The sequence below is a fragment of the Populus nigra genome, chromosome 15 (genome assembly GCF_951802175.1).
Source record: "Populus nigra chromosome 15, ddPopNigr1.1, whole genome shotgun sequence".
In the NCBI taxonomy this organism is placed as follows: Eukaryota; Viridiplantae; Streptophyta; class Magnoliopsida; order Malpighiales; family Salicaceae; genus Populus; species Populus nigra.
This window is the reverse complement of record NC_084866.1, coordinates 3,101,278-3,228,227: the sequence shown is the minus strand read 5'-3', so window position 1 is coordinate 3,228,227 and position 126,950 is coordinate 3,101,278. Positions and strand designations below refer to the sequence as shown.

Here is a 126,950-nt window from a genome sequence, read left to right as displayed (position 1 = left end):
AAAAGCAAAATAATCAATAGTAGAATACACACTTCTATTATAATCAAATTCAATAAATGACAGATAATATATTGAATGATAGTTCTTAACAATATAATTAAAGTTTTATAAACTACTTATGTTTGATTATTTGTTTATGGATGATAAGTAGTAGAAAATAATAATTTTATTTCTAATATCCTCATAAAACCTTTCAAAAATAGCAAAAAAAAAAATCAATATCACAGTCAAACACAATACTCCTATGTACCCTATGTAGTCGAACTATCTCCTTAAAGAATAAATCTATTATATTAGTTGCATCATCAATTTTATTACAAGATATAAAATGTGATCTTAAAAAAAAACATATCTTTAACTACAAAAATAAAATCCCTACCCCTTTTTGATCTAGAAAAACCTAGCATAAAATTCATATCAACCCAAGGTTCCTAAGGCATTGGTAAAAGAGTATATAAACCATGAGGTAAAACTTTAGACTTAGCTTATCTTATGCTATGCATTTATCACAAATTCTTTGCATATCTTTTTTTATATTAGGCTAACAAAAATGCTCGTACAAACTATTTAAAGTTTTAGCAACCCTAAAATATCTAATTAATCCACCCCTATGAGCTTTATGAACTAGCAATTCCCGTATAAAATAATTAGGCACATACAATATTTTTTATTTAAATAAATATTCATCAACCCTATAAAATTTATCAAAGGCTGAATGTTAATATGCAATACATACTTGTTCGAAATCAACAACCTCAATATATAAATTTTTCACATACTTAAATTCTAATAATTTAGTGTTTAGAATTGAAAGAAGTACATCCTCTCATGATAATGTATCAAACACTATGTTTTCCTCACCTAACTTGTACTTAATCATGTATGAGAATGTTTCAATGAACTCTACCCACTTGACATGCAAATGGTTTAGCTTTCCTTGACCTTTAAGATTTTTTAATTACTTATGATCGGTATGGATCATGAACTCATTAGACCATAAGTAATGTTACAAAGTTTCTAAAGTTCCTACCAAAACATAAAGCTTATTATCATAAGTACAGTAATTCAATGTTGCACCATTGAGCTTACCACTTAAATAAGTTCTGGGTCTTTTTATCTTGTATTAAAACTGCTCTAATATCTATCTCTGAGTCTTCACATTTAATCTCAAAAGATTTTGTAAAATTAGCAATGATAACAATAGAGCCAAAATTAATTTATCCTTTAATAAATTAAAAGCATGCTTATTCTTTGCCACATTTAATACCCACAATTTTGTTAACTATCTTAGTTAAATGTGTGGCTACAGTACTAAAATCCTTAACAAATCTCATATAAAAAAACTATTCAAACTATTCAAACTTATTATCTTAATGATTGACTTAGATGTAAAGCATTTTTGGATAGCTTTAATCTTTTTCCTCATCTATCTTAATACATTTTTTCACTAATAATGTATCTAAGAAATATAATCTTTTCCTTTCAAAAGTCAAACTTTTTTCAGGTTAACATATAAATATTGTTTTCACAAAACAACCAATACATTCCTTAAATGTTCAACATACTTCTTTATATTCTTGTTATAAATCAAAATAAACCATAACAAACTTACTTGTAAAATTGCACAAAACATGGTTAATTAATTTCATGAAAGTATTAGGTTTATTAGTAAGTCTAAAAGACATAACTAACCAATCATACAAAACATATTTAGTTTTAAAAGCAGTTTGTCATTCGTCTCCCTCTTCTATTATTATTTGATGATATTCACTTTTCAAATCAATCTTAAAAAGCATATAAGATTAATGCAATTCATTTAGCATATCATCAAGTCTAGGAATTGAATGTCTATAATTAATTGTAATATTATCGATGGCACAACAATCAACACACATCCTTCAAGTTTCATTTTTTTTTGTACTAATAATATTGTAACTACACATGAACTCATATTTTCTCCTGTGAACTCCTTTGTCATCGATTCTTTTATTTTTCTTTGAAGTTTCTTTATCTCATTGGGATTACTTTTATAGGTTGGCTGACTAAGTATAGATACTCCAGGTACAAGATCAATTTGGTGTTCAATTACCCTAATAGGTGACAATCTATGAGGAATTTCATTAAGAAAGATGTCCTTCAAATTATATAATAAAAAAGCACAAAAACTAGAAATATAATGATTAAGATCATTAATGTTAAAATATATCTTTTTATATATAAGTAAAATTATAAGCATATGAGAAAAACAATTATTTTTAATCTCATTTTTTTTTATATGAAAATTAAGTAATTATCATGAAAAAACATTCTACGTAAGAAATTGTTAGAAGAAATAAAGATTGAATGAACAAAAAAAATAATATACACACACTCATTTTATAGGTGACAATATAGTTTTCAAGAATATATAATCGTAAAAATATAACTGTTAAAATATAGTTATAGGTAGTATTTAAAATTTAAAAATAAATATTATTAAAAAATAATAATAAAAAATTTAAGTTCCTCTATTTTAGAAATTAGACGTGATAATATTTTTGACAGAACTCGCTAAAAACTCTTTTTAACTATTTTAGTTTTTTTTTAAAAAAGAATTATATAAGTGGATTATCTTATAATGCCCATCTAGTCAGTTAGTGTACTATGGATTACTGTCAGTGACAACTTTTCTCTCCCTCTCTCTTGTCTTCCACTTTCTTTCCCTGGATTATTATAGTAAACGAGATTGGACTAAGATCCGAAAGAGATGATCACAGAGCCACTCTTGAACCGAAACCCAGATGGGTGGCTTCAGAACCTTACTAATTAGTTTTCATGGGAACTTGCATTCTTTAAAGCGAGTGGACTCATTGTTGAGTCCCCACAGATTTATATTATACTTGTCACACACAATCTTTTTGTTAATGTATGAAAGGATTCCTCCCAACCACTGGAATAAGAATAATTAGTAACAAGACAAAGTCTTACATCTAGTGTTCCTTGTTAATTTAACCACAAAAAGCAACAATTAAGATTGTTTATTATTTCAAAGGTCCACTGATCTTTTTCCGTAGTATGAGGATGATGCAGTGAGTTTCATTTTCTACACCAGTCTCTCCCTCTCTCTCAAGAAAAGAAGATAAATGGATTGCTCATCGGAACAGAGACAGATGATCACAGAACCACTCTTGAGTAACGGAAAGGGTGGCATCAGAACCATACCTTTCATCCTAGGTACTACCTAGTACACATGCTTATTTGTCTAACCTTACGATTGTTTTTTCTCGAATTATGTGGTAAATCTTCGATTTTCTGACAGCAAATGAGGCATTTGAGAGGCTAGCAAGTTTTGGGCTATCGACAAATATGATTATGTATTTGACTAGAGAATATGACATGGATGCTGCTCAAGGTGCTCAACTATTGTTCCTTTTCTCATCTGCCACGAATTTCACACCAATTCTTGGGGCTGTCCTCGCTGATTCTTATGTGGGTCGGTATCGGATGATAGGTTTTGGGTGTATGGCTAGCCTTTTGGTAACTATTTTCCTTTCCCTTGCTCCCTTAACTATACTCTCAAGTACATAGTTTTTTTGAGGGGGTTTCAAAAACGGGGCCAAAAGGGCCACATATATGCCCTTGCAACAGACAAATCGGTGGTCTGCTCTGCTGTCTTTGTGAACATGGACCTTTTTTGCCTGCCCCAGAAAACAAAAATAGAGTTTTTGACATTTCCTCCTATATTTCTTAGATACATTTTCTCCAAGACAATCGGAGTTTCTAAATCCTTCCGTCGAGTTAGTTTCAGGGGAAAAAAAATAGAAATAGGAAAATATGGTTGCAATTTTTTTTCTATGTTCAGAAGGCAGGAACTAAATGATTTAAAAGCGTAATCTAATATTGGAAGCGTCTCTTCTAATGGTAATATTAAATGGAAGTCTCTTGATATATACGTCAGCTGTTTCAATTTAAGACTCTAAAATATAAAATTTTAGTCTGAAACTTTCAAGTTTCTTCTTATGAATCAATTAATTCCAAAGGTGCAAGTAAATTATGTTTTCAATTACAGCTTTAACTTTCGTGGAACAGGGGATGGTTCTATTATGGCTAACAACTTTTCCTGAAGCAAGACAGCCTCTTTGTGTCCACTTCAGTACTCACAGTTGCAATTCCAGAAGCACGTTACAGCTTGTGCATTTATATACAGCTTTTGGCTTCATGGCCATAGGAGCTGGTGGCATTAGATCGTCTTCCTTGGCTTTTGGTGCTGATCAATTGAGTATCACACACAATCTTCAATGTGCTAGAATAAGGGAGAGCTTCTTCAGATGGTATTATGTTACAGTCGTGGCATCGGTATTTGTTGCTATGACTTGTGTTGTATACATCCAAGAGAACATGGGGTGGATGGTGGGTTTTGGAGTTCCTGTGGTGCTCATGATTCTGTCAGCTCTTTCATTCTCCTTGGCTTCTCCCTTTTATGTCAAGTCGAAGCCTAAGGCAAGCTGGATTACTGGGTTGGCCCAAGTTGTTGTTGCTTCCTTCAGAAATAGAAGTGTCGAATTATCTACCCAAGCCACAGTTGAGGTGCGCTATCATACAACGGGATCAATGCTTCCAGTGCCAAGTAAAAGATTGAGGTATCATCAATATACAAATCTGAAAATTTGAGTCCTGAATTGCTACAAGTATTACGTGAATAGAATAATATACCTCAAAACATTTGCTATATTATGCATGTGAAATACACAAGGTGAAGCGCCTTTTGAACCTTAAATGTGGAAGCTTTTGTTTTGTGTATTGTTTTTTACTCCAATTAAGTTCATTGGCTTGGGGATACTTGAGTAGTTTTTCTCTGTATTCATTTAACTATATCTTACAATAATTTCTAAAGCCATTTTATTTTTCCTTTTCCCTGTCGTAGGTTTTTCAACAAAGCTTGCATTGTTGGAAATCCTCAAGTAGACGTGACTCCAGATGGAAATGCTTTGGATCCATGGAGTCTTTGTACAGTGGATCAAGTAGAAGATCTGAAAACACTGATAAAGGTAATCCCAATATGGTCATCAGGAATGTTAATGTTTGTGAATGTAAGCCAAGGATCTTTTATAGTGCTCCAGGCATCCACCATGGACCGACACATCACTTCGAAATTTGAAATTCCTGCTGCCACCTTCCTTTCATTTGCAGTTCTTGTTATAGTATTGTGGGTTGCTCTCTATGATCGCATAATTATTCCCTTGGTTTCGAAAATCAAGGGACAACCAGTTCGTCTCGGCTTGAAAAAAAGAATGGGAATTGGAATCCTATTATCCACTACTTCCATGGCTGCATTAGCAATTGCTGAGAGTGTTAGGAGGGAAACTGCAATCAAGGAAGGATTCTCAGACAGACCTGATGCTGGATTGCACATTTCTACATTTTTGTTATTGCCATTTCTTGCCCTGTCTGGAGTAGCTGAGGCTTTCACTCCTATCGGACAGAACGAATTCTTTTACACCGAATTGCCTAAAAGCATGTCCAGTGTAGCCTCCACTCTTAATGGGATAGGAATGTCTGTTGCAAGCTTGGTATCCAGTTTTATAGTTCGTGCTGTTCGTGATTTAACGACAGTAGAAGGTCAGGAGAGTTGGGTTTCAAGCAATATCAACAAGGGGCATTATGATTATTACTATTGGCTTCTTGCAAGTTTGAGCTTGGTTAACTTCTTATATTATCTTGTTTGTAGCAAATCTTATGGTCCTTCCATGGAAGAACAAAGGAACATTCTTGCAGATGAAAGTTACTAGCCGCAACTCATGAGATTCTTAATTGTATTTATATATGAGATTCTTATGTACTTGGTAGGATTCTTAAGTTATTAGCCGCAGCTCAGTTTGAGCTTGGTTAGCTTCTTATATTAGACTTGAGTAACTCTACAGCTTTTTTGTTCTTGTTGTTTTGAGGGTTTTTTAAAATTAACAAGCTCTAGAGCTCACCATGCGCTACGTCACTAATTTATAGCATAAAAATGAAAGGATGTGTTCCAGCTTGAATTTAACTAGCCTTGAGATCCCTGTGGTATCGGTTTTTGTATTAAAAAAAAAGCCACTTTTATAATTCAAACTAAATAGGTAACTTGTGACATGTTGTAGGTTGGGGTAAAGTTTATATAATGTTAAAAAAAATTATTTAGGCGATAATAATATTTTTAAAAAGTACAAAAAATTCAAAATCTAGATAATTGATTTGAATGATTTTAATAAACTCAATTAATTAATTAAAATGAATAAAAAAAAGTCAAAGACATTAAAAAAATAAATGACTAATTGGGAAAATGATGTTTGTCATTATTATAAAAAAATACTCTCTAAATATTCTTAAGATATCTTAATGATTTTGTTTGATAATAAAAAAAAAATTGAGTGAGAATGAAATAACCCCTTTAAAAAAAATAAAGCTTGATTACTAGCAAATCAAACATTAAAAGATATGCTAAAAAAAAATATTATTAAAAAAGAATATAAAACCCTAACTTAAGTCAGCATGCCAAATTCATTGCTCGATCATGATACATGTATAAACTCGTTCATAAGAAATTAAATAAAACAATGGAGGTCAACTCCCAAAGAAACTAAATTATGAAAGAAAAAATTGAAAAAAAATCAATTAAATTTTTTTGAATTAATCCGGGTTAAAAAACAACCTAAGTCAAATCGGGCTAATCTTCAAAACCTGAGACTTGATTTATGAGATCAAGATTACCTCATAGAAGGTAAACACAAAAAAATCATGATGCAAAATTTCTAATCATCTAAATTTCAAAAATAAAACAAATACCAATCACAATAATAAGGATCAGATATAGTATAAAAATTAAATGTTAAGGAATGATATTGAAAACAAATCAAGAAAATGATAAAAAATAAAACAAATTGCAATAAAAAAAATAAAGATAAAATTGGATACAAAAATTAAATGAAATAAAATTTTAAGAGACACAACTATAAAAAAATCAACATAAAAAAACGTTAAAAGCAAAATAAATACAAATCATAATAATAAGAACCAAAATTAATACAAATAAAAATTGATAAGATATATTTAAGTTTTGAAAAAATAATTGTCACAAAACTTAAGATGAAGAGAGAGAAAAGAAGAAGGAGAATAAAAAATATCCACTAAAATCCAACCAATATGTTGTGCACATGTGCCTGCCTGAACACTGAAAATAAGACATTAGGATGCTTTCAATGTCATTATGAAAAGTAGTGTTTGGTTGCAAGGATACGTCGTACATGCCTTTTAAAGAGCATGACCACCTTTTCACTCATTATTGTATACTATTTTTTTTTAAATTATATTTAAAGTTATTAAAAGGTAAAATTTCTCAATATTGAAATTGATTATAACTAAAAAACTAAGATGAAATTTTTTTTACAAAATCCTTGGATGTTGATTATATAATTTTTTTTAAAGACAATTTAATTATTTCATTGTGCTTCCAAAACATTAAAAGATAAAAAACCCCTTAATGCTAGTTTTAAGAATTTTACTTTTAATAGCATTTAAGTTATTTTATTGTATTTTTAAAATATAAAAAAATTAATTTATCTCCCATCAATATAATAATGACATATAAACCCTATTAAAAAAACTATAATACACAATTTATTATTATTATTTTTAAATCAGGCTATTGAGGGAGGGACATGTGTTAGTTTGTATTTTTTCCAATTCTAAAAAGAAGAAAAGAAAAGAAAATCATTAAGAATTAAAAATATAAAATTCATTAAAAAGTTGCTAATTTCTAATTATTATTGCTAGAATTGCTTTAACATTAGAAGAAAAAATAGAAAATTGATTATATTTTAAGTTAATTTATTACTTATTTTCTCTAGAAAAAATAATTAGCTAATACCATGTGACCAAATCGGGTCTTTTAATTTTTATTTTTTTAAAAGTAAGAGTTATTTGCTGTCATAAGTAAAATGATTTCCAACTGTATGTAAACAAGAAAGTAACAAGAAAAAAGATATTTTTTCTATTTTTATTATTTTTTGAATTTTTGATAAAATTTTCTTTGTTTGCTTTTTTTAAATGGAATTAATAAAAATATGACATCCTTGTCCCTCCTTAAAAAAAAACAAATTAATAAAAAAAATTGATTTTACAATAGATAAAGTGACTAAAGTTGTGCACGATTGTCTTTGTCAAAGCTTGGTGCCATAACTGGAAATGACGTGACAACATTACTTGTATATTTTCTTCGTTTATTTGATTAATACATTTTATGAAATTCAAAATCTTTTATTAAAAAAAAACAAAAGGATTAATTCACTAGTGATCACATGTGATGCGAAATAATAAACAAACTTAATTATTGCTTTCTATGGTTAAATTATTGACATTGTCTTGTTATTGATAATTATTTTGTATCTTGTGGTTGGAAAGGCTATATAATTTTTTATTTGATTCTTGGATTAAATTAAAAAATATTTTAATTTTAATATTTGTTTATTGAAGGTTGTTTCCTCATTAATTTCTTGTAAAAGTTTTACTAATTGCACAGAAATAAATAACTAAATAAATCAAGAATCATTCTTGCCAATATATATATATATATATATATATAAACATTAATGATAAGTAAAAACAAAACTGGAAAAGTCAAGAGAAAAATATAGATCAAGATATTTGATCTCATAACAAGGATCATGTACCTAGTTGTGTTTAATAACTTTGTTTGTTTGAATAAATTTTTTATTTAATCAAATAATTATCTCTGCCATTAAAACTTTTTTAAAAAATCATCAACGATAAATAAAGATTAAACTAAAAAAAATAGAGAGCTAGATGTAGTTCAAGATATTTGATCTTACCACATGGGTCATGTATCCAGTTTTGTCTAATATCTTTGTTTCTTAGAATAAAATTAAAAAAAAACATGTTATGCAAGGCTGCACATATTAAAAAATAATATAATTTTATGTTAAAATCAAGTAAAAAATTAGTGATATTTAACAAAAAAATAAATTGAAAAGTTGAGAGATAGATGTGGCTCTGAACATCTAATCTCGAAACTGGGCAATAAACTTGATTGTATTGACTTTTTTGTATCTAATAATGTTTTGTTATTGGAATAAATGTTTTATTTAATTAAATAATAATAATAATAATAATAATAATAATAATAATAATAAAATATGCATAGGAGAGCAATTGAATAAAATTAAAGGGAAATAAATTTAAGTGAGGTAAAAAAATAAAGAATCTCTCCTAACATAAAAAATAGTAATAAAATGTGATGCGAACCTCGTGATCATGTAGTCACGTAACCCATACGCAAAGACACCAATTCCCGGAAAGCCAAGTAAATCAGGTTTGATAGGAGTGTGACACAAATATAACTTGTACCTAGGCACCAACACTATTGGAAACGAAAAACCGCCACCCAACGAATATTGATTCGCGAACGAGAAGTATATGGATGACGCCACGAAGATAGTTGTTCTTCGATAAGTTGTTTCTCAGTTCTTTAGAGAACCATGAAAGGAAGATTATATCACCAACACAAACACAAAGTGCGGCAAACAAGAAGTTTTATTAATCTGAATTGTCTAACTTTACATGTCTGATTATGCCCTTATTTATAATGACTCCAAACTAAAATAAACCCTAATGGACCCCTTATGTGGACTTATATGATGCCCACTTACAATTAAACCCAAATAATATAAATAAACCCTAAACTAAAAAGAAAATAATAATAACAATAATAAATACGAATTTAATATCTTAAATATGATAGGATCAGATTTGTTGCTCTTTAGAAGTCCCAAATAGACTAGAAAATCTGATCTGAATGTAGAATTTATTCTGAAGTCTTCTTTTCTTTTTGTAGCTAGGATGAATAAAGAATCCTTGTAAGAAAAGGATTTTGAAATAATTATAAATTCTTGCTACACTTGGAAACTATATTGCATCCCATTAAAGATCTTTGTAGAATTAGTAGATTTCCAAAATAAGCTGTCACATTTTTTTAGGATAAAAATTCTAGCAAAAAAGGAAGTCCACAAGTCAAAAGGAACTAAATAACAAAATTCGTACAACCTCTGTTGACCCGTATTGAGATGCATTCCCGAACTCCAATTGACCTGATATTTTAACCTAAGGTAGGAAAACATGTCAGGATATTTCATATAAAATTTTAGCTTGATCCAACGGTTGAATTGAGAATTATGACTGTTGCCGTAAAACTGGATAGTTGCACATTTTACATCAGAATCCGAATTTGACCTTTCCTGGATCGTATCAAAATATTACCTATAAAATAAGTAGAAACTAAATCATATTCTATCAAAAATCATTATAAAACTTTGTTAAAAATTTATTAAAATTAAAAAAAGGCCCAGGGGCATGCATTTTTAAGCCTAGGCTTATGCGCTTGGGCTAATTTTTTTTTTAATTTTTTAATTGAGGGATGGGCAATCCTAATGTTTTTTGAAAAAAAATTAAGCAGGCAAGAAGTCACCTACTAAAGAAAATAATGCTTCATCTACTTTATTCTAGATTCCTGCCACTATGGTGGTTGGAAAATCTGGGTCGATAATCTTTTGACATAAAATCCTATTTTAAATTCATTTTGACCTAAAACACCTATATAATGCCCTTAACACCTTCATAAACCTACAAATGGCCTAAAAACCCAAAATTACACCAAAAAACTTAAAATTATTTAGAAATAAAGAAACTTCTAAAGCTCAGATCTAACATCTTCATCAAAGTTAAGATAAAAAAAAATACTTAGGATATACTCCCTTCATTGAGTGTAAGCAATTGGTATTAAAATCGATTTTTTTTGTGTGGTTAAAATAGTGTAAACTAAAACTTTCTCTTTCTCCTACAAGAATTTGACTACTTTCTTTCTCCTCTCTCATACAAAGACTGAAAAAATAGTAAAAATAAATTTTTGGGACAAAATGGAATTGTAAAAAAAATATGTTGATTGAAAGTTTATAATTTGAAAATTATGAGGACCAAAGTGTACTTTTTGACTAAATTTTGAAAGGACCACCAATTTTCACTTGTTTTTTCTCTCTCATCCTCATTCTTTCAATCGTCTTTGTTCAACATATTTGAATCCATTATCATTTAATTTGGCTTCAAAAAGAGGCAATCGCTTGAAAAAAAGTTTGAGGACCAAAATAAAAAAATAAAAAATTGTTGAACTGTGAGTCCATAATGAAATATGAGATGGAGAAAATTGTTTTGGCTACAGTAAAATAACCATACGATGTAGTGTTTTCTACTAGCCATTTGACTTGCTCTTCCAACATGTGTTTTATAGTAAATTATAAAACAAAAGGTTGAGCTAACCGAGGTCGACTTTTCAAACCCGTGATTAGGGTCATGCAACCCATTTAATAATACGCCAACTAGTTGCATGAAAAGTTTCTTTACATCAAACGATAAATTTTAAAAAATAAAGATAACAATAAAGGTTGTGTCTGAGATTGAAATAAAAAGCAACCCTGATTTCATTAAATATTGATAATAAAAAGAAGATTTTTTATTTTTTATAGTAAAGTAAAAAACACTTTAAAAAAACAAACAAGAGATGAAAATGATGTGTGTGTGTGTTTTTTTTTAAGGGGTTAAAAACACATTAAATAAAAAAAATCAGGGGATGATCCTACCCATGTGCTTGGCCCATAAAAAGTCACAGATCACATATAAGGCCTATAAAAATAATGGATGTTTTGTCAAAAAAATTTATTTTTCAACCCTGTTAATAAAAAAACCCTAAAAAAAACCTTTAAAATTCAAAAAATAATATTCCAAAAACACCAAAAAGATCAAAAGAAACAAAAAACAAATTTGGGAAATTGTTTTTCTCTTTATTGCAAATTACTTTAACAAGCAAGATTAAAGTTCAAAATCATCACCATCAAACCCATCTTGTTGAATGAAAATTCATTGACACCAAAAAATCAAGTTTTATTGTCGGGAGGTGATCAAACCAATAATTTTCTTTCTCATCGTTTCAAAGTATCATTCTCTTTACTCTTTCAAACCCAAAAACTGAAAAAAATAGAACACAATTATATGTGTGAAAAACAACATTTAAGACATGACATTAATTGTATGCGTGGATGGCAATACCTTTTATACTATTAAATATACCTAGTATCTTTACATGGTTCATGCATTGAGTGTTAGGACCATTCATTGGAAGATTTATGGTTGTGTACTTTTATGTTTGATAAGTGCAAAATATACATATGTTTTTACTCCTTTTACACTATGCTTTTTAATGTATTTAGACCTTATTTGAGTTTATTGGAAGTTATTTTTATGAGTTTAGCATGCCTAAGATACTTTGTGAATTAATTGCTAAAAATAAGAAATTTCACATTTTATATTTTGGACCTAGCTTCTTGTGACAGGTTTTTCGCTAAGTTAGAGTTTCAAAATGAGAATGTGGGCTTGCTCTAAATCGAAGTACAAATGTCAATATTTCTAGGAAGGTATTATGGGTAAAACTCCGATCTCATTTGGGTATCTAATCAAACTTGTAAACTCGGGCCAGAATCCTACTCGCAGCAGGATTCTTTGCTTTCACACTAGATATTTAAACGAGAATATCTTGAGCTTTCAATATCAAAATCCAGCAATTCAAAAGCCCAAATTCACTTTTATGAAGGACTCTAAGTTTGATAAATCTTTTTTGAAGACCAAAATATAGATGTAATCTGAAGGACGAGATGAGTCTTCTGATCTGATGAGGAAACTAACGATGTCGAGCATCCCACTTCGGCTAAGAGTCTGACATAAAAGTGGTGGACCTTAGGACCTAAGAAAGACTTAGATCAAGCCTCTGACATACCATGAATTAAAGAATATAGTTGGAATGGTTAGATATTGCAAGAAACCAAGTCAGAAACAAAGTCTAAGTTGCAATAGAGTTAGAATTATAGCAGAGTTATGAAAACAGTAGAGTCAGTTTTCTACGCAAATTCTAAGAGATTTATCCAACCTTAAGGACCGGATAAAGAAGGAACAAACTAAGTATCATGAAGACTTCTAATTAGAGAATAATCCTGAAGAAATTTGGCAAATAAGAGGGAGGATAAATAGAGCAGAACACAGCTGAAACATGGTTGAAAAAACAATCCTTTCTTCTCTGCTTTTGTAAAGTTTCCACCAACTATAAACTAAACTCTTGAATTTGGTTCAAAAGGATACACACCATCTCCATTAACAAGTTGTGAGAAGTAACATTATTATCGTAATACTTTATCTTTTGAGTTTGACGGAGAAATAGTAACATTTAACATTTTTTATGTTATGAAATATCCAGAAGACTCAGAATCTGTTTTTCATGCTGATGTAATTAACCCCATTGTTCAAGATGATTATGAACATAATTTCTTGAAAGATGAGTTGAACTTCATATTACAGCATAACAAGACAGGTAGGGTTGCAAGGCTGGAGAAGAATGAGGACATGAAAGAATTAATTGTGTCTTTGCATTCACTACTTAAAATGCCAAACATGTTGGTTAAATCTCCTTTACAACAATCAAATTCTTATGAAAGGGTTTTACGTTCTGTTGAACAGACCCGAAGCTGGAATTGAAGTCTTTACCCAAGCATTTAAAGTGGTACTTAGGAGAGGATGAAACCCTGCCAATGATTATTATAAATGATCAAACTAAAGTCCGTGAAGAAAAACTATTGAGAGTTGTCTAGCCAAAAATAATAAAGAAAGGTGCTTTTGAGAGGTAACCCATATGTGGTGTTACACCACAAACAATAAAGATTTTTTTGTTTTATTCATTTGATTGTTTTCTATTTCAATTTAGTATTATTTATTTGATATTTTCTCAGCCAGACTCTATTCCCTTAAGTAAAAATATGGAGCACATCGAAGAACATACCCAATGTTAAAGATAGACAACATTGTGTAAAAAGAAGGGCAATTTTCCCTTCTCTATTTAAAATATTTAACTACAAACATTAAGGATGATGTTCATATTAAGTGTGGGGAAATTAATGTGCTTTAAAATTTTAGCCTTTTTGGACCTTTTTTTTTTGAGGTGCTTTTCAATGATTGGAATGTTAATGTCTTTAACAATTTTTTAGTCGAGTTTGAAAAAAATCATAAAATGATTGAATGATGATTTAGTTTCTTAAGATTGTTTAGTCAAGCTATGCTTTTTAGGAATTAAGTAATTGGATTTAGTAGACACAAGCCTATGAGACTTTAAGCTTTATGACCGGCACATTCATATCGGTCTCTATTTTCCTTTCATGTGATTTTCTTCCATTGGTTTTGTTCCTCTAAAACTTGCTTTGATTCTAATCAAGACCATACTTTTACATGCATACATGAACATGATTAAGACATTTTTTATTATGTACCTAATATAGCCTAGCAACCCACATTTGGATAAATTTTTCCCTTAAACCCCGTTTGAGTTGATGGACTTTTTCTTTGATTATAAACCACATTACAAGCTATAAACCACATAGTGTCTCACCCAAACTGTAGAACTAATGGAGCATCATACATCGTTATATAAGTATTGGAATATATGAAATAAATGTGGGGGTGTTTTAAATTCAAGAGGGGCTATGCCATATGCAGAAGAATGAAAAAAAAAAGGTCTTGTGAAGGTTTGAAGTTGTTTTAAAAAGGTGAAAAATCATCATTTGGTTTGAACCAAAATCTTATTCTGTTGGACAATCAATTCTACAACAAAGAAGGATAATGTAGCTTCAATTTTTTCCAACTTCAAAATGGCTAGAGGGAGTGTTTAATATTTTATGACTTGTTTTGGGGTATTTTGTTTCAATGGTTTTGATGGCTTTTAAACTACCTTACCAAAGATTTCCTACCTTGAACCAAGCCACATTACAATCCTTGGAAATACCTTATGATTTGTTAAATGTATGTAATCTAAATGGTGGAGAGTGAGATGATTTGCAAGCTTATGGTAGATTATTTTCATTGGAATGAATTAGAGTGAAACACTAATTTTTCAAACATATGAGAATTGAACAATTATTCTTGTGAGGTCTACTATTTGATTGTTTTATTATGAAGTAAAAATGATTGATAAACAATTTTAAAGTGATTGAAATTTCATTCATGATATGTTATGATGTTTTGAGAGTTTAATTGTTGTTCGTTGATGGCATTATATTTTTACATTGGAAAAGTAAAATTGAAATTTTGCCCGAGGACATACAAAAGCTAAGTGTGGGGGAATTTGATATGATCAAAATATACATAAGTTTTTACTCCTTTTATACTATGCTTTTTAATGTATTTTGACCTTATTTGAGTTTATTGGAAGTTATTTTTATGAGTTTGGTATGCCTAAGAGACTTTGTGAATTAATTGTTAAAGATAAGAAATTCTACATTTTATGTTTTGGACCTAGCTTATTGTGACTGGTTTTTCACCAAGTTAGATTTACAAAATGAGAATGTGGGCTTAATTTAAGTTAAAGTACATATGTCAAGCTTTCCAGTAAGGTATTATGGGCAAAAATCCGATCTCTTTTTGACCTCTAATTAGACTTGCAAACTTGGGCTAGAATCTTACTCGTAGTAGGATTCTCTACTTCACACTAGATATTCAAACGACAATATTTTGAGCTTCAGTTATTGAAATCCAGTGATTCAAAAGCCTAAATTCACTTTTATGAAGGACTCTAAGTCTGATAAAAAAATTTTGAAGGCCAAAATCTGGACTCAATCTAAAGGATGAGATGAGTCTCTTGATCTGATGAGGAAACTAACAATGTCAGGTATCCCACTTCGGTTGAGAATCTGACATAAAAATGGCGGGTCTTAGGACCCAAGAAGGGTTCAAATCAAGCCTCTAACATGCCATGAATGAAAGAATATAGCTAAAATGGTTAGATGTTGTAAGAAACCAAGTCAGAAACAAAGTCTAAGTTGCAGCAAAGTTGTAATTACAACAGAGTTATGACAGTAGCAGAGTCAATTTTCCACACAAATTCTAAGAGATTTATCCAACCTTAAGGACAAAAAAAAGAAGAAAAGAATTAAGTATCATGAAGACTTCTAATTAGAGAATAATTCTGAAGAAATTCGGCAGCCAGAGAGGAGGATAAATAGAGCAGAACAAAGCTGAAACAGGGTTGAAAAAACATTCCTTTCTTCTTTACTTTTGTCAATTTCCACCAACTATATACTAAACTCTTGAATTTGATTCAAGAGGGATAGACACCATCTCCATTAGCAAGTTGTGAGAAGTAATGTTACCATTGTAATTCTTTCAAATTCAAGTATTTATTTTTCCTTGTTTAGAATTATGTTATTGATTGTTATTCAAGCTTATTGAATTGTTTTGAGATGACATGTGTGCTTTCTAGTTTCTTTCAATCCATAATTATTGTTAGGGACTAGAGCAAGAAGCAAAAGAATTAATTTGATTGCTAAAACTCTCATCTTAATTTATTATGGAAGAATAAACTAAGTTAACTTGTTAAGCTTTTGATCGTTGCTTATAATAAATGCACATTTTTTATTCTTAGACTACTGCCAAATGGATGAAAATTGCTTTCAATATTACATTCGCTTGCCGGTAAGAACTTGATTAGAGAGCTTTTTCTAATTAATATACTCATAATCTCATTGATTTTCCTTAGCTTTACGGGATATCAAATTTATTTGTTTGACATGAAAGAATATTTATTTTACATTGATGACCAATAGAATTATAGGAATGGGTATGTGGACCCTTGAATTGATTAACGACATATCAATTTATTATTTTTGAAATTATTGTTTTGTGATTTTTTCATTTAAACCCTTTGTTCTTTCTCATTTCAGTATATTGAAGGAGGATTAAATGAAATTTTCCTTGGGTTTGAATGAATGAACTATATGCTTTTTAATTAGATGTCAACAAATTTATAAAGCCATTTATAAAAGAGGAGTGATGAGAGAAGTTAGGGACTTGGTTGAATTTTAGTAATGCTTTACATCCTTGGATAACTGAAGTTATGAATCGTAGTTTATAGAATCTTTTAAGTAGTTTGGCAAGTAGTAAATAAAAGTAGTCAAATCTTGCATTATTATAAGCCAAGTTTTCCTATAGCAAGTCCATGAACCGTGGTACTTGGCTTAGTTCTTTTAAGGTTATTGGACCTAGCACTTATTCCTTGTATTGAGTATTTTAGTGTCAAGTCAAGGGAAATCACAAGATATCTTTATAGGGTTTATAATCATATCATTTATTGCTATTAATGTATCTATATAGGAAATATTGTAGGCACACTATATATAAAATATTATAGTTATACTCTTGTGTTGTAACTTCACCATTACTATTGTATATTACCCTACATATATATATAGACAAGGTTGGCTAACCAATAGGTCAAGCCTCCCAATTATTCTCAACTCAGTATCAGAGCCTTCTGCTGTCAGAACTCCTCTATCCCTCTCCCCCTGCAGCCAGCCTCCTCTCTCCCTCTTTTAAATGGATTCTGCTGCTGTTGCCGCCTTATCCCTCATTAAACCGGTGGTACAACCCAGCCAGCCAGCCACTTAGAAGTTGCTGCCGCTGATTCCTTCTCCCACCAACAGTAGCCCCAACCAGCAGAGCAGAACCATGGTTCCTACTCCCATGTTTTTGTCATCCCTTTTCACATCACGGGGACAACAACTCCTTCTATCGTTGCGTTGTCTAACATTCATCAAGTGGTCTCATTAAAGCTTTTGACCATTAATTATCTCTCTTGGCGAATGTAGATGAAGCCATATCTTATTGGTCAAGGTATTTTCCACTTTGTTAATGGCTTAGTGTCATATCCTTCCTCTCATGTTTCTGACTGTTCTGATGGTTCTTCTTCGGCAATAAACCCTTTTTTTTATCTATTGGAAGCAATAGGATCAACTTATTTTAGGCGCGTAACTCTTCTCTCTCTCTCTCTCTCCATGGACGTCCTGTATCTTGTGGTAGATTGTTAGACTTCTTTTTGTGTTTGACGCACTCTTGAGAAAACACGCTTCTCCATCGAATTCTTGCATTGTGCAACTCTATGTGTCTTTTCAAGATCTTCGGCAAGGAGATGCTTCGATTACTACATACATACAGCACACCAAGTCATTATTTGATGAATTAGCTGTTGCTGGCCAACCCTTTTCTCTTAAAGACTTCAACCTCTATATATTTCGTGGTCTTCGTGGTGAGTTTAAAGACTTGGTAACTAGTTTCGTGACCAAGACAAAACCGTTGTCATACGTGGACCGTTACAATCATCTTTTTACTCATGAGTTAAGTCTTCTCTTCCCTCCTTATCTACAAATCCACCTCTATTGCCCACACCATCTCTGCTGCCCTCTGCTTATCTTGCCCAACAGCAGCACAACTCCAATTTTGGTTGTAAGAGAGGTTGTTCCCACGGCAGCTGACGCTCTAATAGTAACAGGTACAACAACTATGACAGGTCTGATTTTCATAGCTCTCATTCCTCCACTCCTACGGACTGGAAGCAAAGTCATTGGCAGTAGCCTAGACGACTTGTTGCTGGAGGGCAGTGGCCTCCTCACCGGTCTTTTGAGCAGAATGTTAAGTGTCAGCTATGCTTCTTCTTCGACCACACAGCCCGATTAGTTTCACAACAGTGGTCACCAGCCCTCTGCCCATCTTACTCTTGGTCCGGTTTTTACCTCTACTTGGTTTTTGGACACTAGTGCGAACCAACACATTACGCTTGATCTTGTGAGTCTGACCGATTCTACACCCTATCTTGATAATGATCACTTGCATGTTGGTGATGGTAAGGGTCTATCCATATCCCATTTTGGACATACCATGTTATGTTCCCCTAAAACACACCTTTACATTATCTAACGTTCTTCATGTTCCTCACATTACCAAACCATTGCTATCTGTTCATAAATTTTATCATGATAATAATGTTTATTTTGAATTTCACGCCTCTGTGTTTTATGTAAAGGATTTCACCAGTAAAGCAGTGCTCCTTTTCGGTCAGAGCAATGATGGTCTCTATGTTCTTCTAAGTCTTCTACCATCACCATTCCTCAAGTTTATTGGTCCCCTTGCATCTCTGCTAGTGCTAATCTGTGGCATCGTCGATTGGGTCATCCTACTTCCTGTATTTTTAATATTTAGTTTTCAAAAATAAAATAATATGTACTTCTAGATGCTCACTTATTCAATGTCAAGCTTATCCTTTTGGCAAGACTTTGCGTCTGTTATTGCGACCTACGAGTCACAAAACTACTGCTCCTTTTAATTTAATATTTAGTGATGTTTGGGGCCTTGCTCCTATGTTTTCTGATGGTTGTCGTTACTTTGTTATTTTTATTGATACGCATACGAAATACATATGGTATTTTTCACTTGTTGTAAAATCCGATATGTTTTCTATATTCCAACATTTTCAAGTGCTTGTTGAGCATCAATTTTCTCATAAAATTAAATCTGTTCAAATCATAAGTTAAACAAATTCTTTCAAACTATTGGTATTCATTACAGGTTAATCTGTCCTCATATGCATGAGCAAAATAACAGTGTTGAGCGTTGCTATCGTCATCGTCATATTGTCGAAACTGGTACATTCTTAGGGCAATGTAGTGCTCCATTACAATTTTGGAATTATGCATTTGAATCTTCCATATATCTCATCAATTGTATGCCTACTTTTGTCCTCCAAAATCAGTCTCCCTTTGAATGTCTGTTTAATCGTACTTCTAATTATGATTTTCTACGTACTTTTAGGTGTCCTTGTTTTCCGTTTTTGTGTCTGCATCATGTTTATAAGTTGGATTTTTCATTCATCTCCTGTGTGTTCTTAGGTTATAGTTCCTCGCATCTTGGTTATCGTTGTCTTGATTTCGCCTCTCAACGTATATGTCTCCTATCATGTTTGTTTTCATGAAAATATGTTTCTTTTTGCAGATTTTGAATAGCTAGCTCAATCCCCAACCACTCCCTCACAACCTACACACTTGCCCACCTTGATCACCTCCCATAACTTTCTCCTGGCTCACCTACCAAATGCCTCACCCAGCAACTCTGCAACACCTCTAGCTCAACCTAAATAGCCCCATTATTCCACACCCATATCTGCTACCATACCACTGCCACCTAGCCCTACCCTTATGTCACTAACTGCATGTTTCTCTAATGATCATTATGCAGGAACAAGTTGACCTCCTTCAGGGTTGCATATTTCCAAGTTTGTCATTGCAGTCACCTCTGATTTTGCAGCAAGTTCTCTTGCATCTGTTGTTGTGAGCTTCGATCCTTCATTTGATTCTTCTGTAGGTCTGCAACTTTTTGTTGATCTCTTATCTTATCTTCTTCAACAACTTTCCAATTTAGATCCTTCTGCCCCTCGGTCTGCTACTCGTCAGCATCCAATGGTTCTTCATCCTCGGCTGCCGAAGACAGCTCTTCTAACAACGTCTATTGCACCCAACTGTTAGGTATTGTTTTCTCCTACTTGTGAGCCCCTTACATTCTCTGATGCTGACAGGTATGAGCCGTGGCATGGTGATATGCATGATGAAATTCAGGCCTTACACTCTAATAACACGTCAGTGGGTGTGTAGGATAAAACGCCGTGTTGATGGCAATGTTAAGCGGTATAAGGCATGTTTGGTGGCTAGAGGCTTTGCTTAATAGGAAGGCATTGATTATTTCAATTATTAAGCATGCGATAATGAGATTAGTGTTCTTCATTGTGGTCTCGTGTAATTGGAAGATTCATCAACTTGATATTCATAATGCCTTCCTCAATGGTGTTCTTGCCGAAGAGGTCTACATGAGACAACCTCTAGGTTTTGTTAACTCTGCTCTTCCCTCTCATGTGTGTCGGTTGCATAAGTCTTTATTTGGTTTAAAACAGGCTCCATGGGCATGGTACACTAGTCTGAGTGATTTTCTGATTTTTATTGGCTTTCATGCTTCCAAGGTTGACACCTTCTTATTTATCTTGTTTATTGGTGTGATATCTTTTATCTTTTGGTTTATGTTGATGACATTCTTCTTACGGGTAGCAACTCTGCTATGCTTCACCGCCTAATATAGTTACTGCATTCAAAGTTTAAGCTTCGTGGCTTAGGCTCCGTTCACTATTTTTTGAGCATTGAGGTTCAGCGCACTGCTATGGGTCTGATGATATGCCAGCATAAGTATATTCTTGACATCCTCACTCGAGTGGGTATGACCTCTTGCAAACTGGTTGATACTCCTATCTTTACTTCTAAAGTCACCATACAGCCAGATCCTTTGTTTTTTTAACCCTACACGATTTCGTCAAATTATAGGTGCTCTTCAATACCTTCACCTTTACGAGACCAGATATCTGCTTTGCTGTTAACGAAGTGTGTTAGTTTGTGCATGCTCTTACCGATTCTCAATGGAATGCTGTTAAACGCATTCTGTGTTATCTACGAGGTACGCCTACCTATGGCTTATATATCACTCGCAGTTCCTCCTTTGCTCTTTATGGCTTTACAGATGTGGATTTGGCAAGTAGTACTAATGATCACAAGTCTATGGGTGGTTATCTTGTCTTCTTTGATCATACACTAGTTACATGGAAATCTAGCAAGGAACGCACAGTTGCTCGCTCCTCCACCAAGGCTGAGTATAAAGCCTTGGCTGATGGCATTGCTGAGGTTATCTAGCTTCAGTATCTATTGAAAGATCTGTAAATTCTTTCTAATTCTACTCCTACTATTTGGTGTGATAATTTAGGCGCTACTTATTTATCTGCAAATCCTATCTTTCATGCTCGCACTAAATATGTTGAGGTTGATTATCATTTTGTATGAGATAGGGTTGCGAAGAAAGAGATTCAGATTCGTTTTATCTCCTCTCACGATCAACTTGCAGATGTTTTTACTAAGCCGCTTCCTACTACTCTGTTTACTGCTTTCCAGTTCAAGCTTCAAGTTAATCTTCCACCCTCAGCTTGAGAGGGCATATTAATGTATCTATATAGGAAATATTGTAGTCATACTTTTGTGTTGTAACCTCACAGCTACTATTGTATATTGCCTTACATATATATATAGACAAGGTTGGCTAACCAATAAGTCAAACCTCCCAATTATTCTCAACTGCTGTTATTTAATTGTTTACCCTATTTTTTAATTAAAAAAACCAAAAATAGCAAAAAACAACAAAAAAACATAAAAAAACATATGTTCTCGATGTAGTTATGTCATTTTTAGGGTCTTTTCCAAAGCATTTAAAATAAAAAAAATTATACTTTCAATGCATTCAGTTGTTAACGTATTTTTTGAGTTTTCTTTGATGCTCTTTTTCAAACAAATAAAAAATACAAAAAATATGAAAAATTAAAATTTACAAAGGAACTAATTTTTTTGGGTTACTTGGTCACCAAATTTGCTTCCAAACTAAACAATTGAAAATAACAAACTTTTTTTTACCTATAAATAGGTGTTTGCACCACACACTAAAAGGAGGCAGAAATTTAGAAGAGGATTTGAAGGGGTTGCCATTACAAAAAAAAACTAATAGACAAAAAAAGAAAAAAGCAAAACATGTTCCCACATCCTCTCCTACTCACAGCTCACTCACCCAATTACTAAAACCAACACCAAACACATGACCCTTTTCCTCAAGCCAAAGAACCAGCAACGAGATTAGTTGTGTAGCCTTGAATTTCCAGCCATCCTCAATCTTTCGAGATCATTTGTGGCCTTGAATTTCCAGCCATCCTTAATCTTTCTCCACAACATCTCCCTCTTACTGCCACACGACACCACGAGCAGGTCGTGACCACCACCATAGCCACAACTTCACCCTCCAAATCACCACCGAAAACCCACTCCAGCAACTCCATCATGAACACCTTCTCCACCAGCCACACAACCCAAAATCAACCGCCCCCTCTTATTTTTTTTTGTTTGAAAACAAATAGACCTATCAAGACCTACCATTAATATTGCCAAGCTAGCCACCACATCCACTAGTCACAAAAACCTAAAACTACTCAACCCCCCTCTCCTCGCCCGACCAAAAACCACCCACTAATTATCGACCAGAATAATAATGGTATCCCCACTAATTTGTCCTCCAACCAAACCGACAACCACACTTCACCACAACACACTCAGAGCACCTCAATTTCCTCTTGCTTGTAGATTTAAACCCAAAATCATAAGACTTTGTTCCCATTTTTGTTTTGGCCAAAATCAATTCATTAAACCCAAATAAAACCCACATCAAAATACCTATAAAAACTTCTCTTCCTCACTGTCAACTACTAAGCACGACCACTACCACACCAGACTAATTGGTTACTACCTCTAACACCTCCTCACATATCGTTGAGTGTTGCAACAACCATTAGAGAGCCCAAAAGAAAATTATAGAGAGAAATGGATCTATAAAAAAGAAAATAAACCAATTGTGCATGTTTGAGATTTCTTTTGTTTGTAGGTAAAAAAAAAAAACTCATTGCTAACACATGAACAAAAGGGAGAAGAAGTAGTCCCGATCCACCCATTTCTTGTCTTCAACAGTAATGGAAAGTTGTTCCACACACCGCCAATGGCGATGGTGCATGAGACCTATGCGCTGCCACTGTTCCTGCAACTTGGAAGCTTCCCAGCACTGTTATTGAATTTCTAGCGATTTCTCCAAATTAATTTATGAATTTTGGGAGACCTATTTTATAAATTATAAATTTTTATTTTGTGTGTGTTTGAATCGTTTTGAATTTTGGTGATATGTAAAAAGTGTAATTGTAGTGTTGTGAGTAAAATATAGTAAAAAGAATGTATGTGTGTGTGTTTGTATTTTCTTCCATGTTTTTAAATGCTTAAAACCAAAAAGACAAAAAAAAAGTTAACGTCGTAATTACATACGGCTAAGTCTCTCGAAAATATAAAAATCATATCTTGTTTAAACAAAAAATACATGGTATGTTTTGTTTTTTTAGAATGCATTTTGGATTTAATAATCAATTTATTTAATCCATGAGAATTTGACCAATATTCCAATAATTATAAAAAAATTTAATTCATGAGAATTAATGGTCAATATTTTGGTATAAATGTTAGACTAGCAAGTAGGCTGGTATTTAAATATCAGGAATAGACTCGAAAATTTGCAGAATTATTCTGAATATTCACTAATTTTAATTGGAAGTATTTTTACTACAACACACGAGTTGTGAAAAATCTTTATGCTTTCCAAGATAGGTGAACACTGTCAATGCACCTACATAAATTTTTTTTATAAGAATTTATATGGACACAAGAGCCCATAATAAATTCAAAACGCCAGATTTATTCACACGAATAAATCTTCATCCTAAGCTATAAACAGACTATCGGTAAGGAACCCTTCAAAACCCTTCAACTATATTTAGACAAAAATAAATAAATAAATAAAACAAAACAATGGAAAAGTAATGGAAAATGGATGACAACTCACTTACAGAAAGGTAACTGACCGAGTAGGCTAATGGTTTCGGAAATATAGGGTTTAAGAAAAAATTAATGCTCAAATTAATGGTCCCCTACAAAGAAACAGCGAGATCATCGCTGAGCACCACCATCACAATTTTCACAAAGGAAAAACGAGTTTCATTATATCAAACCTATAAACTGTCATTCTTTTTACTCTTTCAAACCTAAAAACTGAAAAAAAAAATATAATACAATGAATGTTGCCAGTATTGAAGCTTATTTTGGCTTTGCAATGGGAGACAATTTTTTATTCCTAGCTTGATATTGATTGATTTTCCAGAACAAAGTTGATGCATAGCATTGAGCTCATTGCTATCAACTTCTATACAATTTTATTTTATCAAATCGTTCGCACACAACAAAAACAAAAGCAAAGCAAATAATAATAATAATAATAAGCAAAGAGTACAATGAATGCGTATGAATAGCAATTTATGAACAATACAATGAATGTTTTCCCTTTCAATTTAGCGTAATTTGAACTCGTTTCTCCATGAAACCTGTTTGCTGGCAGAATTTAGTTGTCATCTTTGAAAAATCATATCTCCCTCATATGAAATCTTTTTTTGCTTTGGAGCGTTTATATCCCTTTGAGTCAGGAATCCAAAAAAATTGAGTTTGCATTAATTGGACTTCTGTAGCTCCAGATATTCAAGTCGGAATGGACGAAGGTCAACATTAGCAGAATGCGAGATTTGACTTTGAAGGCTGTGATTTCCATGCTCTTCCTTATTTTATTTTCTTGCCTTAGATTTCTAGAAAGGTATCGATGTTAGCTTTCTAATTCTACTAGAATCACTTCATTTCGACCTCTAGAGCTCACGCTCTGCACAAAACATCGACTGAAGGTCAAATCTGCCAATTACCTCCAATTTACTCATTTTTGTATCTTTCATCCAAAAGTGCCTTCAAAACATAAAACAAAAAATATCAAGGTATTTTATATATAAAACATAGGCAAATCATTAGTCAAATGTGGGTGAAACTATCGAATAATATGATTGCATCACCACCACTAGCCACACAACCCAAAATCAACAACCCCTCTCATTTTTTTGTTTGAAAACAAATTGACCTATTGAGACCTACCATTAATATTGCCAAGCCAACCACCACATTTACTAGTCACAAAAACCCAAAACCACTCAACCCTCGTCTGCTCACAGCTACAACTAAAATTTCGAAGTGAGCAAATAAGTCTCTCAATCGATTCCTTCTTCTTCAACCTTTTCTCCTTATTCTAGCCACATAACAGCACCACCAACATCATCCTCGCTTGACCAAAAACCACCCACTAATTATCGACCACGACAATAACAGCGTCCCTACCAGTTTGTCCTCCAACCTAACCGACAACCACACTTCACCATAACACACTCAAAACCCCTCAATTTCCTCTTGCCTGCAAATTTAAACCTAGAACCACAAGACCTTGTTCCCATTGTTTTTTGGCCAAAATCAGCTCATTAAACCCAAATAAAACCCACATCAAAATACCCATAAAACTTCTCTTCCTCACTGTTAACTACTAAGCACGACCACCACCACGTCAGACTAAATGGTTATTTCCTCCAACACCTCCTCACGTTATCGTTGAGTGTTCCAACAACCATTAAAGACCCTAAAAGAAAACTATAAAGAGAAATGGATCTATAAAAAAAGGAAATAAACTGATTGTTCATGTTTGAGATTTCTTTTGTTTGCAGATAACAAAAAAAAAACTCATTGCCAACACAGGAAGAAAAGAGAGAAGAAGCAGTCTCCAATCCACCCATTTCTTGTCTTTGCCGGTGTTGGCAAGTTGTTCCACACGCCGCTAATGACGGTGGTGCGTGAGACCCAGGCGTCTCCATCGTTCCTGGAACTTGGAAGCTTCTCAGCACTATTCTTGAATTTTTAGTAATTTCTCTAGATTAATTTATGAATTTTGAAAGGTCTATTTTGTAAATTATAAATGTGTATTCTGTGTGTTTGAATTGTTTTGAGTTTTGGTGATATGTAAAAAATGTAATTGTAGTGCGTGAATAAAATATAGTAAAAAGAATGTGTGTGTGTTTGTATTTTCATACATGTTTTTGAATGCTTAAAACCAAAAAGACAAAAAATTAAATTAAAGTCTTGATTGTATATGGTCAAGTCTCTCAAAACTACGAAAATCATATATTGTTTTAAAAATTAAATATATGTTATGTTTGATTTTTGTAGCATATATTTTGAATTTAATAATTAGTTTATTTAATCCATGAGAATTTGACCAATATTCTAGTAATTAATAAAATTTTAATTCATGAAAATTAATGGTCAATATTTAATTATAAATGTTGAACCTACAAGTAGACTAGTATTTAAATATCATAAATTAACTAGAAAATTTTCAGAATCATTCTGAATATTCACTAATTTTAATTAGGAATATTTCCATCACAACATACCAGTTATGAAAAATCCTTTCGCCTTCCAAGATAGGTGAACCATGTTAGTGCATATCTTTCCCATAAAAATTTATTTGGGCACACAAGCTCATAATAAATTTAAAACGCTAGATTTATTCATACAAATAAATCTTCATTCTAAATCATAAACAAACTATCGGTTAGGAACCATTAAAACCCTTAAATCTTAATTTTTATTTTTTTTAGTAACATTTAGTCCTTTATCATTGAAATATATCTGAATTTCTTAACGATTCTGAATCAAACAACTGACAATGGATCTCATTGACCACCCAACATACCTGTGCCATATCACTAACAATTATCCAAAATACAAGGCACATATCGGTCCCACATCAAACATGTTACACTAGGGGTTGAATCTGGTCCTAGTTTTATATATAAAAAAGAAATTAAACAGTACTCCCATTTAAAAAAATAAATAAAACGAATGAATCAAAACAGATTAAAGGTTTTGGAATTATAGGGTTTAAGAAAAAATAATGTTCAAATTCATGGTCCCCTACGAAGAAACAGCTAATGATCACATTTGTTCACAGAGGAGAAACGAGTTTCATTGTATCAAACCAATAATTTTCTTTCTCGTTATTTTAAAGTATCATTATTTTTAATCCTTCAAACATATTTTGGGCTGTAAACAAATATAATACATGATATTGCATTTAAAAATGTACGGTTGGCTTTCGTAAATGTTGCCAGTATTGAAGCTTATTTTGGCTTTGCAATGGGAGACAATTTTTTATTCCTAGCTTGATATTGATTGATTTTGCAGAACAAAGTTGATGCATAGCATTGAGCTCATTGCTATCAACTTCTACAATTTTATTTTATCAAATCAAATAATAATAATAATAAGCAAAGAGTGCAATGAATGCGTATGAATAGCAATTTATGAACAATACAATGAATGTTTTCCCTTTCAATTTATTATATATGCAAGTTGAAGTACAATAAGCGGGGTGGTTTTCCCTTTCAGTTTTTTTGTGAAACTGTTTCAGAGACGGTGTAGTGGCAGTGTACCAAAAAACCACCTGACATGTGCAATATCCTTGTTGGAAGATCATACATGAAGTTGATTGGATTAACAAGGATACATAATTTAATCCAAAGACTTGGTCCTAAATCCAATTGGGCAAGAGCTAAGTAAAACCTGCAAGGAAGAATTCTGTTTCTACAAAATTCAGCTTGTCTGTGCTTGGATACTTAGCTTAAAAGATGAATAGAATATTTCTGAGCTCGAATTTACGCTGTTCTTCCGGGAAACAGGTTACAGTGAAATAAAAAATTGCAGGTTGACAAAATCTTACGTTTACTAAAGAATTATTATCCAGTGACATCAACGTTCAATCTATATTTCTTTTTCGATGGATAGAATCAATCGAAGGACAGCTAATGAATCCTAGAGGAACAGCTAATGAAGCCAAAACCAGCAGCGGGAAAACAAAGGCCAGACAAAACCTAGCTTACTAAGGCAACAAATCTCTGGGTGTATATATGTATTCATCGTGCACCAAATGATCTCTCACAACAAATTAGTGGACTGAAGAAGCTGTGAGACTCTTTCCCTCCATCGACAGAGTGCACAATCAGATCCGAAGGAGATGATCACAGAGCCACTCTTGAGCAGCCCGAAGGGTGGCATAAGAGCCTTGTTTTTCATCATAGGTATTTAATACACTTTCAGCAACATGCACGCAGACGCATATATTATGAGCAGCAGGTTACGTGGCAGCTTATATATATTACTGTTCAAGTAATGTGGTTTAAATTAATGTTTTGACAGCAAATGAGGCACTGGAGAGGCTAGCAAGTTTTGGGCTATCAACAAATATGATACTGTATTTGACTAGAGAGTATGGCATGGATGCAGCTAGCGGTGCCCAAATACTCTTCCTCTACTCAGCTGCTGGGAATTTCATGCCAATTATTGGGGCTTTTCTTGCTGATACATATGTGGGTCGATACCCGATGATCGGCTTTGGATGTATTGCGAGCCTTCTGGTAACATTATTTCTTTCCAACTTTGCATCATCTCTCTTGTCTTTCTATTTTTCTCCCTTCTGTTTGTCACAAAGACAATGTGGTGGCGATTCTCTCACAAACAAAAGTGGTGATTCCACTTAATTAAGTCCATTGCTAATCTCAAAGGAGAAAAAAAGGACAATTAATCGTGTTTTATATACACATATATTTCTTATGGTTAGATTTAATATAAAATTATTCTTAACTGAGTTTTTAAATTGAAATAATTTTTAATATATTAAACGTGTTAATTATTATATATATTTCTGAATATTTTATAAGTAATGAGATATCTGCATATCGATGGACCCATTGCTTGTTTCGGAAGCCAATCTCACAAGAATTAATAAACAAGTAACAAGCTATCGTGGATAAAACTTGGGAGAATATATAGTTATCTATCCTTACACACGCACGCACATATATATATATATATATATATATATATATATATATATATATATATCAACATGTTTAATTATATCTATTTTATTCTTAAATCCTTTTATAAAAATCTTCAACAGGACCTGTTATCATGTGTTGTCCAAATTGACAAATCTTCATCACACACACACAGTAAAGTTGTTTGCACTTCTCTAATTAATACGAGGTTGAAGTTTAGAAGAAGGAAAAAAACCTTTCTCAAAACTTTGGATCATGTCAAAATATTAACTGGAATCAAATAAATGTGCAGGGAATGGTTCTATTGTGGTTGACAACAATAATTCCTGGGGCAACGGTGCCTTCTTGCGCCCAATTTAGTAGCATATGCAATAACGACGCGACGACACCACAGCTTTTGTTTCTATATTTTTGCTTAGGCCTTATGTCTATCGGAGCTGGTGGCATAAGATCATGCTCCCTGGCCTTTGGTGCTGATCAACTGAGCAAGAGGGACAGCCTTAAACATGCTGGAATATTAGAGAGCTTCTTCAGTTGGTACTATGTTACATCCTCAGCTTCTGTATTTATTTCCATGACTTGTGTGGTTTACATTCAAGAGGCCATGGGCTGGAAGGTGGGTTTCGGAGTTCCTGTGGTTCTCATGATCCTGTCAACTCTTTCGTTCTTCTTGGCTTCTCCCATTTATGTCAAGCCAAAGCCTAAGGCAAGCTGGCTCATCGGATTTGCTCGAGTTCTCGTGGCCTCCTTTAGAAAGAGAAGGATTGAATTATCTAGGCTAGACACGGATGAGCTGTATCATCATAGGAAGGGATCCGCGCTTGTCGTGCCAAGTGAAAGAATAAGGTAATTAACCTACCTGTGAAGCACTTGTATAATAAGGTAATTTTATATATGATAGTTCCTATAAGGATTTCCTTAATTTTGTCTTATCTTGTCTTAGGTTTCTAAACAAAGCCTGTGTTATTAAGAATCCTGAAGAAGACTTGATGCCAGATGGAAGAGCTTCAGATCCATGGAGTCTTTGTACAGTAGATCAAGTAGAAGAGCTGAAAGCACTAATAAAGGTAATCCCAATATGGTCGACAGGGGTGTTGGTGTCTGTAAATGTCTGTCAGAACTCTTTCCTATTACTCCAGGCATCCACTATGAACCGACATATCACTTCGAAATTTGAAATTCCTGCTGGATCATTCTATGCATTTCTGTTGCTCTCTGCAACAATGTGGATTGCTCTCTACGATCGCGTAATCATCCCTCTAGCATCAAAAATCACGGGAAAACCAACACGTCTCGGCTTGAAACAGAAAATAGGAATTGGGATTCTGGTCTCGGCTGCTTCCATGGCAGTACTGGCAATTACAGAGAGGGTGCGACGAGAAATTGCAATCAGGGAAGGAATTTCAGATATTCCTGACGCGGTTACGCACATGTCTGCAATGTGGTTATTGCCATTCTATTTCTTACTTGGATTTTCTGAGGCTATGAATGGTGTTGGACTGAATGAGTTCTTCTACACTGAATTGCCTAAAAGCATGTCTAGCGTGGCCTCGAATCTTTTTAGTATCGGACTGTCTGCTGCAAGCTTGGTGGCCAGTTTTATAGTAAGTAATGTTCGTGGGTTTATTAGTGAAGCAAATCAAGAGAGTTGGGTTTCAAGCAACATCAACAAAGGACATTATGATTACTATTACTGGCTGCTTTCTAGTTTGGGTTTTGCTAACTTCATTTATTATCTTGCTTGTAGCAAGGCTTATGGTCCTTGTAAGGGGGGACAAAGCGGCATTATTGGAGATGTTAGGGAAGGATTGATTGATGATGATGATGATGATGATGATGTAGTTTAAGCAACATCTTGGTATGTTCGTGCTTACCATATACAGTAAGATAGATGTGTTAGTGAGGGAACTATGAGGTTATTGCTTCATATAGACCTTGGAAGATGGTTTTGGAAATTTTCAAGATAGTGTGTTCATTCTTCATTTTTCACAATATCCTGGTATTTTATCTGTAAGCAAGAAAGAATATATTATATGGGTACCATCAATATATATATTAGCTGATTCATTTGTACATTTTCAGTTACCAAGTAATTTTGGGGTAAAAATATTGTATGATGAGTTATTTCCTTGATTAGTGTGTGTAGATGCTCTATTTACATTGATACCTATATTTACAAGAAAACTAAATAAACATATATATTACTAAGGGAAACAGAGGTAGACCGGGGGACTGAGAGCAAACAGAGAGAACCAGGGGACGAACAGAAAAACACAGGGGGGACAAAAAAAAACAGAAGACAAAGGAGGAAACAACAAAGACGAATAGAAAAACATAGAAGACGGAGACGATCATAGACAGGAACTAACTTGAGAGAAAAAAATGAAAGAAAAGAAGCAGAAACAGAGGAACTAAAGCCAGAAAAGAACAGAGAGACGAGAAATGAAAAAGAAAACAAAAACAGAGAGAGTGTTAAAGATGTTAAGATCCTCTAGATTACTATTGTTTGGGTTTCATTGTTTTTATGATGTGAGTGTTTTGAAGTCATGCATGATAATCTCTCGTCTTAAGGGACAAATGATTCTCTGTTTTGTTTCAGCAATATACCACGATTGTAGGACTGTAAAATCACGGGTTGTTATTTCCCTTCTGTCTTGATGAAATGCTATTTAATAGCCATGTCAGTTCTTTAATAAATAAGATTTTTCTTCTGCATCTGTGGGTTATATTGCCAGAAAATATGTTTTTTCTTCGCCAAATTTTGAATTTTTAAATGTCATCGTGATGTCGGATGTGATAGAATGATGACTATGTAAAAGAACTCTAAGACTAAGCTTTACCTTTTATATGTTAATTGCTAAAAATGTTTGCCTAGTTGTGTTTATTTGGTTATTAATTTTTATTTTATTTCTACAGCTTTAGCATGTATATTTATTTATGACATCATGCACATATTGGATATGGATTTTTATCTTCAGACATCACTCATTTCATTTTAAATATTTGTTGTATCAATTTTAAGTTAAATGGGGAAGTAACGGTATTTCAATGGCTTTATCCTATCTAAGATTCGTGAAACCATCTAGTTTTTGCTTGATTATTTACTCGATAGTAGTTAGTATGCCAATCTGATATTATCTAGGGCCTTTATCTTCACACTACTTGTAAACCTCATCTCGACCTTTCAAGGATGATCACTGGACAACGAGAGACCCCTTATTAGAGACCAAACAGTAAACCTATCCCTTATTAGAGATCAAGTAGTAAACCTACCCCTGTCTCATGTAAAACAATTAGAACCTGCCTTTAGGTTGTATACTCCCTACACATTATTTGGTATCAAAGAAAACCCTTTTTAAAGCATCTTGAATTCAAGACTTACGAGTGAAACAATAGCCATCTCTCAGGGAATTTTTCTTGCAGAGTTTGAGCAAGAATCAAAATTCTTGTTACATCATATAAGAGTTATGACCATGTATCACCCCTTGAATGACAAGTTCATCATATAAGAACATGCTCATGCATTTATCATGCATGCCCCAAGGTTGAAACATAGGTTCCCCCACCTGAGGTCTACTGCACTAGACTGAGAAAAGATGGAAAATGAAGGGAGGGGTCAAATAGAGGCTCATTATCAAAAGAAAATTGAAAGCATCAAAGGTGAAGTAGCTAGAGTCATAAATCTACTTGAACAAGTGTTGAGCTTCAAGAATGGAAATGGATTGTTTGCACAGCCTCTTATGGAAACACTGTCAGTCCGTGTTCCATATAAGGAAAAATAATTAACTCTTCTCCTCAACACTCCACTAGCAGCGGTCACGACATCGAAACTGCACCTTCTTTCCTTCATTTCAGTCGTGAACAACAACAACAACGCCTTCAGTTATCAATGAAAGACAACCTCCTTTCTTGTTCAGCTATCCAATAGTTGTTCACAACGTCTACATCTCTTTCCAGTAGCTTCCAACAGCTATGAACCTTTCACACCATAAGTCGAGGCCTTCTTTCCAGCCATTCCCATCGTGACTCCATTCCAGTCCAGCAACGCAACATATGGGTCTGAAAAAACTAGAGTAGACATTGAACTTCAACAGATCTCTTTATAGAGATCTGTTGGTGGCTCTACTACTAGGGAATCCAAGAAGGGATGTAGTAGTTTCATATCATCTATAATTTTCTCCCACTAGTGTCAATATTAAAACGCAGATGTAAGGAGAAGAGACAGACTTGAACTGAAAAACCAGAAGAAGATTGAAACTGGAACATAACAGAACTTCCTCTATAGGTGTCTGTTTGTTGCACCATTAGTAAGGAATCGAAGAGGAGATAAAAGAGTTTCAGATTCATCAGGTTCTCCTCTAGGAGAGACAATGAGTGATTCCACACGTTGGTAGTGGCAGTGCTGCATTACCTAACAACCTTGGAAAGTTTACAACGATCCTTAAACAACCACAACCACCTTAAAAGATTGACAGGAGGTTGTGATTATTGCCGAAAGAATTGAACAAACTAGCAAGATGAGAAATATTAAAGGTCCTACCGGGGATTCTAGAACAATGATAAAAGGATGGCTCTTAAGTGGGAAACTTTAGTTATATAATTCATCCAGGTCTTGTTATAGCATCAATTGCTCAAGTGCCTTTGTTAAGATTGACATCTCTTTGCCACTCAAGTTCATCTACCAACATCTATTAGATTTCGGGCTTATTGCCTTGACTTCATGAAATCTCATGCAACCACTGTTTTCTAGGTAGTATAATCCAGACAAAAGGTGTGAATATCATGGTGGGGTCTTAGGCCATTCAATTGAATAGTTACAAAAATTTCAAGATACCACTCCTGAAGTTGGGGAGCAAGAAGCGAGTTGAGTTTGTGAAATATGATGCCTTTTTTCATATTTTCACTAGAACGTCTCAGTATGATAAGTGATCGAAAATATTTGGCAAAACATAGATATTGGCAAAAAAGCTTATCTAAGAATGGCACTGAATTGTCAATCATTTTGTTATAGAGTTTTGCCATTTTGCATTTTGCTTTGGGATCACACCTTATCATTTAATGAAACATGTCTTTTTTTTGTTTCTTTATTGTTTTGAAATTAGGAGATGTTTAGCATTTTATTTGGACAAAATCAAGCTCAATCAATCCTTAAAGATTAAAAGTGTTTTGATTGCAAAAATGACTTGTTAGCATGATAAAAAATACAGGGTGACCAAGCAAATTTTGAACTCATACATCATTTAGCTAAGTTTTAGCAGTATGTATAATGACATATAGTTGATTAAGTTGTTATGGACTTGCGAACAAGTCCAAATCATTACACTAGACAATGCCAAAATTTATCAGTTATAACCAACCTTGCTTGAAATGAGAAAATACCATTTTTGTTCACTCCTTTCCACATTTCTTGAAATATATATCCCTTGCAATCCCATTTTAAGCCTTGTAGATTTTTTTTTCCAAAAGAAACTCAGACATGGATCACAGCCCACACTAAGGGAAAATGAGAGATATTTTGTTAGAAAAGATGGAGACAATGATAGAATCAATGGTAAAGGAAATGTTAAAAACAAAAGTTCAACAATTAAGAAAGGGCTAAAAGAAAAAAGAGAGACATAGACTGAGGGGCATAAAATATTGATGATCAATCATATATGCTTGGTAACTTGCTCAAAGCATGACAGATTTTAAAGTTACTCTTGCAAAGTTCAAATTTGCTCTTAGTTTTCAAGAGAAAGGTAAGTTTCCATCTCAACCATAGCAAAATCCCAAGGGGCAATACAATGCAAATGCAAGTAGTTCCGGAAGCCAACACATTGATCAAGTCAAATCAGTCATCACTCTTCGTAGTGGTAAGGTTATTGAAAAACCCACTCTTGAACCTTATGAGAAAGATGATGAGTCAATCTCTGAGGGTAAGGAAGGGGTTGAATCTGAACATTACAAAGAAAAGATTGATTCCCCGCCAGCACTTCCATTTCCTCATGTCATGACCAAACAAAGGAAAGTCAATCACAACTCTAAAATCTTTGAAAATTTCAAATAGGTAAGGATCAATATACCTTTGCTGGATGATATTAAACAGGTACCTTCTTATGCTAAATTTTTGAAAGACTTGTGCACCGTGAAGAGAAAACTGAATGTGAAAATGAAAGCCTTTTTAGTCGAACAAGTAGGTGTCATTCTTCAAAACAATAATGCTTTGAAATATAAAGACCCTGGTTGTCCTACAATTTCATGCTTTATTGGAGAATATAAAATTGAAAAAGCTTTACTTGATCTTGGAGCTAGTGTGAATTTACTTCCATATTTATGTTTTCAAAGTCTCAATCTAGGTGCGTTAAAACTAACTTCTGTAACTCATTGAAGATCTTGGAGCTAGTGTGAAAATACCATCTTTGTCTTTTGAAGATTTCAATCTTTATATGTTTCGTGGCCTTCGTGGTGAGTTCAAAGACTTGGTAACGAGTCTCATAACCAAGGTAGAACTGCTATCCTATGCTGATCTTCATAGCCACATTCTTACCCATGAATTTTTGCACAAGAACTCTTTCTATTCCATGGTTGTCGCTCCCTCTCTGCTGTCTTCTTCTTCTCTGCCGCAGCAGCCACCTCTACTGCCAACACCACAGTTTTCTGCACACCATGCTATGTCTTATCACAGCGTCAACTTCAACCGCAACAGGGGTCCCTCTAGAGGTAATTGGCATCCCCACAGCAACCGTTCCACTCCCCGGAACAAGGGCCAATCTGCTGCAGATTGGCAGCCAAACCACTGGCAGCAGCCCAGGCGCAATTCCAGTGCTGGGCAGTGGTCTGGACAACAGCATGTACGCTGCCAGTTATGCTCTGATTTTGGGCACAGCTCCCCATTGTTCCTAGTTTCGTGGCAGCTCTCCGTGGCTCTCTACTCATCTTGCTGTTGGGAATATCTCTGTTGCGACTTGGTTCCCCGACACTAGCGCAAATCAACACGTCACACCTGATCTTGGAACTCTAACCCATTTTGCACCCTATCTTGGTAATGATTATTTGCATGTTGGTAACGGTAAGGTCCTTGACATATCCCATATTGGACATACTAAATTACATTCCCCAAAACGTATGTTTACATTATCTAATGTTCTCCATGTGCCTCACATTACCAAACCATTGTTATCTGTTCAAAAAATCTGTCGTGATAATCATGTTTATTTTAAATTTCACGCTTCTATGTTTTATGTGAAGGATCTCGTCACCAAGGAAGTTCTTTTTTCCGATCAGAGTCATGATGGCCTTTATATCCTCTCCGAGTCTTCTGCCACGTTAGTTCCTCAAGCTTTTTGGTTTCCTTGCATCTCCGTGACTGCCGACTTGTGGCATCGTCGTTTGGGTCATCCAACCCCTCGTATTTTCAATTTGTTAGTTTTTGGCAATAAAATCGTATGTACTTCTAGACGTTTTCTTACTCAGTGTCAAGCTTGTCCTTTAGGAAAGTCGTCTCGTTTGTCATTACGACCTACGGGTCACAAAACTTCTGCCCCACTTGAATTAATTTTTAGTGATGTTTGGGGTCCTGCCCCTATGTTTTCTTCTGATGGCTTCTGCTATTTTGTTATTTTTGTCGATGCGCATACCAAACATATATGGTATTATCCGCTTGTTGCGAAATTTAATATTTTTTCGACTTTTCAACGTTTTCAAACACTTGTTGAGCGTCAGTTTTATCTTAAAATTAAATATGTTCAAACTGATTGGGGCGGTGAATATCGTAAATGAAATAAATTTTTTCAGACCATTGGTCCCTAAACTTGATTGGGGCGGTGGATTCAGTCCTGGGAAAAAAAAGAAGTTTTTAGAATCAGCATATCATCTTGATCAGGTTTTAGCTGAGAGAAAGATTAATTTAGTGTATGGGGGAGGCAGCCTTGGGTTAATAGGGGGTGTGTCAATAGCTATATTTTAAGGAGGTAGTCAAGTTTTGGGGGTCGCACCCAAAGCTTTAGCAAAAGGGAACATCATTGGAAAAACAATTGGAGAGGAACTAAAGGTCTTCACAATGTCTGATCGAATGAATACAATGTTTAACCATGCTGACGCCTTCATTGCCTTACCAGGTAGTCTGGGTACATTGAAAGAGATCTTTTATATTTCCTCTTAAGCCCAACTGCACATTCACCATAAACCTATAAGTTTATTAAATGTTAATGGTTCTTATGATAATTTGTTATCTTTTCTTGATCAAGTTGTGGAACAACAATTTCTAACATCTTCGACACGACAAATCATAATCTCTGCTGATACTACTGAACAATTGATTGACCAACTACAATCTTTCATCCTTGTAATTGATCCCTTCATGAGTTGCATAAATTGGTTAACTAAGGAAAGTCGTAAAAAGCTTAGATTGGATTTGAGCCTTCATTTGTGAAACCTTGTGTCTTTTGATTTTATTAATTGTGTATTATTCTGTTTTGTTATTTCTTATATTTGTTTAAGTATGTTTCAGGTTTGTCAGTATTTCGTTGTTTCAAGTGATGTCTTCTATACTCTATCTTTCTACCTTATGACATTGAGGACAATGTCTCGTTTTTATTGGGGGAAAGGGTAGTGGTTGACAAAAAAAAAACTAACTAACCTACTAACTGCTTTTATTTTTAATAAAACCATTTAACAAAACTATTATTACTAGGATGACAGTGTAAGGGAGAATTTTATTGACTCTTAACACACATCTTAGTAAACATTTTCCAATGGTTATTTGCAATATTCATAACAAGGTCTATCACATACTTCTCTTGAAATATTCGGGTTTACAAACTCTCGCATTGTTATCACTTGATTCTGCTCATATACTCATTTAACAAGTATTCTTATACCTTTATTTTCACACACACACGTTAACATATGATTGTGGGTTGCACATTGGATTGTTACATTATTTATGTTCTTTTGTTAAAGGAAGCAACTAAGGGAAATGGATAGTATATAATTTGCACAAAAAGAAAATGACAATATTGATGATAATAAAAATGTAGATAAGTTTGGTTTCGTATCCTCCCTAACCCGAGCAATTAAGCCCGAAGCGGTGTTTTAACACTTAATACCCTAAAGTCAACTGACTTGGGAGCTATTGGCCCAAAGCTTTTTACATGGGTTAAGGAGAAAAACTTAAGGGAATCAAACATTGCACTATTTACGTATAAGTATTTGCAACTCGAGTTACCAAGCTCGCAGGGGTGTCTCAACACGTAATGTCCTAAGACCAACTGGTCTGGGAGTCATTAGCCTAAAGCTCGTTACATGGGTTAAAGATGCATTGTGTTTTAAGTTATATGTATATTTATTAAAAAAAAAAGATAATAATCCTAACCCAAGGAAGTTAACCTTAAACATTAGAACAAAATTTTGTTTTCTTCCAAGAAAAGCTCCATAACTATGTGTTGATATATTGCGCACAAAAGGAAGGTTTATTAATATCTTGTTTAAGAATTATGAAGTAGATATATAAATTTAATGAGAGTTTGTTTATTTGGATAGATTAATGGAAATTGAATGATGAATGCTTTGCTTTGTGGAACTTGCAAATGATTTTTCTATTTTAACACTTTGATTATTAGGGACTAATAATAAGCTAGTTGAGGGGGGTGATTAGTACTTAGAAGTGTATTTTTATCAAGATTTTATATCATCATTTTGCACTTGAAGTATCAATAACTCCTTAACTAGAACATGTTTTATAATAACATGTTCGATAATATAAGATACCTTTAAGTTATAATAAATATTCATTTTAAATGTAGGCCTATCACATAAATGAAAAGATTGATAAATGAGTTTAACTATTGAAATTGAGAAGACAAAGAGATGGCTAAGCTTAGAAAAGAGATGCTGGTTCAATCCAAACTGGAACACCATTCGGTTATTGGATCATAACTGGAGCTGTAAAACTTGGATTTAGGTCTAGTTTATATGTATGGAAAGCTAAGACATAGGCCTAAAACTTTCATGAAGAGTCCAAGATTCAAATGATGTTAGGTTCAAATTGTAGCAACAACGAAGAAATCAGAATATGTCCTGCAGCCTCGACACTATTCAGTGTTCAGCCCATATCTCGAGTTCTAGAAGTCTAAATGCACCGATTCTTTTCTTTTTTGGAAAGCTAAGACAATTTTCTAGAACTTTCATGAAGACTATCTGTTCAAATTCTGATGTTAGCAATGACGTTTTGTTCAAATAAGAAGATAAAGATTGTCACCAAGCTCTCTGCAACCCTCTGCTCATCTTGCTGTTGGGAATATCTTTGCTGCGACTTGGTTCCTCGACACCGACGCAAATCAACACGTCACACCTGATCTTGGAACTCTAACCCATTCTGCACCCTATCTTGGTAATGATTATTTGCATGTTGGTGACGGTAAGGTCCTTGACATATCCCATATTGGACATACTAAATTACATTCCTTAAAATGCATGTTTACATTATCTAATGTTCTCCATGTGCCTCACATTACCAAACCATTGTTATCTGTTCAAAAATTCTGTCGTGATAATCATGTTTATTTTGAATTTCACGCTTCTATGTTTTATGTGAAGGATCTCATCACCAAAGAAGTTCTTCTTTTTGGTCAGTCATGATGGCTTTTATGTCCTCTTCGAGTTTTCTGCCACGCCAGTTCCTCAAGCTTTTTGGTCTCCTTGCATCTCCGTGACTGCCAACCTGTGGCATCGTCGTTTGGGTCATCCAACCCCTCGCATTTTCAATTTGTTAGTTTTTAGCAATTAAATTGTATGTACTTCTAGACGTTCTTTTACTCAGTGTTAAGCTTGTCCTTTAGGAAAGTCATCTCGTTTGTCATTACGACCTACGAGTTACAAAACTTCTGCCCCACTTAAATTAATTTTTAGTGATGTTTGGGGTCCTGCCCCTATGTTTTCTTCTGATGGCTTATGCTATTTTGTTATTTTTGTCGATGCACATACCAAATATATATGGTATTATCCGCTTGTTGCGAAATCTGATGTTTTTTTTCCACTTTTCAACGTTTTCAAACACTTGTTGAGCGTTAGTTTTCTCTTAAAATTAAATTTGTTCAAATTGATAGGGGCAGTGAATATCGTTAATTATGTGGCACGTAAAAAAAATTTGCGCGGCATTAGCTTGGCGATTTTTCGTTATGTTGTTGATTTGATTGGTTCGTTAGAGTCGCCACCTAGTAATTTATTGAGGGCTACTAGGAAACCTGATGTACTGATCTTGTCAGAGATTCACGGGAAAGGGACTGGTTGTGGTTAGGGAAGGTATTAGCACCCCTAACACACCCTACCTGAGGTAAGCTGCTTCGTGGACTTAATGTGTTTTTAAAAATAAAATTTTAGCCCAATTCTAAGGCTTTGATAAATCAGTTATTTGTTCCCAAAATATATGTAGATACATGTTCTACATTTTTATGGAAAATACAACATGATTTTTATCTGTCCTTTAGATATTTGTGCATATAAATTAAAATATTAAATTCATTTTTTTTTCTTTTGATTCAATAACATACAAAAAAATAATACACAAACACACACACATCTCTTTTTCTATTATTATTTTCTCTTTCTTTTCTTTTCTTTTTTTGTTCTTTTTGTACATCACATTACAAAATTATAAAAAAATTTAAACACTCCGTAAAAATTACATTACATAATTTAAAAATTACAAAATAGTCCCTAAACTTCAGAAATTGCAGAGAGACACTTCTGGAACTGCCTGAACAGTGGCGGCGCGTGGCTTCACGCGCCGCCGCTGACAGTGCCCGGAAATGGGCGGATCTGCCCTGCTTTCTCCTTCTCTCTTCTCTGCCGATGGTGACCTGCAAAATCAACCAAAAACGCAACATAGGCAGTTGATTTTAGTTGTTTTTCGTTGTTGTTTTTTTTAGATCTGTTCTCGGGTTCTTCTCCCGGATCTGTCCCGTTCGGGTCTGCTGCTATGGATTTCATCTCCTTCTCCTCTGCTTCGGGCGGCGCTGCTGGCTGATGGTGGATCTGTGGCCGGGCATGGAGATCGGAGGAGAAGCTATCGTGGCCGGCTGTTTTGGGGAGGAGCTGCTGCTGTTGTGGTGCTCGCTGGAGGCCGGCGTTGATGGTCTTCCTTCGCTGCTGTTGTTCGTGGGTCTCGCTGCTGGAGCTGGGTCGGCCGAGAGAGGGAAAAACGGTGGTCGGCCGAGAGAGCCGGAAGAAGAAGGAAGGTGCTGGGAGCAGGGGAGTGAGCGGCCGAGAGGGGGCAAGGTTCCAACGGCGGTTCTGGCTTGTTTTGGGATGAGGGGAAGTGACTGTGAGAGGGGGATCTGTTTGGTTTGTCTTTGGCAAAAATATGGTGCTGGCCGAGAGGTTGTGTGCAGAGGAAAGGGGCTGTGTGGAGTCTGCGGGTGGCTGGTTTGTGGGCAGCGGCTGGTGGAGATGGGTGAAGAGAAAAAAACAACGGGTCCAAGCTGGGGGGTCTGGCGGCTGCTTGGAGAAGAAAATGAGGGGGAGGCGACTCGTTTGGCCAAGTGAAGAGGATAGGGACGACTAGGGAAGGAGATGGTCTGGTCTGGTTTCTGTTTGGATCAGGGGGGGTGAGCGGCGGCTGCTCCCGGGTGAGGGAGAAGAAAAGTTCAGCCTTTTTTAGGGTTTTTTCATTTTTTGTGTTGCCTCCCCTTCATTGCAAAATTAGCCCCCCTTTTATGTGTGTTGAAGGCTGCTATATATAGGCAAAATATTGTTTGGGCCTCAAAATTGGTCCCTCAACTTTCTTTTTTTTTTTTGTAAATTTTGATTTTTCTTCTTTTTTTTATATTTTTTGAAAACGAGCAATATCAACGTCGACTTAAATGAGGAAAATCAATGATTTTAAAAATAACGCGTGAAAAGTCGAACGCGTTCAAAAACCTTTGAAAACTTAAATTCTTTTTTAGACGACGTTGAAAATGCTAAAAACGATGCAAATATATTAAAAACGTATTTTTTTTGGATTTTCATTGTTTTTCGCTATTTTTGGATTTTCCAAAAATTTTATAAAAAAGGTGGGTCAAAAATTGGGTAACAACAGATGCCCCCTCTTTACAATGCTTACGAAGCAAAACTCCTCGATGTTTCGCATAGTAAGCTTTGTAAGGAAAACAAAACAAAAATAATATCATTATCTTGGATGATTTCAAGGGCGACCTGCCCACACACGCTCACAGTGGTCTATTTTCAAGGGCGGCTAGCCCATACATACTCAAAGTGGTCTATTTTCGGGGGCGACCTGCCCACAAACTCACACTGATCTATTTTCACGGGCGGCCTGCCCACACATACTCAAAGTGGTCTATTTTCAGGGGCGACCTGCCCACAAACTCACACTGATCTATTTTCACAGGCGGCCTGCCCACACATACTCAAAGTGGTCTATTTTCAGGGGCGACCTGCCCACAAACTCACACTGATCTATTTTCACGGGCGACCTACCCACACATACTCACTTTGGTCTATTTTCAGGGGCAACCTGCCCACACACTCACACGGGTCTATTTTCACGGGCGACCTGCCCTTTTGATTGGGTTTACCTGAGATCCCATCTGGCGATCCAACAAGAACAAAAATTGGTGTCTAGCTCGGTCAACCTGAAATCCCATCTAGCGATTCCCTTTAACCAAAGCTAAATTCTGCGTGGTTAGGCTAAAATGAGATCCCTTTGTCGATCCCCTTTAACCAGAACCAAAACTCTTGTGTGCGGTTAGAATAGATTGAGATTCCTTTCGCCAATCCCCTCTAACCAGAACCAAAATCTATGTGGCTGGGCTGAACTAAGACCCCTTCGCCGATCCCCTTCGACCAGAACCAAAACTTTTGTGTGCGGTTAGGATAGACTGAGATTCCTTTCACCAATCCCCTCTAACCAGAACCGAAACTCCTTTATGGTTAGGATAGACTGAGATTCCTTTCGCCAATCCCCTCTAACCAGAACCGAAATCTGTGTGGTTGGGCTGAACTAAGACCCCTTTGCCGATCCCCTTCAACCAGAACCAAAACTCCTGTGTGCGGTTAGGATAGACTGAGATTCCTATCGCCAACCCCTCTAACCAGAACCGAAATTCTTGTATGGTTAGGATAGACTGAGATTCCTTTCGCCAATCCCCTCTAACCAGAACCGAAACTCCTTTATGGTTAGGATAGACTGAGATTCCTTTCGCCAATCCCCTCTAACCAGAACCGAAATCTGTGTGGTTGGGCTGAACTGAGACCCCTTCGCCGATCCCCTTCAACCAGAACCAAAACTCCTGTGTGCGGTTAGGATAGACTGAGATTCCTTTCGCCAATCCCCTCTAACCAGAACCAAAACTCCTATGTGCGGTTAGGATAGACTGAGATTCCTTTCGCCAATCCCTTCTAACCAGAACTGAAACTCCTATATGATTAGGATAGACTGAGATTCCTTTCGCCAATCCCCTCTAACCAAAACCAAAATCTCTTCGTAGCTAGGCTAGACTGAGAACCCTTCGCCGATCCCCTCTAACCAGAGCCAAAATCCTCTGTGGTTAGGATAGACTGAGATTCCTTTTGCCAATCCCCTCTAACCAGAACCAAAATCCTCTGTGGTTAGGCTGAACTGAGATCCCTTCGCCGATCCCCTCCAACCAGAACCAAAATCCTTTGCAGTTAGGTTAAACTGAGATCCCTTCGGCGATCCCCTTTAACCATAACCAAAGTCTCTTCGTGGCTAGGCTAGACTGAGATCCCTTCGCCGATCCCCTCTAACCAGAGCCAAAGAATGTGTGTAGCTCGGTCAACCTGAAGTCCCATCTGGCGATTCCTTTTAACCAAAGCTACATGAGATCCCATCTTGCGACCTCATTAAATCAAAACCAAAAAAGAGTGTGTAACTCGGTCAACCTGAAATCCCATCTAGCGATTTCCTTTAACCAAAGCTATATGAGATCCCATCTGGCGACCTCATCAAACCAAAACCAAAAAATGTTGCGTAACTCAGTCAACTTGAAATCCCCTCTGGTGATTTTCTTTAACCAAAGCTACATGAGATCCCATCTGGCGACCTCATTCAACTGGAACTAAAAATTGTGTGGAGCTCGGCCAACCTGAAATCCCATCTGACGATTCCCTTTAACCAAAGCTCCATGAGATCCCATCTGGCGACCTCATTAAACCAAAACAAAGAATAATGTGTAACAAAATGGTCTTATTGTAATGGGTGAACTACCCAGGTGGAAAGAATGTGAAAAACGGTCTCATTATGATGGGTGACCTACCAAAATGGAAAGAATGTGAAGTGCGGTCTCATTATAATGGGTGACCTACCCAGATGGAAGATAGAAAAAATACGAAGTGGTCTCATTGTTATGGGTGACCTACCCAAATGGAAGATAGAAAAAATATGAAGTGGTCTCATTGTTATGGGTGACCTACCCAGGTGGAGGATAGAAAAAATATGAAGTGGTCTCATTGTTATGGGTGACCTACCCAAATGGAAGATGATGGTCTCATTATGATGGGTGACCTACCCAAAGATAGAATGTGACTTACCTGGCAAAAAGCCTTGGTTGGAGCAGTCCTTGCAGGATAAGGCTGACAAACTTGGCACTTTCTAGTTGCAGGTTGACTTGAAGACTCCTCTTGATGATGGGGTTAATCTCCTCGTTTCTTTGAGATTTTCCTACTAGCAGGGTTCATCTCATTCTCTTCTCGTTCCAAGATCTAAACTGATTCTTTGTTATCATCAACTCAATGATTCTTTCTTTGTCCACAATCTTGCTGGACTTCATTGAGGATCTTCATGTAACAATCACAAGTATGTGCAGTGCTTTGATGTTAGATGGCATGCATGCATCCTTACCTGATTTGAAATATAGGTCCCCCCTCTTTGATGCTTCCATCGTCATAAGGTGCCTTTGTTTGCATTCCAAAGCTTTACTGGTTCTTTCGATGCATTGGCTCATTCATGTGCTAGCCATCCACTCAGTTGTAAGTGTAGTGCCCATCCTGGGCTGTCTTCGACAGTTACTGCTCTTGTTGTTTATCAAGCTTGACTCTGCCCCCAAGTGCGGTGTTGCTTGATTCATCATGAAGGATTTTCTCTCCTGGATTCTTCTGAGAATTATCCTCTGATTGATTGTGTGCATCATGCCAACACCCAATCAAAATTGTTAATCAGTCATGAACTTACCTCCAATTAAAACAAATACTTTTCAAGCATATGTTAATCAACCTTCTTGGCAACTGCCAAGTCATCCAGACATGGATCTAATAAGTTGTCGCTCTTTGTGGCCTTCCCGATGCTCCCCTCAATGAGTTCTTCTCAGCTTGTCATATCAGCTTATGCCAAAGAATGATTTGGCATTATCAATGATGTTTATCACCCATATTCATGCGGTGAAGTGCACATTCGGGCTTCAAAACGAATAGTCTCACAGTCATTCTTGGTGGGTGCATCCTTCCAACATTCATTCAAATGCAACTATGCGATAACATCAATTGCTGCTTGGATTGTCTTTGAACAACACTGCCCCTCATCAATGATATGAATGCTCGTTCATCTGTTTATACTCAAGAAGGTTTTTTCTTTGTCATTGTCATAACTTTGATGGACTTTGATGACTCATCATCTGATTCTTTCTTTGCCTCCAACTGATCTGAATACTGTTTGTTTTCCTTCTTAGGGTCCACTGTATTTCCCTTGGTGGTCAACTTTTCAAGGAGTGTCAAGAAGTATTGAAGTCATTCTTGTCAAGGATTTTGCAAACTCGATCGATATTCTTCTTGTTTGACAATCTTTCTTGTTCTGGAATCAAATCTCATCTTTCAAAGATCATGTCTATTCAAGTCTTATTGAAATGAAATCAAAGAGATGTCAATTTTTGAAAAGACCTTTTGAAAATCAAGCTTTTTTATCAAAGACCCAACACACGTTATTCGAAATATACAGTCCTTTGATTGTCAATTATTTTGAAAACAGAACTTGACCCGTTGTAAGACTAAAATGGCTTTTTTCATGGTTCTTTGTGTCAGTTTTAATCTTTGATCATGGGTATATCTTTTGGCGGTCTGCGATGAGGTGACCTTCAGTGAATTTCAAGGAAAACAAGAGTCTCAAGTCAAAACTCGAGGATTTCTCAAGAAATGGTTGCTTTTCTTTTTAGCACCAATTTTATCAGCATGCATAATAACCTGTAGCTTAATTCATGAAGCCACGACTCTTATGGAAAAGCTCTTCAAGTTTTGAGATCGCCATTTATCGGTTCAGATTGCTTACTTGATTAAAAAGGGCTTTTTAAAGCACGTAATGCAGGCTATGGTTCATGGCTTATGAAAGAAAGGAAAATTCAGGCTCAAAAGGTGTTTGAGGGTTTCAAAGACCTAGGATCAACATCAACTATTCATCAACTCTTTTTCTCTTGTTGTCATTGTAGAGAAAGTGACATATAACCTTGTTAATCTCAAAGATCAAAATTCTTTTAACATAAGTCATAATGTAAATCCACCTTTCCTTGATGAATAACCAACCTCAATCATCTGATAACATCATAGGCTTTATAATGGGTACCAAAAGTCACGTTTATAGCTTAGTCTTTTTTCTGCTATTGACTTTTGTTGTGTCCTTGATTGAAATTTCTTTTGCTCTTCATAGACTTGATAGGCATTCTCCTTCCTTTATCTTTGACTTGTCTTTAAGTTAAGGCAATTTCAACTTCTTCTTTTTTTAATCTCTTTTTTTTCTTATAGCCTTCCTCAAAATTTTCTTATATGCCCCCAGTCTATGTGTTTTTTTGTAGCCTTCTCTCAATCATTGGACTTTTGTTCTATGCCTTCCCTTTATCCATTAATGTCTTCAAAATATCTCTCATTTGCCCCCAGTGTAGGGTGTGATCTTAGTCAGGGTTTTTTTTTGAAAGAAAATATTTTATCAGGCTCAAAATGGGACTGCAAGGGATAATATTTCAAGAAATGTGAAACGATAACAAAGATGGCCTTTTCTCGTTTCAAGCAAGGTCGGTTAGAACCGATAAATTTTGACCTCATCCAGTGTAATGATTTGGACTTGTAAGAGTCATGATTCACGAGTCCATAACTACCGAATCCACTACATGTCATTATGCATACTACTAAAACTTAGTTATATGATGTGTGGTTCAGTTTCAGGAGGTATGAGTTCAACATTGTTTGGTCACCTCATGTCATTTTCAAGTATCGAGTTATTTCTGTAATCAAAATACTTTTAATCTTCAGGATTGATTAACCTTTATCGCATGTTGGAGTTTGATCAAAATATTTTGTCTGAATAAAATGCTAAACATCTGTTGATTTCAAAACAACCAAAACAAGACATGTTTTGTTGAAGGATGAGATGTGATCCCAAAACAAAATGCAAGATGGCAAAATCCATAACAAAAATGATTGCCAGTTTAACCCCTTCTTAGATCAGCCTCTTTGGCAATATCTCTGTTTTGCCAAGCAATTCCGATCACTCGTCATTCTGAGGATGTTCTGGCGACAAAATGATCGATGATAAGCTCCTTCACATATTCCTCTCGTCTTTTGCTCACCAACTTCCGGACTCGATTCTTGCAATTGTTCAATTGAAATGGATGAGGACCCCACCATGACATCACATCTCTTGTCTGGATTATACCACCTAGAAAACGGTGGTTGCATGGGATTTGTCGGAGTCAGGCAAAAAGTCTGGAGCCTGACAGGTGTTGGTAGGCCAACTTGAGCGGTAGAAGGATGTCAATCTTGGTAAAGACAATTGAGCAGTTGATGTTACAGCGAGACCTGGCTAAACCACATGAATAAGGTTTTCCACCTTCAGAGTTATCTTCTTATTCATCTCTCTTTATTGTTCTGGAATTCATGGCAGAACCTTCAATCTTTCACTTCTTCATGGCTCGTTCAATTCCTTCGACAATCTTCACAACATCATGTCAATCTTCCCATGTTGTTGTGGTCTTTTGTGGATTGTTGGAAACCTTCCAACAGCTAAGTAATCTTGGCAGCGTATAGAATCATGCAGCGCTATCACTGTCAATGTGTGAAATGATGCTTGTTTTTATTGGAGGAGAAACTGATGAATCTGAAACTCCTTTGTCTCCTCTTCGATCCCTCACTGATAGTGCAGCAAACAAACACCTGTAGAGGGAGCTCTACTATGTTGAAGTTTCAATCTTCTTCCTATTTTTCAGCCGAGGTCTGTCTCTTTTCCCTACTTCCGCGTTTTAATGCTGATACTGGTAGGAGAAACTTGTGGGTGATATGAAACTACTTCATTCCTTCTTGGATTCTCCACTTGCAGAGCCACAAACAGATTTATGTGGAGAGAGCTCTGCCACGGTGAAGTTCTATATTTGCTCATGTTTTCTAGCTCAAGTCTGGCTTTACTGCCTATTACAGTGTTTCGATGCTGAAACGGGTGGGGTAACTTTTCATATCGTTTGAAACTACTACATCCCCTCTTGCATTCCCCACTTGCAGAGCCATAAACGGGTTTTTGTAGAGAGAGCTCTGACACGTCCAAGTTCGACGACTGCTCATGTTTTCAGACTAGGTCTGACTCTTCGACTTACTCCAGTGTTTCAGTGATGAAACTGATGAGCCAAAGTTTTGTAGCATTTGAAAGTACTGCATCCCCTCTTGAATTCCCCACTTGCAGAGCCACAAACGGGTTTTTGTGGAGAGAGCTCTGCCACGTCAAAGTTTGATGATTGCTCATGTTTTCATACTAGGTCTGACTCTTCGGCCTACTCCAGTGTTTCAGTGCTGAAACTGATGAGACAAATTTTTGTAGCGTATGAAAGTACTGCATCCCCTCTTGCATTCCCCACTTGCAGATCCCCAAACAAATCTCTACAGAGAGAGCTCTGCCACGTAGAAGTTCAGTGTCTAATCATGTTGAACTGGAATTTAGCTCACAGTGGGGGTAACTTCAAATAAGGCTAATGCACCATGCACATAAGGCTAACAATTGTTTAGTGCCATTGGAAGATGTGATGTGATGAACAATTAATAGGGCAACTGACCAAGAACAAAAGTTGTCATTAGTTGCTGACTGAAGGCATTGTTGTCGTTGTTCATGACTGAAAATGAGAGGTGCAGCTTCACTGGGACGTGGACGAGCGGTGTTCCCACAGAAGACTGTGCAGACATTCTCTTTTCATTTGATGCTCAACACTTGTTCAAGCAGATCTGAGTCTAGCTACTTCACATTTGCTGCTCTCAACTTCATTTTGACACTGTGCCTCTCTCTGACTCCTTTCCCATCATCTTTGTTCAATCAAGTGTAGCAAAGCTCGGACGGGGGAACCTATTTTTCTTCTCGGTACATGCATGATAAATGTATGAACATGTAAACTATATGATGAACTCGCCCTTCGAGGGGTGACATATGGTCGTAACTCTTGTATGATGAAACAAGAATCTTGATTCTTGCCCAAACTCTACAATGAAAATTTTCTGAGTGACGACCATTGGGTCACCCAAAAGTCTTGAGTTCAAGATGCCTCAAGAAGGGTTTGCCCTGATGCAAAACAATGTATATGGAGCACACATCCTAAAGACAGGTTCTAATCTTTTTAAGTGAGACAAAAGGTAGGTTTACTATTTGGTCTCTAAAAAGGGTTTCTTGTTGTCCCAGTGATCACCCTCTTGAAGGCAATATGGGGGCTTGTAGGCAATGAGATGGCACGTGTCCAACTATTACTAGTCTAAGCACTCAACGAAGAGTTGGGGTTTACACAAACTTAAACCTTGACTAAAAGTCGTAAGGTAAGCTGCTAGTCCCCCTCCTAACCTAAAGCTTGTGTGCTTTAAAAAATCAAAATATGTGATGCATGAAACAATTCTATACAATGCATGAATAAAACAAAAATAAAATAAGACAAAAATGCAAAAACATAAACACATCAAATACACGAAGCTTAGTCCAATAATGTTGAAAACAATACCTTCCCCAGCGGAGTCACCATTCTGTCGCACGTAAAAAAAAATCCACGCGGCATCGGCTGGCGATTTTATCGTTATGTTGTTGATTTGATTGGTTCGTTGGAGTCACCACCTAGTAATTTATTGAGGGCTACTAGGAAACCTGATGTACTGATCTTGTCAGAGATTCACGGGAAAGGGACTGGTTGTGGTTAGGGAAGGTATTAGCACCCCTAACACACCCTACCTGAGGTAAGCTGCTTCGTGGACTTGATGTGTTTTTAAAAATAAAATTTTAGCCCAATTCTAAGGCTTTGATAAATCAGTTATTTGTTCCCAAAATATATGTAGATACATGTTCTACATTTTTATGGAAAATACAACATGATTTTTATCTGTCCTTTAGATATTTGTGCATATAAATTAAAATATTAAATTCATTTTTTTTTCTTTTGATTCAATAACATACAAAAAAATAATACACAAACACACACACATCTCTTTTTCTATTATTATTTTCTCTTTCTTTTCTTTTCTTTTTTTGTTCTTTTTGTACATCACATTACAAAATTATAAAAAAATTTAAACACTCCGTAAAAATTACATTACATAATTTAAAAATTACAAAATAGTCCCTAAACTTCAGAAATTGCAGAGAGACACTTCTGCAACTGCCTGAACAGTTCTGGAACAGTGGCGGCGCGTGGCTTCACGCGCCGTCGCTGACAATGCCCGGAAATGGGCGGATCTGCCCTGCTTTCTCCTTCTCTCTTCTCTGCCGATGGTGACCTGCAAAATCAACCAAAAACGCAACATAGGCAGTTGATTTTAGTTGTTTTTCTTTGTTGTTTTTTTTAGATCTGTTCTCGGGTTCTTCTCCCGGATCTGTCCCGTTCGGGTCTGCTGCTATGGATTTCATCTCCTTCTCCTCTGCTTCGGGCGGCGCTGCTGGCTGATGGTGGATCTGTGGCCGGGCATGGAGATCGGAGGAGAAGCTATCGTGGCCGGCTGTTTTGGGGAGGAGCTGCTGCTATTGTGGTGCTCGCTGGAGGCCGGCGTTGATGGTCTTCCTTCGCTGCTGTTGTTCGTGGGTCTAGCTGCTGGAGCTGGGTCGGCCGAGAGAGGGAAAAACGGTGGTCGGTCGAGAGAGCCGGAAGAAGAAGGAAGGTGCTGGGAGCAGGGGAGTGAGCGGCCGAGAGGGGGCAAGGTTCCAACGGCGGTTCTGGCTTGTTTTGGGATGAGGGGAAGTGACTGTGAGAGGGGGATCTGTTTGGTTTGTCTTTGGCAAAAATATGGTGCTGGCCGAGAGGTTGTGTGCAGAGGAAAGGGGCTGTGTGGAGTCTGCGGGTGGCTGGTTTGTGGGCAGCGGCTGGTGGAGATGGGTGAAGAGAAAAAAACAACGGGTCCAAGCTGGGGGGTCCGATGGCTGCTTGGAGAAGAAAATGAGGGGGAGGCGACTCGTTTGGCCAAGTGAAGAGGATAGGGATGACCAGGGAAGGAGATGGTCTGGTCTGGTTTCTGTTTGGATCAGGGGGGGTGAGCGGCGGCTCCTCCTGGGTGAGGGAGAAGAAAAGTTCAGCCTTTTTTAGGGTTTTTTCATTTTTTGTGTTGCCTCCCCTTCATTGCAAAATTACCCCCTCTTTTATGTGTGTTGAAGGCTGCTATATATAGGCAAAATATTGTTTGGGCCTCAAAATTGGTCCCTCAACTTTCCTTTTTTTTTGTAAATTTTGATTTTTCTTATTTTTTTTATATTTTTTGAAAACGAGCAATATCAACGTCGACTTAAATGAGGAAAATCAATGATTTTAAAAATAACGCGTGAAAAGTCGAACGCGTTCAAAAACCTTTGAAAACTTAAATTCTTTTTTAGACGACGTTGAAAATGCTAAAAACGATGCAAATATATTAAAAACGTATTTTTTTTTGGATTTTCATTGTTTTTCGCTATTTTTGGATTTTCCAAAAATTTTATAAAAAAGGTGGGTCAAAAATTGGGTAAAAACAAATTAAATAAATTTTTTTAGACTATTGGTATTCATCATCGGTTAATTTGTCCTATACTCATGAACAAAATGGCACTGTTGAACGTCGTCATCCACATATTGTCGAAACTGGCCTAACCCTTTTAGGCCAGTGTAGTACCCCATTGCGATTTTGGAACTATGCTTTTGAATCATCAGTCTACCTTATTAATTGCATGCCTACTCTTGTTCTCTAAAATTCATCTCCGTTTGAGTGTCTGTTTCGACGCACTCCTGATTATAAATTCCTATGTACTTTTGGGTGTCTTTGTTTTCCCTTTTTGCGTCCATATCATGCTCATAAATTAGATTTCCGGTCTTCTCCTTGTGTGTTTTTAGGTTATAGCTCATCCCATCTTGGTTATCGTTGTCTTGACTTAGAGTCTAATTGTATTTATGTCTCCTGTCATGTTTGTTTTCATGAAAATGTTTTTCCTTTTATGAAGTCTGAACAGGTAACATCCTTACCGGTACCTCCCACCCCACCTACCTATCTTCCATCCTTGAACCTTCCTCCATCCTTTCAACCTAACACTTACCAAACCGGCCCCAACCACCACCCAATTCTGCCCTCTGCCGCACCCCACCAGACTACCCCTTTGCCCATAGATTCTGCCACCCCTGCATCACCATCCCACACTACCATACTGTCACCATATGCTTGTCTTTCCAATGATCATTGTGTAGGAATAGGTTCTCCATCACCGGATGCGCATGTTCTCAGGTCTACTGCAACAGAGCAACCAGGTTCTGCAGTAGATCATCCCGATTCTGCAGCAGCTTCACCAGTGTCTGCAGTGCAGACCAGTCCCTCTACTGCTTCTCCAGCTGGTCTGCAGCTCTGTGTAGACCTCTCCTCATATCCTCTTCAGCATCTTCTAGGTACATGTCACACTTCTCCATGCCCAGCTGCTCGACAACATCCCATGGTTCTTTGTCCAAGGCAGCCTAAGACAACGCTGTCCACAGCCACTGCCGCAGCTTCTACTGTCTCCTTTAGCCAAGTAGTTTCTCCTCCCTCTCATGAGCCACTTGTTTTTAATGATGCTAATAGATATGAGGCGTGGTATAGTTCTATGCGTGAGGAAATTCAGGCCTTACACGCAAACAGAACTTGGACCTAAGTGTCGTTTCACCCCTCTATGAATGTTGTTGGTAGTCGGTGGGTATACAAGATTAAACGCAGATCTGATGGAAGCATCGAGAGGTATAAGACGTGTCTGGTTGCTAGAGGTTTCACTCAGCAAGAAGGTATTGATTACTCTGAAACCTTTAGTCCAGTCATCAAACAGGCGACCGTCAGATTAGTCTTCTCCATTGCAGTTTCGTGTGGTTGGAAAATTCATCAGCTTGATATCCATAATGTCTTCCTCAATGGTGTTCTTGACGAGGAGGTCTACATGAAACAACCTTCAGGTTTTGTTGATTCTGCTCTCCTCTCTCATGTGTGCCGATTGCATAAATCTCTATATGGTTTAAAACAAGTTGCACGGGCTTGGTACATGTCTGAATGATTTCCTGTTATCTATTGGTTTTCGTGCCTCTAAGGTGGATACCTCATTGTTTATGTTCTTTGTTGGTGCTGATATTTGTTATCTTTTGGTTTACGTTGATGATATTCTGCTTAAGGGTAGTAACTCTCTTTTGCTCCAACGCCTCATTCAGCTACTGAGCTCAGAATTTAAGCTTCGCGACTTGGGTTTTGTTCATTATTTTTTGGGTATTGAGGTTCAGTCTACTAGTATGGGTCTTATGCTCCGACAACATAAATATATACTTGACATCCTCACTCGGGCTGGTATGTTATCTTGCAAACATGTTGATACTTCTATCTTTACATCCAAAGCTACCATTATGCCCGATCCATTTTTTTTCTGATGTTACTCGCTTTCGTCAAATTATAGGTGCTCTTCAGTATCTCACTTTTACACGCCCAGATATTTGCTTTGTTGTTAACAGAGTCTGTCAGTTTATGCATACTCCTACAGATTCTCATTGGGCTGCCATGAAACGCATCTTGCGTTATCTTCGGGGTACGACATCACATGGCTTACATATTACTCATAGTTCTTCTTTTGCCTTACATGGTTTTACAGATGCAGATTGGGCAAGCAGTGTTAAGGACAGAAAATCTACCTGTGGTTACCTTGTGTTTTTTGGTCAGACGCCGATTTGATGGAAATCTGGTAAGCAACACACAGTTGCTCGCTCTTCTACTGAAGCTGAGTACAAAGCCTTAGCTGATAGCACTGCTGAGGTTATCTGGCTTCAGTACTTATTAACAGATCTCCAGATTCTGTCTACTTCTACTCCTATTATCTGATGTGACAACCTTGATGCCACTTATTTGTCTATGAATCCTGTTTTTCATGCTCGCACAAAACATGTTGAGGTTGATTATCATTTTGTCCGAGATAGAGTTGCAAAGAAGGATATTCAGATTCATTTTATTTCCTCCCAGGATCAACTTGCCGATGTCTTCACTAAGCCACTTCTTACTTCTTCGTTTACTACTTTTCATTTCAAGCTTCCAGTTGATCCTCCACCTTCAGCTTTAGGGGGCATATTATAGAATGTACTTATATAAGAAATATTGTATATAGAAAATATTGTAGACATACTCTTGTGTGGTAACCTCCACCATTACTATTGTATATTGCCCTACATATATATATATAAAGGGTTGGCTAACCATTAGGTTAAGCCTCCTAATTATTCTCAATTGATTGGAACCTCCTTTGTGTGTGGTTTTTAGTTGAGTAATAAAAAAAGTTTATACTATACTTGTTTGAAATACCATTTGTGGATCCTCTAACCTTGACAATTATTTTATCCTTGTTTAATCATTATATCAATATCACATCTTAAAGCTTTCTTCAACTCCTTTTCTGTTATTATCTATTTCTTTATTTGTAGTTTATACAATTAACCTCCTTGTGGTTCGACCCCGACCTTGTTGGGTTATTTATTACTTCAACACTCCTACACTTGGGAGAAGACATCAACTCTTTGGTCGTGTCACAAAGAAAGAAAAGGAAAGGAAAGGAAAGAAGAAGGAGAAGGGAGGAAACATAAAAAAGAAAGGAATAAGAAGGGAAAAAAGGGCATCACCGCCTAACTTCCTCGTTGCTGCCATAAGAACTGCATTGAGCCACCATCAATAATAGCACCACCACCATAAAAAAACAGAAGAAGAGACAGAGCAGCGCGGGAACAGAAACAAAAAGAAGAAGCAACATAGCAATAGAAGAGAAAAGAGGAGGAACCGCCGCTTGCTGCCACAACACCGCCACCATGAATGAGAGCACCTCACCATGAGGTCAGTCCCTTTTCTTCTTCTTCATCTTCTTCCCCTTTTTCTGTTGCTTAACCCCTTCTACGCTCCACTTTTATGCTAATGAATAGTGGAGAGTGAATTCTCCACTGTTCATGTAGCATGTGAACAGTGGAGAGCCATTATTTGGTCCAGCCCAAGTCAAAATAATTGGGTCAAGTCGGGTCCGGTAAAAAAAAATCCAAAAAATCTAAAAAATCCTTTCAAAAATTTGTAATTTTCCCGTGTATTTTTCTAATCAATTTTTCTTAATATTGGTTTATATTTTATAAAGTAAAGATACAAATTCAATATTAAAATACTCGATTTTCACTGAAACATTACAAAAATATTACTGATAAGGGAATTTTTAGCATGTATATTTTCCATTATTCATGCTTGATTTTGAAATATTTTGGTGGTGTTGCACAAGTTAATTAGAATTTTGGATCTCTGTTTGAACTATTGACTTTGTGGGAAATTAATGTGTTTTCAGATACTAGATTACTTAATAGGTAGAATCCGATAGTAAAACTGAACATTCATTGATTTTAGGCTGCAAAGGAAGTTATACAACTCAGTTCCAAGCGTTCGTCACCATTTTCAAATATCTGAAAAGAAGATCTACAAAACATATGAAGGACATAGAACTCAGTTTTATTGTTTTGAAGCTCAAAGAGCGAGTCGAATAATAGAGATTGAATCAAACCCGAACATCAAAGGCACTTCAAAGGTTTTCATGGGTTATGGCCCATATCTCGAGTCTTAGGGGTCCAAAAATTGCAAGATCAATGTCGTTGGAAAGAAGATTCAATTTTCTAGAATTTCTCCAGAAATATAGATCTTTGAATTCACATGTTTTCTACTTCAAATCTAGCCCGCAATATCCAGATAGGAAGGAATACGAAACATAGAAGGAAACTTTCTTCTTTCCATCTGGGAGTAAAAAGGCCAAAATATAAAAGAGAAAAAGAGGGATCAGCTAGGGTGACGAAGAGACATAGTGAGAGGTTAGAAGACACTAAAAAGAAGAGAGGAGGCGGCACAAAAAGGGAGTGAAAAATAGAGAAAAACAGAGGGGGTTGAAAATCAGAGAAGATTGGAAGATACCTAGCTATTCTACTGTCATTCTCTACTTGTGAGTGATGTTCATCATATCAATTTTATTTCTCTTTAATTTAACTATGGAGTAGACTTTTATTCTGGGATTTTTTATGTAACCTTACTATGAATATGTGAACGACTTCTTTGATTGAATTATTACATTAGATGTTGAGTATTTCATTCTATACTTAATGCTTGTGTATGTTTGGCCAACATCTGCATGATTTGAAATTCAATTTGAGAGAGAGAAGTGATAATTGTTTTGGCCATTGTTTGAAATACCTTAAGAAATCTATAGGATAGAGATATCCTAGGAAATTTTGTAATCATTAAAGGTTTTATGATATTTAATAAATTTAGACAAGTTCAAAAATTTCATAGAGTATATGAAGTTTGCTTGTCAAAATAATTCATTGATACTTAAGAGAGATTAGTGTTTAAATTAGAAAAAACCTAATTATCAATACTAGGAGTAATTAATTCAATTGAGAAAGTTCACATAGGAATAGTTACGGTAAGTCAAAAATCCTAAATTAATAGAATTTAATTTAATAAAATTTAATCAGTTGATTATTTGTCTTTAATCATTAATTTTTGTTTCGTAAACTATCTCATTCGATTCCTCAAATAGATCATAATTTAAAAGAATTTGGTAATTAATAGTAATTTTTACAAATCCTTGTGGGACGATACTCTGCTCATTATTTTTTTACTTGTTGTGATTCGTGCACTTGTGAAATTAATCAACAATTACACAGAAAAAAAAGTTATTTTTATGCATACGGCCAAGTCTCTAAAAGATTAAAAAAAATCACATTGTATTTTCATACAACAAAAAAATTCAAACAAACATGTGTTAGTATATATTTTGACTTCAATAACCAGTTTATTAAAATCTTGAGAACTAGGCCAATATTTCAAAAATACTAAAAATATTATGTTTTCTTTTAGTTTCTGAGATTTCAAATTTATACGTAAAATATATTTCCGATACTAAAAAGGTAATTCTTTTATAGATATTAGAACGGTTAGGCTTTTGTATTATAAAATAAAAATCTTCTTACTGATGAGGACTTGCCTTAAACTTTAGACATGCCAACAATTAGAAAACACAATAACACCTTTGTTTTTTATCAGACAATTAAACAATGTAGTTTATCTTAGGTAAGGTGTATTTGATGTGCTAATACCTTTCTTTTACACAACCAGTTCTCGTACTCGATCTCTAAGACCAGTTAGGATTTATAGTCACCAAAATACTAGGTGGCGACTTCAATTCCCTCTTTCCACGAATAAAAGATAAGAATTCCTTGTCTCCCTTATTTCCCGATACTTAAAACCATAAGGTGGACAGTCAACTTGACGTTGCACATGTGCGACAAGCACAACCATCACCACGCCAAACCAATTGGTTACTACCTCCAGCAGCTCCTCATGCATCGTTGAGTGTTGCAGCAACCATTAGAGAGCCCAAAAGAATACTATAGAGAGAAATGGATTTGTGAAAAAAAGAAATAAATTGATTGTGCATGTTTGAGATTTCTTTTGTTTGCAGGTAACAAACAAAAAATCGCTGCCAAGATAAGAAGAAAAGGAAGAAGAAGCAATCCTCGATCCACCTATTTCTTGTCTTCACTTCACTGGTGACAACACGTTATTCCATTCACCATAAGTGGTGGTGGTGTGTGAGACCCCGCACCGCCACTATTCCTGCAACTTGGAAGCTTCATAGCATTGTTCCTGAATTTTTAACAATTTCTCTAGATTAATTTAAATAGTAATCTCATTTAAAAAATAAATAAATATCTTTACCATTCGATATCACTAACAATTCGATAATACATGGCACATATGGGTACCACATCAAAAACGTTATAATACAATAGGAGGGGTTGAATCTGTTCCTAGTTTTATATAAAAATAAATAAATCACACAGTACTCCCATTTAAAAAAATAAATAAATAAAACAAACCAATGGAAAAGTAATGGAAAAGGATGACAACTCACTAAAAGAAAGCTAACTGACCGAGTAGGCTAAAGGTTTTGGAAATATAGGGTTTAAGAAAAAATTAATGTTCAAATTAAAGGTCCCCTACAAAGAAACAGCGAGCTCATCGCTGAGAACCATCATCACATTTGTTCACAGAGGAAAAACGAGTTTCATTGTATCAAACCAATAATTTTCTTTCTCGTTATTTTAAAGTATCATTATTTTTACTCTTTCAAACCTAGAAACTGAAAGAAAATAATATAAGAGTCCAGCATATTTTGGGCTGTAAACAAATATATTGCATTTAAAAATGTACGTACGGTTGGCTTTCGTAAATGTTGCCAGTATTGAAGCTTATTTTGGCTTTGCAATGGGAGACAATTTTTTATTCCTAGCTTGATATTGATTGATTTTGCAGAACAAAGTTGATGCATAGCATTGAGCTCATTGCTATCAACTTCTACAATTTTATTTTATCAAATCAAATAATAATAATAATAAGCAAAGAGTGCAATGAAAGCGTATGAATAGCAATTTATGAACAATACAATGAATGTTTTCCCTTTCAATTTATTATATATGCAAGTTGAAGTACAATAAGCGGGGTGGTTTTCCCTTTCAGATTTTTTGTGAAACTGTGTCAGAGACGGTGCAGTGGCAGTGTACCAAAAAACCACCTGACATGTGCAATATCCTTGTTGGAAGATCATACATGAAGTTGATTGGATTAACAAGGATACATAATTTAATCCAAAAACTTGGTCCTAAATCCAATTGGGCAAGAGCTAGCTAAGTAAAACCTGCAAGGAAGAATTCTGTTTCTACAAAATTCAGCTTGTCTGTGCTTGGATACTTAGCTTAAAAGATGAATAGAATATTTCTGAGCTCGAATTTACGCTGTTCTTCCGGGAAACAGGTTACAGTGAAATAAAAAATTGCAGGTTGACAAAATCTTACGTTTACTAAAGAATTATTATCCAGTGACATCAACGTTCAATCTATATTTCTTTTTTTGTGGATAGAATCAATCGAAGGACAGCTAATGAATCCTAGAGGAACAGCTAATGAAGCCAAAACCAGCAGCGGGAAAACAAAGGCCAGACAAAACCTAGCTTACTAAGGCAACAAATCTCTGGGTGTATATATGTATTCATCGTGCACCAAATGATCTCTCACAACAAATTAGCGGACTGAAGAAGCTGCGAGACTCTTTCCCTCCATCGACAGAGTGCACAATCAGATCCGAAGGAGATGATCACAGAGCCACTCTTGAGCAGCCCGAAGGGTGGCATAAGAGCCTTGTTTTTCATCATAGGTATTTAATACACTTTCAGCAACATGCACGCAGACGCATATATTATGAGCAGCAGGTTACGTGGCAGCTTATATATATTACTCTTCAAGTAATGTGGTTTAAATTAATGTTTTGACAGCAAATGAGGCACTGGAGAGGCTAGCAAGTTTTGGGCTATCAACAAATATGATACTGTATTTGACTAGAGAGTATGGTATGGATGCAGCTAGCGGTGCCCAAATACTCTTCCTCTACTCAGCTGCTGGGAATTTCATGCCAATTATTGGGGCTTTTCTTGCTGATACATATGTGGGTCGATACCCCATGATCGGCTTTGGATGTATTGCGAGCCTTCTGGTAACATTATTTCTTTCCAACTTTGCATCATCTCTCTTGTCTTTCTATTTTTCTCCCTTCTGTTTGTCACAAACACAATCATGTGTCCGGCCAACGGATCTATGGCTTAGTGGCGATTCTCTCACAAACAAAAGTAGTAATTAATCTCAAAGGGGAAAAAAAGGACAATTAATCTTGTGTTGTATATACGCTAGAATCATTATTTTGTTAGGTTAGTAGGTACCAATTGACTAGACTCCCACCTTGTAGTAGAGATTTACTGGGAAAACGTACATATAATAATATGTTTTAGATTTAATATAAAATTATTCTTGCACACACACATATATATATTATTACTGGATGATTAATTCCTTTTAATATAGCTGATGAAAACAACAATATCTTTTATTATTATATTTCTGAATATTTTATAAATAATGAGATATCTGCATATGGATGGACCCATAGCTTGTTTCGGAAGCCAATCTCACAAGAATTAATAAACAAGTAACAAGCTATATATCGTGGATAAAACTTGGGAAAATATATAGTTATCCATCCTCACACACCCACGCACGCACATATATATATCAACATGTTTAATTATATCTATTTTATTCTTTAATCCTTTTATAAAAATCTTCAACAAGACCTGTTATCATGTGTTGTCCAAATTGGCAAATCTTCATCACACACACACACTAAAGTTGTTTGCACTTCTCTAATTAATACGAGGTTGAAGTTTAGAAGAATGAAAAAAAACTTTCTCAAAACTTTGGAACATATCAAAATATTAACCGGAATCAAATAAATGTGCAGGGAATGGTTCTATTGTGGTTGACAACAATAATTCCTGGGGCAACGGTGCCTTCTTGCGCCCACTTTAGTAGCAGATGCAGTAACGACGCGACGACACCACAGCTTTTGTTTCTATATTTTTGCTTAGGCCTTATGTCTATCGGAGCTGGTGGCATAAGATCATGCTCCCTGGCCTTTGGTGCTGATCAACTGAGCAAGAGGGACAGCCTTAAACATGCTGGAATATTAGAGAGCTTCTTCAGTTGGTACTATGTTACATCCTCAGCTTCTGTATTTATTTCCATGACTTGTATAGTTTACATTCAAGACACCATGGGCTGGAAGGTGGGTTTCGGAGTTCCTGTGGTTCTCATGATCCTGTCAACTCTTTCGTTCTTCTTGGCTTCTCCCATTTATGTCAAGCCAAAGGCTAAGGCAAGCTGGCTCATCGGATTTGCTCGAGTTCTCGTGGCCTCCTTTAGAAAGAGAAGGATTGAATTATCTTGGCTAGACACGGATGAGCTGTATCATCATAGGAAGGGATCCGCGCTTGTCGTGCCAAGTGAAAGAATAAGGTAATTAACCTACCTGTGAAGCACTTGTATAATAAGGTAATTTTATATATGATAGTTCCTATAAGGATTTCCTTAATTTTGTCTTATCTTGTCTTAGGTTTCTAAACAAAGCCTGTGTTATTAAGAATCCTGAAGAAGACTTGATGCCAGATGGCAGAGCTTCAGATCCATGGAGTCTTTGTACAGTAGATCAAGTAGAAGAGCTGAAAGCACTAATAAAGGTAATCCCAATATGGTCGACAGGGGTGTTGGTGTCTGTAAATGTCTGTCAAAACTCTTTCCTATTACTCCAGGCATCCACTATGAACCGACATATCACTTCGAAATTTGAAATTCCTGCTGGATCATTCTATGCATTTCTGTTGCTCTCTGCAACAATGTGGATTGCTCTCTACGATCGCGTAATCATCCCTCTAGCATCAAAGGTCAGGGGAAAACCAACACGTCTTGGCTTGAAACAGAAAATAGGGATTGGGATTCTGGTCTCGGCTGCTTCCATGGCAGTACTGGCAATTACAGAGAGGGTGCGACGAGAAACTGCAATCAGGGAAGGAATTTCAGATATTCCTGACGCGGTTACGCACATGTCTGCAATGTGGTTATTGCCATTCTATTTCTTACTTGGATTTTCTGAGGCTATGAATGGTGTTGGACTGAATGAGTTCTTCTACACTGAATTGCCTAAAAGCATGTCTAGCGTGGCCTCGAATCTTTTTAGTATCGGACTGTCTGCTGCAAGCTTGGTGGCCAGTTTTATAGTAAGTAATGTTCGTGGGTTTATTAGTGAAGCAAATCAAGAGAGTTGGGTTCCAAGCAACATCAACAAAGGACATTATGATTACTATTACTGGCTGCTTTATAGTTTGGGTTTTGCTAACTTCATTTATTATCTTGCTTGTAGCAAGGCTTATGGTCCTTGTAAGGGGGGACAAAGGAGCATTACTGGAGATGCTAGGGAAGGATTGATTGATGATGATGATGATGTAGTTTAAGTTAACGTTCAGGATCTTTGTGTGTTCGTGCTTACCATATACAGTAAGATAGATGTGTTAGTGAGAGAACTATGAGGTTATTGCTTCATATAGACCTTGAAAGATGGTTTTAGAAATTTTCAAGATAGTTTGTTCATTCTTCATTTTTCACAATATCCTGGTATTTTATCTGTAAGCAAGAAAGAATATATTATATATATATTAGCTGATTCATTTTTACATTTTCAGTTAGCAAGAAAACTAAATAAACATATTACTAGCCTTACACCAACACTCCCCCTCATGCTACTACATATTTATTACTAAGGCAAACAGAGGTAGACCGGGGGACTGAGAGCAAACAGAGAGAACAAGGGGACGAACAGAAAAACACAGGGGGGACAAAAAAAACAGAAGACAAAGGAGGAAACAACAAAGACGAATAGAAAAACATAGAAGACGGAGACGAGCATAGACAAGAACTAACTTCAGAGAAAAAAAAAACGAAAGAAAAGAAGCAGAAACAGAGGAACTAAAGCCAGAAAAGAAGAGAGAGAACGAAAAAGCAAAAAGAAAACAAAAACAGAGAGAGGACGAACGAAAACCAGAAAAAACACAGAGGGGACGAGAGAGAGACAAAACGTGAGAAAACGAAGACAAGAAAAAGAAGGGACAAAGAGCAGAAAGGAAGTGGAAAAGAGAAGCTTCGCCCAGCACCTGCAGGTTCTTGTTCAAAGTCTCTGCAAACCAGGTAAGCTTTCGTTTTCCCCGTTTTGCATTTTCATTACATAGTTGCTGAAGTACGCGTGCATGAACAGTTCACATACACCTGAGAAAAAGAAAAGGGTCGTTTACTGGCATGGGCCAGGAACGGGCTGGGCCGCTAGATCTAGCCCAATTTATATCGGTTGAGGTGGACATGGTCTCTAAAAAACAAAAAAACATTGGGGCTAGGGTGGGCCTGGGCCTCAAGCCTGGCCATCTCAATATTCTTTATTTTATTCTCTTCTATTTTAATATCTAGCCAAATGAGAAATTCCAAAAAAAGTTTGGAATACCCTACGTGTTTTTTGCTACGTAATATTTACCAACATCAAAGTTGGAAGTATCCATTGTTGAATATTCACTAACGCCAGAGTTAGGAATAGTACAAGTATACCATAGGTAGCATAGTATAACAAATCCTTAGCAATTTAAGACAAAACTAGCAATACAATCTACCTTAAGTAGGACGTTTAAGGAGTGATAACATCTTTTCTTTTGCATAACCAATCTTGTATCATAGAATCTCTGTTGATCAATTAGGGTTCCTAATGATCATAATACTAGGCGTCGACTCCTTAAACAAGACATTTTCCCCCAAGAACAACATGCTAGAAAATCTGTTCTTTCTTCGCCAAATTTTGAATTTTTAAAGGTTGTCGCGATGTCGAGCACGACAAAATGACAACTCCGTATGGGAACTCTAGGACTAAGCTTTGCCTTTTGTTTGTTAATTGCTAAAAACGTTTGTCGTGTTGTGGTTTTTTACTATGAATTTTTATTTTATTTCTACACCTTTATCATGCATAATTATTCATTCATCGTGCACATATTGAATATAGATTTGTGCCTTTACGCGCCACTCATTTCATTTTAAATATTTGCTATATGAACTTTAAATTAAGTGGGGAAGTAACGGTACCCCGATGACTTTAGCCTGTGTAAGACTCATGAAACCATCCAGTTCTTTATTGATTATTTACTGGATAGTGGTTGGTATGCCAATCCGATATTATTTAAGGCCTTTATCTTCACGTTACTTATAAGCCTGATATCGACCTTTGGAGGATGATCATTGGGACAACGAGAGACCCCTTCTTAGAGACCAAGTAGTAAACCTACCCCTTGTCTCACGTAAAACAATTAGAACTTGCATTTAGGTATGCACCCTATACATCGTCTTCCATCAAAGCTAGCCCTTTTTTAATCATCTTGAATTCAGGACTTACAAGTGACACAATGACCGTCACTCAGGGAATTTCTGTTGTAGAGTTCGAGCAAGAATCAAAATTCTTGTTTCATCATGCAAGAGTTATGACCATATATCATCCCTTAAAGGGCGAGTTCATCATATAAAAACATGCACATACATTTATCATGCTTGCCCCAAGGTTGAAACATAGGTTCCCCCACCTGAGGTTTACTGCACTGGACCGAGAAAAAGATGGAAAATAAAGAAAGGGATCAGATAGTGGCTCATTATCAAAAGAAAATTGAAAGCATCAAAGGTGAAATAGCTAGACTCATAAATCTGCTTGAACAAGTGTTGCGCTTCAAGAATACAAAGGGAATGTTTGCACAACCTCCTGTGGAAACACTGTTAGTCTGTGTCCCATACAAAGGAAAAATAATTAATTAACTCTTCTACACAGCACTCCACTAGCAGCGGTCACAACATCGAAGCTGCACATTCTCTTTTTCATTTCAGTCATGAACAACAAGAACAACGCCTTCAGTCATCAAAGAAAGACAACCTCCTTTCTTGTTCAACTGCATCGTTAGTTGTTCATGGTGTCTACATCTCCTTCCAGTAGCATCCAATAGCTGTCAACCTTCTATGCCATGAGTTGGGGCCTTCTTTCTAGCCATTTCCATCGTGAACTCCATTTTAGTCCAGCAACGCAACATGTGGGTCTGAAAAAACAAGAGTATACATTGAACTTCAATAGAGTAGAGCTCCTTCTATAAAGATCCGTTGGTGGCTTTACTACTAGGGAATCTAAGAAAAAATGTAGTGGTTTCATATCATCTATAATTTTCTCTTACTAGTATCAACATTAAAATACAGAAGTAAGGAGAAGATACAGACTTGATCTGAAAAACAAGAAGAAGATTGAAACTTCAACATAATAGAACTCCCTCTACATGTGTCTGTTTGTTGCACTGTCAATAAGGAATTGAAAAGGAGATAGAGGAGTTTCAGATTCATCAGGTTCTCCTCTAGTAGAGACAGTGTGTGATTCCATACGTCGGTAATGGCGGTGCTGCATGGTTTCATGCATTGCCAAAATTACCTAACAACCTTATAAGGTTTCCAACAGTGCCTAGAAAACCACAACCACCTTGGAAGATTGACAAGAGGTTGTGATTATTGCCGAAAGAATTGAACAAGCTAGCAAGATGGGAAATATTGAAGGTCTTATCGTGGATTCCAGAATAATGATCAGAAGATGACTCTTAAGTGGGAAACCTTAGTTTTATGATCCAGTCAAGTCTCGTTGTAGCACAACTCATCAAGTTCCTTTGTCAAGAGTGACATCCCTTCGCCAATCAAGTTCATCTACCAGCATCTGTTAGATTTTGGACTTATTGCCTTGACTTCATGAAATCTCATGCAACCCCATTTGCTAGGTGGTATAATCCAGATAAGAGATGTGAATATGTCCTGGGCCATTTAATTGAATAGTTACAAAAATTTCAAGAATTGAGTCCTGAAGTTGGTGAGCAAGAGGCGAATTGAGTCTTAGCAGACACAGCAAATGCCAAAAGTCAACACCAGAAAAAAAAAAAAAACAGTAAGCTATAAACATGTTTTCTGGTGTCTATGATAAAGCCTCTAGTATTTTCAAATGATTAGATTGGTTATTCATCAAATCAAAAGTTGGATTTGTATTATGATCCATGTCAAGAGAATTCTGATTGTTGAGATTAACATGGTTATATGTCATTTTCTTTATAAAGACACCAATAGAAAAAGAGCTGATGAATAATTGATGTTGATCCTAGGTCTTTGAAACCCTCAAAACACCCTTTGAATATGTGAATTTTCCTTTCTTTCATAGACATGAACCATGGCCTGCATTTCATGCTTTCAAAAGCCCTTTTTCATTAAGTAAGCAATTTGAATTGATAAATGGTGCTCTTAAAACTTGAAAAGCTTTTCTATAAGACTCATAGCTTCATGAATTAAGTTATTGGTTGTTATATATGCTGATAAAATAGGTGCTCAAAAGAAACAACATTTCTTGATAAAGCCTCCAGTTTTAATTTTTAAAAAGTCACGGAAGGTCACCTCATCACTACTATCAAAAATGTATCCAAGATCAGAGATTAAAATGGACACAAAAACCATAGAAAAGTTATTTTAATCTCACAACAAGTCAATTTCTATTTTCAAAATACAAGATAATCAAAGGACTACATGTATTTAATGGTGTGTGTTGGGTCTTTGACCAAACAAGATTGATTTTCAAAAATACTTTTTAAAAACAGACATCTCTTTGATGTTATTTCAATTATTAGACTTGAATAGATATATGATCTTTGAAATGTGAGAGCTGATTTTAGCACAATAAATATTGTCAAATAAGAACACACATTGATAGAGTTTGTAAAATTCTTGATAGAGCTAACATTGACACTTCTTGCTCATCCTTGAAAAGCTGACCACCTAGGGGCAATACACTGGACCCTGAGAAAAAAAACAAATAGTATTCAGATTAGCTGACAAAAAAAAGAAGATAATCAAATGGTGAATCAGTGAAGTCCATCAAAGCTATGATGACAAGTGCCTTTTGATGATAGATAAAAAAAATGTTATCACATGACTACTTTTAAATGGATGTCGGAAGGATGCACACCACCAAGACTAACTGTGGGACAATGTTGCACGTGAAGGACATCTTTATATCTTCATATGGGTTTACCCTCTCAAACATGGCTATGACTCCTGACAAATGTTATTGCATGGTTGCATTTGAATGAATGTTGGAAAGATGCATACCATCAAGACTAACTACGAGACCATCTATTTTGAAGCCCAAAATTGCATTTCACCACATGAATATGGGTTATAAAATGAACATTGTTGATAATGTCAATGAATTTCTTTTCACAATCTGATTAGACAAACCAAAATGAATCCATTGAGAAGAACATTAAGCATACAATGATGAGCTTTTTACTGCAAGCTATGAGATACATGTTTGGACGACTTGGCAGCTCCATGAAGGTTAATTATAACATATACTGGAAGACTATTTTTCCATTGACAATAAGTCTGTAGCTGATTAGCAATCTAAGATGAGGTTGAGATTAAAACCTCTTAATGAGTGTTGGTAGGATGCACACAAGATATGAGATATATGTTTTAATTTTTAATTAGATGGTAAAGTTTATTGATCAAGAGATTGACATGTAAGAATTCCATAAATATTAAACATGTAATATATTTAAAGTTGCATCATTCTATTATTATTATATCTATTTGACATGTGCTCCATTGTAGATCAAATAATTTTATTTTTCAGCAAAAACAAAGAATATGCATACTTTTTTAACGTGTTTTTTCAGCATAAAAAATTCACAAACAAAAATAAAAAAGCTTATTCATGTATCTAATTCAATAAATCAAGAATTATTCTTGCCAACAAAATAAAAAAGACATTAATGATAAGTAAAGACTAAACTGAAAAAATCAAGAGAAAGATATAGATCAAGATATTTAATCTCATAACAAGGGTCATATATATAGTTGTGTTTAATAACTAAAGTCAAATAATTATCTATGCCATTAAAACTTTTTTAAAAAAAATTATCAATGATAACTAAAGTCAAAACTAAAAAAAAATAGAGAGTTAGATGTGGTTCAAGATATTTGATCTCGTAACATGGGTCATGTATCCAGTCATGTCTAATAACTTTGTTTCTTAGAATAAAATCAAAGAAAAAATATATTATACAAGGCTACATTTATTTAAAAAATTAAAATATTTTTTTGTTAAAATCAAGTAAAAAACAAGTGATATTTAACCAAAAAATAAATTGCAAAGTTGAGAGATAGATGTGGCTATAGGCATTTAATCTCGAAACTTGGATAATAAACTTGATTGTATTGACTTTATTGTATCTAATAATATTTTGTTATTGGAATAAATGTTTTATTTAATTAAAGAATAATACTAATACACGTATAGGAGAGCATTTGAATAAAATTAAAGGGAAATAAATTTAAGACAAAAAATAAAGAATTTCTCATAACATATATATATATATATATATATATATATATATATATATTACCTGTAAAATAAGTGCAAATTGAATCATATTCTATCAAAAAATCAAGTTGAGAGATAGATGTGGCTATAGGCATCTCGAAACTTGGATAATAAACTTGATTGTATTGACTTTATTGTATCTAATAATATTTTGTTTTTGGAATAAATATTTTATTTAATTAAAGAATAATACTAATACACGTATAGGAGAGCATTTGAATAAAATTAAAGGGAAATAAATTTAAGGTAAAAAATAAAGAATCTCTCATAACATAATATATATATATATATATAACCTGTAAAATAAGTGCAAATTGAATCATATTCTATCAAAAATCATTATAAAACTTTGATAAAAATTTATTAAAGTTGAAAAAAAAGGCCTAGGGCATAAAAAACCCAAAAATACAACAAAAAAACTCAAAATTAACCCGAAATCAAAAAACTTCTCAAGCTCATATCTAACATCTTAGTCAAAGTTAGGATAAAAAAAACACCTAGGATACACTCCTTTCATCGAGTGTAAGCAATTGTTATCTTTCAGAGCTCATATCTATATTTTAGGCAATTTGAAAGTGAAAAAACACACAAGTGAAATTCTCCTCATCGAATGGAACTTGTTAACACCAAGATCAATCATTTTAATTGTTATAATCAATGTTAATGATGATTTTCTTTCTCTACCATAAAAATTCAGAGACTTTCTTTCTCTTCTCTTGAACTAGGGACTAAAAATGAGAAAAATAAAGTTTTAGATTGAAAATGATTTTTTTATGAAATTTTAAAAATTGAGGGGACTCAATATTTATAATTTAGAAAGTATAAGGTCACAATAAATATTTTGTATAAAATTAGAAAAAGTTGGTCATATCCTTTACCTCCTTTGCTTTAGTCCCCTGTCATGTAATCTTACTCTTTCCTAATAAATTAATTTAAATTAGTGTCCAATTTGAAAAAAGAAATATTAGGATGAAAAAAGATAAACACTATGAACAGTAAATACAAAGTGTTTTGTGAGAGAATCAATAATGTGATTTTGCATAATAAATCCCTATACTTTTTAGAGAATATTTAAAAACACTTTACTTAATGCAAAAAATTATGCACCAACAACAAACCTCCTCATATCACAACGGTCTAGTCTGTAGTTTGTAAATAAATAAAGAAAAAAAAAATATATCCCACATTGAAAAGAAACACTTATTCCTGAGTATTTATAAGTGTGAGTTTCTATTGTATGGTAAATTAAGTCTTTATTTAATGCAAAAAAATATGCACCAACAACAAACCTCCTCATATCACAACAGTCTAGTGGGACTCTCTCGCTCTCCATCTCTCTCTTCAAAGACAAGTCCACAAATATGTAAAATTGTTTAGGTCGTAGGAAAACTTAGGTATTTATATTAAACTTGACCCAATAAGTTAAACTTGAAAACTTCTGACCCTATTTTTTAGTTAAACTTGAAAACTTCTGACCCTACTTTTTATTTAACCTGGATTTCAAATTAAATTGTATAGAAATTATATTGATGTGACCTAGTTAACTTACTAAGTACAAAGATAACTCTAATGACCAGTTAAAACATTGTTTGACTTTGTAAAAAAAAAATCAAGATGGATCTTTGTAATAACATATGAGACAATGATCTTGGATCAAGCTGGGCTTTTGCGACTTAATATTTCAAATCCATGACCCGAGCCATGCATTTCATTAGGTTTAATAATTTTTTACTTAAATTATATGATAGCAAATATAAGAACTTGCAAAATTAGGCACTAATAAAATGTTAACATGTTTATTTGAGATTACAATATATAACCGTATAAATATTAAAGGATGAAATCAAATATTTTTAAAAAATCCAAATAAAAAACTACCATTGTAAAAAAAATCAAAGGACACACACAAAAAACAAATTTGAGCCGTACATGCCTAGGTGGCCCAGCATGCTTAGACCATGTTTCCTTCTTTTTTAAAGGGCATATTACATGTTATCCACTTTTTTTAAAAAAAAAAATCAAGCTACGTGTAACTTACAGGTGAATTTTTTGTTGAAAAGTTTATTTTTCAGCCCTTTAAAAAAAAATCCTTAAACAACACCCTTAAAATCCTATATCCAAGAGTTCACTTTTTATAAAGTTAAGTAGCTGACATGAAAAATTGGTGTCCTGTATCCAAGAGTTCACTTTTTATGAGTTGTGCCTAGGAGGAGATTCTTCCTTTAAAAATATAAGTGGTTGATGTATTGAGTAAATAGGTTGCTCTTCTCAACGTCATTCACATGAAGCTTATGAGGTTTGACACTTTTTCAAGAGTTGTACTTAGGAGATTATTCACCTTGACAAATTTATTTTTAGATGGTTATTGGTGCTAAGTAAGGTGATTATGCTATTCTTAATGGTTATCTATTTTATGACTTGCAATTATATGTTTTAAATTATTCCCTTCGTGATCATAATATTGCTTGTGAGCTGCATTATAAGCGTAACTTCATACATGACAAAACTATAGCCTTAATATCCTTTAATTATGTTGTGTGGTTTATAGAGTGGTGTCTCATTTGTTACCAATCCAACTGCACCCTTATCAATGCTTGTTTGCATACTTCATTGCCTGTAATATATGCTCTTTGATTAGATATTAACATGGACTTCGTGTTGTGTTTACCATATAGCTAACAAGTCATGTATACTGTTATGATGATGGTGGATGGGTTCTCCAAAATGTCCTATTTCATTACTTGCAAAATAGATTATGTATGCTGCATGGATTGCCCATCTCTACTTTAAAGAGGTGGCTCATTTGAATGAGATTCCAAGTTTATAAGCCATTTCTAAAAGAGTTATGAGAGAAGTTAAAGACTTTGTTGAATTTTGTCCATGAACCATGCTACTCGACTTTGTTCTTTTAAGGTTATTTGACTTAGCTTTTATTCCTTGTATTGAGCATTTTAGTGTCAAGTCAAGGGACATCACAAGATATCTTTACAGGTTTATAGTCATATCACTTGTTGCTACTTAATATTTTAATTTATTTTTTTAAAAAAATAATAAAAAACCAAAAATAGAAAAAAAACACAAAATATATGGTCTTGACGTAATTACATCATTTTCAGTGTCTTTTCCAAACAATTTAAAATAAAATAAAATCTACTTTCAACACATTTAGTTGTTAATATGTTTTTTAAGTCAACATTGATGTTGTTCTTTAAAAGAATCAAAATACAAAAAAATCAAAATTTACAAAAAACCAATTTATTTAGGTTACTTTTAGTCACCTAGTTTATTTGCAAGCCAAACAAATAAAAGTAACAAACCTTTTTTTATCTATAAATAGGTATTTGCACCACACACTAAAGAATGGTGGAAATTTAGGGGAGGATTTTATAGGAAGGCCATTACCAAAAAAAACTAACCAAAAAAAAAAAGCAAAAAATGTTCCCACGTCCTCTCCCACTCACAACTAACTCACCCAAATACTAAAACCAACATCAAACACTTGACCTTTTTCCTTAAGCTAAAGAAGTGAAAAATAATTCACTCATCCAACGAATACCAGCAATGGGATCAGTTGTGTAGCCTTTAATTTCCATCCATCATCAATCTTTCTCCACAACATCTCCATCTTACTACCACACTACACCACGAGCATGTCTTGACCACCACCATAGCTGCAACCTCACCCTCCAAATCATCACTAAAAACACACTCCAATAACACCATTATAAACACCGCCACCTGTTGGGATGTCGCAATCGCACAAATTAATTACTCTAACTTCAAACACAACACACAAGATAATATAAAGCAAGCAAGGGGTCGATCCCACGAGAAAGATTCAAGTCAGATTTTTATGCTAGATGATATGCAATTTGGGGGGGTTGGACGTTATCTAGGTTAAAGCAAAAGAAAACAGAAAACTATCGAACAAAATTTAATAAAATCAGAAAATTATCAAGAGAACAAACATTGGTCGCAAGTAAACATCCACCTACAGAAATCAGAACTGATCATGGAAACAAAACATCAATTTATATTCTGAATATTTATCTCTTCTTAACATTGGTTAGTTAACGGATCCGCCTTATAACTAACCCTAATCATCAAACAACCACAGTGTCCACACTAGTAATTTAATTCAATGGCAGCCTTAAGAACTAGATAAGTTGATTAATCAAGAAAACATAATTGTCCACAGTGTATGTTTGATTTGATTGAATGTTCTCCCTAAGATTAATAACGTAGATCTGCCACAATTATTAAACTCAGTTGCTTCATAAGTTCATATACCACAACTCCGGTTTTGATATCAAACTTAGCAATAGATTGTCTACAATAATAACTTAGAGTCTGCTCTAGCAATTAAAATAAACAATCATAGAAAAAATAAGCATAGAAGAACAAACATATTCATCATATAAACAGAAAAGAAAATGTAAAATAAATCTAACAGTTCTTGAAATCCGAAGGTTTTCGTGTCCTTGCAACCAAGAAAAAGTGTTTAGCTTTGCATGTTTGTTGAACAACTAATCAAAAAGAAGGAAGAATGCATAATTTTGAGTTTCTTAGAGGAGGGGGGGCGTTTTTCTCCTCTTGGCTGGCTGCCCCCCTTCTCTTCTCTCATTCTTTTTATATCCTAGGAAACCCTAGTTTCTATTTTACAAAATAGTCCTCCCTTAAGTAGACTGTTTATATTTAAGTACTTCAAAAACTATTTTCCTAAAAAAAAAAAGAAATAGCCTTGCATGAAATCTTCAAGCTTTGACTTAGAGGAGATAAATTCCTGAAATAAAAACTTGGATATCGGTTTAGATGCTTCGGAGCGTAATTTGAACTCGTTTCTTCATGAAACCTGTTTGCTGGCAGAATTTAGTTGTCATCTTTGAAAAATCATATCTCCCTCATATGAAATATTTTTTTGCTTTGGAGCGTTTATATCCCTTTGAGTCATGAATCCAAAACAATTGAGTTTGCATCAATTGGACTTCTGTAGCTCCAGATATTCAAGTCGGAATGGACAAAGGTCAACATTGGCAGATTGCGAGATTTGACTTTGAAGGCTGCGATTTCCATGCTCTTCCTTATTTTATTTTCTTGCCTTAGATTTCTAGAAAGGTATGGATGTTAGCTTTCTAATTCTACTAGAATCACTTCATTTCGACCTCTAGAGCTCACGCTCTGCACAAAACATTGACTGAAGGTCAAATCTGCCAATTACCTCCAATTTACTCCTTTTTGCATCTTTCATCCAAAAGTGCCTTCAAAACATAAAACAAAGAATATCAAGGTATTTTATATATAAAACATAGGCAAATCATTAGTTAAATGTGGGTGAAATTATCGAATAATATGGTTGCATCACCACCACTAGCCACACAACCCAAAATCAACAACCCCTCTCATTTTTTTGTTTGAAAACAAATTGACCTATTGAGACCTACCATTAATATTGCCAAGCCAACCATCACATTTACCAGTCACAAAAACCCAAAACCACTCAAACCCCGTCTGCTCACAGCTATAGCTAAAATTTCGAAATGAGCAAATCAGTCTCTCAATCGATTCCTTCTTCTTCAACCTTTACTCCTTATTCTAGCCACATAACAGCACCACCAACATCATCCTCGCTTGACCAAAAACCACCCACTAATTGTCGACCACGACAATAACAGCGTCCCTACCAGTTTGTCCTCCAACCTAACCGACAACCACACTTCACCATAACACACTTAGAACCCCTCAATTTCCTCTTGCCTGCAAATTTAAACCTAGAACCACAAGACCTTGTTCCCATTTTTTTTTTGGCCAAAATCAGCTCATTAAACCCAAATAAAACCCACATCAAATACCCATAAAACTTCTCTTCCTCACTGTTAACTACTAAGCACGACCACCACCACGTCAGACTAAATGGTTATTTCCTCCAACACCTCCTCACGTTATCATTGAGTGTTCCAACAACCATTAAAGACCCTAAAAGAAAACTATAGAGAGAAATGGATCTATAAAAAAAAGGAAATAAATTGATTGTTCATGTTTGAGATTTCTTTTGTTTGCAGATAACAAAAAAAAACTCATTGCCAACACAGGAAGAAAAGAGAGAAGAAGCAGTCTCCAATCCACCCATTTCTTGTCTTTGTCGGTGTTGGCACGTTGTTCCACACGCCGCCAATGACGGTGGTGCGTGAGACCTAGGCGCCTCCATCGTTCCTGGAACTTGGAAGCTTCTCAGCACTATTCTTGAATTTTTAGTAATTTCTCTAGATTAATTTGTAAATTTTGAAAGGTCTATTTTGTAAATTATAAATGTGTATTCTGTGTGTGTTTGAATTGTTTTGAGTTTTGGTGATATGTAAAAAATGTAATTGTAGTGCGTGAATAAAATATAGTAAAAAGAATGTGTGTGTGTGTGTTTGTATTTTCATACATGTTTTTGAATGCTTAAAACCAAAAACATAAAAAATTAAATTAAAGTCTTGATTGTATATGGTCAAGTCTCTCAAAACTACAAAAATCATATATTGTTTTAAAAATTAAATACATGTTATGTTTGATTTTTGTAGCATATATTTTGAATTTAATAATTAGTTTATTTAATCCATGAGAATTTGATCAATATTCTAGTAATTATTAAAATTTTAATTCATGAAAATTAATGGTCAATATGTAATTATAAATGTTGAACTTACAAGTAGACTAGTATTTAAATATCATAAATTAACTAGAAAATTTTCAGAATCATTCTGAATATTTACTAATTTTAATTAGGAATATTTTCATCACAACATACCAGTTATGAAAAATCATTCCGCCTTTCAAGATAAGTGAACCATGTCAGTGCATCTTTATGTATCTTTCCCATAAAAATTTATTTGGACACACAAGCCCATAATAAATTTAAAACGCTAGATTTATTCATACAAATAAATCTTCATTCTAAGTCATAAACAGACTATCGGTTAGGAACCATTAAAACCCTTAAATCTTAATTTTTATTTTTTTTAGTCACATTTAGTCCTTTATCATTGAAATATATCTGAATTTCTTAACGATTCTGAATCAAACAACTGACAATGGATCTCAGTGACCACCCAACATACATGTGCCATATCACTAACAATTATCCAAAATACAAGGCACATATCGGTCCCACATCAAACATGTTACACTAGGGGTTGAATCTGGTCCTAGTTTTATATATAAAAAAGAAATTAAACAGTACTCCCATTTAAAAAAAAAAAAAAAAACAAATGAATCAAAACAAATTAAAGGTTTTGGAATTATAGGGTTTAAGAAAAAATAATGTTCAAATTAATGGTCCCCTACAAAGAAACAGCTAATGATCACATTTGTTCACAGAGGAGAAACGAGTTTCATTGTATCAAACCAATAATTTTCTTTCTCGTTATTTTAAAGTATCATTATTTTTAATCCTTCAAACATATTTTGGGCTGTAAACAAATATAATACATGATATTGCATTTAAAAATGTACGGTTGGCTTTCGTAAATGTTGCCAGTATTGAAGCTTATTTTGGCTTTGCAATGGGAGACAATTTTTTATTCCTAGCTTGATATTGATTGATTTTGCAGAACAAAGTTGATGCATAGCATTGAGCTCATTGCTATCAACTTCTACAATTTTATTTTATCAAATCAAATAATAATAATAATAAGCAAAGAGTGCAATGAATGCGTATGAATAGCAATTTATGAACAATACAATGAATGTTTTCCCTTTCAATTTATTATATATGCAAGTTGAAGTACAATAAGCGGGGTGGTTTTCCCTTTCAGTTTTTTTGTGAAACTGTTTCAGAGACGGTGTAGTGGCAGTGTACCAAAAAACCACCTGACATGTGCAATATCCTAGTTGGAAGATCATACATGAAGTTGATTGGATTAACAAGGATACATAATTTAATCCAAAGACTTGGTCCTAAATCCAATTGGGCAAGAGCTAAGTAAAACCTGCAAGGAAGAATTCTGTTTCTACAAAATTCAGCTTGTCTGTGCTTGGATACTTAGCTTAAAAGATGAATAGAATATTTGTGTGCTCGAATTTACGCTGTTCTTCCGGGAAACAGGTTACAGTGAAATAAAAAATTGCAGGTTGACAAAATCTTACGTTTACTAAAGAATTATTATCCAGTGACATCAACGTTCAATCTATATTTCTTTTTTGATGGATAGAATCAATCGAAGGACAGCTAATGAATCCTAGAGGAACAGCTAATGAAGCCAAAACCAGCAGCGGGAAAACAAAGGCCAGACAAAACCTAGCTTACTAAGGCAACAAATCTCTGGGTGTATATATGTATTCATCGTGCACCAAATGATCTCTCACAACAAATTAGTGGACTGAAGAAGCTGCGAGACTCTTTCCCTCCATCGACAGAGTGCACAATCAGATCCGAAGGAGATGATCACAGAGCCACTCTTGAGCAGCCCGAAGGGTGGCATAAGAGCCTTGTTTTTCATCATAGGTATTTAATACACTTTCAGCAACATGCACGCAGACGCATATATTATGAGCAGCAGGTTACGTGGCAGCTTATATATATTACTCTTCAAGTAATGTGGTTTAAATTAATGTTTTGACAGCAAATGAGGCACTGGAGAGGCTAGCAAGTTTTGGGCTATCAACAAATATGATACTGTATTTGACTAGAGAGTATGGCATGGATGCAGCTAGCGGTGCCCAAATACTCTTCCTCTACTCAGCTGCTGGGAATTTCATGCCAATTATTGGGGCTTTTCTTGCTGATACATATGTGGGTCGATACCCGATGATCGGCTTTGGATGTATTGCGAGCCTTCTGGTAACATTATTTCTTTCCAACTTTGCATCATCTCTCTTGTCTTTCTATTTTTCTCCCTTCTGTTTGTCACAAAGACAATGTGGTGGCGATTCTCTCACAAACAAAAGTGGTGATTCCACTTAATTAAGTCCATTGCTAATCTCAAAGGAGAAAAAAAGGACACTTAATCGTGTTTTATATACACATATATTTCTTATGGTTAGATTTAATATAAAATTATTCTTAACTGAGTTTTTAAATTGAAATAATTTTTAATATATTAAACGTGTTAATTATTATATATATTTCTGAATATTTTATAAGTAATGAGATATCTGCATATCGATGGACCCATTGCTTGTTTCGGAAGCCAATCTCACAAGAATTAATAAACAAGTAACAAGCTATCGTGGATAAAACTTGGGAGAATATATAGTTATCTATCCTTACACACGCACGCACATATATATATATATATATATATATATATATCAACATGTTTAATTATATCTATTTTATTCTTAAATCCTTTTATAAAAATCTTCAACAGGACCTGTTATCATGTGTTGTCCAAATTGACAAATCTTCATCACACACACACAGTAAAGTTGTTTGCACTTCTCTAATTAATACGAGGTTGAAGTTTAGAAGAAGGAAAAAAACCTTTCTCAAAACTTTGGATCATGTCAAAATATTAACTGGAATCAAATAAATGTGCAGGGAATGGTTCTATTGTGGTTGACAACAATAATTCCTGGGGCAACGGTGCCTTCTTGCGCCCAATTTAGTAGCATATGCAATAACGACGCGACGACACCACAGCTTTTGTTTCTATATTTTTGCTTAGGCCTTATGTCTATCGGAGCTGGTGGCATAAGATCATGCTCCCTGGCCTTTGGTGCTGATCAACTGAGCAAGAGGGACAGCCTTAAACATGCTGGAATATTAGAGAGCTTCTTCAGTTGGTACTATGTTACATCCTCAGCTTCTGTATTTATTTCCATGACTTGTGTGGTTTACATTCAAGAGGCCATGGGCTGGAAGGTGGGTTTCGGAGTTCCTGTGGTTCTCATGATCCTGTCAACTCTTTCGTTCTTCTTGGCTTCTCCCATTTATGTCAAGCCAAAGCCTAAGGCAAGCTGGCTCATCGGATTTGCTCGAGTTCTCGTGGCCTCCTTTAGAAAGAGAAGGATTGAATTATCTTGGCTAGACACGGATGAGCTGTATCATCATAGGAAGGGATCCGCGCTTGTCGTGCCAAGTGAAAGAATAAGGTAATTAACCTACCTGTGAAGCACTTGTATAATAAGGTAATTTTATATATGATAGTTCCTATAAGGATTTCCTTAATTTTGTCTTATCTTGTCTTAGGTTTCTAAACAAAGCCTGTGTTATTAAGAATCCTGAAGAAGACTTGATGCCAGATGGAAGAGCTTCAGGTCCATGGAGTCTTTGTACAGTAGATCAAGTAGAAGAGCTGAAAGCACTAATAAAGGTAATCCCAATATGGTCGACAGGGGTGTTGGTGTCTGTAAATGTCTGTCAAAACTCTTTCCTATTACTCCAGGCATCCACTATGAACCGACATATCACTTCGAAATTTGAAATTCCTGCTGGATCATTCTATGCATTTCTGTTGCTCTCTGCAACAATGTGGATTGCTCTCTACGATCGCGTAATCATCCCTCTAGCATCAAAAATCACGGGAAAACCAACACGTCTCCGCTTGAAACAGAAAATAGGAATTGGGATTCTGGTCTCGGCTGCTTCCATGGCAGTACTGGCAATCATAGAGAGGGTGCGACGAGAAATTGCAATCAGGGAAGGAATTTCAGATATTCCTGACGCGGTTACGCACATGTCTGCAATGTGGTTATTGCCATTCTATTTCTTACTTGGATTTTCTGAGGCTATGAATGGTGTTGGACTGAATGAGTTCTTCTACACTGAATTGCCTAAAAGCATGTCTAGCGTGGCCTCGAATCTTTTTAGTATTGGACTGTCTGCTGCAAGCTTGGTGGCGAGTTTTATAGTAAGTAATGTTCGTGGGTTTATTAGTGAAGCAAATCAAGAGAGTTGGGTTTCAAGCAACATCAACAAAGGACATTATGATTACTATTACTGGCTGCTTTCTAGTTTGGGTTTTGCTAACTTCATTTATTATCTTGCTTGTAGCAAGGCTTATGGTCCTTGTAAGGGGGGACAAAGCGGCATTACTGGAGATGTTAGGGAAGGATTGATTGATGATGATGATGATGATGATGATGTAGTTTAAGCAACATCTTGGTATGTTCGTGCTTACCATATACAGTAAGATAGATGTGTTAGTGAGGGAACTATGAGGTTATTGCTTCATATAGACCTTGAAAGACGGTTTTAGAAATTTTCAAGATAGTGTGTTCATTCTTCATTTTTCACAATATCCTGGTATTTTATCTGTAAGCAAGAAAGAATATATTATATGGGTACCATCAATATATATATTAGCTGATTCATTTGTACATTTTCAGTTACCAAGTAATTTTAGGGTAAAAATATTGTATGATGAGTTATTTCCTTGATTAGTGTGTGTAGATGCTCTATTTACATTGATACCTATATTTACAAGAAAACTAAATAAACATATATATTACTAAGGGAAACAGAGGTAGACCGGGGGACTGAGAGCAAACAGAGAGAACCAGGGGACGAACAGAAAAACACAGGGGGGACAAAAAAAAAACAGAAGACAAAGGAGGAAACAACGAAGACGAATAGAAAAACATAGAAGACGGAGACGATCATAGACAGGAACTAACTTGAGAGAAAAAAAATGAAAGAAAAGAAGCAGAAACAGAGGAACTAAAGCCAGAAAAGAAGAGAGAGAACGAAAAAGCAAACAGAAAACAAAAACAGAGAGAGGACGAACGAAAACCAGAAAAAACACAGAGGGGACGAGAGAGAGACAAAACGTGAGAAAACGAAAACAGGAAGAACAAGAAAAAGAAGGGACAAAGAGCAGAAAGGAAGCGGAAAAGAGAAGCTTCGCCCAGCACCTGCAGGTTCTTGTTCAAAGCAGGCAAGCTTTTGTTTTCCCCTGTTTTGCATTTTCATTACATAGTTGCTGAAGCCGGCACGCACGCCTGACAAAAAGAAAAGGGCCGGTTACTGGTACGAGCTAGTAACTGGGCTGGGCTGTTGGATTTAGCCCAGCCTGTACAGGCTAAGATGGATCACGCTTCAATAAAAAAAAAGGGTTGGGTCCAGGGAGGGTTTGGGCCTCAAGCCCGACCATATCATTCCCCTTTATTTTATTTCTTTTTATTTAAATATCTGGCCAAACAAGAAATTCCAAAATAAGTCAGGAATTTGAGGAAGAAAAGTCTAAAATCAGATGTTTATAAACTCAATTAAATTTTATTGAAGATTTAATTGAATTTATGGAGGGTTTGATTGCAAGAAAAATTAATTTTTAAGTTAATATGAGCTTTAATTGGAAGAAATTAGAGTTCGGGGGTCAAATTATAATTTTTAAGAGTTGATTTGGTCAAATCAGAGATTTAATTGCATAAATATTAATGTTTGATGGCCAATTAGAGACTTAATTGAAGAAATCCGAAACCAAGGATCAAACATGAAAAGGTGCGTAAGTAGAGGTGCTGAATTAGGGACTATATTGAAGAAAATAAAAGTTTATTAATTAATTGAGGGTCAAAATGCATAAATTCAAGACCAATGACCGAAATGAAAAAAATGGTCAACTTTAGAGCTGACATCCTATTTGGCAGGGATGCAATTGAATTGATTCTTACAATTAAAATTGCAATTGAAGACTTGATTGAATAAATTAAAAATTAAGGATCGATTTGGAAATTGACTTCTTTGACACCAATTTTATTTGAATGAAATAACATTTTTTGTTCGAAACGTGTTTTGTTCAAAACGACACTGTTTCATCCACTATTAAAAAAGAGAGGGGGAAACGATATCGTTTTGAATGGCACTGTACATCTCCTTCCTCCTTCGGACACGCACAGGCACAGAAAGAAGGAGATTTTCTCTCATACGATGCCTCTTTCCCTCTCTCCCCTAAAAACCCAAAACTGACAAGACCCACGCCCATTGGCCTCCTCAAATGAAAAAATAAAGGAGACAAGCCCTGCGGGCAGCTGCCCAACCACCCTACCCATTCGGCATGATTGGACAGGGTAGGGTGGCTCTCTCCCCTTTTCCCCTCATAAGTACCAGAGTGAGGAGAACAAAAGGGGGGGTGGGATTTGCAAGAGAGTTTTTGAGAGGACTAGAGAGAGAGAGAGAACAAAAGGGAGAGAAAGACTTAGAGAGAAGGGTGAGGGAATGGTTTGAAACAAAGAGAATGATATACAGAGAAGGAAACATAGGAGGTAAAAAACAGGGGGAGACCGAGGAGAGAGCTGACATGGGGGTGGTTGTTTAAGAACATAGAAAGAAGGCAAAGAGAGAAACAGAGAAAGAAAGGAGAGAAAGAGGAAGGAAACAAAAGCAAATAAAACAGAGAAAGAAAAGGAAAAGAAAGGAGAAGGGAGGAAACAGAAAGAAGGAAGGAACATAAAGGAAAAAGGGGAGCACCACTGCCTACCTTTCTCGTTGCCGCCACAAGAACTGCCCTGAGCCATCATCGACAACACCACCACCGTTAGAAACAGAAGAAGAAATAGAGAAGCGGGGGTATAAAAACATAAAGAAGAAGCAATGCAGAAACAAAAGAGAAAAGAGGAGGAATCACCCCTTTTACGTTCCACTGTTCTGTTAATGAATAGTGGAGAACGAATTATAATTCACTCTTTACTATTAACGTAGCTATGAACAAAAAACAAAATTGAGATTTTGGAACCTATTAATTATAAATAAGAATAAGAATAAGAATAAGAATAAGAAGAATATATGAAATTATTGTTATCATTTTTTCCAAAAACTGATTTAGCTGATTTAGTTGTATATTTTTAGTTACCAAGTAATTTTACGGTAAAAATATTGTATGATGAGTTATTTCCTTGATTATTGTGTGTAGATGTTAATGGAGATGTTAGGGAAGGATTGATTGATGATGCATGATTGTAGTTTTATTTAAATTTAAGGATCTTTGTATGTTTGTACTTACCATACAGTAAGATGTTAGCAAGACTGTGTGAAGAACTATGAGGTTATTACTTCATATAGAGCTTGAAAGATGTTCTTAGAAATTTTCAAGATATGTATTCTGATTTTTCACTTTTCACAATTTCCTAATATGTATTTTATTTGTAAACAAAAAAGAATATATTATATGAGTACCAGGAGCCGTACCATCCAAGGGCGGAGGCTTGGTTGTGCTATAGCCTAGGTTAAGATTTTATCAATATTTTTTTACTAGTTTTATGTAAAACAAATTTGTAATTCTCGATTGAATTATCAAAAAATTTCAAAAATTTGCATGGAGCCTTCTAATATGATGCTTTATCTTGGGTTAAAATTTCAGAAGTTTTGGAAAAATTCAGAAATTTGATGAAAAATCACAATTTGACCAGTTTTACATCATTAGGCGTAATTTTCAATCCGACCATCAGATTGAGCTGAAATTTTATGAGGGATCTTAAAATATATTGAATAAAATCTAGTTAAAATTTTAGGATGATCGGAGCTTGGTAGTGCAAAAAAAAAGACCGTCAAATAAAAACAAAACGACTCATTAAGGGTAAAGTGGTTATTTTCCATTAAAAAATAAAACAAATCAACTCTTCCTTCTTTTTATATGTTGTCGATGGGGCATAAGTAGAATAGGAAAAGAAAGAAAAGAAAAGGCAAGAGAGAAAGATAGAAAAGTAAAGGAAAAACATTAAAAAAAAACCCAAGGAAAAATATAAGAAAAGTGAGAGAATAACCTTGTAAACTTATAAAGTCCAACTTATAAAATATTAATCTAAGGAAGTATCAAGTGAAGGAAGGAGGAATTGAGAGAGGGAAAAAATTTAATTACTTTATTTTCCAGTTGACATGAGATTCTTATTTTATCCCTGTTAAGGGGTTGTTATAATATCAATTCAGATTTGATTATAAATAAATTATATTTCACAAAACATCGAAGAATTTAACTTTAATAGTGAGTTTATTTTTACTTTCACTTCAATTTCATGTACTTTCAAATTTATTTTTTAATATTTTAGGTAATGTATTTGAATTAAAACTTTACTATTAATTTTAAAAATTTATATATATAAGTTAATAATTAATCTTAAAAAAATATATATTTATTTAATAGCTCAGGGCATGAAAAATTCCTGGTTTGGTTCTTGGTACCATCAATGTGTGTGTGTATGTGTATACACACAGAAAATGTGGTCCAAATCTAGCGAGGGACCTATAGGGATTGAGGTTATCAGGAGGACTCACGGCGTATTGGCGACGGTGCGCTCTTGTGCAAGTGGTTGTTGACTTTTTCATAACATTGAAACAATTAATTAATGAACAATAAGTTGTATTTCTAGTGATATTATAATCTCTTCCAGCTACGAGATTTCGGAACCTATTAATTAATAATAATAATAATAATAATAATTGTTGTTGTTATTGTTTTTATTATTATTATTATTAGATGAAATTATTGTCATTGTTGGAGAACTGAATTAGCTTACCCATTTGTACATTTTTAATTACCAAGTAATTTTAGGGTAAAAATATTGTATGATGAGTTATTTCCTTGATTAGTGTGTGTAGATGCTCAAATATTCCATCCCCCTTCCAAATCTTTCATATCAAATTCCTTCATAAATTACGAGTGCCATTAATTTGTCATTATACCTCTTTAGAAATAGAGGATGATTGACATTGCTATGCTAATATCCATATTTCTTAATAATAAATCAAAACCTACCAAATCAACCTCTCAGCGACTGTTTGAGACCGTAAAGTTCCTTTTCCAACTTTCACACGAACCTAATAATATCCATAACAATATGAAATTTTTTTTTTGTTTTAAAAGTGTTTTTAAAAAAATTTAAATTTTATTTTATTTTTTTCTTGTTTTAAATTAACATTTTGATATACGATGTTGAAAATAATTTTTAAAAACTAAAAACATATTAAATTAATATATTTTCAAATAGAAAACATTTTAAAAAATAACCTTAATTATACTCTCAAACAAACTCATACATTTCTCGTTATAAATTACCGTGCATGCAAGAAAGCATTCTTTACATCATATTATTATTGCAATGTCCATTCAAGATTTTCTAACAGTATTAATTTTAGCCAAAGGTGCAAGAGTAAATCCAAGTGCTACGTAGTAACTATAATTTATATCACCAATCATTTAATTTGGCTTCTGCTAAATAGAAAACACCCATCAATATAACCAATACGTGTTTTTTTCTAATCAGGAGAGGCAGCATTGCCTTTTCCAGCTTGTCCTTCTAATAAAAACAATGTTACTTTTAATAAGCTTCTTGTTGTTGTGGCTTCATCTCAAACGGAAATGAAAGAAATATAAAAGATATTGGTAAATCAATTATATGAGTGAAGGCTAGCTACTGATTAGTAATTGATAAATCAGTCGGCTGAGTACTGGGGCTGGCTATTGATTAAAAATTAATAAGCTGACAAACAGGAGTAGAGACTGCTGACGAGAGATGGTTGAGCCAACCATATAAAATGAAAGGCTAATTAAGATATAAAAATCATGATCACGTGGATTCATAAATAAATTAAATGGAAAGTTGCGTTGAGAATGAATGGTAAGTATGATCAAAATGTGAAAGAGATCAAGTATCATGTAAGGAGATCTCATGAAGACTAACAAAGTGAAAGTTGTGAGTAAAAATGAATCGGAGATTAATATATATATATAAAATGGAGGAATATTGTTTCATTATGAGTCTTCCTTGAACCAACTTGAGGCTGCAACAAAAATTGACTTCTATTTAAATGGATAGCGTACCTCCCCTGTTTTGAAAAACTCTTGGGTTACAGAGGCAAAAAGAATTGAAAAGAAAAAAAAAAAACGATTTCAATTTGAAATATATACTATTCCATTCTAAGATCACATGCGTAGTTGAATTAATATACAAATTCCATTTCTCAAAAAATCCTACCCGCAAATTTCTCCATTTCTCTTGTTTTCTTGTTCAGGCTGGACTGCAATTCACTGTATGCTAACGTGCAGAAAACTACAAGATTAACCAAAACCAACCTTGGCTTTAGGATCAAGAATCCTTGAAATGACTTTCCTATTAAAAAAAATCCATGATTCCTTGTTTCTTCTTTTTTTTGCTTTGTTTTAATAGAATGTAGCTGGTTCTTCTGCACCAGTATCGTGGGGAACCACCCGACAGGGCAACAGAATATCCAGCATATGATTGAGTGGCAAAAGGCAACCCTGCCCCTCTCTCACAACCTGGGCATTAAGCGAGATTCAGTTTCAACAGTGATACTCCCTCAGGCAAGAAGAGGGTCCAAGAAGAGCAAATGGAAGATCCTTTAGATCATAAAGGGAAAATCAAAGAGCCGCTCTTGAGCAGCAGTACTGCTAAGGGTGGCTTAAGAGCCTTGGTATTTATCATAGGTACGTACATATTAAAAAAAAAAAAGGCAATCATGTATATTATGCTCTGATTATCCTTTTCACGGATTATGTTTTTCGATGTAATTTGTTATAGTAAATGAGGCATTTGAGAGGCTGGCAAATTATGGGCTTTCGACAAACCTGATACTGTATTTGACAAGAGAGTATGGTATTGATGCTGTCAATGGTGCACAAATACTCTACCTTCATTCAGCTGCCACGAGTTTTACGCCATTTATCGGTGCTTTTCTTGCGGATACCTATGTGGGACGGTATTTCATGATCGGCTTTGGATGTATTGCTTGCCTTCTGGTAATTCTAGATCCTATATAATATATCAACTTTGCTCTTCTTACATTGTGATTAATTTTGTCCATTTTCCATCTGTTAATTGGTTGATGGTGTTATGCGTATCATCAAGTTAAGTTAGAGAAAGGAAGAAAAATATTGAATCCCTTTTTATTCTCACTGAGATTGCTTGCTAGAAGGGTTTGATCCTATGTACAATAGTTTAACAACCACTGAATCCTACACCAAAAAATAATTACTTCATAAAGTTTCACTGGGAGAAATCTCCACTGATGGGTTTGCTGGTTGTCTTTATGGACGTTTTCCTTCAAGGTGGTGTATATTGAGAGAGAGGGGGGGGGGGGATTACTTGGTTGTAAGGGTCAAAAAGATTAGAGATTTTTTTATTCCAATAACAAAGGTTTTGTAACAAAAGTTAAGAAACAAAAAAGGATTCCGTGAATTTACAATTCTCATTGCATCAAAACGAGATTCAAGTTCAAAATATTGTTTTAATTCCAGAAATATGGAATTGTGAGATTGAAAAGAAGACCAACTAGCTATTCATCTAAATCGAAAAGAGAGTACTAACTCCAAGTCTATATACCAACCTCACAATAGCAGCAATCAACCTAATTTTATTGTACAGGGCGTGATTCTACTATGGTTAACAACTATAATTCCAGGAACAAGACCACCTCCTTGTGTCCAATTTCATGACGGTTGCGAATCCGCATCGACATTGCAGCTTCTGCTTTTATATTCTTCTTTAGGTCTCATGGCCATTGGAGCTGGTGGCATAAGATCATCGTCCTTGGCCTTTGGTGCTGAGCAGTTGGGCAAGAGGGACACCCTCAAACGTGCTGGAATATTAGAGAGCTTCTTCCGCTGGTACTATGCGACAGTCTCGGTTGCGTTGTTCCTTGCCATGACCTGTATTTTATACATTCAAGATAACATGGGGTGGAAGGTGGGTTTTGGAATTCCTGTGGTGCTCATGATCCTGTCAACTCTTTCATTCTTCTTAGCTTCTCCCATTTATGTCAAGTCAAAGGCTAAGGCAGGCTGGCTGAATGGATTTGCTCGAGTTTTGGTGGCATCCTTTAGAAATAGAAGTATCAAATTATCATCCCAAGTCACAGATGATGTGTATCATCATAGGAAAGGATCAATACTTCTCGTCCCATCTGAAAAATTAAGGTATTATTATATGCTCAAAAACTTTGTGCCCTGAAATTAATTTCCGTCTTATATGCTAAAAAGTACGTATTAATTTGTTTTGTATCATATACCTTGTCTTAGGTTTCTAAACAAAGCTTGCGTCATTAGAAATCCTAAAGAAGACTTGATCCCAGATGGAAGAGCTTCAAATCCATGGAGTCTTTGTACAGTAGATGAAGTAGAAGAGCTTAAATCACTGATCAAGGTAATCCCAATATGGTCCACAGGGGTCTTGATGTCTATAAATGTACTCCAACACTCTTTTATAGTCCTCCAGGCATCTACTATGGACCGGCACATTACTTCAAAATTCCAAGTTCCTGCTGGCTCCTTCACTGCATTTCAGTTATTTTCTTCAGTATTATGGATTGCTCTCTACGATCGTGTAGCCATCCCTCTAGCATCAAAAATCAGGGGAAAACCAACTCGTCTCGGCTTAAAACAAAGAATAGGAATTGGCATCCTATCATCCTCTGCTGCCATGGCAGCATTGGCAATTATAGAGAGTGTTCGGCGAAAAACTGCAATCAAAGAAGGATTTTCTGATGACCCTAATTCCGTGCTGCACATTTCAGCGTTGTGGTTATTGCTATACTTTTTCATAACCGGATTTGCTGAGGCTTTCTGTGGTATTGGACAGAATGAGTTCTTCTATACTGAATTGCCTAAGAGCATGTCTAGTGTAGCCTCCAATCTGTTCGAGATGGGACTGTCTGTTTCAAACTTGATAGCGAGTTTGCTAGTAACTATTGTCCGCAACTTCTTCAAGGGAAACGATCAGGAGAGCTGGCTTTCAAGCAACATCAACAAGGGACATTACGATTACTATTATTGGCTTCTTGCTGGTTTGAGTTTGGCTAACTTCATATATTATCGTGCTTGTAGCAAGGCATATGGTCCTTGCAAGGGACAAGAAGGCAATGCTACTGATGGAGGGGAAGCCTTGACAGATGAGGATTAGTGGTTAAAAATGATGGAATTGTGTTAGATTCCATGTATGGTTTATAGCTGGATCTTCATCTTTGTCCATGATAGCCACATTGCAATGATTGGAAGGAAATTCAAAGGTCTTGAATAAACAGCTATGTCTATTTTATGAATATTCCAACACTTGATTATTTTCATTTGTTCCATTACTTTGACTCAAACATTAATGAGACCAAACCACACAAAAAAAAAATTAATTAATTAAATTAAATTGATATCATTCCCGAGCACCAATGGTTTTGTGTTATACTGTACAAATCACAATCATACGTGGATATGCAGAAAGGGTTTCCCTTTCAAGTAGGAGAAAAAATGGCATCAAAACAATGCAAGCAACAAGGATGAGTGGACTGTAGTTTAAAACATTTGTTAGTCATCACACGTGAATCAGCCTTTCAAAGAAAACCAACAAAAAAATCCGACAAGTGAGACACTAAGAGCATGTCTATTATATCGAATCGGAGCAGGATTAATTAATGACTGAGTTGGATTAATTTTTAAAAATATATTAAAAAAAAATTAAAAGTATATAGAATTTGTTAATAGTGTTATTAAGTCTAATTAAATGAATTAATTTTAAAATTTTCTTGCTCAACTCTTTGTCAAACTCAAGTTTTTTAATTTAATCATGTGAGACATAACTTCTCTTAAATTGATTGATTTCATATATATTCAAATGCAACCTTGATAACTTGATTTCGTATTCATATATATATCCTATCGGTGGATAAACTTGTCAAATCTATAAATCAAATAGGTCAGACTAATACGTCAAATATGTACACTGGGTTATGAACTCCACTTGGATTATAATTTGTTTTTAAAAAAATTATGTTTTATTTAATTATATGATAACAAAAATGGATGATTGCGAAATCAAACATCAACCCAATACCAAGATGTTTTTTTTAAATCGCGATAATTTCATAAAAGACGAAACGAAACCAATTATGAAATTGAATTTCCAATTAACCCAGTATATAAGGATAAAAAAACTAATTTAAAAAAGTTAAACTTGTCAAACCCGCGAACCAAGTCAACCAGTCAAACATGTGAATAAATTCGTAGATTTTATACAGTTTAATAACATAACTTTTTTTAAAAATTATTTTTTAAAACTATATAAGAAAAAAATAAACAATAAAAAAATCAAGTTCAATTAAAAAAAATACATCCCACCAAACTCATAAACCAGAGCAACTCAGGTTACCCTAACAAACCCGCAAACGATGTTAACCTTATAAAAAGGTAAAATAAAAAGAAACAAATTATGAAATTAAATTCTCAACTATCCCAATATTAAAAGATGAAATCGACAAAAAAAAAAAATTCATAACAAAAAGTAAAAAGAAAAAGAAAAGGAAAGAAAACAAAACATTGTGAATTACTATAGTTATTCATAGTGCAATGTGTATGGGTAAATAATGATTTCCTCATGTCCTTTGATTTTTGTTATTTTATAAAATTTAATAATATGATTTTTCTTTAAAACTATTTTTTTAACTATATGATTAAAAAAATTAATAAACTATAAAAAAACCTCAAGTTCAATTAAAAAAAAAACAACCCACCAAACTCATAACCATATTACTTTCGCAAATCCATAAACCATGAAATCGATTTGCCGTTCCTGCAATTCTCATGTTCCTCTCTGCTTTAATGTTTCTGGTGGGTTCTTCCCAGTACATCAAAGTGAAGGCCTCCTCAAGCTTATTTACAGGTTTTGTTCAAGTTGTGGTTGCAGCATTCAGGAACAGAAAGCTCATCTATCTCACGGTAGCATTGAACAGTATTACCACAGTGATGACTCTGAGTTCCAGGTCCCTACTGATAATTTAAGGTACACCAGTGTTAACACAATGATGACTATAAGTTTGGCTTCGATGCTTGACTATCCAAATCATCTCTCCTTTACATTTCTCAACACTTTGTGCAAGTATCTGAACCGAGCTTGTATCATAATAGATCCTGATAGGGATGTAAATCTTGATGGGTCAGCTTCAAATCCATGGCGGCTATGCACAGTTGATCAGGTAGTCACTGAAAGCTCTGCTTAGAGTCATCCCCATTTGGACTACAGGCATCATGATGCATATCAACTCGAACCAAAACTCATTTGCCACGCTCCAAGCAAACACCATGGTCAGGAACATCTTGAATTTTGAACTTCCAGCAGGATCCCTCAATGTGTTTCTGGTTCTCACTCTCACAATCTGGCTAACCTTTTATGACCGAATTCTGATGCCATTGTTAGCAAGATTCACCGGCAGGCCACGTGGCGGGCTTAGTCCTAAAGTGAGGATAGGAATTGGTTTGCTAGTCCCAGTTGCAGCAAGGGCAATGTCAGCAGTAGTAGAAACCATAAGAAGGAAAACTGCTATTGGGGAAGGACTAGAAGACGAACCTGACGGTGTGGTGAACATGTCAGTAGTGTGACTTTTGCCACCAATAATCCTGCTTGGATTGGCTGAAGCTTTTAATTCAATTGGACAAATAGAATTCTACTACTCTCAGTTCCCTAAAAGCATGTCTACCATTGCGGTGGCTCTTTTCACTTTCGGAACCGCGGTGGCTGATCTGATAGGGAGTGGTTTGGTGGATGTTGTGGACAGGGTTACATCCAAGGGAGGGAAGGAGGGCTGGTTGTCAAGTAATCTTAACAAGGGTCGGTTAGATGATTATTACTGGCTGATCACTGTCTTGACTATAATTAATTTTGTGTATTATCTTGTATGTTTTTGGGCTTATGGACCTGCCGAGGACAAGGAGGAGCGTCTGCTGGAGTAGAAGCAAAACAAAATTGATTACCATGAGGTTCAGGGAACGCAGCTGCTCAAAAATTTTGAAATTTTTTTATTATTATTTTTATTAAAATTTAATATGGTTTATATGTTTTGAATCGTTTTGATGTGCTGATATCAAAAATAATTTTTAAAAAGTAAAAAAACATCATTGGCATATATTGACATGAAAAGTTATTTAAAAAACGCCCGCAACCACATTGTCAAACACGCTATTAGAACTTAGGGTTACCATATCTTTCTTTTTCTTTTTCTTTTTCTTGAGAATGGGGTTAGGGTTACCATTACTTCAGAATGACTGGAGTATATTTTCTCCTGTAATTTTTCTTTTTGAACAAATATATATTGCTAGATTTTTTATACATCCTTCAATACATGGGATCCATAAATTATGAACCATGCCTAATCCGCGGGATATGGACTGGGATAAACAGGGGTTATTGGCTGCTGAAGCTCATTTCATGTACAGTAATTTGTTTTTGAAAAATAATATATATGAAAAGAAAATGCAATTCAATTGTCTGCTTAAGTTAATTTAAAAACTAAAAAGTAAATGATACGAGTTAATTAGTGATGGTTCCCGTGCTAATAATAATCATACAAAATACTTCTGTAAATTGTTTTTGTTGTGTTAAACTTGCTTTTGACCAACTTTTCCCGTATGAGCCAAATCTGGAAAGACGAGGAATTTCGCATGCATATGACAAAAAGTGAAACATATCATAAGTGATATAAAACATAACATAAGATCGTAAACAGATCTGGATAATAGGAACACCTTTGAGAAATTTAAGGGTATAATTTCAGAAAATTATGTTTTGTTTCCATCTCTATTTGGTGTTTTCAAGAATTTGAGAACACCTGTTTCTAAGAAAACAATTCAGTGAATGCATCTTCTTTAATTTTCGGTTTATTAAAAAAAAAACCGAGAACAACTTCATAAGTAAAGGCACCCTTACTTTTGCTTACGGTTTTAAAGGCAATCGCTGCTACATTCTGATAGCTGCAAATGAAAAATTCAGGATAACAAACTACAAAATATGCAATAAATGACCACAAAGTTGCAGAAGGTGCTGAATAAAAAGCGATGTAGGTAGGTACACAAGTTCTATATTAGCTTTGCACTAGCTATGTGGTTAAAAAAAGAGTGGCTAATGCAAAAGGCCTCAGAATGGATGAAGTCAGACTAAGGCAAGCACCCAGTTCCCTTTTAACTGCAGTTGCCCAAGCTACATGTTATTTGAGTGAAATTTACAACAAAAGAACTGATCATGCAACTTACAGCGTCACGGAAAACATTTAGTCTGCTGCTTTGGGGCACAATGGATCATCTTTCATATCAAACTGCCATCTTCCTTTCTCTGGCTCTTCAAACTTCCAAGTTTGATCCATTTTCGTAATGAAAGAACTGGCCTAGTGGTTATAAACCAGGGGGCTTGAACAGAGGAACAAAACTAAAAATTCCATCCACGTCAATGGGGGCTCCAATAGTGCGGCTGACAAGCTCTGGCATAGATGTCTTGCCTTTCCAAGTGGTAAACCATGGTCCTCCTCCAACTTCTACTAATGCCATGTCGCTTGTAACATCCAAAATTAACTGCATATAATAATGCTGAAAGTGTAGGAATATCCAAAGCCATAGTATGAACAAATAAACTAACTGGTCTTATTTGTTTCTTGAACAAGAACAAAACCAACTTGTAATAGTGCAGATCTAAGAGCATATACCAATCACAACAATTGCATGCCAGGGATCAGCGCTTTGCCCCTTTGACAAATTACATTAAAAAATTGGATGCCAAGGATTTTGAAAAATTATGAGAAAACGCTGTCATTGGAATTGTATCAATCCATATGGATTTTAGCACATAGATAACATACAAGGTGTGACAAACAAAAATAGAACATCCAGGAAGCAAATTCTCACATGCTAAAAGCAGACTCTTCATTTCTCCAACGACAACTCTAGATTTTTAAGAAAAAATCACTCATGAAGTCCACAGATGGACTCCTTTCACTGGTTTCATGGGATAATGTCACTGAAAATACATGTCGGAGAACAAGTGCAACCTCTGGTTGCGAAACTTGTTTTTATATAAAGAAACTACATTGCAAGATAAATACTGTCACACAAGAAAAGTTCAAAGTTTTTGATGTTCTGTTGAATAGTTAGGCCACTTAATGCTAAGAATAAATCCTGAGGTTAAATAGTATAGTTTAAGTTAATGTTTTTGCGCATGAAGTTGATGAATATGTGGATATGGGAGAGTGAGAAGTAAAATGCACCTTCCCCTTAGTGCCATCATATCGACGTTCCCATATTTGCAATTTCAGAAAACTAAAACCGGTATCTTTACAAGCTGGAGAAAGCCCAGCTTCTGCTGTTGGAGCACGCAATGCTGTTCCCAATTCCTTTGTTGTTGCCTCCAATTCAACCTGAGTAAAGAAAATAAATTAGACCTCTAGTTGATAGTATAACTCCAACTTATCATTATATGTATCCATAAAAGACTTAAGAGGTCATGAAAAATCATGTGGGCAAGCATGTTCTTCCTTTTTCTTTTTTAATGTTTCACATGTTTAAGTGAAGAATAATACCAAACTTACAGGGACATCAGAGTTAAAAGTGGATTTATACTGTGCGACTGTGAATACTAGAAACAGGAAACAGAAGATACCAAATGTGTCCCATTGTCTGCAGCCATGTACCAGGAACCCCATGGAGAAATTTCCCAATTTACAACACCATTCCATGGCACAAATTCATAGAAAATCCCATCATAATGTACTCCAACCTGCACAGGTGGACATTGTATTGTGTGTCAGTTTATTTAAAACAAGTGCGTCCAACTTGTAAACTTGAATATGTTTTTGGCTTTTCTTCTATTTCAGGATCTCAAACTAAAGATAGTAAGGCATATTCAAACTCATGAATAATATTCAAGTTCCATATGAAAACATAAAGGGTAGCTGAGGTTCCATGAAAATTGCATATCATTGGTTCACTATCTCATTCTTTACATGCATTTAGCCATATATATTCCTAAAGAGCAGAAAAAACCTATCTATCTAAAAAGAATTGCTGAAACAAGGGAAAGTGGAGAACAAAGTGTTGGAATTGTCATAGGAAAGTTACCAATGCAGCATTTTCAAAAGTCTCACTTGGTCCAGGTATTTGCCTCAACCCACCAGCTGCAGTCAAAGCAACTTCTCCACTTGCACCTTCAAAGACATTACATTGAACCTATGGTAAAATGTAAAACATCAACAATTAGCATACAGGCATTCAGACTTTTTCTTTTAATTTTTTTAATTTTCTTTTCTTCCAGGTTAGGCATATGTGGACAATTGCAAACCTAAGATGCATTAGCAAAACATCATCCCAGCGATAATTCCCAACAACTTCAATAACTTAAACAGAGCAGAGATTTCTTCACCAAAAATTTCCACTAATCAACAACGCATAAAAAATGAGCCATCTAATCAAGTCCATGATAAAGCAGGCTAATGAGCCAGAGATAAAGTTAATGTGCTTTCTTCAATTTCTGTACTTTGAACCAACATGTAATGACAACACAACATTCCCACACCACACATCAAAACGTGAATTGGGGTGAATAATATTGATGTAAGGTCACCTTTGTATGTTGAAAAGAGGGTAAATAGTTAATTATTAGTCATGCAAAGAGCAACAGTGAAAGTAACTTAGCCACCCTTACAATGTTATGTAAGCATGAAATTCCACGTGAGAAAAACATATAATCCATTAATACACAGATATTTACCACATGAAAGAAATAAATATTTACCCAAAACCATTTTCTTGGGAAGGCTCCACCCCAGTTCTTTTCAGAATAAGAAGGAGCATCTTCGAACTCAAATCTTTCACCATCCCACTCTATCCATCCTGTGTCCAATCAAAACCCAAAGCATTATTCCCTAGAAAGCATTGAACCTAATCACAATACTCTTTGCCACTGTGACAACAAAAGGAGCCAAAAACCTAGAATATAATTATTTCTAAAGCCTATGGATATTCTGCTCTCACAAACTTGTGACCTTCATAGCAGCATGAGCACTTAGAAATTAACAACGGAGGCTTCTGTAAATTCTTGTAAGGTATTTACTTAGAAGGGGGGGGAAAAGAGAACTGTAAGAAACAAGAGATGATTATATAAAATGAGCAAGAACAGTTTACAAAGATCATTGATTTTATTAGACAACTTGTTGTAAAATAGAATAAAAGTATCATAACCAACATCAGATTGAAAGTTCCAAAACAATTATAACCAGAAGCAAGAATAGTTAATGCCTGTTGAAAGTCCTCCGGCCATGCATATTTGCCAGTGGGGTTCAAATACAGGAAAAGCAGCAAGCCACCCTGCAGTCGACTTCTGTGTAGACCCAACATTACCCCATCCATAAACAGGCCGTGTGCTGTACTGCCAACGTGCAGTTTTCACAGTTTCCACATAATCTGACCTGCAGTTAGAAGAAAAGTCATGTCAAACTATCAATGCTCAAATAAATTAGAAACAACCAAGGTATTAAAAATATATTTGATTATCAAAATTTCAAACATGAAATATGTTTGATTTGCCCCGACTTACCCAATCTTATTATTTTCTCACCACTTTAAGCATAGATAAGGAGTTGGACTAACAAAGCATTAGAAAGTTTAATCCATTATCCTGAATGTGAATGTGGCACTGAATGCAGTGTGACATGCATGCATGATTTTACAAAAAAAGCCCCCATGCATGTGTGATGTTACATCCTGAAACTCAATCTCTACACTATGGGTATGGATGATAAGATTGAGAATACCTGCCATCATCACGAATAAAGCCTTGGTGCCAAAGTGGGCTTACTTGAAATCCTTCTAAAACTCTTTTATCAAATTCCTGCACAAATTAAATATTACAAAATGTAAGTTGTAACTTGGATTCATTTGACATGGTTAGCCTCAGCAAGAATATAAACCAAGCAAACCAAGAAACACCTGCACTAAGTCTAACCAAGCAGACAGGAAATTGAGAATCCACTCTAATTTTTCAGGTTTTAACAGTCTTATGCAAGGAAATGTAAAATAAGCAAAAAAAATATCTAATACAGAATTGAACAGGAAGGCTAATGCTGATATATTCAACCACCTCAAAACTTAAAAAAAAAAGGGTACAGTAGCTAATGTGAATTCCTACAAATTTTTCAGACATGAGAAACTATTTGAAGTTACGGAAGCAAAATGAGATATTTCAGTTAAATTGTTAAAGAGGACTTTTCTTATTTTCCTCCGCAGCTGTATTGCACAGTTTTAAAGCCTTGCAACTCTGACAACATTCTTATGTACTATTAATCCACGGCTTTGTAACTAAATAAAAAAGAAATCCTCTCTTATGCATTCAAACTAAGAAACCCAAATGTTAAAACCTTATAAAATTGACAAGGTTGGACATTCTAAAAAAAATGATAAACAAAAAGAATATCAATATCAACATTTAAGATGAACAATAGAGATTTCAACCTGAGGAGGAACCTCTTTAGTTGGAGGCCGCATGTTTCTCTCAGCAACAAAAGTATTCCCCAATGCCAGCTCATGCCTACCTAAGTATCAACAAACAAACTAATAGTAACAACTTTAACTCTTAAACACAGAATCTTACAAATTCAAACAGCTCCCATAACATTACAAAGAGGGGGGGAAAACACTTACTTCCCCAGAAATTTTGCGATTCTTCAGAGAATTGGCAAATATACTTGTCATAAGCCCCTAGAATCTGAGCACCAACTCCAACTGATCTCGATCCATGCTGTGCCGACTCCAAGGCAGTCAATTTCTTAGGAAACGCAGGATTCTCCACTGAATACATGAAACAGAAATTCTGTTTCCGCTCCGGTATCGACACTTTAAAATACCAACCTTCAAAAAAGTTCCGCGTCGTCCCATCATAATGGTACCTGTCAATTTTATTGAAATAAAATTACAATTTAGGAATAAATAATTATCAAGAATTTTAAATAAAAAAAATTACCCGCTGTGAGGAGTACGGAGCCCACGATTAGGTGGCGTTGGCACATAAACTGGACTCACACTCCTCTCATTTTCTCCTTTTGAGGCTAGTGAAGTATCGGTGTTAGTGACGGGAGTGGTCGCCGCCAACAGCGGCGATGATCGGAATCCTAGCTTGAGTGATTTCGATAGAGGTATAGAAAAGGTAGAATCTCGAGAGTGATAGAGTTTGATAGAGGAATTAGGGTTTGTTAGGGGTCGAAGTGGTGAGAAATTAGGGGAGAAATTGTGAATGTGTACTTCCATTATTCGAAATTCAAGATTTTTGAAAGATTAATTTGAGCACTGGAGAGAGCGAGAGAAATTAAGAATGGACGGCTGTGTGGGGAGAGAGAGAGGAGCAGGGGGGTTTGAGGCTGGTATTTATACACCGGCACAGGAGGAGGTGTGTGAGAGAGAGAGTGAGGTGGCGGCAAAATGGAAAATGGAGACAAAAGGGAAGTTATATGCAACGCTTACCATTTCCTTACCGTTTATTTAAACAGTGCTATAAAATTCACTTTTGGTTCTTATATTTCTTATACTTTCTCATATTGATCCTTTTGATGTATCATAGCTGCCCTAATTAAACCATTTATTGCTGGCAGTTCAAGATTATTTTATATTTAATTGAACCATTTAAGTTCTTGTTTGAGTCAAAGGTTTTGAGGTTTGTTTGACCTCTAAAAACACCCAACATTAATCACATGCTTTTGATTTTTTTAAAATTAGAATTTTTGATAATGCAGATTCAACATGAATGTGTTATTGTGTCGTTGAAATTGTGTTTTTACACCAACCATAGCTTTAAAAATGTTTAATTATTCAATACATATTATTTTTATATTTTCTTTTCATGATTCTCGTTGAAAACTCTCTCTTAAAATATTGATTAAGAAAAAATATAATTTATAATTTTTTTAAACATATTTTTTGAAACCGTAACCGTAAAAATTATTATAATATCAAACTTATACTCCGATGAATAATTATCTCTTGAGAGATTATTTAACTTTTTTTTAGCTAAAAATAAGGTATTGTGTGGATTAGTAGAATATTTGTAGTTAATGTTGTTGTGCATGCAACCATTTTTATGTAATAGAGTAATAAAAGATGGTGAACGGTACCAAATTAAAAAATATATAAAAAAAATTAAATAATTCAAAAATTAATTAGACATGATTATGATATATAATTTAAAGCCAAGAAATAATTCATGAAAAAAGTAGTTATTTATCAAGGGCAAAATAAAGACATTTTAGAAACTATAGAGGTAATATTGTGAAAACTTAAACTATGAGGGTGAAAGTGAAACAATAATAAATCTACAAGGATAAAAATCTGACCTTCTTCAAGTTTGAAAATTTTGAATAGAGGAACTCCAGTTTCACAAACTACAAATGAAGATGGTGGCAGTGGCTTCACCCGTAAGTACTCTCCAAGCTCTTTCCTTCTCTGATCCTTCTCCGCCATACAAGCTTGTCCATGACCATCCTTCTCTAACTCTCCTTTCCAACTGCAAAACCCTCCAGACTCTCAAACAAATCCACTCCCACATCATCAAAACTGGCCTCCACAACACCCACTTCGCTCTTAGCAAGCTCATCGAGTTTTGCGCCGTCTCTCCACATGGTGACCTCTCTTATGCTCTCTCGCTCTTCAAAACCATTCGAAACCCCAATCATGTGATTTGGAATCATATGATTAGGGGTCTCTCATCGAGCGGATCCCCTTTTTTAGCTTTAGAATACTATGTTCATATGATTAGTTCTGGTACAGAGCCGAATGAGTACACCTTTCCTTCTATTTTCAAGTCATGCACCAAAATTAGAGGTGCCCATGAAGGGAAACAGGTCCATGCACATGTTTTGAAGCTTGGACTTGAACATAATGCCTTTGTACATACTTCGTTGATTAACATGTATGCTCAAAATGGTGAATTGATTAATGCAAGATTGGTGTTTGATAAAAGTTCTATGAGAGATGCTGTTTCTTTTACTGCTTTGATTACTGGGTATGCTTCGAAGGGTTTTTTGGATGAAGCTCGAGAGTTGTTCGATGAAATTCCTGTGAGAGATGTTGTGTCGTGGAATGCTATGATTTCTGGGTATGCTCAGAGTGGTCGAGTCGAAGAGGCAATGGCATTCTTTGAAGAGATGCGTCGAGCAAAGGTTACACCTAATGTGAGCACAATGCTTAGTGTCCTCTCGGCCTGCGCTCAATCAGGATCTTCTCTTCAACTGGGCAATTGGGTTCGGTCTTGGATTGAAGATCGTGGACTTGGATCAAATATTAGGCTTGTAAACGGACTTATTGATATGTATGTTAAATGTGGAGATTTGGAAGAAGCCAGCAATCTATTTGAGAAAATACAGGATAAGAATGTGGTCTCATGGAATGTTATGATTGGTGGCTATACTCATATGAGCTGTTATAAGGAAGCCTTGGGACTATTTAGGCGAATGATGCGGTCGAATATAGATCCTAATGATGTCACTTTCTTGAGCATTCTTCCGGCTTGTGCTAACTTGGGTGCACTTGATCTTGGCAAATGGGTTCATGCTTATGTCGACAAGAACATGAAAAGTATGAAAAATACTGTTGCCCTTTGGACAAGCCTCATTGACATGTATGCAAAATGTGGTGATTTAGCGGTAGCTAAACGAATCTTTGATTGCATGAATACTAAAAGCTTGGCAACTTGGAATGCAATGATATCTGGGTTTGCCATGCACGGGCACACAGATACGGCTCTTGGGCTTTTCTCAAGAATGACTAGTGAGGGGTTTGTACCAGATGACATCACTTTTGTTGGCGTGTTAACAGCTTGTAAGCATGCTGGTTTGCTAAGTCTTGGACGCAGATATTTTAGTTCAATGATCCAAGATTACAAGGTTTCTCCGAAATTGCCACACTATGGATGCATGATAGATCTTTTTGGTCGAGCCGGGTTGTTTGATGAAGCAGAAACCTTGATGAAGAATATGGAAATGAAACCAGATGGGGCCATTTGGTGCTCTCTTCTTGGAGCTTGTAGAATTCATAGACGCATTGAGTTGGCTGAATCTGTTGCCAAGCATCTTTTTGAACTAGAACCTGAAAACCCAAGCGCTTATGTGCTCTTGTCAAACATCTACGCAGGAGCTGGTAGATGGGAGGACGTAGCAAAAATAAGAACTAGGCTAAATGATAACAGGATGAAGAAAGTTCCTGGTTGTAGCTCTATTGAAGTAGATAGTGTGGTGCATGAGTTTCTTGTTGGTGACAAGGTACATCCCCAGAGCAATGAAATCTACAAGATGTTGGATGAAATTGATATGCGTTTGGAGAAAGCTGGTTTTGTACCAGATACGTCAGAGGTGCTTTATGACATGGATGAGGAGTGGAAAGAAGGGGTCTTGAGTCATCACAGTGAAAAGTTGGCCATTGCCTTTGGTTTGATCAGTACAAAGCCAGGGACAACAATCAGAATAATGAAGAATCTTCGCGTGTGTGGAAATTGTCATTCTGCCACCAAATTAATATCAAAGATCTTCAATAGAGAAATTATTGCACGAGATAGAAATCGTTTCCACCATTTCAAAGATGGTTCTTGCTCATGTAAGGACTACTGGTGACACATTTTTGTAACTAATATCTGAGAAATCAGGAAAACTGTGAATAATTTGTTTGTTTTCTCAATGTATTGTAATGTAACTGGACAGATTTTCTTCAATACATGTAAGATGTTGGATACACAGATAATTGCTTCTTTAGATTAATTACTTGATGAACCACAACCAAGGTCTAAGTTCACTGTTAGTAATTAGAAGCTTAGAAGTTCAACTCATGCCAAAATATCGATAATCAACCAAACTGGAAACTACTGAAGGTAACAAAAAAAATTAACTCTCAGACAAGAGTATGTTTGATCAGCTGGTTACCATCTTAAACGAACACATCAGTTTGTTACCAACTTGAACAAACACGATGTGCTGGGGACAAACAGACTAACAGAGCATTTGAAACCGTTGTCTTGGACAGGGCAGTGGAAAAAAGGTTGCTGTTACCGTCGCTATATCTGGCCTGGGAGGCTGGGACTGTATTAAAAGCTTAAGCCATGGATATAATTGCTTCTTAGATAACGAAGGCATCCAGATCATTTGGACCGGCAGGTCCTCAAGGTGCATGCAAACAGCGGTTGGCACCCACACTGTGCCGTCTCTCTCTCTATTTCTAGGTTGTGAAAGGCGAGTCCTTTTGTAAAACGAAAGCACGAGCCAACTAGGCTATAAACCAGGGGGATTGAATAATGGAACGAAACTGTAAATTCCATCCAGATCAATGGGAACTCTAAGAGCATGTCAGAGGAACTGTGAAGCAGATGTCTTGCCTTTCCAAGTTGTAAACCATGGTCCTCCTCCAACCTCCACCTCTGTCATGTCTGGTAATCTCCAAAATTACCTACATCCAACAAGATCGAAAGATTAAGAATTTAAGCCCATATTATGAACAGAAAAAATAAAAGGAACAGGCTTAAGCTATCAACGGTAAGTGGTCGCATCAAGTCACGTTTGTAAAACGCAGATCACAGAGCTAGTTTAGGGTTCTTGATCTCATTTCTCATATCCAGTTGATTATTGATGCCACAGAAAATTGATTGCTGAGGTTAGAATCGTGCCACCTAAACTGGGAAAGTGAAACCCAAGTTGATAAACGGACAGAGGTATTGCAAGTAAGGAAAATAAGATTAACCCTCCCCCTAGTTCTGTCCTGTCTCCTTACCCACGTTTGCAATTTCAAAACACGAGCATGTATCCATACAAGCTGGAGCAAGGCCAGTTTCCACTGTTGAAGCAAGTGTAGGTCAGTAGGTGTAATTTCATTTAGATTTATTTTTAATGATTAGGACGCGGTATTAGAAAAAAAAAAAATAGTATTTTAATAAATAAAAATAAAAATAATAATAATATGGCATCTTCATTGAACACGTTAGCGAGTATGCCACTCCTCCGTGTTTAAAAGGATATTTATTTGATGTTTGAAGCAATTACAGCAAACATGATGTTTGGTTCCATAAAAAACACAATTTAATTTTAGTGGGTCCTATACAAGTTCACGTTTTGGATGTGAAGGCTGCTTTGCAAAATTCTGTGTTTACGTGCACAGTGCAATTCATTTGCAATTCATTTGCAATGTGCAAGCGAACAGTGCAAGTGAATTGCACTGTTCACGTGAACAGTGCAATTCACTTGCACTGTTCGAGTGAACTTTTTTTTTTTCAATGTGTTTAGTTTTTGTATTAAAAAAAAACTAGTTTAAAATGAATTAAATTTACTCGTATTGTCATGTAAATAATATTTTTTTCCCAAAAAACAAGTGTAGAGTGAATTAAATTCACTCGCACTGTAATATCAAATTAATTTTATTCCTGATAATATTTTATCTAATTTTATTACACGCTTAAAAAATAATAGAAATTATAATTCTTGTCGAATGAATTTTGTACGTAATGGAATTGTAGATGGTTTAATAGGATAAGAAAAAATATTTTATATAAAGTATTATTTATTTCATGAAGTAATAACAATAGTTAAATCTATAACATTTAAATTAAAAACCATCAATTTTAATATATATATATATATATATATATATATTAAAATTATTTTATAACTTTAATTTTAAAAGTATTCTTAACCAAACACATTAAACTACTTTTTATTCAACTTCAATTTCAACCACAGTTTTAACCAAACACCTATTTTTTCAAATCAACCTCAATTAAAAATATTTTTTATAAAATAACTTTTTTAAAATCATAACCACAACAGCTACCACAATATCAAAGACACTCTAAGCAGAGCGTGCAGCAGCTTACAACGACTAAAAACAGCTTTCTTTGGAATTTTTGGATTTATCACGGCAGGGTTTTCCTCTCTAGCCGACATGTGCGGTGTAATTCCCTGAGGTTTGGCATCAATTTACTTTACTCTTCTTCTTTTTTTTCTTGCCTTTACAAATTTCACAATAACTCTTTAATTTATTTTTTCTTTAAATTTTATTGATGTTATTTCAATTAATTTTTTTATTTGAATTATTTTATAAAATTAAATTTATTTTCAATTTTAACCTACATTAATTTTTTAATATGTCAAATTTAATTATTATTTTCTTTATTGCTATTTATTTTATTTAAAATCATTTATAAATATGATTTTTTTTTACAATTTTATCCTTCTTGATTTTTTATTGTTATTTTTTTTACTTTGTCAATTTTTTTAAATTAATTTTTTTTATTTCAACATTCAATATTAAATTGGACTTCTTGATTGAGCCTAAGTCTACAATTTAAAGAGTTGTGAATTTGAGAGATTAACCCAAATTTAAAAAATTCGTTTAAGTTCATTTGTCTTTTTTTTTTAAACTCATGTATTTTATTAATTTTATCTTTCATCATTTAATTTAATAGGAGATTAAGTTCTGTTATTTTTTAATTTTTTTTGTAGAATTGTTTACTAATTTTAAAAATAACATGAGTTATCTCGAGTTTTTTTTATTTATTATTTTTTGTTAAATTTAGTTTTTTTAAAATAATTTTAAATTAAATTAAATCAATTGCTTAAATGCATTCCCAATTATTCACACATAAAAATTGATAATGAAGAAAAATCTTTTGACCTTGTATCATCTTTTGTATGTTGAAAATAAGAACCAGACGTTCTTGTCTTATACTAGTTACGTTACCCGTGCGATGCCGCGAGTTAATTTTTTTTTTGCATAAAAAGTATATAAAAAAAACTAAGATTTAAAAGTGTTAGGTTTTTCTACAAAACTATACCCAAGAGTCTTGGGTTTGACGGCAATGTCTGATCTAATAGTAATATTTATAATATTAATAATAACATTAAACTTGCATGATCCAAGTTTAAATGGGTCTGACTGCAATACCAAACCCAATAACATTGGATGTGGGTCTGGCTAAGATCGTGTCATAAAAGCGTGATAATTAAATAGATTAATTAAAAAGAAAAAAACAAAGAAAAAAAAACTAATAGGAAAAAAAAACTAATGAAGAAAAATAAAAAAAATCTGAATTAACTGGGTTGACCCGTCAAACCTAGAATTCGCGTCATGAAAGTTTGATAACTAAATAGAAAAAAAAATTGACGGGTTTACCCAGAATTAACTGGGTTAACCCGTCAAGCTCGGAATACGTGTCATGCAAGTCTGATAATTAAATAAAAAGAAATTTAACATTAACAAACTAAACTAAACGACAGAAATTAATTAAAAAAACACAAATTCTGGGTTAACTCGTTAAATCAGGTTAACCCATTAAATTCAGAAACCGTGTCATGAAAATCTGATAACTAAATAAAAAAAATTTCACATTGACAAACTAAATTAAATAAAAAAATTCATTAAAAGAAAAAAAACTAAAAAAAAACAATTACAGTATTTTTTTAGGATATGTTATAATATAATAGAATAATATAATATAATATAATTATGATATAATAGTTATAATAATATAATATATTAATAATAAGGAAATAATAGGGAAAGTTAAAAGGCGTGGGAAGCTTACCAGAGTGATTTTCTCACGCCTTTTAGAGTATCACTTAATAATGCAGCAACCATCAATGAAACTTTCGTATATTGACCCTAGAAGCCTGTATTAGTTTATGTATATTTTTGTGTTTTAAATTAATTTAAAAAAAATAAAAAATATTTTTTTAAAAAAATTATTTTTTAGTATTTTTAAATCATTTAATTTGATGTGTTAATGTCAAAAAAAATTTTAAAAAATAAAAAAAATATTATTTTAATATATTTTTAAATAAAAAACACTTCAAAAAACAAAAACAACTGCTATCTCAAACAGCCTCTTAATCCCTCATGACCCCTGGAGCAGCAGAAACGGGCACAAATCGAATGCAAAATAAAGATCCATATTCTGTATATTTTATTTAATGATCTTGTAGCTTTGCCTGCGTACCCCCGAGGGAAAGAAAAACAGGGAAGGATGGCTACGTGCAAGAAGGAAGAGCTATCAGCTATCAATCAATGACAAGTTTATTTATAACCTCAGAACAGCAGAATCTCTCTTATGCAGTCGTCAAGCGAAGAAACCTATAGCCTCAGAACAGCAGAATCAATAACAAGTTTATTTATAACCTCAGAACAGCAGAATTATTGTATTTGGTTACAAGTCGTGCAAGAAGGATGTTAATTCCTTGTTAAATGACAAAACATAAAATTCTAAATAAAAATTATGCATAACAAATCAACAGTAATCTCAAGATTTATGAGGAACAGGACAGAATTCATGGAACGCATATGTACCTGAGGAGGCTGCAAGAAGTCTTTCTCAACCACAAAAAGCATTCTCCAACATCAGCTCATGCCTACCTTTGCGATAATTAAAAAAAAATATCACTTGGACTGAACACACAACTTCTTCCGTTAGATCAAATGAGCAGTCATTTAATGTCACCAAAGCTTAATCTGTTGTGGAAGGATTCATAGTAGTTTTTCTTGGATAGCATATTTTTAAAATTAAATTTTTAGCCTACATCCATATTTAAAAGGTCTAAGGTGGGGTGGCAATCTGAATAATAAAAGGGTGGGGCTTACGTCCCTACTCAACATCTAAATGCTTGGCAGAGCCACGCCCAGATGACATAGATTTAATTTGTTGCCATGTCCAATTTCTTTGGTTTCATCTATGTATTAAGCCCAAGCAAACATGAGCATTACGAGTTGTCAAATTCAATATCTCTGCATTCAGTTATGTGCTGAGCTTAAGTACGCATGGATCTAGCGAGTTGTCAGATCCAACATTCTTGAGTTCAGCTACGCGCTGAGTTACATAGGTTTAGTAAGCTGTCAAACCCAACGTCCTTGATTTTAATTATGTGCTAAACCCAAGTACATGTGAATCTACCAAGCTGTCAACCCCAACGTCCTTAGGTTTAGCTATGTGTTGAACTCAAATGGACATGGATCTTACGATCTGTAAGACTCAACATTCTTGAGTTTAGTTATGCACTGATCCCAAGTATATATGAGTTTGGCAAGCTGCTAGATGCATTGCTTGTGGGCTTAGTATTATGCCAAGTCTAAGTGGTATGAACCTGACGATCATTATAGACCTCGTGTTAGGTCATAAAGTTTCATTTATTTATTTTTATGACTTTTAACATAAAATATTAATGTCAAGAATACTCGTCTCTCTACATTCCTATGTGTATAAAAGTTTTTCAATGCCCTACTATATTTTCATCAACACTAATATTGTGTAAGAGATATTTGTCCATTAATATTAATATATATTGTGTAAAAGATATTTATCCCTTATTTCATTAATGTTATCAGGAGAAAATAACACTCCAACCCCTCAATTCCAATAACATGACAAGGTTAAGTGGTTATTTATACCTCTTGAACCACTCAGGTCAAAGATTCATAATTTTTATTCTTTAAATATTTATACTTTAATTCTCGCAGTTATCGTACCAAAACACAACAAACACTCTTATTCCAATAACAAACATTCTTCAACATGTTTCATTAACCAATTTTATACAATCCATTATATCTTATGTTATTATATTTTAACTAGAAAAAAATAGTAATATTCGAACTTAGTAAAAAACCATATTTAACTTAAAAGTTGAAATTGTTTGGTGAAGCAGAGAGATGATTTTATATTATTCCAAAGTTATGAGATTCTTCATTTCAGTATTGGAAAATAAACTTGTCATCAGCAAAATGGTACCTGCACATTCAAGCAAATCATTCCATCGGAAAATATCACAAGATGTAAATCAACAAAATTATAAAACAATTCCCAAATTTAATCTATAGTATTAATGTTAAGATCACAAAACTAATTTTACCCGCTATGAGGAATTCGGAGATCTTTATTAGGAGGTGTGTAGGCGCACGTAAACAGGACTGACAGAACCGGAAAATTTTTCAGTTTCAACAGTCAAACCTTCCTTATCAGAATCCGACAGTAGTTGAGTACTGTTTGGTGATCGGAATCTTTGTAGCATCAGTGATTTTTCAACTGGAGATTGACGACAAGGCTTACTAGCTTGAAGATGGTAACATAGGGAGAGTAAAGCACGTTTATTGTTTCCATCACAAAAATGTCTTAAAGATTTGTTTTGCTTTTGCTTTGCCAGAAGAAGAAGATGCTGGGTAGTCAGAGTTCGCGGCAAAATATGAATTTTATAAACAGAAAAGATAAGGTAACCGTTTGTTAGGGGTGGTCAAAAAAACCGAGTAACCGAAAAAACCGAGAAAACCGATGGAAAATTAACCGAGAAAACCAAACCGAGATAAAAAACCGATTAAACTGATTACCAAAACCAAAACTCTTTCCGGTTCGGTTCGGTTTCGGTTTGACCACCAAAACCGGTGAATCGAACTGGCTACCCGTAAAAATAAAGCCAGAAGAAACAACCTACTGACCTAGTATAAATACTAACTAGTACAATAAAGTGTAAACCTAAACCTAACATTACAATTTACTTCCGCAGCCGCCGCCCACACCAAACCTAAATTTTTCATCTTCTCTGCCTCTTACCCACATCTCCACATATATCTCTTCTCTAGCTCTATCTCTTCTGCAGCCGCCGCCCACACCAAACCTAACATCTTCTCTGCATCTATCTCTTCTTAAGCTGATTAACAAGTAAATAACTCACATCTCCGCATCCATCAAGTAAAGATATTGTTGTGCACCGTGTCAATATAATTTCAAGCTAATTCAATTATATATGTTACATTTCAGTGGTAGGGAAGCATGGCTGCAAACAAACTCCAACGACATGGATGGGCACAGACAAGGAACGTTCCAGTCACAACAAAGATCTGGACAACTAATGGAGGTATCATCCCAAAGTCTAGAATTCCTTAAAGATTTTTCAAAACTTCCAGAAATCTAACATATGGGGATAAGAGTTTAATTACATGGATTTGCTTGACTGGTTACTTACAAGAGGTGGCATGCACTTCTCTTAATTAATACTGCAGGAAAGCGATTCGACTAGGCCGAAAAGCTACTTGGGGTCTAGTTTGGATTGCAAGAACCCCAGCTTGGAGTTCACAATGTGTAGACCAGATTGGCCGGGGAAAGAACATTGCTGATCATGCATAAACAATCGCTATATACCATGGTTGTCTTTCTTTAAAGTGAATTCCTGCCCACCGTAAGCCAATTTAAAAAAAAACCAAAAAAACCCATGGGATTAGGTTTCCCGGTTTTTTCCTTAAAAAACCGGATTTAACCGAACTAGACCGGTTCGATTTGAACCGGTTTCCGGTCCGGTTCAGTTAATTTTTTACAAATATGTTGTAATTCGGTTCGGTTGGTTTTTTTAGTCTAAACCGAACCGAACTGAACCATGAACACCCCTACCGTTTGTTAGGGCACGCACGGACCCATATGATATTTAAAGCTTGCTTTGCTGGTTTGTTTTTCCTTTGGACTAAATAAAAAAATTATCATGATAACTTTAAAAAAAATAATGTAACTCAATTTTCAACTAATTAAATATAAAAAAGTAATAAATTGATTAAAAATAATAAAAAAAATTTAAGTCAACCCGAGTTAGTATGAAAAACTTATAACTTGGGTTATAAGGACCGAGTTAACCCGAGTTATAAGGGTTGAGTCAACATAATTAACTCGTCAACCCCACAATCCAAGTCATGAGATCAAGATAGTATGATAGAAAACAAAAGGAAAAAAATCACAAAGCTCATTTTCTTAAAAAAAAAAAACCAATGTCGTATGATGAAATTAGCAAAGAAAATAAGTAAAGAAAAAATAATGTCAACCTGCATCAACTTTTCAAACTCGTGACCCGGGTTATTAGACTGGAAATGCTCTGTTTGAAAAAACCATGAAGTCTAATTCCTAATCAATAAAATATTAAAAAATAAAATTGAAATATAATTATACAAAAGGATCCTAAAACCAAAAATAGAAATTAAAAAATAAGAATCAAAGTTGAAATAGAAAACAAATTAGACGACAACTATAATTTTTTTTATTGAAGGGTGAAATTGAAAAGAAAAATCAATTTAACAAAAGGACCTAAAGAAAAAAAACTATCAAAAGAATGAGGTTTAAATTGAAAAAAATAAAATATTACAAATTGGGATTAAAAAATGAAATTAAAAACAAATCAAAATTTTATAAAAAGATCAAGAACAAAAATTAGAAATCAAAAAATAAGAACCAAAGTTAAAATCTTAGTAAATAAAAGGACAACTCTGAAATTTAATTTGAATATGAAAAACTTATTTGTTGCCGTCAGTTGTCATCCCACTACGAAGAAGATGTTGCAATAATTCTAATGACATGATGTAAGGGGATTTTTGGATGGTGAAGGCGCCACCTGAAGAGCACAAGCCCGCACACCAACCACTTTTTAAAAAATATATATATATTATAATATTAAAAAATCAAATTACTCCTTAGTCAACTTGATTATAACGAAAAAACTAGTATGAAAATATAAAAAAAAAACTCATGAACACTAGTTTTATAATATTTACTCTCAAGAATATTTTAGTTATTTTATTATGCTTTTAAAATATGAGAAACTTATTTATTCAAAATCAATTTGATAATAACTAATGTAACTTGTAAAAAGATTTTATTTCCCTCAATGTTTCACCCATGATATGCAGTGTTTTCAAAGTATTTATTAGGTTTTGTTAATAGGAGTATTGTTTTTATATGTTTAAATTTTTGTCTTTGGTACTTTTTTTAATAAATTGAAAGTGATGAAGTTAAATATTGTTATTAAATCTATAAGACTGTAATTTATGTTTAATCCAATAAGATATTTATATAAAAAAATGAATTGGAAATAGAAAAGGTATTACAAAAGGTGAAAATATATATATTGTTGTTGACGCAAGGAATATTGTTATCTGCAAGCATTAACCCAATATTGATGCAAGGAATGTTATATATATATTATGATCTGTTCACATAATTGATGTTTTAATAATTTGATTATGATTCATTAATTTTCACAAAGTTTATAATGAAATTATTAGAGAGTAATATAAAATTATTTTTTGAACCTCATCTAATAATTTAAATTTTTAAGTTGAATTGATTTTTTGATATGGTATCATAGTTTTGATAATCAAACAGTTATGAATTCAAATTTTACTATTTTTATTTTAATTAATAAAAATTATGCACAACTTGAGAGGATATGTTAAAGAATAATACAAAATTATTTTTAAAACCTAACTTAATAGTTGATTAATCTTTAACTAAACCTATATCAATATTTCCATTATAAATTGTATATATAAAATGAATTTGATTTTCATAGTGACATATAATTGAAAAATTCATCATATTTGTAGTAGCACAGTTTTTTGGCTATTTATAAAAGTTCATGATTATTTTAATTACAAACCGATGTATTGGAATAGTGTCTAAACATCTGGAAATATATCAAACTCAGTCCACTCTTTTTAATTTTTCATAAATCACCTATCTAAAATATATTCTCAACAAGAAAAAAAATGACTAAGCATCTAAAACATGATTACCAAAACATAAGTAAGAAAAAAACAATCTAATTCTGGCCAAATTCAATAAACTTAAAGACATGGCATGTTTCTGGATTTCATTATTATTGTGTTGAACAAGAAAATCACTGATGATTCGGATTTCGTTATTTTCTGAGTAGAAAAATGTCTCACTAAGCACAGCATGAAAGAAGGGAATTAATTCCTACTGACATGGAGGAATCAAGATACATACAGAACTGACATATAGCTGCTACTCATTCTCCGCATTGCGCCGGCCGATTGCTTGAGCAGTTCCGAACATGCATGTCAAAACATGAGATGACTTGAAAAGCTTCATGCATGATATTCTTCAAGTCTCAACAAGAGGCAGCTAAAACTTCTAAATGGCTCAAAACATGTCGAGCCTTCACTTTGATTTCAGAAACCGTGCGTTCAAATAAAGGTTTTGAAGCCAACATGGCTCCGATGGCACAATACATGACCATGCAGACGAGTAGAGCAAACCCCAGCTTAAGATTTTCCTTTAGAGGCACAACGAACCGAGAAACAAAAGAGAACACAGCTTGAAGATCGATGATGGCAATGGAGAAGAGTGTGAGAAAGAATGCAAGTAAGAGGGCATTCAAGATTGCAAAGATGATAGCTCCTACTACACAAGCAATGAAACAGCCATAGAGGAATGCAAGGAGGATTAGGTCCAAGTTAGGCACCATATCACTAGCTAGCTAGTAATGTCTGATCAGATGTGGAAATTAAAGAGAAAGGTAGATAGCTAGGAGTTGTGAAGAAATTTAAATTCTTTAGAGGAAGAAGAGATGGGAATGAAGTGAGGAGCACTCATTCTTTTTATGTTGTTCTACGGTATTAAAGAAAAAGGACTCAAATAATATATATTATTGTAGTGGAAGAGGGTGTTTATAAGTATGATATTGATTGTTTTTTAAAGTGTTTTTTTTTTTAAAATATATTAAAAAAATTATTTTTAATAGTAATATATATCAAAACAATTTGAAAATAAAAAAAATTTAATTTTAAATAAAATAAATAAATAAAAGAATGATATTCCAAACGAATGAAAAATTTAATAAAAGAAGAGGCGTGCCAATATCGTGGAGGAATGTATCGTTTTTAGAGACAAAGAAAGGAACATATTCCTGGAATAGCTTGCGAGAAGCAAAATTATAAGAGATCCAAACGACCAGTAGTTCGTCATAGCTAGGTAAAAGAAAAGAGGCGTCGACAGCAGGATTCGAACCTGCGCAGGCAAAGCCCAACAGATTTCGAGTCTGTCTCCTTAACCACTCGGACATATCGACATTTAGTTGACAGGCCGTCAACTCCATATTATTTAATGGTTTTGAAAACAATCTATTTACCTACACTAGTCACTTGGTCTAATCACAACGGCTATGAAATTCTTAATTTCGCAAGCAAATTCAATGTTTTTACTTTACAACTACATTTTCCGGAGCACCTTCCATCCTTTGGAGTGTGAAAGATTGCAATAGCCCTTGACTTTTGTGTTCAAAACTTGCGTGATCGCTCTCTTAAATGACATTCGAGGCAGAGTACAGAAGCTCGTTGCATCAATGGCATGTTGCTGCATATAAAGAAAAGAAAATTCAAGGAGAAGCCTGTACAGTTGATCAGACACTGGCAGGTACCAAGTAAATTTCCCAAGATTGCTTTGAGTTTTGCACGCAGGATACCTTGAGCGTTAAAGAAAATATGAAAAATGTCGGGGCTATGCTTGAATTCGAGGATGGTTTACTCTTTCAACCATCCGTTCCCTAACCAGTTTGATTCTGGATGCATCCCTCCTATGGCGCGCCAATAATTATCAGAAAATGTCAGTGGCAGAAAGATAGAAAAGAGAACGAGAAATAAATCATGAAGGCATAATACACTAGCTCAAATGTTACATGATGCATTTTCTTTCAAAGGTAAAAGGTGCGTGCATCTCGTTAGACAGAATATGTTCCATCCCTTTTTGCATAGCACTTGAAATGTCAGGTGGCACAAGTTAAATCAAAGAAATGCTCCCTGTAGGTTATCAGTAAGCAGGAGACGGATTCCAGCTGAGGCTTGCTAACCAATCGGAGGTGATATACTCCCTGGAATGTGAAATTGAAGCTGTAGATGCCAGGCCATGACTCCTGAGCAGTCCTCCGATAAGCCTTCCATTTGGCTTTCATCTTCCACAACTTGCTCAATAAATGTGCAGACCTGCAGAAGCAGACAAGTGGAGTTAATTATTGGAGCCAAACCCAGTATCAGTAGCGAATTGTTGGATGGAGAATGCGTCCCATTTTTTCCAGGGAAAAAAAATGAAATAAGACAAGGCTGGAAGAAAGAAGGATATATAAAATGTTTCTGGCTTTTATTGATTATCTTTATGGAGGGCAATGCTTTGGTCTGTATCACTATCACCCGACTAAAAGTAATAAACCCCTGATAGTGACAAATTTGCCAAAAACAAGCTTCATTCTTTTAGTATATTTTATCATTTTCATACTTGTAATAGTGGAAGGAGGCCAGAAAATATACAGATTATTCATTTTTACTGGAGCAGAAGCAACAGCCATCAAGCTGCAATGTAGAGTACTCAAGGAATAAGATGAGAAGGAAAGCAAGAGGTACTGACCTGGAAGCCATCCTTGACTATTTCAAGCTGCCTGATAGGTTCACGAGTTGGACGATGCCATCGTTTTGGATCCCAAATGATGATACTATTGAAGGCAAACCCTGACATGCCAGCATCGAATCTCTGAGATCTTCTACTTGATTCATTCACATGCCATCCAATAGCTTGAGTTCCATTACAAATGGAGCCCTCCACGAAATCTTTGTTTCTGTTTACTGTTAACTTGGCAACTGTCCATGTTCTGAACTGCGGCAAGGAAAAAAGGCGTGAACTCTCAACAATATCCGGAGAACCAGATATAACAAATGGAACAGTTTATACACTGTTGTTGTTATCATTTATTAATCAACCAAGCTGTACATATATAGATTTAAGAGAAACTAATCAACACCTACATACAAGAAAGGATGAGAGGAAGACTCCTAGTCTTAAGGAAGTTTGAACTGTTACTAAATACAAGGGAGTTTGAACATGAATGATTTGATCTTCATTCTGATAATGTTGATCTTCATTCTGATATGCCCCCTCAAGATAGGCCACGACTAGAGAGGCCAATCTTGTCACGCAAATTCTGAAATTGTGATCGAGGCAGAGGTTTAGTGAGAAGATCAGCAAGCTGATCTGCTGAAGAAACGTGTGCCACACGTAGAACACCAGTTTGCACTTGGTCACGTAGAAAGTGATAGTCAATAGCTACATGCTTCATCCTGGAATGAAAAACCGGATTGGAACTTAATTGTGTGGCTCCAATATTATCGCAATAGATGACTGGAGTGTGGAGCAATGTAACACAAAGCTTTGAGAGTAAGGAATGAATCCAACACAGTTCAGCTGCAGTAGCAGCAACTGATCTATATTCTGCTTCAGTAAAAGACCTGGCTACAATTTTTTGTTTCTTAGAGCTCCAGGAAATGAGATTGGTGCCAAGATAAACAAGGTTAGCACTGGTAGAAGAGTAGTCATCTTTGTTACCTGTCCAGTCAGCATCCGAGAAGGCGTGAAGTGAGTCTAATACAGTATGAAGGGAGAGTGGAGAGTTGCGTTTAAGAAGAATTCCATCATGTGGTGTGCCACATAGATAACACAAAATTCTTTTAACATAATTCCAGTGCTCATCAGTCGGGGCATGCATGAACTGGGACATTCTATTAACAGCAAACGAAATATCTGGACGAGTGAGTGACAAGTATTGAAGGCTGCCTACAACTGTTCTGTACTCTGTGGGATCTGAGAGAAGCAATCCTGAGGATAATGTAAGTGAAGATGAGTGCGTTGGCAGTGGAGTAAGAACAGGTTTTGACATTTCCATGTGTGTTTTATTAAGCAGCTCCTGGATATATCGACGCTGGGAAAGGAGAATGCCTTGACGTTGAGGAATAACTTCTACACCAAGAAAGTAGGAAAGATTACCAAGATCTTTGAGAGAAAACCTTTTAGCTAGACAAGCAACAAATTGAGATACAAGGTCTGCATTATTACCCGTTAGTATAATATCATCTACATACACTAAAAGGTATAGCAGTTTAGTATCAAGTTGCAGAATGAACAAAGAAGTATCAGAATGTGAATTTCTGAAACCAGAATCTATGAGAATTTTACACAACTCCTGATACCAAGCCCTGGGAGCTTGTTTGAGGCCGTAGATAGCCTTGTGAAGTTTACACACATGAATTGGATTATCAGAGTCAATGAAGCCTGGTGGCTGAGCCATGTAAACTGTTTCTGTTAAGGTACCTTGGAGGAATGCATTGTTGATATCTAATTGGCGAAGAGACCAAACATTAGCAACTGCAATACTGAGCACCAGGCGAATAGTGGTTGGTTTAATTACTGGACTGAAGGTCTCCAGATAATCCACACCCGGTCTCTGATGAAAGCCTTTGGCCACAAGGCGCGCTTTGAACCTATTAACAGAGCCATCAGGATTGTGCTTGATGTGAAATATCCACTTACAGCCGACAAGGTTGTTCACATTAGTTGGAGAGACAAGTTCCCATGTTCCATTGCGAACAAGGGCATTGTATTCGTCTGACATAGCATTTCTCCAGTTGGAATCTTTGAGAGCCTGGGCAATAGTTGATGGTTCTGAATTTGGGGAAGAGATTAACTGTGTGTGAAGGTTTAGTTTTTGAATAGGTTTGAGGATATTATTTTTGGCACGGGTAGTCATGGAATGGAGAGGAAGTGGTGGGGAGGCTGGTTGTGAGACAGGGGAGGGAGGTGAGGATTCAGCTGATAAAGTTGGTGATGAGGTAGCAGCACCAGGAGGCAATTTTGGTGCAGGTACGGTTGGAGTGTAAGAATGCGGCTGGGATGGAAGGGGAACAGAGACTGTAAGAACTGGTGGCAACCAAGAAACTGCTGTAGTGGAAGTGGGACGTGGAAGCATGCTATGGAGATTAGTATAAGGAAAAACAGACTCTACAAACTTGACATGACGTGAGACAAAAGTTTTGGAAGTGGACGGTTCAAAACAAAGATATGCATGTTGAGATAACGAGTAGCCAATAAAGACACAGGGTTTGGATTTGGGTTCTAATTTGTGGGGTGAATATGGACGAATCCACGGATAGCATAAGCAGCCGAAACTTTTTAACTTGGAATAGTTGGGTGCTGTTTTGAAAATTAATTCAAATGGACTAGAGAGATTAAAAGTTGGGGTAGGCATCCTATTAATGAGGTAAACAACAATACTAAAGGCATGATTCCAGAATGTTAATGGAAGGGATGCATGCGAGAGTAGCGTGAGGCCAGTCTCAACAATGTGACGGTGCCTGCGTTCAGAATATCCATTTAGCTCAGGGGTATGAGGTGGTGTGGTCATTTGAGTTATCCCAGCTTTAGAAAGAAAATTTCTGAGGCCTAAATACTCTCCCCCATTATCAGTGTAGAGAGTGATAATGGGGTGTTGAAAATAATTCTCAACAATGGCTTTATAACGTGTAAAAACTTCATAAACATCAGATTTGCGTTTAAGGGGATAAAACCAGACATATTTGGTAAAGTGATCAACAAATATAACATAGTATTTGAAGCCATCAGAAGACAGAATTGGAGAAGTCCAAACATCGGAGAAAACAATTTGCAAAGGATGTGTGGATATAAGTGAGAAAATAGAGAATGGTAACTTATAACTTTTATTGCAGAGGCATGCATTACATGAGAAATCAGAAGTGATAGACGAAGACGATTCTAAATGGGAACTAGTGAGGATGTGTTTTAAAATAGGAAATGCTGGATGTCCTAAGCAACTATGTCAGGTCGTGCATGTGGTTTTGGTGGTGGAGAAGGCTAGAAGTGGAGGAGACTGTGGTTTGAAAGCTGGTCATTCATACACTCCGTCCTTAATACTGCCCTGGAAGAGAATTGCCCCCGTTTGAAGATCCTTCACAAAGAACAAGGATGGTAAGAACTCGACAGAAACATTGTCAGTGATACAAAACTGATAAACAGAAATCAAGTTTCTCTTCATAGTGGGTACACATAGAACATTAGACAATTTAAAGGATGATGTAGGAGAGGATAGATGTGAAGAACCGGTGTGTGTAATTGGAAGATTGGTACCATCACCTATCATAACATCATCGGATCCACTATAAGGAGAGTGTAGAGATAAATTCTCCAAATCTGTTGTCACATGGTGAGAGGCACCACTGTCGAGTAACCATGTAGGAGAGGTGGATGAGTTGTTAGCAACAAAGTTTACACGTGGCTGCCAAGGGGAAGCTGAGTTGTGTGCTACGGAAGGCTCATTATTGGAGGCATTAATCGGAATGAGCTGAAATGAAGGACAACGTTTGGTTGTGTGACCCTGAATGCCACATATTTGGCAGAAGCCTTGATACTGTCGCAGGGGAGGGCGGGTAGGACGATAGGCAGGGCGAGTGTTTGAGGTGAAAGGAGGCCTGAAAGTGGTGGGAGGGGAAGAACGCCAATATTGTGGATTGGCAGGGGATGGATGAGGAGGGTGAAAAATGGAGGTTGGGCGATTACCACGCCATGTATGAGAAGTCTTTTGTGTAGGATTGGCTGTAATGGGAAGGGGTGTTGCATGGGAGGAGGACGTGGCTTCAAAAGAAAGAAGCTTTTCATGCAGTTCATCAAATGAAATGGAAGTGTCACGTGCTTGAATTGCACGAACAAGTTCTTTGTAGTCATTATCGAGACCATCCAGAATTTTTTCAGTGAGGTCTTCTGGATCCATGGGTGCACCTAATATAGCCAGTTCATCAACACTGGCTTTGACAGAGTGAAGAAATTCAGTAATGGTCTGAGATCCTTTGGATGGATTTTTGAGCTGATTTTTAACTTGTTTGATGCGGCCACGTGAAGGTTTAGCATACGTGTTGGCAAGCATGGTCCATGCTTCTTGAGCAGTCCCTGCACAAGAAATAAAAGGAATAATGGTAGGAGAAATAGAGTCAATCAAGGCATTAAGCAGAAGCTTATCCTGACGAATCCAAAGTTTATAAGAGGGATTTGTTGTGGTGATGTTGTCTGCAGTAATGGTTTTGGGAGGGCAGGGTGTTGATCCATCGATATATCCAATGAGATCATATCCAATGAATAAAGTTTCAAACTAAAGCTTCCAGGAAATGTAGTTTGTGGATGTGAGTTTGAGAGGTGTTTGTGCAGTGGTATTTATTGTAATGAGAGGAACCTCATGGTGTGGAAGGCTGGAAGAAGAGATAGTAGATGCTGAGTCGATTTGTGTGGTCATGTTTTATGTTTTGAACAAGAGGATCGACGGTTTGTGACAGAAAAAAGAAGAAACTAATGAAGAATATAAATAGGCAGCTCTAATACCATAACAAATGGAACAGTTTATACACTGTTGTTGTTATCATTTATTAATCAACCAAGCTGTACATATATAGGTTTAAGAGAAACTAATCAACACCTAAATACAAGGAAGGATGAGAGGAAGACTCCTAGTCTTAAGGAAGTTTGAACTGTTGCTGAATACAAGGGAGTTTGAACATGAATGATTTGATCTTCATTCTGATAATGTTGATCTTCATTCTGATAGTTACGTCATAACTAACATAGAAGTCAAGAATATCTTCTGATTCAATTCCAATGGAACAACCACTGTACTCCATTAGAGAACTGAACAACCAGAAACTGTATCCATGATTTCAAACAGACTGAGCACCGGCAAAGGTTGCGCAATATTTTCATAGTGAGTGCAAATTCACATTTGAGACCCCAAATCCTCATCTTCAGAGAGTGATAAGCTAATAGAGATATCATAAGAAATCTCATCCCTTAACTCTTGTTCCTTCACTTGTGGCTCCAGTGTGGTACTATTCTCAAGTCCTCCGCTTTCTGCCATTATTGTTGCATTTCTTGTCATATCTTGATGCTTATTAAAGTTCCCAGTAGCGGATACCACCTCAAACGAAAACGCTTGTTGCTTTGACATTGGATTCACTGATAAATTCATCGAGACAATTGGGGTTAGTCCAACAAAACCCCAATCACAAAACAAACGAAGAAATGGGAAAGGGCCCTCTTCTAAACTTGCCCCTTGGGTTTTTACCTCTCCAAAGGTCTTGAAGATCTTGGTTAAAAAACACCATAAACAAAAGCTTGAGAATCTGACGGACCGAAAATTGATGGTAGCAATCCACCAGAAGAGGGGTAGCTCTGGGAATAAGAGGACTTGGACAAAGGAGAAGCCACTTGACAGGCTTCCCCGTTTAATAAGGTTCCAACTCTAGGCACAGGAGACAATGCTCTCCTTATAGATGCCATCCAAACTAATCCAAAGGAATATCAACCTTGAGATCCACCTCCATACGATTTCAAATCAGTACTACAGTTACTAGAAAATGAGCATCCAAATCCACTTAAAGGCTCATTGTCCTTCCAACTGATTACGATAAATATAAGGTTTGAAAGCCGATAAAGCTGTTCTCTTTCATACGTTTGCTTACAATCTTAACAACTGTCTGGAACCCAAAATAGAATTATATATACTTTGTTAAGAAATCTTCTGGGAACGCGGTATAAACTGTGTTTTAAAAAAAATTAATTTTTTTGTTAAAATTTAATATAGTTTGTATGTTTTGGATCGTTTTGATGTATTGATATCAAAAATAATTTTTAAAAAATAAAAAATATCATTGGCATACATTTCGGTACGAAAAGTTATTTACAAAACAACCATTACCACACTGTCAAATATAATATATTACTAAACACGCAGAGCCAAGCAAAAAATCTTGGATTTGCCAAAATTTAAAACATGTCTCCTATGTCTCAACAAGTTTATGGAAACCAAAGTACATACAACCATCCCTTCAAGCATAGCAATGCAACTTTCTTTTGCAACCTTAACAATGTCATAAATAATAAAAACTAAACCCCAAAAATGCAGCTTTACAAGTCAGTGATCTACAATGAGCCCCCAAAAAAAATCTTCACCAAAACAAACACAAAAACCAAATTTCTACTACCTATATACCCTTAAAGGATGGAGAATGATGCTTAAAATGCTTGATATTAATCACTTAAATGAAATGGGTCATGAAATTACCGCAAAATAGGTCCTGGATCGTAGAAGCTAAAGACCACATTTGTTTTTCAAGATTTTACAAATACCCTGTTTTGGTTCTTGTTGAAAAGTTTCATTTAGAAACCGTTTGGGAACGCGGTGCAAACCTCGTTCTCAAAAAATTCAATTTTTTTTTGCTAAAATTTAATATGGTTTGTATGTTTTGGATTATTTTGATGTGCTGATGTCAAAAATGATTTTTTAAAAATGAAAAAACATCATTGGCATGCATTTCAGCATGAAAAGTTATTTGAAAAGCAACCGCTACCACATTGTCAAACATACTCTTAGAGGGCTTGATGTTTTCAAGAGTCGAGAAATTAATAGAGTAAACAGAGAAAGACTTGAATTTTGAAAATGGAATAGGATTATAGAAATACCAGTGGATTTAGACAAAGGTGTGAGAGAGTAATGGCGATGCCAAGGAAACAACTCTCATTCAAGAAAAACAACTCATCTCCCCCTTGAACACAGCCAAGAAAAGGATCCTTCTTTTTTAGGCTCCACAGGAAAATAACAATATATATTTTTTAGCACGACAAAGCGAATGACCCCTCTTTGTTTTGTTCAACCAAAAGAATGATATCATTTTATTTTTTGCACGACCAAAAGAATAACCTATCTTTATTGTACACACCCAAATAAATGATGTCATCTCCATTAAGTACAATAAAAAAAGAATTATCCTCCTCTATTGGATATGGCCAAGTAAAAGATCCCTCTTCCTTGGATTCAACCACGGGAACGACCATTCTACGTTGAACACGGCCAAGGAAACAACCTTTCTCCCTTGAGCTCAACCAAGAAAATGACGCCATCTTTATTGGGCATGACCAAGAGAACGACATCATCTCCCTTGGACATGACCAAGAGAATTACCTTTCTTTCTTAGGCTCAGCCAAGAAAACAACTCATCTTCATTTGAGCACGACTAAGGGAACCACCCTTCTCCATTGAGCAAGGCCAATGGAGGGATCATTTTCCTTTAAGCATGACTAAAGGAATGACCCTTCTTTTTTGGGCTTAACCAATGAGATGACCCAACTTCTTTGGGCATGACCAAGAAAAGGACCTACCTCTCTTGGGTTTAAACTGGGACGGACCCAATACACTTTGGTAACATTAGTTTAGTAAGTTTGTTGAACTCAACAAAGTTGGTTTCATTCAAAGGATGAGCCTGACTCCCTTAGGTAAGCCAAGGGATAGACCTAGCCCCTCTAGGTATGATCAAAGGAAGCACCCACCTCCCTTGTGCTCAACTAAGGAAGGACCCACCTCCTTTCAGCTCGGCCAAGAGAAGGACCCCTTGGGTCTAGTCTAGGGTAAGAATTCAGTCTCCATGGGCTTAGCTACTTTTTAAATCCTACTCTTCCTACATTCTTAGGTTTAAAAAAATCTCTCAAAGGCCTACCATACTTTTTCCTCATTAAATGCTATCAGGTCAAGATAACATTCTAGCCACTCCTCTCCACAAAAGGATAAAACTTATGGGCAATACGTACCCCATGAATCCTTCAAACTTTAGGTTCATAATCTTTGCTTTCTCAATATTTTTAGCATATATACTTTCAGAGTATATCTTTTTAAAATATCATTGTATCGTCTTTTTCTGAAAAGATACTTACTTAAGTATTTGAGAGTTCACAAATCTAAAAAATGGATATTTTCTATGTTCCAGCCATTAATCACCTTGGCCTATCAGACAATAATTATAAGCTATCAGGCACTTTAGCTAGAGAGAATATGTCAGATTGCTAGAACTATGAGATTAACCAATTATTCAACACATAAACCTTACTTCTAAGCTACTTGGGTTTTTTCGGACATCATCATCTTGATATAGGCCTACTTTCTATTACGTTTGTTATTATTTGATGTGGTACTTTTAATCTATAAGTTTGTTCAAATCTACAGGCACCTTAGCTAAAGAGAATATATCAGATTGCTAGAACTAGGAGATTAACTAATTATTTAACACATAAACCTTACTTCTAAGCTACTTGGGTTTTTTCGGACATCATCATCTTGATATAAGCCTACTTTCTATTACATTTGTTGTTATTTGATATGGTACTTTTAATCTATAAGTTTGTTCAAACCTATATAATTATGTATAAAGTCATAAAAAAAACTATTACAAAATTACTTGTTCACTTACCATCTAGTTCAGTTGCATAATTATTACCGTGAGTGGTGTTATTTTCTTTTCTCATCACTACTACTACTACCACCACTAAAAACCATTATAAAATCACCTGCTTACTTACCATCTAATTTAGTTGCATAATTGTTGTCGTGGGTGGTGATAATTTCCTCTTCTCATCACCACTACTACCATTACTAAAAACTATTATAAAATTACATGTTCACCATTTAATCCGGTTGCATAATTTTTATTGTGGATGGTGTTATTTTCTCTTCTCATCATTACTAGTACTACTAGTATTATTATTATTATCATTATCACTACCACTATCACTATCACAATTACAACCACCATTATTGTTTTTACCACAACTTTTCATGCATTGTTGAAACATTACCTTTTGTTTTTTTTTCTTGCATCACATCATTGAATTAACTAAGATCTTGGACATATACATGATTGCCATTGCTTGTTGTGAGGCATTGGTCTGGTTATAAAAAGTAAAATTAATGACCTTTGGTGCAAGTTCTTTTGTTAGCGAAGAAAAACTAGTAATGTGTTATTTATATGGAGTATCTCAAATCATATATTATTTTTTTAATCTTGATTTTTATTTTAATGTTAATGATGGAAATGATATTTGATTTTACATTTATATTATATAATTTAAAATTAATTTATTTTTAGATTTAAATTGAAATTAGAAATGCTCCAAAACAGAAAATTTAAGATTCCAATAAGAAAATAAAATGCTAATTAGAACATTATCGATGACATTGTTTTTTTATTGATATTTTTACACCAACTTTAGAAATACTTTGAAATCAAAATTTAATATTCCAATAAGAAATTTTTTTTTCAATTAGAACAAAATCGATGATATTGTTTTTTATTAATATTTTTACACCAACATAGAGTTGTGTGATGTCAACTATCCAAAATAATGATGAATGAAGGGAGGGGTTACATTGGTCACTCAACCATGACCACCATGATCATAGTTTTTATGCTATCACTCATCAAACATTGAAAAAAAAAACGTTTCATCTAGGCATAAAAAAACGGAGACATTAAACAAATTATTGGCATATAGGAAATCAATCAACAACTTTTATTTATGAGTAGAGGTACTTGATTAAATATTTCTTAATAGTACAGGGACCAATAAAGGCCATGACTACTCTTACAATCCAATAGACTAATTCGTTATTCATCATGCTTTTCAGTGCCATTTGTTTTGTTTTTTCCACTTCAAAAAGATTTTGTTTATTATTTTTTTAATTTAAATTATTTTTTAAATATATTTTATTTTAATATTAAAAATAAATTTTAAAAAATAAAAAAATATTATTTTAATATATTTTCAAGTAAAAACATTTTAAAAAACAACCATTATTATAATATTCAACAAACTCTTAATCATTGTTTGTTGTTGATCAACTATTTTATTTAAAAAATCTTGGTTTTTTATAAATTAGCTTTTTATTATTTTTAAATTATTTTAATATATTAATATAAAAAATAAAATTTAAAAAATAAAAAATAAAAAAAATAATTATTTTATAACATTTTTAAATAAAAAAAAATATAAACACTTTTATTACGAAATACGAACTCTAACACTACCTTACAAAACCGAAAAACCTCGGCTTCTCCTCAGATCTGTCTCTCGCTCTTCCACTAGAATAAAAAGAAGCGGAGAGAAAAACATATCGCTTCTCTTAATTTCGCCATGGCCATGGCGATTAGGTCTCTGCTTATCTTTTTATGTATCCTATCAATTACAGTCCCTACCTTTTCTCTTTATGAAGATCAAGCCGGCCTCATGGACTGGTAAGCTCCATTTGGCTTTCCATTAAATCGCTTCAATTTAGTAAAACTTGTTTAAACTCCCTATTCACTCAGTCCAAACTGAGCTGATTGCGTATTTTTTGTACTTCAATTTTCTTCTTCTCATACTATAACTTGTTAATTAATACTGTTGTGAGGTTGTTAGAATTTTATTTTTTTTGAATCAGTATTCAGTTTGATTGAATTGTGTTTAGGCATCAAAAGTACATAGGGAAAGTGAAGCACGCAGTGTTCCAAACACAAAAAACTGGTCGAAAGCGTGTTCTTGTTTCTACTGAAGAGAATGTTATTGCTTCTCTTGATCTCCGTCACGGCGAGATTTGTAAGTTTTTTTAATGGATTTTACCATTCAGTCTTTCATGTTAAATTTCACTGCAGAAGTGTTTTTTTTTTACTTTGTTTCCTATTTGTTATTTGAAGGGATTTGTTTTGTGCAGTTTGGAGGCATGTTCTTGGGACCAATGATGCTATTGATGGAATCGATATTGCCATGGGAAAATGTAATTATCTTATTGCTGTTATGTGGTATTTGTTCTTGCTGCTGTGGAAGTGATATTTCCATTACATGTTTTTGCCGATTTATTAGTAGGTTTGCTTGTTTATGTTTTTCAGCAAACATTTAGCATCTCCCCCCCCCCCCTAAATACTATGTGAGGTTGCTTTCAGCACTCGCTTTGTCATCGTGTGTGTCTTACTAAAGGAAAGAATTGTTAAGACTGCTTCAATTTTTATGTTGAGTAAAGGACTTGAGAGAAACAAAAACAATGGGTAGACGTGACAGTGATTTATATTATCCACCTAATTTATAATGTATTGAAAAACCACTTTGCGGTTGTGTCATAAATTGAGCATTGCTCCTTTTATTTTTATTTCATGTAGATACTTTTGCTATTTGGTTTTCTGCTACAAGGCATGAAATTCAGTTATTGCAGTTATGTTGTTTTACTAATCTTCTATATCAATCTTTCAGATCTTATTACCCTTTCATCAGAAGGAAGCATTCTAAGAGCATGGAACCTTCCTGATGGGCAGATGTGGTGGGAATCTTTTCTTCAGGGACCAAGCGACTCGAAGTCATTCTTGTTCGTTTCGGTTAGTGATAACATATTATATTTTTTAAAGCTTTTAATGAACATTATTTTATTGTCTAACTTAATCTTCTATGCTCTCTCCTGTGCTGCTATGGTTTCTAATTCAATAGTTTATTAAAAAATCTGTGCTGTCTTCCTGCAAAATATAATCTTTTTTATTCCTCTTATCTTCATATATCTCGGGTCATTGTGAAATCAGAAAAAGCCATCCAATGGATCATAGTTTAGTTCCTCAATTGAAGTGTTATCTTTTGCTATGTTGTGGTCGCTATTCGTAACACAATATCTTCCCTAATCTCCTATCATTCTTGCAAACCTGCCCTCATATGTTATGCATTTCAGGATTTTCAAAAGAATCTGTTGTTAATGAAGTTTCTGATCTGCAGACAAGCACGAAAGTTGACAAGGACAACACAATCCTTGTTTTTGGTAAAGGAAGTCTCCATGCTATTTCAAGCATGCATGGTGAAATTGTTTGGAAGGTGGATTTTCCTGCTGAAAGGTCTGTCCAATTTGATGTTTTAAGTTCCACATGTTGTTTTCTCAATCTAACCCACATCATGCAATTGATGCTATTGTGATCCCCTTGGTTGCAGTTTTGAGGTTCAGGAAGTAATTCAGCACCATGACAGCAATACAGTATATGTGGTGGGATTTGTTGGTTTTTCACAGTTTGATGTATACCAAATCAATGCTAAGAATGGAGAACTCCTAAAGCATGACAGTGCAGCCTTTGATGGTGGCTTTTCCGGGGAAGTTTCTTTAGTTTCAAAAGCCAAACTTGTGGTGCTGGATGCTGCAAGGTCAACTTTGTTAACAATAAGTTTTCAGAATGGAGAAATCAGCTTTCAGAAAACATATGTATCAGATCTAGTTAAGGATTTCTCAGGGATGGCAGTGATATTACCTTCAAAACTTACTGGTTTGTTTGCTGTGAAAACCAGTACAGCTACAGCATTTATTAGTGTGTCAAGTGAAGGTCAGTTGGAGGTGGTTGACAAAATCAATCATGCAACAGTTATTAGTGATGCTCTTTCATTCTCAGAGGACCGACAAGCATTTGCATTGGTTCAGCATGGAGACAATGACATTCACCTCAATGTGAAGCAAGGTCATGACTGGAATAGTGATTTGCTAAAAGAGAGAATCAAGCTGAACCAGCAAAGAGGATTTGTCCATAAGGTTTTCATGAACAATTATGTCAGGACTGATAAGTCTCATGGATTTAGGGCTTTGATTGTGATGGAAGATCATTCTTTGTTGCTGTTACAACAAGGTGAGATTGTTTGGAGTAGGGAGGATGGCCTTGCATCAATAATAGGAGTTACAACATCAGAACTTCCTGTAGAAAAGAAAGGTGTATCTGTGGCCAAAGTGGAGCAGAACCTCTTCGAATGGCTTAAAGTATGATCTGATTATTTCTCACAAGTTTAACTGGCTTACTGAAGATCAATATTGCCAAAAATCACTCTTTCAAGGCTTGAAATAGATTCTGGTTATATTAATCGAAATTCCTTACTTTTTTCTCCTCCCTCAGTCTCAATCATTTTTAAACTTCTTTATTTAGTAGTAGAGTGAGGGATCTGAATTATTGTTAGATTGCTTTTGTTCTGGTTGCATAGCAATCATTGTTTGCTATCATATTCACTCCTTTGTTAGAAGATTCAT

The 126,950-nt window shown here is 35.0% G+C and overlaps 9 protein-coding genes and 1 non-coding gene across 10 annotated transcripts in view; 8 read left to right on the top strand and 2 right to left on the bottom strand.

The window, feature by feature from the left end:
• Positions 1-2,653: 2,653 nt before the first annotated feature.
• On the top strand, positions 2,654-5,881 carry LOC133674316 (protein NRT1/ PTR FAMILY 1.2-like). The gene is made up of 4 exons (XM_062095360.1): positions 2,654-3,213; positions 3,299-3,516; positions 4,069-4,619; positions 4,904-5,881. Exons 1-4 carry the CDS (start codon positions 3,123-3,125, stop codon positions 5,766-5,768), a joined length of 1,725 nt encoding a protein of 574 aa, XP_061951344.1. The 5' UTR covers positions 2,654-3,122; the 3' UTR covers positions 5,769-5,881.
• A 22,447-nt stretch (positions 5,882-28,328) lies between these two features.
• Positions 28,329-31,434, top strand: LOC133674300 (protein NRT1/ PTR FAMILY 1.2-like). The gene is made up of 4 exons (XM_062095346.1): positions 28,329-28,600; positions 28,719-28,936; positions 29,652-30,205; positions 30,303-31,434. The coding sequence occupies exons 1-4, from the start codon at positions 28,537-28,539 to the stop codon at positions 31,204-31,206; spliced, it is 1,740 nt and encodes a 579-aa protein (XP_061951330.1). The 5' UTR covers positions 28,329-28,536; the 3' UTR covers positions 31,207-31,434.
• Positions 31,435-59,777: 28,343 nt separating this feature from the next.
• On the top strand, positions 59,778-62,935 carry LOC133674287 (protein NRT1/ PTR FAMILY 1.2-like). Its single transcript, XM_062095333.1, has 4 exons — positions 59,778-60,025; positions 60,144-60,361; positions 61,163-61,716; positions 61,814-62,935. Exons 1-4 carry the CDS (start codon positions 59,962-59,964, stop codon positions 62,706-62,708), a joined length of 1,731 nt encoding a protein of 576 aa, XP_061951317.1. The 5' UTR covers positions 59,778-59,961; the 3' UTR covers positions 62,709-62,935.
• A 14,011-nt stretch (positions 62,936-76,946) lies between these two features.
• LOC133674283 (protein NRT1/ PTR FAMILY 1.2-like) lies at positions 76,947-80,031 on the top strand. The gene is made up of 4 exons (XM_062095329.1): positions 76,947-77,213; positions 77,332-77,549; positions 78,249-78,802; positions 78,900-80,031. The coding sequence occupies exons 1-4, from the start codon at positions 77,150-77,152 to the stop codon at positions 79,801-79,803; spliced, it is 1,740 nt and encodes a 579-aa protein (XP_061951313.1). The 5' UTR covers positions 76,947-77,149; the 3' UTR covers positions 79,804-80,031.
• A 5,484-nt stretch (positions 80,032-85,515) lies between these two features.
• On the top strand, positions 85,516-88,712 carry LOC133674110 (protein NRT1/ PTR FAMILY 1.2-like). The gene is made up of 4 exons (XM_062095097.1): positions 85,516-86,085; positions 86,180-86,397; positions 87,023-87,573; positions 87,676-88,712. The coding sequence occupies exons 1-4, from the start codon at positions 85,989-85,991 to the stop codon at positions 88,553-88,555; spliced, it is 1,746 nt and encodes a 581-aa protein (XP_061951081.1). The 5' UTR covers positions 85,516-85,988; the 3' UTR covers positions 88,556-88,712.
• A 2,008-nt stretch (positions 88,713-90,720) lies between these two features.
• LOC133674669 (protein NRT1/ PTR FAMILY 1.2-like) lies at positions 90,721-91,368 on the top strand. Its single transcript, XM_062095881.1, has 2 exons — positions 90,721-90,991; positions 91,079-91,368. Exons 1-2 carry the CDS (start codon positions 90,721-90,723, stop codon positions 91,366-91,368), a joined length of 561 nt encoding a protein of 186 aa, XP_061951865.1.
• A 1,038-nt stretch (positions 91,369-92,406) lies between these two features.
• Positions 92,407-97,883, bottom strand: LOC133674753 (tocopherol cyclase, chloroplastic). Its single transcript, XM_062095975.1, has 10 exons — positions 97,415-97,883; positions 97,096-97,340; positions 96,907-96,986; positions 96,210-96,286; positions 95,695-95,864; positions 95,192-95,289; positions 94,519-94,626; positions 94,061-94,177; positions 93,669-93,818; positions 92,407-92,979 (listed from the first exon to the last, which is right to left on the bottom strand). The coding sequence occupies exons 1-10, from the start codon at positions 97,696-97,698 to the stop codon at positions 92,803-92,805; spliced, it is 1,506 nt and encodes a 501-aa protein (XP_061951959.1). The 5' UTR covers positions 97,699-97,883; the 3' UTR covers positions 92,407-92,802.
• A 928-nt stretch (positions 97,884-98,811) lies between these two features.
• On the top strand, positions 98,812-101,175 carry LOC133674121 (pentatricopeptide repeat-containing protein At1g08070, chloroplastic). Its single transcript, XM_062095107.1, has one exon. The coding sequence runs from the start codon at positions 98,832-98,834 to the stop codon at positions 101,046-101,048; it is 2,217 nt and encodes a 738-aa protein (XP_061951091.1). The 5' UTR covers positions 98,812-98,831; the 3' UTR covers positions 101,049-101,175.
• Positions 101,176-112,225: 11,050 nt separating this feature from the next.
• On the bottom strand, positions 112,226-112,307 carry TRNAS-CGA (transfer RNA serine (anticodon CGA)). The gene has a single exon. It is a non-coding gene; the product is annotated as a tRNA-Ser (tRNA).
• An 11,676-nt stretch (positions 112,308-123,983) lies between these two features.
• LOC133674116 (uncharacterized) overlaps positions 123,984-126,950 on the top strand; it is a 6,262-nt gene continuing 3,295 nt past the window's right edge. Inside the window, exons 1-6 of the mRNA XM_062095102.1 lie at positions 123,984-124,173; positions 124,386-124,513; positions 124,629-124,691; positions 125,162-125,283; positions 125,669-125,784; positions 125,879-126,686. Coding sequence (XP_061951086.1) covers positions 124,073-124,173; positions 124,386-124,513; positions 124,629-124,691; positions 125,162-125,283; positions 125,669-125,784; positions 125,879-126,686 — 1,338 coding nt within the window. The 5' untranslated portion in view covers positions 123,984-124,072. The remainder of the gene's footprint in view (positions 124,174-124,385; positions 124,514-124,628; positions 124,692-125,161; positions 125,284-125,668; positions 125,785-125,878; positions 126,687-126,950) is intronic.

Excerpts from the sequence above, each read along its gene's own strand:
- LOC133674110 (XM_062095097.1), top strand. The coding sequence starts at position 85,989 with ATGGAAGATCCTTTAGATCATAAAGGGAAAATCAAAGAGCCGCTCTTG. Across the intron at positions 86,086-86,179 it reads AGCCTTGGTATTTATCATAG|TAAATGAGGCATTTGAGAGG; the intron begins GTACGTACATAT and ends AATTTGTTATAG. Across the intron at positions 87,574-87,675 it reads GTCCCATCTGAAAAATTAAG|GTTTCTAAACAAAGCTTGCG; the intron begins GTATTATTATAT and ends ACCTTGTCTTAG.
- LOC133674300 (XM_062095346.1), top strand. The coding sequence starts at position 28,537 with ATGATCACAGAGCCACTCTTGAGCAGCCCGAAGGGTGGCATAAGAGCC. Across the intron at positions 28,601-28,718 it reads AGCCTTGTTTTTCATCATAG|CAAATGAGGCACTGGAGAGG; the intron begins GTATTTAATACA and ends ATGTTTTGACAG. Across the intron at positions 30,206-30,302 it reads GTGCCAAGTGAAAGAATAAG|GTTTCTAAACAAAGCCTGTG; the intron begins GTAATTAACCTA and ends ATCTTGTCTTAG.
- LOC133674121 (XM_062095107.1), top strand. The coding sequence starts at position 98,832 with ATGAAGATGGTGGCAGTGGCTTCACCCGTAAGTACTCTCCAAGCTCTT.
- LOC133674287 (XM_062095333.1), top strand. The coding sequence starts at position 59,962 with ATGATCACAGAGCCACTCTTGAGCAGCCCGAAGGGTGGCATAAGAGCC. Across the intron at positions 60,026-60,143 it reads AGCCTTGTTTTTCATCATAG|CAAATGAGGCACTGGAGAGG; the intron begins GTATTTAATACA and ends ATGTTTTGACAG. Across the intron at positions 61,717-61,813 it reads GTGCCAAGTGAAAGAATAAG|GTTTCTAAACAAAGCCTGTG; the intron begins GTAATTAACCTA and ends ATCTTGTCTTAG.
- LOC133674669 (XM_062095881.1), top strand. The coding sequence starts at position 90,721 with ATGGTCAGGAACATCTTGAATTTTGAACTTCCAGCAGGATCCCTCAAT. Across the intron at positions 90,992-91,078 it reads ACTAGAAGACGAACCTGACG|AATTCTACTACTCTCAGTTC; the intron begins GTGTGGTGAACA and ends TTGGACAAATAG.
- LOC133674753 (XM_062095975.1), bottom strand. The coding sequence starts at position 97,698 with ATGGAAGTACACATTCACAATTTCTCCCCTAATTTCTCACCACTTCGA. Across the intron at positions 97,341-97,414 it reads CTCCGTACTCCTCACAGCGG|GTACCATTATGATGGGACGA; the intron begins GTAATTTTTTTT and ends TAAAATTGACAG. Across the intron at positions 96,287-96,906 it reads CTAAAGAGGTTCCTCCTCAG|GAATTTGATAAAAGAGTTTT; the intron begins GTTGAAATCTCT and ends TAATTTGTGCAG.
- LOC133674283 (XM_062095329.1), top strand. The coding sequence starts at position 77,150 with ATGATCACAGAGCCACTCTTGAGCAGCCCGAAGGGTGGCATAAGAGCC. Across the intron at positions 77,550-78,248 it reads GATGTATTGCGAGCCTTCTG|GGAATGGTTCTATTGTGGTT; the intron begins GTAACATTATTT and ends ATAAATGTGCAG. Across the intron at positions 78,803-78,899 it reads GTGCCAAGTGAAAGAATAAG|GTTTCTAAACAAAGCCTGTG; the intron begins GTAATTAACCTA and ends ATCTTGTCTTAG.
- LOC133674316 (XM_062095360.1), top strand. The coding sequence starts at position 3,123 with ATGGATTGCTCATCGGAACAGAGACAGATGATCACAGAACCACTCTTG. Across the intron at positions 3,214-3,298 it reads AACCATACCTTTCATCCTAG|CAAATGAGGCATTTGAGAGG; the intron begins GTACTACCTAGT and ends ATTTTCTGACAG. Across the intron at positions 4,620-4,903 it reads GTGCCAAGTAAAAGATTGAG|GTTTTTCAACAAAGCTTGCA; the intron begins GTATCATCAATA and ends TCCCTGTCGTAG.